This window comes from Caretta caretta, chromosome 15, assembly GCF_965140235.1.
Source record: "Caretta caretta isolate rCarCar2 chromosome 15, rCarCar1.hap1, whole genome shotgun sequence".
Classification (NCBI taxonomy): domain Eukaryota; kingdom Metazoa; phylum Chordata; order Testudines; family Cheloniidae; genus Caretta; species Caretta caretta.
The window spans coordinates 431,422-570,432 of NC_134220.1; the positions used below are offsets into that span (position 1 = coordinate 431,422).

The 139,011-nt window shown below is 52.1% G+C and overlaps 5 protein-coding genes across 7 annotated transcripts; 3 read left to right on the forward strand and 2 right to left on the reverse strand.

The window, feature by feature from the left end:
• Positions 1 to 9,377: 9,377 nt before the first annotated feature.
• Positions 9,378 to 16,312, forward strand: RNF215 (ring finger protein 215). 2 transcript variants are annotated; one of them, XM_048821295.2, is made up of 10 exons: positions 9,378 to 9,785; positions 10,296 to 10,424; positions 11,036 to 11,107; positions 11,216 to 11,301; positions 12,296 to 12,350; positions 13,189 to 13,293; positions 13,600 to 13,716; positions 13,796 to 13,933; positions 14,481 to 14,583; positions 15,089 to 16,312. In XM_048821295.2, exons 1-10 carry the CDS (start codon positions 9,393 to 9,395, stop codon positions 15,109 to 15,111), a joined length of 1,221 nt encoding a protein of 406 aa, XP_048677252.2. In that variant the 5' UTR covers positions 9,378 to 9,392; the 3' UTR covers positions 15,112 to 16,312. The 2 variants fall into 2 exon arrangements, with proteins under 2 accessions (XP_048677252.2, XP_074976247.1); XM_075120146.1 differs by having other exon boundaries at positions 9,378 to 9,653.
• Positions 16,313 to 17,634: 1,322 nt separating this feature from the next.
• Positions 17,635 to 45,405, reverse strand: LOC125622820 (coiled-coil domain-containing protein 157). Of its 2 annotated transcripts, XM_048821271.2 has the most exons (10): positions 45,286 to 45,405; positions 41,511 to 41,686; positions 34,590 to 35,298; positions 29,350 to 29,427; positions 28,245 to 28,435; positions 27,295 to 27,471; positions 26,426 to 26,594; positions 22,975 to 23,114; positions 19,620 to 19,708; positions 17,635 to 18,895 (listed from the first exon to the last, which is right to left on the reverse strand). In XM_048821271.2, exons 2-10 carry the CDS (start codon positions 41,646 to 41,648, stop codon positions 18,625 to 18,627), a joined length of 1,962 nt encoding a protein of 653 aa, XP_048677228.2. In that variant the 5' UTR covers positions 41,649 to 41,686; positions 45,286 to 45,405; the 3' UTR covers positions 17,635 to 18,624. The 2 variants fall into 2 exon arrangements, with proteins under 2 accessions (XP_048677228.2, XP_048677229.2); XM_048821272.2 differs by lacking the exon at positions 41,511 to 41,686 and having other exon boundaries at positions 45,286 to 45,353.
• Positions 45,282 to 49,699, reverse strand: LOC125622832 (coiled-coil domain-containing protein 157). Its single transcript, XM_075120147.1, has 2 exons — positions 49,530 to 49,699; positions 45,282 to 45,594 (listed from the first exon to the last, which is right to left on the reverse strand). Exons 1-2 carry the CDS (start codon positions 49,697 to 49,699, stop codon positions 45,282 to 45,284), a joined length of 483 nt encoding a protein of 160 aa, XP_074976248.1.
• An 11-nt stretch (positions 49,700 to 49,710) lies between these two features.
• On the forward strand, positions 49,711 to 69,759 carry SF3A1 (splicing factor 3a subunit 1). Its single transcript, XM_048821260.2, has 16 exons — positions 49,711 to 49,851; positions 55,312 to 55,424; positions 56,607 to 56,811; positions 57,729 to 57,986; positions 58,436 to 58,510; positions 60,263 to 60,413; positions 60,933 to 61,126; positions 63,039 to 63,156; positions 63,276 to 63,461; positions 64,035 to 64,156; positions 64,315 to 64,557; positions 65,392 to 65,602; positions 66,401 to 66,552; positions 67,477 to 67,578; positions 67,786 to 67,857; positions 68,973 to 69,759. The coding sequence occupies exons 1-16, from the start codon at positions 49,789 to 49,791 to the stop codon at positions 69,072 to 69,074; spliced, it is 2,367 nt and encodes a 788-aa protein (XP_048677217.1). The 5' UTR covers positions 49,711 to 49,788; the 3' UTR covers positions 69,075 to 69,759.
• A 17,353-nt stretch (positions 69,760 to 87,112) lies between these two features.
• Positions 87,113 to 136,980, forward strand: TBC1D10A (TBC1 domain family member 10A). Its single transcript, XM_048821290.2, has 9 exons — positions 87,113 to 87,332; positions 106,193 to 106,292; positions 117,808 to 117,915; positions 121,895 to 122,001; positions 123,558 to 123,672; positions 125,745 to 125,810; positions 127,806 to 127,995; positions 133,440 to 133,594; positions 134,927 to 136,980. Exons 1-9 carry the CDS (start codon positions 87,145 to 87,147, stop codon positions 135,302 to 135,304), a joined length of 1,407 nt encoding a protein of 468 aa, XP_048677247.2. The 5' UTR covers positions 87,113 to 87,144; the 3' UTR covers positions 135,305 to 136,980.
• Positions 136,981 to 139,011: the final 2,031 nt, after the last annotated feature.

Below are 139,011 nucleotides of genomic sequence, written 5' to 3' on the forward strand. Positions count from 1 at the left end.
CAGGGATCACAATGGGCATTTCGACTTCCCCTATGGTGATCTTCTAGTCTGGGAAGAAAGTCCCGGCTTGCAGCTTCCTGAACAGGCCAGCGTTCCAAAAGATACGTGCCTCATGCACCTTTCCGGGCCAGCCTGCGTTAATGTCAATGAAACGCCCACGGTGACCCACAAGCGCCTGGAGAACCATAGAAAAATACCTCTTCCGATTAACGTACTTGGAAGCTAGGTGGGCTGGTGCCAGAATTGGAATATGCATCCCATCTATCGCCCCTCCACAGTTAGGTAAACCTATTTGTGCAAAGCCACCCACAATGTCATGTACGTTACCCAGAGTCACAGTTCTTCTGAGCAGGATGCGATTAATGGCCCCGCAAACTTGCATCAACATGATTCCAACGGTTGACTTTCCCACTCCAAACTGGTTGGTGACCGATCGGTAGCTGTCTGGAGTTGCCAGCTTCCAGATTGCAATAGCCACCGTCTTCTTCACTGTCGGGGCAGCTCTGAATATCGTGTCCTTGCGCCGCAGGGTGTGGGCGAGCTCCTCACACAGTCCCATGAAAGTGGCTTTCTGCATCCGAAAATTCTGCAGCCACTGCTCGTCATCCCAGACTTGCATGACGATGTGATCCCATCACTCAGTGCTTGTTTCCCAAGCCCAAAACCAAAGTTCCACGGTGGTGAGCATGTCCGTGAATGCCACAAGCAAACTCGTGTCATATGCGTTACTTGAGTCAATATCATCGGAGCCCTCACTGTCACTTTGGAGTATAAGGAATAACTCAACTGCCAAACGTGACGTGCTGGCGAGACTCGTCAGCGTACTCCTCAGCAGTTCGGGCTCCATTCCCGCAGAGCGAAAGGGAAGACAGAGCGCACAGTATAGAAAACGTTGAAAGATGGCGCCAAGTGTGGATGGAAGCACAGGGATTGCTGGGATGCGAACCGATGCATCACGGGGCGTTGGGACAGGACCCAGAATGCTCCCCCCATCCCCTTCCCACAAGCCAGAACGGGAAGAGGTGCTCTGTGGGATAGCTGCCCATAACGCACTGCTCCCAATGCCGCTGCAAGTGTGCAAATGTGGCCACGCCCGTGCGCTTGTTGCTGTCAGTGTGGACAGACTGCAGCGCTTTCCCTACTGCGCTCTCCGAAGGCAGGTTTAACTCAAAGCACTCTACATCTGCAAGTGTAGCCATGCCATTAGAGTGACCTCAAAGGTGCCTTAATCAATGTTCTGTCTGCAATGGTTCCTTATGAGTCATTCACCAAGCAAGGGAGCTGCATTCCCATGTGCTATGCCCATGCCCCCTCCATCCCTGGGCCACATCCTGTCTAAGAATCTGGATTGGGGGGCCAAAACAGAACCATTTTAATAGCTCTCTCCCAGCCAGAGAAACCGTTTACACCAGGGCAGTTCTACAGGGCAGTTCCACCCCCGTTAGTGGAAAAGAGAATTGGACCCAATGGCTGTAAAGTTATCTGGGTGTGAAATTGCTGTTGAGTCCAAGGGGAACAAATCCGAGTTAGATTCCAGTTTACCTTCAGCCACGGGTGGGGTTGTCATCAGTCCAAGAGTGGTGGGTAATGGACATGCTGGACTGGAGCCTTACAGTAGGGGAGGGTATCACAGCAAAGAGGGAAGAGAAGGTCACATAGTCCATACCTGCAATGCAGCATAGGGCATAATGGGCACCCCTGCTTATAGAGTCCAATAAAACGGAATTTTGCTGGTTCTTTTTTACAACACCCTGTAGGAGCAGCACCCAGAAGTGTAAACAACTGGATAAACCGATTCCTACATTGTAGCCACTCCAGAATTCAGAACAAATGGAACCTTCTGCTCAATTAAATGTTGTGCCTGATTCCATTGAGGGAACGTTCACTGTCCCAAGGGGTGGGGGAGCATTTGGAAGAGGAATGCAAGGATGAGCCTGGAGTGGAACCAAGACAGATGCGTCCTCTTGAATGGTTGCTATAGTTACAGCGCTATCGATTGGCCAGAGTCTCTGCTGGAGTTTTACATAAGGCCAGAATGGACCATGATGATCAACGACCCTGTGTTGCATATGAGAAACGGAGGATTTTCTGGACAAAAGTCAGGATATGCTTCTACGGGCACAAAGCTCTAAAGATTTAGAGCAGATTGCACAGCGGAGCCAAGAGGCCAGTGAAGAAGCTTGGCAACATGTGACCTCCAGAAGAAGAAGGGGGAATGTCCGGGTTCCAGCAACGCGGACACAGGTAACTAACCGCTTTCATGTTCTCTCCACAGGTACCGTTGAGGAGAGTGGACCAGCTGATATGTCTGGGGGGAGAAAGCAGAGGAGACTCCGCTGGTTGGAAGGCATGAGATGCACTGTCCTGAGATGGGGGGTTCCACGACCACCACTCCCAAGAGAAGGAGGCGGGTGGTGGTGGTCGGGGACTCTCTCCTCAGGGGGACTGAGTCATCTATCTGCCGCCCTGACCAGGAAAACCGAGAAGTCTGCTGCTTGCCGGGGGCTAAGATTCGCGATGTGACAGAGAGACTGCTGAGACTCATCAAACCCTCGGATCGCTACCCCTTCCTGCTTCTCCACGTGCTTCTCCACGTGGGCACCAATGATACTGCCAAGAATGACCTTGAGCGGATCACTGCGGACTACGTGGCTCTGGGAAGAAGGATAAAGGAGTTTGAGGCGCAAATGGTGTTCTCGTCCATCCTCCCCGTGGAAGGAAAAGGCCTGGGTAGGGACCGTCGAATCGTGGAAGTCAACGAATGGCTACGCAGGTGGTGTCGGAGAGAAGGCTTTGGATTCTTTGACCATGGGATGGTGTTCCATGAAGAAGGAGTGCTAGGCAGAGACGGGCTCCACCTTATGAAGAGAGGGAAGAGCATCTTTGCGAGCAGGCTGGCTAACCTGGTGAGGAAGGCTTTAAACTAGGTTCACCGGGGGAAGGAGACCAAAGCCCTGAGGTAAGTGGGAAAGCGGGATACCGGGAGGAAGCACAGGCAGGAATGTCTGTGAGGGGAGGGCTCCTGCCTCATACTGAGAATGAGGGGCGATCAGCAGGTTATCTCAAGTGCTTATATACGAATGCACAAAGCCTTGGAAACAAGCAGGGAGAACTGGAGGTCCTGGTGATGTCAAGGAATTATGATGTGATTGGAATAACAGAGACTTGGTGGGATAACTCACATGACTGGAGTACTGTCATGGATGGTTATAAACTGTTCAGGAAGGACAGGCAGGGCAGAAAAGGGGGGGGAGTAGCACTGTATGTAAGGGAGCAGTATGACTGCTCAGAGCTCCGGTACAAAACTGCAGAAAAACCTGAGTGTCTCTGGATTAAGTTTAGAAGTGTGTGCAACAAGAGTGATGTAGTGGTGGGAGTCTGCTATAGACCACTGGACCAGGGGGATGAGGTGGATGAGGCTTTCTTCCGGCAGCTCGCAGAAGCTACTAGATCGCACGCCCTGGTTCTCATGGGTGACTTTAATTTTTCTGATATCTGCTAGGAGAGCAATACAGCGGTGCACAGACAATCCAGGAAGTTTTTGGAAAGCGTAGGGGACAATTTCCTGGCGCAAGTGCTAGAGGAGCCAACTAGGGGGGGAGCTTTTCTTGACCTGCTGCTCACAAACCGGGAAGAATTAGTAGGGGAAGCAAAAGTGGATGGGAATCTGGGAGGCGGTGACCATGAGTTGGTTGAGCTCAGGATCCTGGCACAGGGAAGAAAGGTAAGCAGAGGGATACGGACCCTGGACTTCAGGAAAGCAGACTTCGACTCCCTCAGGGAACGGATGGGTAGGATCCCCTGGGGGACTAACATGAAGGGGAAAGGAGTCCAGGAGAGCTGGCTGTATTTCAAGGAATCCCTGTTGAGGTTACAGGGACAAACCATCCCGATGTGTCGAAAGAATAGTAAATATGGCAGGTGACCAGCTTGGCTTAACGGTGAAATCCTAGCGGATCTTAAACATAAAAAAGAAGCTTACAAGAAGTGGAAGGTTGGACATATGACCAGGGAAGAGTATAAAAATATTGCTCGGGCATGTAGGAATAAAATCAGGAGGGCCAAATCGCACCTGGAGCTGCAGCTAGCGAAAGATGTTAAGAGTAACAAGAAGGGTTTCTTCAGGTATGTTGGTAACAAGAAGAAAGCCAAGGAAAGTGTGGGCCCTTAATGAATGAGGGAGGCAACCTAGTGACAGAGGATGTGGAAAAAGCTAATGTACTCAATGCTTTTTTTGCCTCTGTCTTCACTAACAAGGTCAGCTCCCAGACTGCTGCGCTGGGCATCACAATACGGGGAATAGATGGCCAGCCCTCTGTGAAGAAAGAGGTGGTTAGGGACTATTTAGAAAAGCTGGACGTGCACAAGTCCATGGGGCCGGACGAGTTGAATCCGAGAGTGCTAAAGGAACTGGCGGCTGTGATTGCAGAGCCATTGGCCATTATCTTTGAAAACTCGTGGCGAACGGGGGAAGTCCCGGATGACTGGAAAAAGGCTAATGTAGTGCCAATCTTTAAAAAAGGGAAGAAGGAGGATCCTGGGAACTACAGGCCAGTGAGCCTCACTTCATTCCCTGGAAAAATCATGGAGCAGGTCCTCAAAGAATCAATCCTGAAGCACTTACATGAGAGGAAAGTGATCAGGAACAGTCAGCATGGATTCACCAAGGGAAGGTCATGCCTGACTAATCTAATCGCCTTCTATGACGAGATAACTGGTTCTGTGGATGAAGGGAAAGCAGTGGATGTATTGTTTCTTGACTTTAGCAAAGCTTTTGACACGGTCTCCCACAGTATTCTTGTCAGCAAGTTAAAGAAGTACAGGCTGGATGAATGCACTATAAGGTGGGTAGAAAGTTGGCTAGATTGTCGGGCTCAACAGGTAGTGATCAATGGCTCCATGTCTAGTTGGCAGCCGGTGTCAAGTGGAGTGCCCCAAGGGTCGGTCCTGGGGCCGGTTTTGTTCAATATCTTCATAAATGATCTGGAGGATGGTGTGGATTGCACTCTCAGCAAATTTGCGGATGATACTAAACTGGGAGGAGTGGTAGATACGCTGGAGAGCAGGGATAGGATACAGAGGGACCTAGACAAATTGGAGGATTGGGCCAAAAGAAATCTGATGAGGTTCAATAAGGATAAGTGCAGAGTCCTGCACTTAGGATGGAAGAATTCAATGCACCGCTACAGACTAGGGACCGAATGGCTCGGCAGCAGTTCTGCAGAAAAGGACCTAGGGGTTACAGTGGACGAGAAGCTCGATATGAGTCAGCAGTGTGCCCTTGTTGCCAAGAAGGCCAATGGCATTTTGGGCTGTATAAGTAGGGGCATTGCCAGCAGATCGAGGGATGCGATCGTTCCCCTCTATTCGACACTGGTGAGGACTCCTCTGGAGTACTGTGTCCAGTTTTAGGCCCCACACTACAAGAAGGATGTGGAAAAATTGGAAAGAGTCCAGCAGAGGGCAACAAAAATTATTGGGGACTGGAACACACGACTTATGAGGAGAGGCTGAGGGAACTGGGGATGTTTAGTCTGAGGAAGAGAAGAATGAGGGGGGATTTGATAGCTGCTTTCAACTACCTGAAAGGGGGTTCCAAAGAGGATGGATCTGGACTGTTCTCAGTGGTAGTTGATGACAGAACAAGGAATAATGGTCTCAAGTTGCAGTGGGGGAGGTTTAGGTTGGATATTAGGAAAAACTTTTTCACTAGGAGGGTGATGAAGCACTGGAATGCGTTAACTAGGGAGGTGGTGGAATTTCCTTCCTTTGAGGTTTTTAAGGCCTGACTTGACAAAGCCCTGGCTGGGATGATTTAATTGGGGATTGGTCCTGCTTTGAGCAGGGGGTTGGACTAGATGACCTCCTGAGGTCCCTTCCAACCCTGATATTCTGTGATTCTATGATTCATTCCAGTCTTAGGGAGACCATATCCTCTCACTGTACTCCCACCTCTGTCTGCATCTCTTGTTTTGTCAGATCCTTAGCCTGGAAACTCCCTGAGGCAGGGCCATCTTTTTGTCCTGTTTGTTCAGGCCCTAGCATAAGGGGATCCTGGCTCAGAACTGGCACTCCCAGGTGCTGTGGTAACTGGCCAGCACTCTGTGACAATTCACTGCTTCTTTACAGACAGCTGGTCACTTTCAAAACTAAAAGGGATTGTTTTCATTTTATTTATTTCACCTTTGGCCCCACTTCCAATTCCATCCAAGTCAGGGGACCTGGGTCCAGCACAGGCCCCGTTTGTAGTGAAATGGCATTCGGATGCATTCTGTAACCAGGCTAAGACCTTGGCTGTGAGCCTGGAATTCAGATTACAAAATGCAGTTTAGGGCCATGTACACTTAAAGTTTGGTATGGGGTTGTAACTGGGTCATGGCACAATTGTGTTGTAATTGGCTAGATTGTAATTGTAGGGTAGGCTGGTCTTTCCTCATACCATTAGACCCTGTTCTGCTTTGTTCCACTGATGCACAGACATGCTTGGTTGATGGATGCCTTAATGAAGCTTTGGGAAAGGAGTTGTTTACAATCAGCCATATACACTTAGTGCACAGTAGGTAAGATATTTGCCCAGTCTAGACCAGGGTCAGTAGGAATACACAGGAAATACAATGGCAAATGTAGGACCTGTAATTCACCCCTGTTGCAATGCCATTACAGCTAGTGTAGATGGAGCTTTTAACAACCGTGTCATCGATACCAGGTGTTCTCAACCTGGGGGGTTGCAAACAGGTGTCCGTGGGTCATGTCCACTCTGCCATTCCCATATTGCTAAATGGGAGAAGAATTCAGGTAGATCTTGGAAAGCCTGGAAGGGGAGATCTACAGTGGGGTGTGTCGCTATGGAAAAGCGAGGTGGAGCATGGAAAAGATTGAGAATTGCAGATCTAGATCTACCCTGAGCAGGGTTAGACAACAAGGTATTCCTGTATTCCGTCTAGTCTAGCGCCCTTGGTGAAGCCGCAGTGGTGGTAATGCAGCAGCAGGACGTTTCGTGAGTGCAGACAAACTTGTGGGGCTGATATAGATTAGGAGGGGAATTGTAGCTAATTTAGTGTCCTCAGATATCTGAGGATAAAGCAAATGTGTGCTTTTGTTTTGCTGAACGGAGAAGTGTCATAATCAAAAGCTAATGGATGCTGGGTTTTGCGCAACGGAGAGCTGGGTCATTTATGAAACCTGTTGGGATCAAAATTTATTTTCTTTCTACTTGTTTTTAATGTTAAAAAATGAGATCGCCTCGCCCCTGGCAGACTGTGGGCAGCTGGAAATCCAGTAGGACTATGACATCAGATATACTATGCAAAAGCCCTGTGATGAATAGGAAAAGGAAGTAATTTTTATTCAGACTTTTAAAATATTCAGTGAAGTGGGTATTGATTTTGGGTACCTAGCAAGAGACACCAAATACCAAATTATTTGGTCTGGCTGAGCTGGACTCAACACAGGGCCAGAGGGGTGAGGGGCAAAGGTGACTTTAAGCACTTTTACCCTCCCTGATCCTGAAGCTGGATGGGGCCTGGGACAGTCCACGGCAAAACAGTGTCAGGACCCTCTAATTTACACCCAGCTGCCCATAGCTCAAGGGGGCTCTGGCAGCTAGGAATCTCGGGCATAAGGAGATCCTGGCCACGCTCCCATCTCTCCAGACACTTCCTTGGTCTCGAGGCTGAAGGGAGCCATTCTGTGCCGCCCAGGGATTCTTACACAAAGGGTCCGGATCCACCAGCTGTATACTGTCGCAGGGATGAGAGCCTGGCATCTCTCACTGGGTGCCCAGAATCAGTGGCCACTTTTCAAAATGTGGGCCCTTCATTAACGCCTCAAATTCTGGAATAAGCCCCTTCCATCAGGAACGGAGGGACTCCCAGTCCATAGGAGAGACCTCCAACAATTCCTCCAGCCAAACCAACAAAGCCAGAAGAACAAGCAGAAAGGAAATCTTTTTAAAAAGCCTCGTTTGGCCCTTTGTGTGTCATAAACCGGCAAACAAAGGGCACAAACTCATTAGCCCTTTGCTGGTCACCTTTGTTACTGGTGCTGTGCTTTGATAGCTGAGGGGTGGGCTAGGTGGGGGGTTCTTTGGCACATCAGGAAAACTCTCCTGCCAGATCCTATCCCCCAAGTTGTGGGAGATGAATGGGGGGAGTTAACAGTGGAGTGGGGGGATCCCAGATGGGAGAATGGGAAGATCGCTCTTCTCAGCCCTAAATAGCCGTGATTGTGTCCTCTCCACCCTTTCCACCTCATCCGCATGCGCTCGAGCTCACTTTTCCCACTCCTCACCCCACAGCTTGGCCCTGCCTAGGCTCAGCCATTGTCAATAAGACCTGTAGCAAGCTGTACCCTCCCTTTCCTGCCAAGGCCAAAAGCAGGTCATGCCTGCCTCACCCCCCTGCCTCACCGGCATTTATCTCAGTCCTCCCTCCTGCTTCCCCCTGATTCTGGCTCCTATCCTGCCTGTTAAGGCCAACCTTGGGGCTAATCCCTCTCAATCCGCTGCAGATCCCTGCAGCCAGCGTGACACCTTAGAGCTGCCCTATGTGTGAATGGGCTGGCAGGGCTGAATGGGTCACATGTAGAGGGTACACGTGCAATGGCCAGGGCTCAGTGGGATGGAGAGGAGGGAACGGCCTCCTGGGAGAGTGAGCCTGGCTCACAGGGACTGGGGACATCATCCCCTCCTGCCCTTGCTCCACCAAAGAATGCTCCCTCTCATCATCCCCTCTGACTTCGGCCCACAGCCTCCCCATCTGGCTCCGAGTGGGGTGCTCTGCCTGGTGGCATCAAAGGTTTCCCTGTCTCAAGCCCCCAAGGTCTGGGGGGTCCCAAGTGCATCCCCTTGAGCCAGAGACTCCTCTGTCAGACGTAGTGTCTGACCAGGCCAAAACGGGGACATCCCCTCCTCAGCCCATCCCGCACCTTGCTGGGCGTCCGTCTTCGCTGCCTCACTGCTGGGGTGTCTCTTCACCCTCTCCCTGCGATGCTGGGGTGTCCCTCTCCACACGCGCCCCCAGAGATCCCGCCCTTCCCTCTCTCCCTGTAACATGGGGTCCCTCTCTCCCCTGCGGCTGTGGGGCACCCGCCATGGTCGCGGGGCGGACACCCACCCCCCATGAGAACTGCAGGGAGCCGGGGGCTCCCCCTGGGGAGGTGGCAGGGCTCCCCACCAGCTGACTGGGGCTGCCTGCCCTGACTGAGGGGCGGCTTTGCGGGGCGGGAAGGCCTCACTTTCCTGCCCTGGCTGCCCTGCTCTAGCAGGCTCGGGGTCTCTCCCGGGCGGCGGGTGGCTGGGGTGACCGTCCCCCGCGGGCTCTGGTTTTAGGGCTGCAGATCCCCGCGTTGCGGGGCACGTCGCTCCCCCGCTCGGCCCGGGGCTCCCCGAGGCGATGCCCCGCCCCGCGCGGGGTGTCTGTCCGCCCGAGGCCCGGGGAGGCAGCCGGCGGCCCGGCGAGTCCTCCAGGCCCAGCAGAGGGAGCGGGCGGGCGCGGCGGCGGCTCGCGGGGCGGTGGCTCGGCTCGGCTCGGCTCCGCTCCGGCTCGGCCCCGGCCCCGGCCCCGGCCATGGCCCGCCTGCTCTTGCCCGTGCTGCTGGGGCAGGTGGCGGCGCTGGGCCCGGCGCTGGCGGGGCCGGCGGCCGCCCGGGTCGAGGTGCTGGCGCTGCGGGAGCCGGGGCAGGCCGCGCCGCGCTCCCCGCCCGCCGGGGGCTACACGCTGCAGGGGGCGCTGCTGGGGGGGCGCCCGGGGCCGCGCGAGGAGGCGACGGAGGGGAGCCTGGTCCTGGTACGGGGGCCCCGGCAGCGCGGGGGGCGGCCCGGCGGGGGCGGCCCACGGGCCTCTCCCCTGTAGGGCAGCGGGCCCAGCCGAGCCCGGGCAGGCTCAGGCGGGGTTTGGCGTTTCGCCTCTGTTCTCTTGGGTGGCCGGGGCGCCTCGGCGTGGCCCGGACCCCGCGGTGTCAGGCGCTGTACAGCCCAGCGCAGAGACGGGCCCCGCCCCGGGAGCAAGCACCGGACCCAGGGGCACAATGGGGCAAAGGGCTGGGCACGGCGGGCCGCGGGCCCAGCCCCCACAGCCAGCCCTTGCCAGGTGTCCGGCAGGCAGTGGGGCAGAGGATGCCCCTGGCTTTGTGGGTGGTAGGTGGAGCCGCGGCCGGGAGTGCGGCGAAGGGAGCACGGCCGCTTTCTCATCAGGCTGCCCTGGGGAGCTGGCTGCTCGGGACCTGCGGGCGAGTGGCTGGGCCCGGGCCCGGCGTCGGGCTAGGCGGGCCCCTGACGGCGTTTTCTCCTCCTGCAGGTGGGAGGTGCAGAGCCTGAGCTGGAGGGCGAGGGCAGCTGGATTGGGGTGGTGCCGGTGGGGGAGGAGCAGGCGGAGATCCCGAGGGGCAGCAAGGAGGAGTCCTTCACCGCGGCCGTGGTCAACAAGGTGAACCAGCGCTGCCTCCGTGGGCCGTCCTTGGCCACAGCCGTGCCCACTGGGAGAGCGGCAGCAGGAGCTTCTCCATGGCATGGCCCCCTGGGTCCCCAGCGCGGAGTCTGGCAGGGGGATTTCCTCCCCATGGGGCCCCTTTGTGCATGCCAGGGTCTCCAGCACCGCGTGCTCCTTATGACAGTGCCCCTTGGGACCTGCACTGTGCCCCAGGGACTCTGGCAGAGGCAACCCTTTTATCCAGTCAGTCCCGTGCTCCCTAGGACTCTGCCTGGAAGCAGAGGATCTTTGCAGCCGCTCAGCGAGGGCAAACTGGAGCCAGGCTACTCCTGTCTTGGAGTGACTTCCTGGAACCCCAGCAGCGGGCTGGAGACCAGGACCCCTCTTATCACCACAGGTTGGCTCACTGAGCCTGAGTCAGAGGGTGACCACCTTCGGGGGTGGGTGGGGGAGGGGAAGGGGGAGGAATGGCTCAGTTGCCCACCCACCCTGTCCTGAGGCTGCTGGGCCAAGCCTCCTGTCTCCTTCCCTTGGCCTCCATGTTTGTGTGTGGTTGATAGCGTGTGCAACTCTGTCTCTCCCTGGCCCTGTGCCCTCTCCCCCCACAGATGAAGCGAGCCCTAGTTCTGGGAGCATCGGCCCTGCTCATTCTCGCGCTGAATCAGAACACGATCCGAGAGGTAGGAGCGTCACGCTGGCTCCCCGTGACCTGTCTTGGGGCTCAGTGCTGCAGCCTAGCTGGCTCCATGGCCTTGCTGACATGTCTGTCGCTTTCCTCCCTGCTGCAGTTGGATGTGTCCGAGGTGCTCTCCAAGCCCGTGATTGTGATCCAGACCTCAGACAATGTCACCCGGCTTCTCGGGGCTCTGCTACGGTAAGAGACCGCCGGCAGGGATCGGTGGGGGCAGCTGGAGAGTGTCGAGGCCTTGCAGCGGTGTGTGTGTGTGCGTGCACAAGCCCTGTCAAGGGCTTCAGCAAGTGCTGTGTGTGTGATCTTTAGCCCTTGTAGTGCGTGTGTGTGCGTGTGCACACGCGTTACCCTGAGCTCCAGAAAAGTGTCGGGGGGTGAGCCTTAGCCCCGCACTACCTGTGCAGATATGCACATGCTACCCTGGGACCCAGCCAGGGCTCTGTGTGTTCTCCTCTGCCCCCCTGAGGGCCCTGCCGGCCTGTGTGTGGTGCTATCTGGGCTGCATTGTCCTCCCATTCATGTGTGTCATTCTCAGAGCTGTCCCTTGGGTATGGCGAATCAGGGTGACCTCTCCGGGCACCGCGCTCTGGGGGGCCCTGCGCTTCAGTGTGCGTGAGTCACGCGGGGGGCACTAGGCTAGCCCAGGGGGGTGGGGGTAGGGGTGCCTGGGGGGTTAGTGGGAGGCCTGGCACCAACAGCGGGGATCAGGCTCGCACTCACTGGTGGGAAGCACGGGTTGTATTTCTTTTTCTTGCCCGCCTGCTGCTGTACTGGCCACCAGCATCCTTGCGCTGCCGAACACTTGCCCAAGGTCACTCAAGGAGTCAGTCCCAGCACTCCATTCTCTTACTGCCTCCCTTTTGCCCTCTGTGGGCATTGGGATGACCACCCTCCATGTGTGTGTCTTGGGCTCCCCATTATTTCCTATGTGGGTTCCATGGCTTCCTGCGGGCTTTTGTGCCATCCTGTGACCCAGGCTCACAAGCCATCCTCTACAGGAGAGGCAGGCTAGGGGGCATTCCTGGGGTACTCAGCTGCAGCCGAGGTAGCAGGATGAGATTGTGGGCTGAGATCCCCTACCCCACAGAAAGTTGAGCTCCCCTCATGGCGGCATGACGGAGATGCCTGTGCCTAGGGAACCTGCAGGGCTAACACTGTTTTCAACTTTTGCTAACAGGGGGCTCCGGGTGACAGCCAAGATCACGTATCAAGCGGTGTTGCTGGAGAACCTGGTACGTAGTCCCAGCAGGGAGGGGACGGCGTGCGTGCATGCTCAGGGCTGGGCTGGGTGCATGCTGGTGCTCTCTGAAGCTCAGACTGGGGAATGTGTGTGTGATCATAGCATCCTGGCCTTGTGCTTTCTCCAGCCCAGTGTGAAATGGCCTGGCCCGGCTGGCCTTCTGCCCTTTCCCTTGGGAGCTGATTCCACAGCCAGAGACACCTCGATACCCAGTTTATCGGGGTTCCACGTTCCTGAATGTATTTATCCTCAGAGATAGGGAAACACTATCTCCATTTTACAGATGGGGAAACTGAGGCACTATCACTTGAATGACTTACCCCAGGTCACAGAGCCTGGGGTTGAATGGGGAATTGAACGTATGTCTCCTGAATCCTTGGTCAGTGCCTTACCCACTAGACCGTCCTTCCTTCCATCTCAACACCAAGTTTCCCTTAACTTCACCCCGTTACCCTGCTTTCTGTTCCCTAGGGAGCCCCTAACTAACTGCAGACTCATGTCCTGTTGTCACTTAGCCATGTTATAGACAGACATAGACTCCCTCCTAACTCGTCCGCTTTCACTGCTCTCCTCCAGGGTCCCTTTGCTTTGTCAGGATCTGTCTGGTAAAGCCGTGCCCATTGAGGTGATCAGATGCCAGGCAAGCCACTTAGAGCAGGATCCTGCCCTCCTTGCTCTGTGACATGGTGCTGTCTGTGTATGGCCTGTTCCCAGTGCCATCTTGCGCTGCTATCTCTTGTTGCCCCTGCATGGTCTCACTGTTGCCTCCATGTGTTGGTGTTGCCCTGCCCTATCACTGGCTGATGCATGGTGCTGTGTTTCCTCTGCAGGGAGTGACTCTCACCCTGTGGTCAACCTGCGGCCTGTCCCGGGGTGGGCTGTATGGAGAGTGGCAAGGAGTTATCTGCACGGGCGAGAACAGCTCGCGGGTCCAGGTTTGTGTTGCTACTGGCTGAAGGGTGTCCCTGGGGCTCCACAACGACAGGTTTCAGAGTAGCAACTGTGTTAGTCTGTATTCGCAAAAAGAAAAGGAGGACTTGTGGCACCTTAGAGACTAACCAATTTATTAGAGCATAAGCTTTCCTGAGCTACAGTTTCAGAGAGCACCAACAGTACCAAAGAGGATCCCATCCTGTCCTTGGCTGAGATGCAGGTGGGGTTCGCTGGGGGGTGCTGCAGCTGAGCTGGGGAGAATGGAGTCCCAGGCGTGTGCTAATGGCTCCTGTGTGCTGGCCCCGCAGAAGTACCTCCAGCAGCTGTGGAACGCCATCCTGTTCATCGCCCTGATCCTGTGCACGGGTGTGATCGTGCAGGCCCAGCGGCAGTCCCGGCAGGGCCAGCCGGACCAGGACACCGAGGTGGGCTCGCTGCTCCTCTCCTCTCCTCTCCTGTTGGGGACGTGCGGCTGGGAACTGACTGTGTGCTCTGCCTTCCCAGCTGGACCTCAAGCAGCACATCCTGCGGAGGCTGTCGGCACTGAAGACCCGGCGCTATCACCCTGGCAAACACCACTGGAGCCAGGCCCATGACATTGATAGCTGTGCTGTTTGCTTGGACCAGTTCCACAAGAACCAGGTAGAGCCTGGCTGGGGCAAGACGTGCTGGGGTCTTGGGACCAATGCCTTGTGCACCAGCCTTACCAGACTGGTGCTAGGGACAGACACAGGAGGTCTGCGAGAAGCCTGCTAGCCAGTGGCAGAACCTGGGCTGAAAAGTCACAGGCCAGTTAAAGCTATTGCCCCTAAACCATGGGAGAACCTGGGTATGGATTCTCTCTAGGCACAAGAGTTCCCACCTATGTTCAGCTCCATCCCAGTGCTTCCTGTCTGGAGCAGTCCCCAGCCTCTGCCCTCACTTAGCAGACTGCCAGCAGCTCTGCTGTGCCTGCCCTTTTCAGATACTTGTATGGTGGTCAGATGTCTTCCCATGGCCATTTGGACACGCAGGGGACTCCACTCTCCCCAGCTGGCCTATCAGTGCATCCCACTGCAGCAGGAAGGCAGATACTGGGCTACCTGGCTCCCTGCTTTGGCCTGACACGTCTCCGAGGCAGGGTGCTAAGATGGCTGCTGTGATGCATATATTTGTCCCGGACGTTCATTGCTTCGCCTTCTGCCCACAGTGTTTGCGGGTGCTGCCGTGTTCACACGAGTTTCACCGGGACTGCGTGGATCCATGGCTGCTCCTGCAGCAGACCTGCCCTTTGTGCAAGCACAACATACTGGGTGAGAGCGGAGGGTGGAATTGGAGGGTGGCCCCCTGTACAGCTGCCTGTGCTGGCCCTGAGGCTTCAGGCCTCTCACTGTGATGTGGGCAAAGCCCTGCAAGCTCCTGCCCTGGCTGTGGATTCCTTTGATGCCCGCTCTCCCCCATGACATGCAGAAATGGGACAGACCTAATAAATGAGCCTCATAGCTGGGTAACAGGCTGTCCACACATTGTGGCCTAAATATGAGACCAGGTCTCCCAGCCATTGCCTCCCCAGGCCCCACCTTGGTGATCTCAGCATGCTTGCAGTAGGGGGTCTGGGAGGTTTGGGGGATGTGGGCTCTGGGGGAGGGGTGCAATGTCTGGGGGGGGCTCTGGGAAGATGTGTTAAGTACACAATAACTGCATCCTTGGGTTTAGAATCCCGTGGCAGCTTCTCGCCCTGTTTTCCCTAGGGAGAGCTCATTGGCAGTGAAGGGGTTACTGACCCTCCAGTGACACCCCTCTTGATCTCCCTTCCAGGTAACTGCTGCGGTGAGAGCTAGCTGGCCTATGGACATGGTGCGGGGACAGAGCCACCTACACTCCAGGGGCTGGGGGGTGCCTGTTGGAGGGGGCTGGGGACACCAGGAGTGTGGCTCCATCAGCAGAGCAAGTGGCTGAGCAGGGGGAAGCAGCAGCACTGTGCATGTGTCCCCAGGGCTGGGCAGACCCCCAGGGCCGCGTGCTCAGCTCAGCAGTTATCCCCAGGCAACTGAGAGTGGGAACCTGAGCACTGGGGTGGGGAAAAGGTTCTGCTCCCTTTAGAGTGCACTCAGACAGCCTTGTTTGGCAGGGGTAGAAGGCAGGGTCAGTGTAGGGATGGATGTGGTCAAATTGTGCGCTGTCTTAAATCCATGCAAGCCCCCTGAGACTAGGGAGGGCAGAACTTTGCCTCTGAGTATGTGTGTAGGGGGTGGGGGTGCATCTGGGCAGCTGATCTGTCGATATTAGTGTAGCGTCTTTGGAGGGGTAGGGGTTGTGGGGGCTGGTAAAATAAGCTAAGGAGGCACCTGAGACCCGCTCAGGGGAATAAGGAGGGGATGCCAGACTTCTTAGGCAAAGTCTTAAAGGGTTAGTGGGGAAGCTTCAGCTACCATAGGAGAGGCTGGTGCAAGCACTTTGCTGTAAGCTGATTTCCCTGTGCTCCCTGGGGCAGGCTAGTCTGCCCCCGCCCAGTGCTCTTAAGGGACTTACTCTCTCCTTTTATAAATCTCTATTTTCTATACTCCCATGGCTGCTGCTAGGAGCCCCTGGGCTGGCTCAGCTCTCAGTTACTCCTTGGCTATCTCAGCAGGGTGGGCTGGGTGTCGCCAAAGGCAACACTGAGCCCCTCTCATCCCTCACAGGGTGTTGGCCCACACCTGGAGCAGGGGAGTGGGCCTGGTAGCTGCATTGATCTGCCATGTTTTGATGTGCTTCCCTTCTCACTGGCCCTTGGGAGATCACCTTGCTGGAGGGCAGGGGCAGGAAGTGGGGAGGGTTTGAATGCTTGCTTTATTTATACTAATTTATTAGAGAGAATGGCATGAGGTAGCTGCAGGGGCAGAACAATATCTGTGGATGTGTTGCAGTGTCCAGCCCTTTGCTGGGAGTCCTGGCTGGCTCCCAGCCCCACTCAGCAGCCAGAGGTTGCTGGATTCGATGCACTGTACCTGTCTGTAAAGCTGCCTGCGCTATTAAATCTAGAGCAAGGAGAAACCTGCACTGCTCTTGTTGCTGTTTCTTTTACGGAACAATCCAGCACTGATTCCCCCTCCTGCTCCCTGCATGGGTTCAGTTTTCCTCTGCCTGGCTAGCAAGCCCCTTTCTCTCCTAGTCTCCAGCTGCCATTTAGAAAGGGTCCCTCCCAAGATAGCAGAGAAGCTGAAAGGGGCGTGTATCATGGAAAAGAGCCTGGCTTAATCCTTGCTGTGAGTTCAAGGCGGTGCCCTGGTTACTGCCTGGCTGCAGGTTCAGGGGCCAGAAAAATACTAGGGCATGGTATATACCAGACAGTAGTCTTTGCTCACAGCACAGGGATAAGCTGATCTCCAGGTTGGACACAGCAGTCCAGTAACTTGCCAGAGGATGGATGTGGCTAAGGTGTTAGCAGAGCTCAAGAGGCTCTGATCTCCAGGTTGGACACAGCAGTCCAGTAACTTGCCAGAGGACGGATGTGGCCAAGGTGTTAGCAGAGCTCAAGAGGCTCTGATCTCCAGGTTGGACACAGCAGTCCAGTAACTTGCCAGAGGATGGATGTGGCCAAGGTGTTAACAGAGCTCAAGAGGCCCTGACTCCCAGTCCTATGCTTAGGCTGCTAGCCCATGCCTCTCTCCTAGAGCAAACCTTTGGGCACATAGCCAGCTCCCTTTGCCTCCCCCAGCTTCATCTGGATGTGCAAATATACCTACCCAAGGGCCACATTGGTGAGGACTACAGGAACCTGCATGCAATGCAGCCTGGCTAGTCTGATGAAGGATCATGGATTTCAAGGTCAGAAGGGACCGTTAGGATCATCTAGGCTGTCTTCTGCCTAGTATAGTGCAGAGAATTCCACCAGAAGCCCACTGCATGCTGGGTCCTCTAGTTTTCCACAGGGTGCATGCCATGACTTAAGCTGGGGAGTGTGGGATGTAGTATAGAATGCAGTGGCATGGGCTTAGTCCTCTAGACTGAAGTTAATGAACATCTGCTGAGCCTCGATTTGGTTCAGTTTTTACGCGTCTCTACTGCTGATGAATCTTATTGTGGGTTCCAATGACACTTAGTCTCCCTCAGTCCAGTAAATTGGTGCTATGGTGTGAGATATGAAACAGGCACATGCTCCCTGCAGACGCACAGAGTTCTCCCTGCTGCTAATCTGTGCTGTTATCCAGATCAAGGAGGCATGTCAGCCTTTGCTTTAAAAGCCCTCGGACAAACAGTATTGCGGGATAAAGGTGGGAGGAGAAATTGCACATGCAATTTCTTAAGAGGGTGTTGACCAGCATAAATTAGGTGGTGGGAAGTATAATGAAGTAATTGTCAGAGGCTCTTTAAGGAATGGCTAAGCTTAAATGTAAAATACTAGTTTATTAACAGCACTGTCCTCTCTCTGGGAACCATGCCCTTTCCCTGCAGGGGCAAGGACAGTCTGATCTAAGCTAGTCTTTCATGTCTAACTTCTTGGAGCCTAACTTGTAACAGAGCCATTGAAAAGGAACAGAACAGTGTATGCTGTCAATGCCCACTGGAATTGTTATATAGCAGTCACTCAATACAGTCCTTCCTGTTCTCCCCACCCCTTTTCTTGCAGTCATTTGCCAACTGCAATCTTACTGGTTAAAAGTCTTAACTCTTGAATCTTTTACTGAAACTCAACTCCCTGCTGTTTCCTCCTGCCCTTGCAGCACAACATGCTGTCAAAACCCAACCAGGATGTGGCAGGGGTTTGCAGCAAGTGCTAGATGTTAAACCACAGGAGGGGGGGTATGATCCAGGCTGTGATGGAGCTCTTGATTCCTAGCTCCCTAAGGAGGAAGAAAAGTCCCTCTTGTGTCTGTACAAAATGGGGCAGTTCCTATGTGGGAATGGAAGATGTCTCCTGCTGGAAGGTGGGAAAGCATACAGCCTTTTGTATGGGTTCTGTCTTCATGAGATCCTCTGGATCCCTGAGAGGATCCCTCAGTCCTTGCATCCTTCCCACCTCTTCCTGGGCAGCCTCCCTCACAGCAGCCATCCTGCTGCTCCGGGAGGTCCGGCTGGTTTTCCTTGTGGAGCTGCCAATGCTCCTTCCTCCACCAAAGGAGATGCTGTTTGCAAGGCGTGGTGTCCCCCACAAGCTGACTGCCCTAACTCCAGCAGGTGGCCCATCCCAGTTAGGGAACAGGCGAGTGGCAGAGAAGCCCTGGGCTCCCATGTGGCACAGCCCTTTTGCAGCTCTGTCACTGTCACAGACAGTAGCCCTGCACTCGGAGGGAGCCTTGGGGAAGAACAGTAAATGGCTTTATTTGTGTCCTTGGCTGAACACCTCCAGCAGGGGTTGCTCTCCTGGGGTTCTATTTCCGGTGATTCCTCGGGCTGTGAGCTGAGAGGCCCTGGACTCTGGCTGTGCTGCCTTTCCCTTTCAGTCTGGCATAAATGCTGATGGCTGAGTTCTTGGCTGGAAGGGAGACGCAGGACATTGCCTTCCACGTGGCCTCTGCAGAGGATGGCTTTGGCTGGTTGCTTGGCGGTCTCTGGAGGGCCATGCTCTGGCTGCTGGCTTGGCCACTCGCAAGCCGGTGGGGTACTGTACTGCTTGGAGGTCTGTGTGCGAGGTTAGGGTTGCTGTAGGAGATGTAGGACAAGGCATTAGAGATGCAGCCCCTGAGGCAGGGAAAGTCTCATAAAAACATAAGAACAGCCCTACTGGGTCAGACCAAAGTTCCATCTAGCCCAGTATCCTGTCTTCCGACAGTGGTCCATGCCAGATGCCCCAGAGGGAATGAACAGAACAGGCAATCATCAAATGATCCCTCCCCTGTTGCTCGTTCCCAGCTTCTGCCAAACAGAGGCTAGGGACAGCAGTGTAGCTGGTGGGGAGCGGGGCAGTGGCCGCTTTCCCACCGAGCAGAGGTGGTGCCTTTTTAATTTTTTGGTGCCTTTTTAATTTTTACTCATGCAGCGGCAATCCAGGTCTTCAGGGGCGGGTCAGACGGCGCTCCGGGTCTTCAGCAGCACCCACTTGTACTCACCCGGCGGCGCTCCGGGTCTTCGGCGTCGGGTCCTTCACTCGCTCCGGGTCTTCGGCGGCACTGAAGGACAACCCCCCCCCCCCCCCCCCGAAGACCCGGAGTGAGTGAAGGACCTGACGCTGAAGACCCGGAGCACCGCCGGGTGAGTACAAGCGGGTGGCTCCTTTTTTTTTTAATCTCTGCTCTCCGTTTTCTCTACCTGGCTACGCCACTGGCTAGGGACACCATTCCTGCCACGTAAAGTCTCCATGCAAACCAAGCCCTGCAGCTCCTTGCTGGGGGTCGAGGGGGGGGAGGTTTAGAGCAGGCCTGCTCACCCTGTGGAAGCCTTGTGGAGGTCCATCATGCCGTCCTTGGAGCCAGTCCTGGAGGAGGAGTGAGCCCAGAGCTGGGTCTGTGGGATGAACTGGGGAGAGGAGAACTCGGGGTTAGAACCTCCCTGGTCACTGCTTGATGCTGGGAGCTCCCCCTGCATCCACAGGAAGCCATGGCTGGGATGCATCAGAAAGAATATTCCTCCCCATCGTGCACCTCGTTCATGGCGCTATCATGGCTGGTGTCTGTCGGGGACTGACTCAGAACTGGATGGGTGGCATCTAGGCCCCAAAGGTCTCCAGTGCTTGTGGGTGCCTTTGTTATCTAGTGTCAAGTGCTTTCCTTGCTCTGGGCCCAAGGAGCTCCAGGGTGTGGGGAAAGTCTCTCCTACCATCTCTCTGGTGAGAAACCACTCCATTCTGGGCTTAGTCTGCTCCCAGCTGGAGGCCGTGGCTTTGAATGCTCCTGTTCGATGATCAGAATGGGCTGGGCCATCGTGGAAAGGGCCTTGAGCTGACGAGATGACTGAAACTCGGCCTTGTGTAGAGGGCCAGCCCAAGGCCTGTGCTTCACTGGTCCAGAGACGTGGGGCTAATTCTGCTGGGTCACCCCAGCAGGGTGGGACCAGTGCAAGAGACGCTGTCTGGACACTAGATGGAAACTGGTCTCAAGACTAGACCTTTACTGTTATTCTTGTCTACACAAACCAAGTTCGCAGCAAGCCTGGTGTCAATCTCCCTTGCATTAGCCCACCATGCACTGAGCGCCCATGTGCACCCTGCTGCTCTGGACTAACTGTTCCACAGAGAGCTCTGATTCACTCCTGTTTCCGTGCAAGAGAGATCAAAATGGACTATGGAGTTTGTGCGCAGCAGGCTAGGGCGAGGTAGATTCACACCCTGACCTGCTGCCAACTTGGGCCTGGGCTACACCTAAAATTAGATCGACCTAGCTACAGCACTCAGGGCTGTGAAAAATTTTGCACTCTGTGCACAAAATTAGGCCAATGCAGCTAGGTCAATGGAAAAATTCTTCCATCGACCTAGCTACTGCCTCTTGGAGAGATGTCTTAATTACCTCAACGGAAAAGCTCCTTCTGGCGACATAGGAAGCTTCTATGCGACAGTGGCAGAACTGCCATGCTGTAGCTGTACCGCTGTAGCTGCTGAAGTGTAGGCATGACCTTCATGTTCCTTTCAGCAAGCCCCGAGCCTGACTGCTGTGGCCCATGACTGAACCCCAGAGCCTCCCCACAGCTGTTGTGCTGGGCTCATCTCCAGGAAGAAGCTCCAAAAGGCCCAAGCTTTTCTTTCAGCTAGGACTTAATTCTTAGCAGCTGTGAGCATCTCCCAGCAGTGGTGCGCTAGGAGCAGGGTGCTACCATTGCAGAGCTTGTCACCTCTTCAAACATGCTGTACCTACCTCCCCACTGCCTTGCTCCTTATCCACTGCAAATGGGTGTGAAATGCTCCCACTCTGGTAGCATTTGGCACTGGTGAAAGTGACAGCGTAAGGTGCAAGCCAAGGGTGAGTCAGGCCCGCTGAGTCTCATGCCTTCAGCTTAGTGGTTGTTCTTTTAACGAGAATGTTAAACCAACCCCTCCTCAAGGAGGCACTCTACACAACACATAATGCAACTGTGGCCTGAGGGATGGCACAGGCTCGGAGAGCAGCAGAGAAGCAGAAAATATCTTGCTAGAAAATATCTTACATTAATATTCTTCTGCCCTGGTAATCGAGCTAAGGAACCCTTAATCACTAGGCTTGACTAACATGCAACTCCATCATCTGGTTGCAGTAGCCTTTCCCAGGAGTAGGGCTCAGGTTTGAGTTGAAAAGTGGGAGGGCTTAAATGAGAGGGGTGACCGTCCTATGTGCAATTACTGGGAGGGGCCCAGTCTGGCCAAACCTGGTAGTGTTATTTATTTGTATTGGTGTAGCACTGTCCTGGGCCTGCACTGCTCCAACAAGGGGATCTCTAACCCAAGATTTACAAGCAAGTAACAATGAGGGCCAAGTGTACAGCAATAAGGGCTGTTGTAGGGTGTGACTGGGGGGTACTAATAAAGTTGGGCAGAGAGGTCAGGATGGGAAGAGCAGGAGAAGAGCATTAGCTTTCTCTACAGTTCTAGTAACAGCTCCTGTCTTACTGCTCCCTGCCCCAAGGGGTGATATTAATTCCTCACTTTTGTGAGTTCCAAAGGAGATCACAATTAAAGCTCAGTCAAATGGACAAGCCCCCCAGCAGTGCTTCTCTAAAGGCCTGGACAGATCCCCCTGCCCCCATGGGCTTTGGGTCAGGCGCTGTATGCGTCTTCGCTGCACTCCAGACATGGGTTTTCCTTGCTGTTTGTCTCTGTGATCGCAGAGCCCAGGATCGGCCACAGGGAAGGACCCCAGAGCCCCCCTGTGATCGCAGAACCCAGGATTGGCCGCAGGCCCACGTGAAGAACATTAATACAGAAGTCGCTCTCTGGAACAGGTGCCATGCTCAGCGGAGAGCCTTGCTCCCGCCGAGGGCCATGCTGGGGAAGTAACAATAGAGATTTCCAGACTTGGGTTATTCTTCAGGAGACCTCAGTCCAAACACAGTGGCTCTTTAGATCCCGTTTTCCAGCTGAGCCAGCTGTCAAGCAAGGAAGTTCTGTGACGTCTACCCAAGGCCTCACAGCAGTTCTGGCACAGTCCAGCAGTCTGCACTCATTTCTGTTTTAAATTAGAGCCCGGACTCCTACTGGTTCTACAACTGTGCTCTTGTTACTAGACTGCATTGCCGCAAGGGGGAACAGAATGGGGCATATAAGCCTCACTGAGAAGTACAGGGAGGCAGCATTAAACCTACAGCTGTAGAGAACAGAGGTACTGGGATTAGTCCTGGAGCACAGGTTGTATGAAAACAGTCCTGAGGTTCTAGCCCCCAAGAACAGTGGAGGTGTAGTCCCTCAGCCCCCACAGGGATCACGGGGCGGATCGTCTATTCCTCAGCCTCCAGGAGCCATGGGACATATCTCCTATTCCCCAGACCCAAACAGGACGGGTCTCTTATTCCCCAGCCCTAAACTCTACTGGGAGTGGGATGTGTCCTAAGTCTCCCATTTGTACAGTCTCGAGAGAGTACAGGATAAGCCACAATCCCCCATCCCCAAAGTCTAGAGAGACCATGAGACTGACATCCAATCCCTCTGCTTCAGGGTCCCAGGGGCCATGGGATGGGTCACAGACCCTCCATGCCCAGTAGGGACCACATTGTTGCACTGACCCCCTATTCTGCCTGCCTTGCCAACTGTCTATTGATGGCAGCTGGCCCCCCTTGCACTGAGAGGTGCCCTCTCCACCTGTGGCTGGGGTCAGACTCACCCTTAACGCTCCTTGCTGGGCCGCCTCTTTCATTTTGGCTAGTGTGGTCCTGAGTCGCGAGTTCTCTTCCTCCAGGATGCTAATTCGGATGTTGTTCGCCTGCAGCTGCTTTTCCATGTCATCAGTGATGTTCCCAGTGCCTGCAATGAAACAGGATTCCCCTTCACAACGGGGCAAGGGGAGTGGGTGTGCACAAATCATCTGGATACAGCAGGGCTGGTGCATACATGCATGCATGTCCGTCCCTAACTCCTCCTGAGAAGGACATCCCCCTTCACCTCCTGGCACAGACAGCCCTAGAGCATGTGCAGGTAACCGCTAGTAATGCTGTAAAGCAAGAGCAGACTGGCTGGTCGAGTCCTTTCATGTAGTCTAGGGATGATAATTATGCCACAAAAGCAGCAGGCCAGTTAAAAACGAAAGGCACAGACATTACAGGGCCAAAGCAGAAAGGATGCAGCAAGGGTAGCGAGAAAGCTGTATTCTCCTTAACCAGTATGTGATTCCTCTGGTAACTAAAGCGATCACTTGCGGGTGCAGGGTCTGTGCTGTGTGTAAGGCAGTGGGGAAATAGAGGAGGAGAACGGAGGAGTGGGAGACCAGCCTCCAGCCAGTGACTTTCCCATGGGTACAAAGCTAGTAAGAGAAATCATGCCCTCGGGGCAGCCGGTCGCAAGCTACATGACACAACCTTCCTGTGATGGCGTGTTGACCCCACACCACCATTGAAGGGGTTATGGTGGCAAGGGATGCCAATTAGCCATAGGCTGCACCTGCGAGGGAGCTAACTGCCAAGGATTCTAATTGAGAATGAAGCTCACCTGGGCAGGAGTGGGTGGGGGCTTCTACAAAGCTGAGGCCACCAGAGGCGGCAGGGAGATGAGTCTGCTGATGCACCCCCGATACAAGGGGGAGAGCAGGAGCCTGAAAAGGCAGCACAGGAAGCCGTCCAGGGAAGGAGCAGTAAAGTCCAAGAGAGCACAGACCTGGACTGCTGGTTTGAGGGTCCCTGGACTAGAACCTGGCACAGAGGGTGGGCCTGGTTCCCCTACCAGCTGCTGTGGGAGTGGAGATGGTGACTGCCTGAGACTTTGTGGGAAGAGACTGATGAGGCCCTGGAAGGGGAGGATGATGGTGACTTGGCTGGAGAGAGGCTACAGCTCCTGATAAGTGAGAGAGAGGCTGTAGATCAGTGGTCCTGAATGTGGTGCCCGTGGGCGCTGTGGCACCTGCTGGGGCATTTATGTGCACCCGCCGTCAGGACTGGCACCAAGGAACAAAGAGGAGAGGAACTCATCTGCTGGAGAACCTGCCACCGAAATGCTGCCGATGAGCGTTTCCCGCAGAGAAGCGGCCACTGAAATGCTGCCGAGGAGTAAAGCCACCGGAGAAGCGTCGCCACCGAAATGCCGCCAAGAAGCGTCACTGCCCACCACGCACTTCTGAAGGCATGCATGTGCTCTTTGCCACAGAAAGTTTGGGGACCACTCCTGTAGAGCAAGTGACTGAGGCAATGGAACAGACTATGGTGAGCTAATTCCCCAGCTGAGCCATGAGGCGGCATTGCTGAGCCGTGAGTGGCACATCCTATTACACCTCTGACCCTCCCATGCTACTCTGAAGGACAGCAAGAATTGCAAGGGTACTCATTCTTAGCTGAATTTTGTCTCCACCACTTTGCCAGGATTGTGTTATCCTCACTAATCTCCCATTGTGCCCACCAGCCACCCTCTAACCCAGGGGTTCTCAACTTTTTTCTTTCTGAGGCCCCCCCAAACATGCTATAAAAACGTCACTACCCACCTGTGCCACAACAACTGGTTTTCTGCTTATAAAAGCCAGTACCAGTGTTAGGAGGTAGCAAGCATGGCAATTACCTGGGGCCCCACGCAACAGGGGTCCCCGCAAAGCTAAGTTGCTCAGGCTTTGGCTTCAGCCCCCGGTGGTGGAGCTCAGGGCCCCCGGCTTCGGCCCCATGCAGCGGGGCTTCAGCTTTCCACCCTGGGCCCCAGTGAATCTAACATTGGCCCTGCTTGGCAGACCCCCTAAAACCTGTTCAAGGCCCCACAGGGGGCCCTGGACTCCTGGTTGAGAACCACTGCTCTAACCCACAGCCTACACCCATGCCCAACACTCATTCCACTGTCTGTCAGTAGCTTCTGTGCTTCCCCTGACCTTTAGGGCATTAGTGCCAGCACCGGAGACCAGGCTGAGTTCTTGAACCGTACCATAGACCAGTCTCAGTTCCAACGGGCCAGCCGTCTTACCTCTCCAGGGTCTGGGTGCCCAGCAAAAGCCTCCCCTGGAAGCATGCTGCTGGCTTCCCCTTTTAGTGACGTGACATCCCACCACAAAGTGGAACATGCTGAACAAGTGAACCAAGATGCATCTTCCCCCACCCCATTACATTCAAACAGCTTCCACATGTCCTCAGACCAATCTCTTCCCTTAGCTGGAGGCTTTAGGACAGACTCTTCGGCTGATATGGCCACTTAGTACCTGCACCAGCTGCATCCTCCCCCGACTCTCCAGCACTAGGAGCATGTGAGGCCAATAGGTCCTATTGGGGGATGGAGATGGGCTGGGAGGAAGAAGGGGGCATGGTAGAGTGGAACGCCACTGGCATAAAGTCATTAACTACCTTATTCCTCAGCACCTCTACCTTACACTGGGACTAGGCATGCAGGATGGTGGAGCTGCTGCTCACTTCCTGAGGATGCTCCCTCCTTCCTCCCTGCACCAGACCAAGCTTGGATACAGCGGATAACTGAGCTCTTTGTTATGAAAGGACATTGGGTAGCAACAGCAACCATGGAGGAATGTGCCCAGTAACACTCCACTAAGCACCGTGCAACCTGTCAACTGCAGAACACTGGGGCAGACAGGCTGCGAGCAGAACCTTTCCAGGTGGAATTATCTTGTCCTGCTGTACTAGCGACATACTATCCTGATCTGCAGGGATGTTGTGTGACCAGAGGAACCTCTATTCCAGATCCCACCAAGCATCTCTCCTATGGACACATGGCCAGGATCAGCTGTAGCTGATTGCTAGCCAAAGGTGGGTTGAGGGGGTCGTAGACAGAATACACAGCTGCAGTCTGTAAAGGGTTAAGATGACCCTTAACATAGCATAGAGTCACGTGGTCACATCTCATAGTCACTTGTCTCAAGGGCGATCCCTCTGGACTGCAACTCTGATTTTTTCAGTGGGATGGTTTTCCATGTTTAATTGAAAGTCTGATTTTTATATTCGTGTAACTCTAAAACAGTTGCTGGAATTGCACACTCCCATGCATGTGAGCTGGGGGAGATGAGCCCTCTAGGGCACTCAGTGCGTGAGTACTATTGGCGGCAGGGATGAAGTCTGTTATCGTCCATTCTGGTGTTTGCTACCCCCTGCACAGGCTCTTACTGTCTGCTGCCCTCTGCCCCTCCGCACACCCTCTCTTACTCTCAAACTGCGCCTCAGCAGGGATGTGGAGGTCTGGAAAGGACACGAGCAACCTCTCCCTCTCCTTCAGCTCCTGGAGCAGCTCATCCAGCTTGGAGATGTTCCTGAGTAGTTCGGACGTGGACTGCTCCAGGCTCAGCTTCTCCTGCTGCAGGTTCTCCATTAGCTGCTGCACTGGACAGGAGGAGTGTGGTTAGGTTTCACCAAGCTCCTTCCCTGCTGCGGTGCCAGCTCAGAGTGATTCTGCTCAGGGGCAGGGGCTGCAAAGTGGCTAGGAGAGGAGAAGAGTTCATCATGCAGCTGTAACATTGCCTTCAGGGCTGAATCCGACCGCCTTGTCTAGTGAGCGGCACGCCAATGTGACGAACCACCGGGTCTCAGTGTGATGTGGGAGCACCAGACAGATGTGGCACTTGTCCTGGAATGCCCACAACCTTCAGTGCCTAACAGGGTTCTGCTGAGAGGGCCAATCCCTGAGGCCCCTGCTCCCCGCTGCTACTTGCTTAGAACAAATTCCCATCAGTCAGAGGGAGAAGGACTGAGTAAAATGGAGTAGCGTTCTCAGCAGTGGCCCAGAGATACTAACCATGGACAGACTGCCTGGCTGGAGCCAGTGCAAGAGGAAGACATCTCAGTGCTCTTTATTGTTCTCTCACCCTCCATCATTGTACAGTGCAGCCTGTTCACCCACCCCCAGCACACTGGCACTCCATGGTGTACCCAAGTGGGGGGCATTCATTCTGAGCCCTTTAATGGCTCCCTCCCGTACTGGAGCTCCATAGTGCAGCTCTAGCTCCCATTTCACTGCCTCTCAGGGGAGCCCCTACTGCGAAGGAACTTCTTGCTGCTCCGGGGACATTAACGCTGACCTGCTGGGCCTCCAGCTGGCCCTGAATCTGCTGCTTCTCGGCCTGTGTCGCCTTCAGCTGTTGCTCCAGCTTAGCCTTGTCATCCTCAACTTCGCCTAGGCTGGCCCTCAGCTCCTCGCACTCCTGATCCAGGTAGTCCAGCTGTTGCAACAGGGTCCTCTGCTTGGCCTGGAGCGACTTCACAGAAAGAGGAAGGCAGAAGATATGTACAGATGTCGCCCTCAGCAGCCCAAGTAGCTTTAAAGCAGGAAGGGTTATAATAAAGAGTGGGGTCAAGGGACCAAACTGTGAGGGATGGGCTAGAGCGTGTGAGAGGGGGAGGCAAGAGGAGCCGAACTGGGTGTACAGCTTGGCCTATATCACAAAGGAAGCGTGTGACCCACTAGTAAGCCACAGCCTGTGACACAGGCGCCAAGTCCGTGCTCCAGGCCTGGAGCACCCACAGAGGAAAAATTAGCGGGTGCTCCACACCCACCGGAAGCCAAACTCCCCCCTCCTAGCCTCCTTCTCTCCACCCCCGCCTGTACCAGCACAGCGTCCCCCGCTCCTCCCCCTCCTTCCACATGTGATATAGGCCAAACAGCTGTTTGGCAGCGCTTAGGACTTTCTGGGAGGGAGTGGGAGGAGCAGGGACACGGCACACTCAGGGGAGGAGGCAGGGCAGGGATAGGGACTTTGGGGGAAGGGGATGGAATGGGGGTGGGAAAAGGTGGGATAGCCCTCAGCTTCCCACAGAGACCCTATTTACAATCCTGGCATAAGTCTTAAATGAAAACAAGGTTGGGTAGCAGCAGAGGGAGCAGAACAGAAGAAGGGACGGGCTGACAGGAGAGGTATGGATAGAGCAGCATGGACCAGGACCAGCCAGAGATGGCCTAGTGGAGAGTAGAAGGGAATTAGATTCGGGTAAGGCAGGGAACAACAGGTCCTGGTTCCTGCCATGGCCGCACCTCCTCATGCCTGAGCATGCTTTCCACTTTGGCCTTCTCCTTGTCTAGCTGGGTGGTGGCCCTGCTAAGCTTGTGGCTTGCGTTCTCCAACTGGCTGGTTAGCAGCTGCACTTGGTCTTCCAGCTTTGTCATCTGGCTCTTGTGGGCCATCTTAGTCCTCATCTCCTCCAGCAGGGTGCTTTTGGTCAGCTCTGTGAATACACAACATCCTGTAACCAGTGCTGTGGATGGGGGGAGCTCATAATGGTGGAGATGGGCAAGATGGGCTCTTCCTTCCCCAGGTTCCATGATCCCGTGGGAAGTGGATGAGAGAGGTAAGAGGAAGCTTTCTGGCATGACTTAAATTCTCTCATGGATGCCTCCCAGAAGGGGAGCCACCATTCCCACTTATGCCTGCAACCTTGTGAGTCCCAACACATGATGCTAGCACCCCACAGCTATCAGCCAGGTAGACAGGCTTCACTGTTAGTCTTTAAGAGCCACACTGTGGCTGGCTCTGCATGGGTACATGAGATGTGGGAAGGTGGCACATGGAGCCTTCCCCTTGTGTAAGCAGGAAGCAGAGAGATTGCATCATGCTAGCATTAGTCTTCCCAAAGCTATGGGCCCACCTCTGTACCAAGAGCTGCTTGGTGCAGGGGAGCACTGTTATACCCATCTGATGGGTGGCAGAGAACAGTCAACCAAGAGCCCTGGGAGGAATTTTGGGAGTCAGCCAGGAGTCCATTTGTGGCTCCCACTGCAGCACATCTTCTCCACACCCCTGTAAGGAATAGCCTAGCCCCAAGGCTTCTCTTCCTAGGGATTTCAAGTTTGCTGTTCCCTGTGCTGAAGTGGCTGAGATTCTGAGAGGCTCATGGGCTCTTGCCCCAGGATTCTGCCTAGTGTGTTACCTGGGCAGTGGAAGTTAGAAGGCACTCAGACACTACAATGATGGAGGCCATTTAAATACATTGGTGCCGATTCTCCTCTCACTTACACCAGTGCTAATCGGGAGCGACTCCACTAAAGTCAAGAGAACTACACTGGTGTAAAAACAGCGTGAGAGGAGAATAGAGTCTATGGATGAGATCGGATGGATGGATGAGCCCATGAGAATTCCTACCCAGCTCTCGCATGGCAGCTTGCTGTGACAGCAGCTCTTCTTTCAAGGTGGAAATTCTCTCCTCCAGCACAGCAGCTCCTAAACCAACCAGAACAAATGACTTAGCAAGGACCTCCCAGGTCCTTTACAGCACTTATCTACACATAACAATCACACCATGGCATTTCTCATCAACTGAGTGTATCATTCTATGCTTCACTAAAGGGAGGAGCCAGGAAAAATGAAATAGCTGATCATCTTTATTATCTATTGAACTTCTGGTCTTAAGAAGTTCCATATCCTTCCAGTTGGAGGGATATGGAAAATAGCACCTTTATGTGTTTAAAAAACTCTCGAAAAAAGTTGTGAAATAGTTTTTCTGGGAACAGATGTGCCACATACAGAACACAGGATGGGATGGGGTGAAGGTTTTATTGACACTCATTAGGGACAAGCTACATAATGCATCACTCATCAGCAATGCCAGCATCCCAATAAACTCTTCATATCATCACACCAAGTGGGCGGGGGGGGGGAGGGGGAAGTGGGCCTGGGGGGGAGAGAGAGAGAGAGAGAGAGAGATGTCACCCACTGGCACAGCTGAATCAACAGACTCAGGTCACCTGTGTTCTCGCTCTTTAGGTTGGTGAGGATTAGGTAAGATGATCAAGCATATTGTGAAGATGCCATATTAACCCTTAAAGGAGGATGTCTCCCTCCCTTTGAATGGCCACTTTATGGGCTAGTGAGTTAGATACATAAAGCCTTATGGGGGGCACCGTCACAATGTAAATATACTTATGAATGTATATATGACATAACTAGAATGTGTTCTATGCTACATACGCCATGTAACATATCTCTGTAAAGGTTATGCTCTACTAAATCTATTAATCCTATTTGTATGCATGTATCATTTTTGTATTCGAAGTTATGAATATTGGCTGCATACTTGTTTGATTCTAGTAAGTTTTAGTGAAGCACTTGGTCAGCTTCCTGAGAAAAGACTATTCTCAGTCAGTGCCCAGTCAAGAAGCCCTTAAGCCAACAATGAACTTGAAGATGCCAATCCACATCTGGGCTTTCCCAAGAATGTGGCTTGGCTGGTAAGGAACTCAGTCATACATAGACATGTGACTTGCCCAGGTGACTCCAAAACTCCATTTTGTAGCTGGACGTTGCATAGGAGAGAGTAGGGGGTCTCCACCCACAAGAGAAAGTCTATTTAAACCCTCAACAGACCCCTCCATTTGGTCTTCAGCTGGCTAAAGAGAGAGCCTCCCCACCCCAAGGATACCTGAAAGGACAAAGGACAGTAACTACAGGGGGTGTGAGTGATTGCTGGATCTAGACTAGAAGGAGACGAGTCTGTAAAAGGAAGCTTACTGGGTGAGGATTTTATCTGTATTCAGTTTTATTACTGTACTAGACTTAGACTTGTGTGTTTTATTTTATTTTGCTTGGTAATTCACTTTGTTCTGTCTGTCACTACTTGGAATCCTACTTTCTGTATTTAATAAAATCACTTTTTCCTTATGAATTAACCCAGAGTATGTATTAATACCGGGGGGGGGGGGGGGGAGGGAAACAGCTGTGCATATCTCTCTATCAGTGTTATAGAGGGCAAACAATTTACAAGTGTACCCTGTATAAGCTTTATACAGGGTAAAATGGATTTATTTGGGGTTTGGACCCCACTGGGAGTTGGGCACCTGAGTGTTAAAGGCAGGAACACTTCTGTGAGCTGCTTTCAGTCAAGTCTGCAGCTTTGGGGATGTGGTTCAGACTTGAGTCTGGGTTTGCAGCAGGCTAGCGGGTCTGGCTCAAACCAGGCAGGGCACTGAAGTCCTAAGCTGAAAGGGCATGAAAGCTAAGTCTGCAGCTTTGGGGCATGTGGTTCAGACCCTGGGTCTGTGTTGGAGCAGACTGGCATGTCTGGCTCAGCTCAAGCTGGCAGGGAAAGCAGGGGCTGAAGCATCTTGGCACATCAGTTGGCAGTCCCAAGGGGGTTTCTGTGATCCAACCTGTCACAGTGGCGTAGTCGAGCAGGATCTGTGCACAGCTGATTGCTTTGAGATACTGGTAGTGATTTTAAGTGAGTTTTAAGTGTGGTGGCTGGAGAACAGACAAAGTGGTCACTGTTTGTTATTTTCTGTTTGCTCATTTCGGGTAAGCAAAATAAGTAAGAGTGAGGATCAGAAGAAGCTAGAACTACACAAGTTGCAAATGGCCCAGAAAGGCTGAACGCTGGGCGCTGTGAAAGTCTCTGTTAACTAAGAATCCCCTGGGGTGAGTGCATCCCAGTTTCAGTGAACTACAGAGGGGGCGTGGCCCAGCACAAGAAAGTAGGAAAATGACTACCAGTGAAGCAGCTAATAAACTAGAGCTGGCTAGACTGGAAGCAAAAGAGAAAGAAAATGAACATCAGAGACGGATGGAATTAAGACAATTAGAAATTAATACAGAGGAGGCTGCCCACAAGAGAGCTGTGGAGGCAGAAACATCCAAGGTGGAGGCAGAAGAGGCTGCCCACAAGAGAGCTATGGAGGCCCAGAAGCATGAACTGGCTGTTATGGAGTTGAAGAGCTGGCTCCACTTCCCCAAAAATCCACAAATGGGAGCGACTATATCCCCAGTATGACGAAATCCAGCAACATGTTGCCGAATATTTCATCACCTTTGAGAGACTGTGCACCCTCCATGCAATCCCTGAAGACCAAAAGATGACCACATTGATTACAAAATTGACTAGCAGAACTCTGGACATATTCAATAAGATGCCTATTGATGATGCTTCAAACTATGGTAAATTTAGGGAACGGGTTCTGAAACAGTTTCAGGTTACACCTGAAACCTACAGGATTAAATTCAGGAGTCTTAAGAGGGGATCTGGATTGAGTAATGTGGCTTATATAAATGAAATGTGAGATTTGGTAGACAAGTGGGTGAGGGGGAAAGGCATTACAAGCTTTGACGGAATTTGTGATTTGGTTACTCAGGAACAATTCCTGAATACGTGCAGTGATGATGTAAAACAGTATTTGTGGGACAAAAAGATGGACGCAGTGGGTGAATTAGCTGGGTTTGCAGGCTCTTATGAGCAAACACAGGCTGCAATTAAACATGAACCACTGGCAGAGGGGCACAGGGTTGGGGGAAAGCAGAAGCACCGTTTTGCCCCTGGGAAAAAGGAGGTGGGGTGTTCACCTCCCCACTCCCCTGTGACCTGTCCCAAATCTCCTGTGCAAGCAGAGGCGCCCAAGAGGTGCTATCGTTGTAAGTCCACTGAGCACCTGAGGAATAAGTGTCCCTTGCTGAGTGGAAACAGGCAGCAAGTAACACTTGAAGCTGCTACTTCACAGAGCCAGGCTGCGGCCTCTTTGCACACAGGGTTTGTAAAGCTTGCTTCTACACAACCAAGCAATGAGCATATGCATGCAGTTAAAATCAATGGTGAAGTGCTTCTTGGATTGAAGGATACAGGTGCTGAGATTTTTGTGGTCAGGAGCGACCTGATCCAGGAGAAGGATTTGTTGCCAGGTAAAATGGAAGAATTAGAACTGGTGGGAGGTTACAAAGTCCTTGCACCTTTAGCTAAAGTATACATGCAAACTAAGGATTTGCAGGCTGAATTGACTGTTGTAATGGTGGCACACAATTTTGCACCGTTTTTACTGGGGAATGATTTCTTTAATGTGACAGAATCTGTCCCAGGGTTGGTTAGCAGTGAGAAGGAATCTTGTGCTAAAAGCCCCGGGCCAGTTCCAGAGGGAGGGGCTGGACAAAGCCAGCCCCTGTCCCATGATCATCTCCCCGGGGGAGGGGAATGTATCATCTTGTAACTGGGGGGCTACCCCAGCCGCTGACTGCTAGGAAGTTGCAGGTCAGCAGAGGGCAGGGCCTGCCCTGGGGTGCACAGAGACATGTGTCCCGAAGGTGGAATTTGGGGTCCTGTTGACCTCTGCAGTGGGAACAGACCCCCAGGACTCTGTAGCTGGAAGCAAGCCCAACCTGAGTGAAAAGGGGGGAATTTTGCTGGCCAGTGAAGGGTCTGTCATAGCTGGTAGTTGTGAGCCCACAGGTGGATCAGGGACACCTTCCCTTTTGGGGGACACAGGAGTGTCTGACCCAGCAGGGAGCCCAGAGAGGGAAGCCCAGACGGAAGGTGCCCACCTTTTGTAGGGAGGATGTTTCCCAGGATGAGGGTGAACAATCTGCATTTAAAATGCCAGACCCCTCTCCTGTGGAACAGGGTTTAAGGGAAGACTGGGGGTCAGATCTCCCGGAAGGGGGTGCCCCCCAGCTAACCTTTTAGGAACAGAAAGTGGGGTGTCCAAAGGGGTTTTACCCATCCAAGGCACTCCCCTGAAAGATGTTGTTCTTGCTATGCTTGTAAGAAATAAAACTCTCTCCAAGACAGGAAGGGAAAAATCTCCGCATGGGTGAAACTTCACCAGGGAGTGGGGCCCAGCCCAGAGAAATTCCAGAGGGAGGGGCCGAGGGCAGGCATGGTTGCAGTACACCCTTTCCTTCCCAAAGCCCCAAACACATGCCTGAATTGAAAGCCTTCTCCAAAGAGGCAGAAGAGTCTGCATCAGAGTGCCTACCAGGAGGCACAAAGAAATGGGAAAATACAGTAGACACTAAACAAGCTAAATTGTGTGAACAAAGCATGTCCACCATAGATATGCTGTTACTCTTGTGTCTTTTACTATTTCATCTATGGGTCAAGACAAAGGAGTTAATACTAGTGGTTAACCCTTTAAAGATGTGGGACATACCTGATTTGTGTCCCCCAAAAGCCCAAATGTGGATTGGCATCTCCAAGTTCATTGCTGGCTTAAGGGCTTCTCGATTGGGCACTTACTGAGAATAGTCTTTTCTCAGGAAGCTGACCAACTGCTTCACTAAAACCTACTCAGAATCAAACAAATATGCAGTTCATGAGAACACCAGGGAATAAAAGGAGCCCAGAAGGCGAGAGTGAGTAGGAAACAGCCACCCCTCCAGAAGCAGAAATGAAGTACGGAGTCTGCAATACCTGGCCTCTCTGCCACCAGAAATACAGAGAAAGAAGAGATTTGTGAACAAGAGTTAATTTAAAGGGAACAATCAACTGTCAAGGGGTAAAATCGTAATCCCATTGAAGTCAATGGAAAAACTCCCACTGACTTCTGTGGGACTAGGATTTCCCTAAGGACTCTGGTTGTGTTTAAGAAAAACACCTATTGACTAGGGACAAGCTGGGACTGGCACCGCACCTGTCTGTAGATCTTCCTTGTCCTTCTCCAGTTTGGCTGTGATCTGAAAATTCTCCTTTATCTTTTCCTCCAGGTACTGCTCAGCCTTCTTCCTCTGCCATTCCTGGGTCTCAGTTGCCTTCTGAAGAAGCTTGTCAAAGTCCTCAACCTGCTTCCTCAGCTCATCCTTCTGTTTCTCAGATTCTTCCAGATCTGCCTTCAAAGGGTTTATCAGCTGCATCAGCACCCCAAGATGTCTGTTGATACGAGAGAGGTCTTTGCTCTGTTCTGATGCCCAGAAACTTATGTCAGTAGTGGTGAGTGGCTTGTTGCCTAGGGTCTCCTCAACCTTCTCTTGGAATTTGCCCAGGGACGAGGGGATGTTCTGGCTGTGGCAGATGCTGATGATGGCTTTACCGACCTCCCAGAGGCTGGCCTGGCCACTTGCACATGCATCACAGGGCACCAGAGATGACTCAATTGTCTGAGAATGGACACTACAGACATTCTTGGTGACACCATATGCAGATCGTGGCTGTGAGGTGTCTGAGAAACCACAGTCTGGCCCATGGATGGTTTGTGGTAGACATGACATGGTTGACTGGGCACTGGCTAATAATGCACTTGATTCTGAAATCACAGGTGAGCAGCTTTTCAAAGGCTCATTCTCAGCTTTCACATCTTGCAGGGTAGATTTCAGTGCAGAGATGTCCCTCCTGTTAGATTTCTTCTATTAGAGAGAAAACATAAGAGAATGAAGACATTTGCTATCATGTTTAAACAAGTTATTCTCAACTATCTTCACAGAACAGATGCTCCAAAATTGGCCTGGAAAGCTGATAAAATAGTGCCCATTTTTTTAAATGGAACACAGGAAACGAATAATTCCTGTAACTCAATAGAGACCCCTTTGCTTCACGGCTGGTGACAGGACCAAAAGTACAACACCAAAAAGCCTGACTGAACACTGGCACATCCTCACTGGGAGGGAATGTCAGTGGGAGTCTGCGGTCAGCTAGGGTAGCTTCACCTTTGCTACATTTTTCTGAGATTGAATAGGTTCAAAGAGGGGCTACAAAGAGACCTGGCCAGATTCCCTCGGGAGGTGGTCTGGCAAATACTGGGACTATTTATCCTGGGAAAGAGAATTATTTCAGGGAACATGACTGAGGAACAGTGTTAAGGTTACAAAGGGGACAGTGATCAGCGCCCCTTTTTTGCCCCATAATAGGAGAACAAAGGGTCACTTGAAAAAAGTAACATAAATTTCAAACAAAAGCATTACTTTTTTGGTACGATTGCTCAGAGCTCCAGTTTGAAACTGGAGAAAAGCCCGTTGAGAGTCCTTGGGTTAAGCTTAGAGGCGAGAGCAACAAGGGTGATGTTGTGGTGGGCATGTGCTATGGACCACTGAATCAGAAGGATGAGGTAGACGAGGCTTTCTTCGGACAACTAACTGAAGTTTCCAGATCAAAGGCCCTGGTACTAATGGGAGACTTCAATCACGTCTGCTGGGAGAGCAATACAGCAGTGCACAGACAATCCAGGAAGTTTTTGGAGAGTGTTGGGGACAACTTCCTGGTACAAGTGCTGGAGCAACCGACTAGGGGCTGTGCTCCTCTTGACCCGCTGCTTACAAATAGGAAGAATTGGTAGGGGAAGTAGAAGTGGGTAGCAACCTAGGCAGCAGTGACCATGAGATGGTTGAGTTCAGGATCCTCACAAAAGGAAGAAAGGAGAGTAGCAAAATATAGACCCTGGACTTGAGAAAAGCAGACTTAGAATCCCTTAGGGAACTGATGGGCAGGATCCCCTGGGAAGCTAATATGAGGGGGAAAGGACTCCAGGAGAGCTGGCTGTATTTTAAAGAAGCCTTATTGAGGGCGCAGGAACAAACCATCCCAAAGTGCAGAAAGAATAGCAAATATGGCAGGTGACCAGCTTGGCTTAACAGTGAAATCTCTGGGGAGAAACTCAAAAAGGAAACTTACAAGAAGTGGAAATTTGGACAGGTGACTAGGGAGGAGTATAAAAATATTGCTAGAGCATGCAGGGGTGTAATCAGGAAGGCCAAGGCACAATTGGAGTTGCAGCTAGCAAGGGATGTGAAGGATAACAAGAAGGGTTCCTACAGGTATGTTAGCAACAAGAAGGTGGTCAGGGAAAGTGTGGGACCCTTACTGAATGGGGGAGGCAACCTAGTGACAGAGGATGTGGAAAAAGCTGAAGTACTCAATGCTTTTTTTGCCTCAGTCTTCACAGACAAGGTCAGCTCCCAGACTGCTGCACTGGGCAACACAGTATGGGGACGAGGTGAGCAGCCCTCAGTGGTGAAAGAACAGGTTAAGGACTATTTAGAAAAGCTGGACATGCACAAGTCCATGGGACTGGATCTAATGCATCCAAGGGTGCTGAGGGAGTTGGCTGATGGGATTGCAGAGCCATTGGCCATTATCTTTGAAAATTTGTGGTAATCTGGGGGAGGTCCCGGATGATCAGAAAAAGGAAAATATAGTGCCCATATTTTAAAAAGGGAAAAAAGAGAACCCAGGGAACTACAGACTGGTCAGCCTCACTTCAGTCCCCGGCAAAATCTTGGAGCAGGTCCTTAAAGAATCATTTTGAAGCACTTGGAGGAGAGGAAGGTAATCAGGAACAGTCAACATGGATTCACCAAGGGCAAGTCATGCCTGACCAACCTGATTGCCTTCTATGACGAGATAACTGGCTCTGTGGATATGGAGAAAGCGGTGGATGTGATATATCTTGACTTTAGCAAAGATTTTGATACGGTCCCCACAGTATTAATGCCAGCAAGTTAAAAAAGTATGGATTGGATGACTGGACTATAAGGTGGATAGAAAGTTGGCTAGATTGTCGGGCTCAACGGGTAGTGATCAACAGCTCGATGTCTAGTTGGCAGGCGGTATCAGGCAGAGTGCCCCAGGGGTTGGTCCTGGGGCCAGTTTTGTTCAACATCTTTATCAATGATCTGGATGATGGGATTAATTGCACCCTCAGCAAGTTCGGAGATGACACTAAACTGGGGGGAGGGTAGATATGCTGTAGGGTAGGGATAGGGTCCAGAGTGACCTAGACAAATTGGAGGATTGGGCCAAAAGATAGCTGATAAGGTTCAACAAGGACAAGTGCGGAGTCCTGCACTTAGGAAGGAAGAATCCCAGGCACCGGTACAGGCTGGTGAGCGACTGGCAAAGCATCAGTTCTGTAGGAAAGGACTTGGGGATTACAGTCTAGTCTGGGCCTAATCCTTTCCCCTGGTACAGAGCTTGTTCCAGCTTAGGTGGTAGCTAGAGGATTTCTCATGACTGCAGCCCCCTTTATTCTGTTCCACCCCCTTATATATAGCTGTGGCACAAGGAGGGAATCTTTTGTCTCTTTGGGTCCCCACCCCTCCGTCTAAATGGAAAAGCCCCAGGTTTAAGATGGATTCCAGTACCAGGTGACATGGTCACATGTTCTGTGAGACCCCAAGCTTTCATTAAAAGAAAAGGAGTACTTGTGGCACCTTAGAGACTATTTGAGCATAAGCTTAATTGGAGCTGTAGCTCATGAAAGCTTATGCTCAAATAAATTGGTTAGTCTCTAAGGTGCCACAAGTCCTCCTTTTCTTTTTGTGGCTCACGAAAGCTCATGCTCAAATAAATTGGTTAGTCTCTAAGGTGCCACAAGTACTCCTTTTCTTTTCAAGTAAACAGAGCCATCTACAGTCAATTGTCCTAGTTGATGGGAGCCATCAAGATTCCAAAACACCATTAATGGCGCACACTTTGCATAATTACAATAGGACCTCAGAGTTATATGTCATATTTCTAAAAAAGAAAAGGAGTACTTGTGGCACCTTAGAGACTAACCAATTTATTTGAGCATGAGCTTTCGTGAGCTACAGCTCACTTCATCAGATGTATACCGTGGAAACTGCAGCAGACTTTATATACACACAGAGAATATGAAACAATACCTCCTCCCACCCCACTGTCCTGCTGGTAATAGCTTATCTAAAGTGATCAACAGGTGGGCCATTTCCAGCACAAATCCAGGTTTTCTCACCCTCCACCCCCCCACACAAATTCACTCTCCTGCTGGTGCTAGTCCATCCAAAGTGACAACTCTTTACATAATCAAGTCGGGCTATTTCCTGCATAGATCCAGGTTTTCTCACATCCCCCCCACCCCCATACACACACAAACTCACTCTCCTGCTGGTAATAGCTCATCCAAACTGACCACTCTCCAAGTTTAAATCCAAGTTAAACCAGAACATCTGGGGGGGGGGGGGGGGGGGTAGGAAAAAACAAGAGGAAACAGGCTACCTTGCATAATGACTTAGCCACTCCCAGTCTCTATTTAAGCCTAAATTAATAGTATCCAATTTGCAAATGAATTCCAATTCAGCAGTTTCTCGCTGGAGTCTGGATTTGAAGTTTTTTTGTTTTAAGATAGCGACCTTCATGTCTGTGATTGCGTGACCAGAGAGATTGAAGTGTTCTCCGACTGGTTTATGAATGTTATAATTCTTGACATCTGATTTGTGTCCATTTACTCTTTTACGTAGAGACTGTCCAGTTTGACCAATGTACATGGCAGAGGGGCATTGCTGGCACATGATGGCATATATCACATTGGTGGATGTGCAGGTGAACGAGCCTCTGATAGTGTGGCTGATGTTATTAGGCCCTGTGATGGTGTCCCCTGAATAGATATGTGGGCACAATTGGCAACGGGCTTTGTTGCAAGGATAAGTTCCTGGGTTAGTGGTTCTGTTGTGTGGTATGTGGTTGTTGGTGAGTATTTGCTTCAGGTTGCGGGGCTGTCTGTAGGCAAGGACTGGCCTGTCTCCCAAGATTTGTGAGAGTGTTGGGTCATCCTTTAGGATAGGTTGTAGATCCTTAATAATGCGTTGGAGGGTTTCCAGGTTTATGGATCTTGGGTAGTAGATAGAATATCCCAGGTCGGGGTTCCAGGGGTGTGTCTGTGCGGATTTGATCTTGTGCTTTTTCAGGAAGTTTCTTGAGTAAATGCTGTAGTTGCTTTTGGTAACTCTCAGTGGGATCATAGGGTAATGGCTTGTAGAAACTCGTGTTGGAGAGCTGCCGAGCAGCCTCTTGTTCATATTCCGACCTATTCATGATGACAACAGCACCTCCTTTGTCAGCCTTTTTGATTATGATGTCAGAGTTGTTTCTGAGGCTGTGGATGGCATTGCGTTCCGCATGGCTGAGGTTATGGGGCAAGTGATGCTGCTTTTCCACAATTTCAGCCCGTGCACGTCTGCGGAAGCACTCTATGTAGAAGTCCAGTCTGCTGTTTCGACCTTCAGGAGGAGTCCATCTAGAATCCCTCTTTCTGTAGTGTTGGTAGGGAGACCTCTGTGGATTAGTATGTTGTTCAGAGGTATTTTGGAAATATTCCTTGAGTCGGAGACGTCGAAAATAGGATTCTAGGTCACCACAGAACTGTATCATGTTCATGGGGGTGGAGGGGCAGAAGGAGAGGCCCCGAGATAGAACAGCTGCTTCTGCTGGGCTGAGAGTATAGTTGGATAGGTTAACAATATTGGTAGGTGGGTTGAGGGAACCATTGCTGTGGCCCCTTGTAGCATGTAGTAGTTTAGAAAGTTTAGTGTCCTTTTTCTTTTGTAGAGAAGCAAAGTGTGCGTTGTAAATGGCTTGTCTAGTTTTAGTAAAATCCAGCCACGAGGAAGTTTGTGTGGAAGGTTGAATTGGAATTCATTTGCAAATTGGATACTATTAATTTAGGCTTAAATAGAGACTGGGAGTGGCTAAGTCATTATGCAAGGTAGCCTGTTTCCTCTTGTTTTTTCCTACCCTCCCCCCCGATGTTCTGGTTTAACTTGGATTTAAACTTGGAGAGTGGTCAGTTTAGATGAGCTATTACCAGCAGGAGAGTGCGTTTGTGTGTGTATGGGGGTGGGGGGGATGTGAGAAAACCTGGATTTATGCAGGAAATAGCCCGACTTGATTATGTAAAGAGTTGTCACTTTGGATGGGCTAGCACCAGCAGGAGAGTGAATTTGTGTGCGGGGGTGGAGGGTGAGAAAACCTGGATTTGTGCTGGAAATGGCCCACCTGATGATCACTTTAGATAAGCTATTACCAGCAGGACAGTGGGGTGGGAGGAGGTATTGTTTCATATTCTCTGTGTGTATATAAAGTCTGCTGCAGTTTCCACGGTATACATCTGATGAAGTGAGCTGTAGCTCACGAAAGCTCATGCTCAAATAAATTGGTTAGTCTCTAAGGTGCCACAAGTACTCCTTTTCTTTTTGCGAATACAGACTAACACGGCTGTTACTCTGAAACATGTCATATTTCTAGTTTCAGATATAAGAATGATACATTTATGCAAATAGGATGAACACACTCAGTAGATTATAGGCTTTGTAATGATACCTTACACGAGACCTTTTGCATGAAGCATATTCCAGTTACATTATATTCATACACATTAGCATATTTTCATAAAATCATATGGACTGCAACGTCACACCTAGGGAGGTGGTAGACTCTCCATCCTTAGAGGTTTTAAGGCCCGGCTTCACAAAGCCTTGGCTGGGATGATTTAGTTGGTGTTGGTCCTGCTTTGAGCAGGGGATTGGACCTCCTGAGGTCTCTTCCAACCCTAATATTCTATGATTCTATGATCACACTGCATGTAGGCAGCCAGCAGACCTCCCTGCTTCAGTAGGCCAGAGAGCTAAATACAGTAGCTGGATTTTAAAAGGGGCTGGCTAATATTACAGTCACTAATTTCATTTTATCTAGTTCTGAGGATTAGATGAGGTTAATCAAAGCTCATGCTCTGAAGTGTAATCTGATCACTGAAGGTTCAACCACGATCTGGTTTAGTATAGCAAATCCTATATGACATAGGTCCCAGCATCGCTAGGCCACATCCTACCTCAGTCACTAGCTGCTGATGGAGCGCTCCCAGTTTCAACATGCTGTTCCCGTACTTCCTCACAGCCAGCCCGATGGACATGCAGGGTCCCACTGCCCGGGAGGGGGGCACAGCTTGTTCGCTGATGAGATTCTCCATGTAGCCTGTGAAGCTCTGAAGCAGCAACAGCAGCCTTTCTGACAGAAACAAACCATGGCTTAGAGCTGCATGGGATTTCTTTCTGGGAGTGGGGTTTTTGCTGTCGGTCACTACCGCCCTGCAAGTTGGGGGATGACATAAGGAGGTGGCCCAGGGTTAGCATTTGGCACACAAAATACCCCAGAGGGAAACCCCAGCTTCCTAGGCTGTTTAGGGGTGGAAACAAGGCAGGGGGACCCTCTCTATCCCAGGGGGCTGGATAGTCGTGGGTCACCACTTGTACAACTCCCCAGTTCTGGGTCACTCTACAGAGCAACATTCCTCCGAGTTCAGGGCCTGACTGTCCTTTCCCAGGGGCACAGATTCAAAGCCATCCCCTGTGCTTTGGGTTATGTGGAGGTAGGTCCCCCTTTAGCCCAGTGATCAGGCCTTCTGGCTGGTGGGTGAATTCAAGGCAATCCTAAATGGGCCTTGTCATAAATATAAAGGGAAGGGTAAACCCCTTTGAAATCCCTCCTGGCCAGGGGAAAGCTCCTCTCACCTGTAAAGGGTTAAGAAGCTAAAGGTAACCTCGCTGGCACCTGACCAAAATGACCAATGAGGAGACAAGATACTTTCAAAAGCTGGGAGGAGGGAGAGAAACAAAGGGTCTGTGGGTCTGTCTATATGCTGGTTTCTGCCGGGGATAGACCAGGAATGGAGTCTTAGAACTTTTAGTAAGTAATCTAGCTAAGTATGTGTTAGATTATGATTTCTTTAAATGGCTGAGAAAAGAATTGTGCTGAATAGAGTAACTATTTCTGTCTGTGTATCTTTTTTGTAACTTAAGGTTTTTGCCTAGAGGGGTTTTCTATGTTTTTGAATCTAATTACCCTGTAAGATATCTACCATCCTGATTTTACAGGGGGGATTTCTTTATTTCTATTTACTTCTATTTTTATTAAAAGTCTTCTTGTAAGAAAACTGAATGCTTTTTCATTGTTCTCAGATCCAAGGGTTTGGGTCTGTGGTCACCTATGCAAATTGGTGAGGCTTTTTATCCAACATTTCCCAGGAAAGGGGGGGGTGCAAGTGTTGGGAGGATTGTTCATTGTTCTTAAGATCCAAGGGTCTGGGTCTGTAGTCACCTAGGCAAATTGGTGAGGCTTTTTACCAAACCTTGTCCAGGAAGTGGGGTGCAAGGTTTTGGGAAGTATTTTGGGGGGAAAGACGCGTCCAAACAGCTCTTCCCCAGTAACCAGTATTAGTTTGGTGGTGGTAGCGGCCAATCCAAGGACAACGGGTGGAATATTTTGTACCTTGGGGAAGTTTTGACCTAAGCTGGTAAAGATAAGCTTAGGAGGTTTTTCATGCAGGTCCCCACATCTGTACCCTAGAGTTCAGAGTGGGGGAGGAAACTTGACAGGCCTTAACAAAGGTAAAGCCTTGAGAAGCTGCACTGAGAGTTACTTTTTTAAAATTAAGCACCATTTTACTTCAAGCCGATGGAAAAAGCACCCCAAATGCCTAGTGATTGAGCCATGATTTAAAATATAAAACTGACATCTGTATTGATAACTATACATGCCAAAAGTCAATGCAGGCTAGTGGATGATATACTCAAGAGATGCGGTTCTAGTCCCCGCTCTGCCATTCACTAGCTGGGTGGCCTTGGGCAACTCAGTTCACTTGTGCCTCAGTTTCCCAATTGGCAAAGAGGGGATAACAACACTCATCTACTTATTGTAGATGAGAGGCTGTGAGGATTAATTAGTTCATGGCTGTAAAATATTTTGAACAAGTTAAGTGTTCTAGAAATACCAAGTATTAATGTAACTGTCAAATACGTACTCACAAACCTCTGTACATTGCACACAAAATCTAGGTTAAAAGAACACTGTCAAGGTTGCAAAGTCAAGCACCCAAAAGTTAGGAAATGCCAAAATTAAGGTTGTCTGCATATTCTTAATTTGGCCCCCTTGTGCCAATGCACAGTCCTTAATTACATGTTCTCGTGCCATTTTTTTCCATAGAACCTCTGCCTTATTCAGTGCACATGATGGACAATGCTCACTGGATGAACTGCTATTCAATATTTTGTTTTATCCTCATTGTTTAATGTGTGGCCCCAGGCCTTGTTCACTGCACATCATTCAAACCCTGCTCTGAAGACTGAATTATTAATTTCCTCATAGACTTTTCTATGACGCTCAGCATGACAGTAGCTGCTGTGCAAACATTTTTTCCTCACAAGACTCCTGTGAGATGGGGGGTGCACAGATCATCCCCATTTTACAGATGCAGAGCTGAGACACAGGGCAAAAGTATCCACTAGTTTTCAGTGCCCAACTTGAGACACCTAGGACCTGATTTTTCAACATACTTACCATTATACAGCACTTTAGATGTTCAAAGCACAGCTCCCATTGACGTCAGTTGTAACTGGGAGTGCTCAGCACTAATGCAAATCAAGACCCAGGCTCTCATGTTGAGCACCCCAAAAATGAGGAGCATACTTAGGGACCACCTGTGAAAACTTTGGTTTAAGTGACTTGCCCAACACTGCATAGGAACTCTGTGGGAGAGGCAGGGATAGAATCCAATTCTCCAGGGTAGCATTCAACTCCCTTAACCACAAGGCCCTCTCTTCTCTTCCCACAATCCTCTGCCTCATTCACTAGACACCTTCCAACTTCCACAAATGAGACAGCAGGCTGCTTCACCTGATTCACCCCCAAAGCAGGTCCATTCTGTGCACTGAATGAAGCATGCACAGTCCAGTCACACCTGGGAACTTTGAGGGGATGGAGCATGCTCAGTCACTCTGGAGGGATGGCACATGCACAGCCTGGTCAGCACCAAAACCAGTGATGAGCTGGAGCATACTCAGTGAGAATGGACTCTTCAGAGATTTTAGTTAAACTCTAAAAAGTCTCTACTGAGCATGTGCAAACTGAGATTTTTCAAGGACTTATAACAGCCAAATTTGGGCAGATTTTCATATGAACAGCAAAAGGCACCTCCCTGACACAGGCCAAATTTCTCCCTGCTCCAAAGTATGGGGATGTTAGAATTTCTCAAAGGTCAACAACTGTTTTTGCCAAAACAACATATTTTTCCCTATCCTTGGAAATGGCTGAACCATTTTGGCTGAAGCTTTCCCAAAAGATTGAGCCTGAGGCAGACATCCAGCACAGGGAAATTTTAGCTCAAACAATCAAAGTTTGGTAAATGTATAACTAACTGAAAACAAGGTCTTATAATGGGAAATGTCAGGCAACCTTATACTATATTGCTACCAACCCCCCTATAAGAAGAGAATTTCAGGGAAATGCTTCTAGATAGCTAAAAGCTGTTGCAAGTTCTTTGAATATACTGCACATACAGATCTATGCTCATGGTGTTAGGGGCAGGTATCTTATCGGTAGGATTCTGCAGCGACATTTCTCAAAGAAGAAATACAGTTGCTCAGCCATAGATAAGTGGCTGAATACAGAAATGTCTTCTGTGCTTTCCAGATGCATGTGACTCTAAAGACCTGAACACAGATATATGGTCTGTATGAATGCAGTGTTTTCCCAACAGGCATTTCTGAAAGGAGTTGCGGATGTCCACTGACCAACCTCTTAACAGATCTGAGATGTATTCATCCTCTCACCTGTCAATCACCAGTTCGAGGAGCATTACATGGGAATGCTGGGTAAATTCAGGGTCATTTTCCACATAGTCGTAATGCTCCAGCAAAGCCACCAGATCCAGATCACAGGACACTTTATTGGGGAACTTCCAGGAGGGATAACGCACTGCCCCAGCCCGGGAGAAGACATCAATAATGGCTCCTTGTAGATCGGTGATGTCCTTCCTCAAGCTCTCCATGCAGTTTGGATTGCCCAACAGGTATGCCATTCTGTCAGTTGACTTTAGGCCACCAATAGGAAAATGCCCCTCATTGGCAGGATGGATAGATCTGCAGCGGACAACAACACTGAACATCAAATTAACCAGCAGATTCCATAGGGAAAGAAAATCAAGGCAGGTCAGACTCATTACTGTACCTCTCAGCTCTTCATGACTGTGGTATAAAGTGCTGTCACTTCTGCTATGGCATAAAAGTTATGGCCCAGTGTATAGCACTGTAACAAGTCCTAAGACTTCACAGCCGTCATTATACCGCATGTTGTGCCACTGGAACTTCACAACAACACCACGAATAAAACTCATCTCCTCTTGTTCCAAATCGCAGAATACCCTTTAGCTGTTAGTTGCATAGAGCCTCTGATACTAGTCCCATAGAATTTAAGGCCAGAGGAGACCATTAGACCTAGTCTGACCTCTAGAATACCACACGCTATTAAAGTTCACCCAGTTACCCCTCTATTGAGACCAAAGACTCTAGTTGGAAAAAAGTATTTCAGTCCTCAGGAGCCTAACCTACCAGAGGCAGAGAACAGGAGAGAGCAAGGTGCCAGGCATCACACATAGGTGAACGTAGAATCATAGAATATTAGGGTTGGAAGAGACCTCAGGAGGTCATCTAGTCCAATCCCCTGCTCAAAACAGGACCAATCCCCAACTAAATCATCCCAGCCAGGGCTTTCTCAAGCTGGGCCTTAAAAACCTCTAAGGATGGAGATTCCACTACCTCCCTAGGTAACCGATTCCAGTTCTTCACCACCCTCCTAATGAAATAGTGTTTCCTAATATCCAACCTAGACCTCCCACACTGCAACTTGAGACCATTGCTCCTTGTTCTGTCATCTGCTACCACTGAGAATAGTCTAGCTCCATCCTCTTTGGAACCCCTCTTCAGGTAGTTGAAGGCTGCTAACAAATCCCCCCTCACTCTTCTCTTATGCAGACTAAATAACCCCAGTTCCCTCAGCCTGTCCTCATAAGTCATGTGCCCCAGCCCCCTAATCATTTCCGTTGCCCTCTGCTGGACTCTCTCTAATTTGTCCACATCCTTCTGTAGTGGGGGGACCAAAACTGGACGCAATACTCCAGATGTGGCCTCACCAGTGCCGAATAGAGGGGAATAATCACTTCCCTTGATCTGCTGGCAATGCTCCTACTAATACAGACCAATATGCCGTTGGCCTTCTTGGCAACAAGGGCACACTGTTGACTCATATCCAGCTTCTCGTCCATTGTAATCCTCAGGACCTTTTCTGCAGAACTGCTGCTTAGCCGGTTGGTCCCCAGCCAGTACTGGTGCATGGGATTCTTCCGTCCTAAGTGCAGGACTCTGCACTTGTCCTTGTTGAACCACATCAGATTTCTTTTGGCCCAATCCTCCAATTTGTCTAGGTCAGTGGTTCTGAAAGCCGGTCCACCGCTTGTTCAGCCCCTGGCGGGCCGGACCGGTTTGTTTACCTGCCGCGTCTGCAGGCTCGGCCAATCGCGGCTCCCACTGGCCGCAGTTCCCCGCTCCAGGCCAATGGGGGCTGCGGGAAGGGTGGCCAGCACGTCCCTTGGCCCAGTCCGGCCCACCAGGGGCTTTCCCTGAACAAGCAGCAGGCCGGCTTTGAGAACCACTGGTCTAGGCCACTCTGGACCCTATCCCTACCCTCCAGTGTATGTACCTCTCCCCCCAGTTTAGTGTCATCTGTGAACTTGCTGAGGGTGCAATTAATCCCATCCTCCAGATCATTTCATAGAATCATAGAATATAAGGGTTGGAAGGGACCCCAGAAGGTCATCTAGTCCAACCCCCTGCTCGAAGCAGGACCAATTCCCAGTTAAATCATCCCAGCCAGGGCTTTGTCAAGCCTGACCTTAAAAACCTCTAAGGAAGGAGATTCTACCACCTCCCTAGGTAACGCATTTCAGTGTTTCACCACCCTCTTAGTGAAAAAGTTTTTCCTAATATCCAATCTAAACCTCCCCCACTGCAGCTTGAGACCATTACTCCTCGTTCTGTCATCTGATACCATTGAGAACAGTCTAGAGCCATCCTCTTTGGAACCCCCTTTCAGGTAGTTGAAAGCAGCTATCAAATCCCCCCTCATTCTTCTCTTCTGCAGGCTAAACAATCCCAGCTCCCTCAGCCTCTCCTCATAACTCATGTGTTCCAGACCCCTAATCATTTTCGTTGCCCTTCGCTGGACTCTCTCCAATTTGTCCACATCCTTCTTGAAGTGTGGGGCCCAAAACTGGACACAGTACTCCAGATGAGGCCTCACCAATGTCGAATAGAGGGGAACGATCACGTCCCTCGATCTGCTCGCTATGCCCCTACTTATACATCCCAAAATGCCATTGGCCTTCTTGGCAACAAGGGCACACTGCTGACTCATATCCAGCTTCTCGCCAATGTCACCCCTAGGTCCTTTTCTGCAGAACTGCTGCCGAGCCATTTGGTCCCTAGTCTGTAGTACTGAATGGGATTCTTCCGTCCTAAGTGCAGGACCCTGCACTTATGCTTATTGAACCTCATCAGATTTCTTTTGGCCCAATCCTCTAATTTGTCTAGGTCCCTCTGTATCCTATCCCTCCCCTCCAGCGTATCTACCACTCCTCCCAGTTTAGTATCATCTGCAAACTTGCTGAGAGTGCAATCCACACCATCCTCCAGATCATTTATGAAGATATTGAACAAAACCGGCCCCAGGACTGACCCTTGGGGCACTCCACTTGACACCGGCTGCCAACTAGACATGGAGCCATTGATAACTACCCGTTGAGCCCGACAATCTAGCCAGCTTTCTACCCACCTCACAGTCCATTCATCCAGCCCATACTTTTGTAACTTCCTGGCAGGAATACTGTGGGAGACCCTATCAGAAGCTTTGCTGAAGTCAAGATATATCACATCCACCACTGTCCCCATATCCACAGAGCCAGTGATCTCGTCACGGAAGGCAATCAGGCTGGCAATCGGGCAAGCAGTTCTGAGTCCACCCGGGAGGCAGCAGTGGCATGCATACCTGGGTCAGAGACAAGGATCACTGGCTGCCCTTCCGTCCCCAGAGCCCCAGGCAGCCCGGACACGGACTGATGAACTGCAGACACGGCACCACCCACCTGCTCCGCCTCAGCTATTCCCTCGCCGGCCTGGACCCGCTCTGGACGCGGCAGCCCCGCGCAGCGCGCACGGCGGGCGGGCGGGCGGGCGGGCGGGAAACCCGGGTCACCCCCGCCTGCGCCCGGCCGCTTCCAGCCAAGCGCCCCGAGGCGCGCTGCGGACACGACTGCCCGCCGCCCCCCGCCCCGCCCCGCCGCCCCGCGGAGCCCCGAGGCCGGTATTCTTCCAGCGCCCGCCCGCGCCAGTCGCGCGGACCCCAGAGACCCGGCTCGCGAAGCGCCGCCCGACGCGCGGCCCGGGCAAACAGCCCATGCCCCAGCCTGGCGGAGAGCTTGGCTGGGAGCCGGGCCGGGACCCGCGGACACAGGGCCCGGGGAGGGGAGGCCCGGGGAGCGAACCCACCTGCCCCCGGGCGGCCTCCGTTACCGCCTTCGTCGCTGCCCGCTACCACGGCAACCGCACAGGCCCCACCCCTCCGCTGTGCGGAGCGAACCATCGGCCCCCTTCGGGGGGTAGCCGTGCCCGTCTGTGCCCACAGACTCGGCGAGGAGGCCGGCGGCACCTTGAACGAACCGATTGATTTGGGCATCGGCTCTGGTGGGTAAAGCCCCCCGCTCCAGATGCGCGGCTGGACCTTACAGGTGCAGACAGCCAGGTACACCTGGCCACTGGAAGGTCAGGAGCGCTCCCAGCGCCTTCCCCCACAAGACACCGTTACCAGAGTACCCCCCTGGTTCCCTCCGTGGAACATTCCGAGTCCACCCCCCTCGCTCCCTCTGAAGTACACTCCGCCGTCCTGCTGGGAACAAGCCCTATTCCCCCCCCCCGGTGACAGGAGCCCGATGAGTTGCGCGCGCATCATTTCCGACTGTACCAACCCCGACTGGTATCGCTGGGCTGCGGGCACCCCTCTCTCCGTCCCCAGAGTAGAACATTCCAACTGGGCTACCCGCGCAGCCTCCACAGCCTGCTTCCTGGCCCGGCCTATGTTTTCGACGTCAGCGAGCCCGACCGCGCTGCGCGCGCAGCCCGCGGGGGTCGCCGCCATTTTGTGCGCGGCGGTGTCGGTCACGGAGCGGCTCGGCCCTTGCCGCCCCAGGACAAGCACAGGCTGCCGCGGGCTGCTGAGGCGGCACCATGCCGGCCGGTCCGGTGCAGGCGCTGCCGCCCGCGCAGCCAGCGCCGCAAGAAGGCAAACAGGTACCGGGCTGTCCGGGGCGGGCCGAGGAGGCGGGCCCGGCGAGCCGGGGCCCGGCGAGGAGGGAAGGCCCGCGCGCTCCAGCCGGCCGGGTCCCCAGCGCGGCCCCGGGCTCCCCGCGGGTCCCGAGCAGGCAGCTCCCAGCATGCAAAGCGGCGCGGTGCATGCTGGGAGCGGTAGTTTCCTCGGGCACCAGGAGCCGGTGATCCGAGCAGGCTGTCAAGCTAAGCAGGGCCTGCCCCGGTCAGGGCTGGGATGGGGGACCCGGCCCTCTCCCTCCGACAGGGAACCCCCGCGCGGGGCCGTGGTCAGCGCCCGCTCAGCCTGTAAGGGCAGAAGGTCTGTCTCGTCCGATCTGCACAGCGCAGGCCACAGCACCTCGCCCACCCACTCCTGTAATCGGCCCCTCACCTCCGGCTGAGTGACTGAAGGCCTCAAATTGTGGTTTAAAGACCTCAAGTGACAGAGAATTCACCATTGACACTAGTTTAAAGCTGCGAGAGATCTGTGCGCCATGCTGCAGAGAGAGGCGAGAAAGCCCCAGGGTCGCTGCCAATCTGACCTGGGGGAAAATTCCTTCACAACCCCAAATATGTCAATCAGACTAGTGGTCCCTAAGCTTCTGGTGGTCCCTCCCCTCCCCCCCAGCAGGGGTGGGGTAAGGGGGCCACAGCTGGGGTGGATCTTGGGCTGGACCAAGGCAGGAGTGGAGCCACAGCTGGGCTGCGGTGGGGGCCGGGTGCAACTCTGCTGCCAGCCTCTACCCGGGCTGGGAGCGGAGCTGTGGGTGGGAAGGGGCTGTGTGGCAGTCCCTTCCTTCCCCCTGTGAGGGCTGGGCTGGCCCTGCTACAAACCCCTGCAACGTTCCCCGGTGCCCTCCTAGGGGAAGCACTCCACTCACTGGGGACCTCTGAGAGACCCTGAGCATGTGGGCAAGACCCACCAGCCAGACACCTGGGAAAGAATTCTCTGGAGTAGTCAGAGCCCTCCCCATCTAGTGTCCCATCTCCAGCTATTGGCAATATTTACTGCTAGCAGTTACAAATTGGCTATATGCCATTGTAGGCAGTCTCATCGTACCATCCCCTCAATAAGTTTATCAGGTCAGTCTTGATGCCAATTAAGTTTTTTGTCCCAATGCTCTGCTAGGGGGCGCTGTGCTGAGGTGTGCTCAGCAGGGGCTCTGACCCCTGTGTGCTGCAGGGAGTGTTGCAAGACTGTGGGTGTGTAGGGGTGCTGATCTCTGTCAACACAGAGCGTTAGGGTGCAAGGCATGAATAAAACTCAGTCTCTGCCTCGCTTGTGGGTATTAAAAGCTCCCGGGCTCTCTTTGCTTGAGCCCTGTGTCCTGGAGCACTGCCATTTCTGGTCTCGATGTCCCAGCTCCCTGAGTTCTTTGTGGAGTTTTAATGCATAACATCTTCCTTATTTCTTATCTTAAACTTTTATCTAGGTTTGCTGTGCTCTGTTAAACAGCTACTGTCTTCTTCTAGAGAGGCAGTGTGGTCTAGAATCTACAGCACTGGGATATAGGAGACTTGGATTCCATTCCTGGCTTGCTGGGTGACCTTGAGCAAGTCACTTCACTGCCCTGTACCTCAGTTTCTCTATTTGTAAAAGGGAGATAATGATACCAACCTCCTTTGTAACGTGCTTTGAGATCTACTCATGAAAATCACTATATGAGGTAGCTACTCTGCCTTCGAACTGGCTGCATTTCAGCACTGTGTGAAGTGAGTTATCTCAAGGTTTCTCACAGTGCTTGGCAAACTAAACAGGGAATTGCTTCACCCACCACTAAAATGCAACCCCTGAAGGCAGAAGCTGTTGAACAGCTCACTACAACCCAACTTGATGCTAGTTCAGGACAGAATGCTAAAAAGAAGAGTTTATCCACTGGAAACTGAAGGAGGAACAGGGGACAGAATTGTAGTATACAAATTGGAATTTGCCAGGAAATCTGGATTTATGAAAAGCTTATAATTGCTTGGGCTGTTGGCTCTGTACTGGAGGAAGAGGGAGAATATCACCTACAGAATCTCCTATCCAAGTACTGATCTGTACTATCTTTGCTTAGCTAGATATGGCTGCACAAAGTGTAGAGTGATTTGATATTCAGAAGAGGGGATCTGCAAACATCGTAGAGCCTTATGTTTGACTGAAGGGAGAGAGAAATTCATTCTGGTGCTTACAGTTCTGGAAAAAAAATCTCTGACTCAAATTACTTAAGCTTAATTCTCATTGTAAAGGTTTTATTTTTCTAGGTTGGTAAAATTCTGTTTGGTGCTTTCTGTTCCTGCACAGCTGACAGTGTGGACTAAGGAGTTTCACTTCGGTCAATTTTGGAAGACAGTGATTGGTTGCTCTTAAGAATTTTTCTTCCTACCTGCCCATTTGCATACCTCTACAGGCAGCTGGTTCCCACATTCTTATATTCATCTTGTGCCTAAGCTCCCCACAGACACCTGCAACTCCTTATGAGTCAGTCAACCAGCTAGGCAAGCAAAAAATGCTGCATTTGTGTCTGAGCCAGAATTTTTTCAGTGAAAGGCTCATGGTGGTGCAGCTGTGATGGCCTCTCTTGCTTTTCTTTGAATCCAAATGAAAAAGTCTGAGGCTTGGAATCCTTTCTCCTTGAAGGCAGAAGGGTCTGTTACATCCTGTTACAGCAAGGCTTGATACCCTAGCACTGAGATTACTCACAAAGACCCTAAAAGTATTAGCAAAAGCAAAATCCAAGTGATTCCCTACAGTGCATCCAGTTGAGATGCAGTGGCCCAGGTCATTTGGATCTTTTTCTAACCTGGAATTTGTGACAAACATGGAAGAAAGTTCTCTAGCTCCTTCTTGATGTAATTCCCACCTGGAAGCTGCCATTAGCATAGCAGAAAGCAAGGTTGCCCAGTCAAGACCACATAAAGGTGATTTTCAAGGCCACAGGTCTTCAAGATGTTCTCTCATCCCACTGTGTGGGATGGGCTAAAGTTACTGTTACTCAAACTGGTCCCATGAGCAAGATACCGTCCAGACCATTTTTTCCTCACTCATTCATCCCCCATTGGGCTCAGTGCAGTTCCATCCCCTGACACATTCTGTCCAGCCCAAGGAGTCCTTATGGTGGTGAGAGGATTCTCACAGCCTGGTATTCCCCTGGATGATCCATGTTCTTCTCCTGCCATGTGGGTAGAGCAGTATCTTTTTCTCTACCCCAAGCAGGGCTTCCCATAACCAGAAGACAGCTGAAGATTGCATGAAATCCACTAATGATCTTGTCATGCCAATCTAATTAACCTGTGAAATGCTCAGATACTTATGTGATGGGTGCTGCTATATAACCCTAAAATAGACACCAAAACTGTTCACCTGGCATTCAACATCCCAGGCTGACCAGAACTAACTCTGATGAATAGAAGCTGTCCCAGTGTTGCTAAGAAATAGAAAATACTGCGGGATGCCAGAAGTAGATTCTTTTGCCACTCGAGTAAATTAGAAAGTTACCAAATTGTTTAGCAGGTTCAGGAAGCCACGGGTGCATGCAGTGGATGCTGCCTATATGAGATGGGCAGGGAGCTTGAAATACGGATTTCTGCCCTTTCCAAAGATGGAATATTTGTTAAACTTACCACTCCAATGTGACTTTGGGAGACTTGATGTTCCAACTTCCTGCTCCTAACCAGAAGCTTAAAATCATCTGTCTAGTTGTCCCATTCCTTCTGCCTCCGAATTCTTTCCGTCCCCGACCATGCACCAAAAAAATATTTCCTTAGCATTTTGGAGACTAAGTGGCACGTCCTTTGTGATACAGAATTATCAGATTTTTCTCCCTGGGATGACTAGTGTCTAGTAGACATCCAGTTTTCTTCACAGCCTGTAAAGGGTGTAGGCAGCTCTCTGTGCTGTTTGGACAAATACATTTCTCTAAACATGGGCCCATTTGCTTGAAAGACCTGTAAGATTGAGTTAGAGTTGCATTTTGGGTTGTCAGCTTGAGTCTTCTAACGTCAAATTCTTGTTCTCAGGGCAACAGGAAGGAAAGTAGAAGGGTTTATAGCAGTCTTTTATTCCCATATCACATGATTTATTTAGGCTCTATCCATCTGAAACCATTTTCACCCTGCAGTCCCTCCATAGTCTACTCTAGAGTACTAATGTTTTAAGTCTCCTTGTTCCTCCCTTTTGAGTCTATGACCACTCTCCCCCTACACTTCGTTTTTCTAATACAGCTTTGCTTTGGCAATTTTTCCTTTGTTCAAGCATATTGGAGAGAGATCTGTCCACTCCAGTAAATAACTGCTTCATGTCTTCCACAAGGATAAAGCAGTTCTCAGGAAGAGTTCCAGGGATTGTGCTCAAGTTAAGGTCTTTCTTTCATATCAGTCAGGAAATTGACTTATAAGCTTTGGTTCGTTTCTTACAGAAGGACTTTTGGCACAGTTTGGAGAGGGTCAAAACCCTTAAGTCTCATTTACATGGAATTCATTCAGATTTTAGCTCCTTATTTGGGGTCTGAAAGTGTCTCCAAAAAGTTTCAAAGCTTCCAGATCTGCTCTAGCTAGATGGTCAAAGTCCTGTATTCTGTATATGATGTTGGGACTTCTCCCCCAGCAGCACTTAAAGCCCACTCTACTGGGCTGTGGGCTGAAAGGGAAAGGGCTTCAGTGAGAATTGTTTAAGGCTGCCACCTGGTGGCCGTTCTTATGTCTTGAGGCACTGTTCCTTTGATGTGTTATCCTCTGCAGCAGATGCCCTAGGCAGGTTGGTGCTCAGTATTGTTGCTTGGTAAAGAGCAGGGGAGCCAGTGGATGCTGTTACTTGGAGCCTAATGGTTCAAATTGTTGAATGAGTAGGAGCAAAAAGGAAAAATCACTTTATCAGTAACCTGAATTTGTTCAACAGAGCTTTTGACAATCCAGCATTTGACCCTTTCAGGCTTTTAATAATACCTTGCTGTTCTATAGAACTTTCCATTAGCAGATGTCAATGTGGCTTCAAAGGAGGTAAGTATCATTATTCTATTTTATAAATGGAGAAACTGCGGCACTGGGGGGTGAGGTAACTTGCCCATGGTCACCCAGCAGGCCAGTATCAGAGCTGGGAATAGAACCCAATCTCCTGAATCACAGTCCAGTGGCTACTACTTGACACTGCTAATTGGTCTCTGTCTCCCAAGCTCAAACAGCAAAAGGAAACCTGTTGATCCAGATTTGCTGTGCTTTGTCTCAGAACCTGATTAACAGATGATGAAAATCTCCCTTTCTGTTATCACCAGCTTTGATCTTGTTTGCTATAATTTAATATCCTGACAAGCTGATTGCAAATTCTACAGTGAAGAGAGATGCTTCCATACCTCATCTTATCTCCATGTAACCACTATGTACTGGGTGGCAGGACTGTTGTTTTGGTTAAATGAGGTGGTAATATGGTAAGATTGTAGAAAAAGCTCTCATTTGATCTTACTGCAGCCAGAAGATGAGCCAAAAGAGGAAGCGGCACCAGCCAAACCTGTTGTGGGAATTATTTACCCTCCTCCAGAAGTCAGGAATATTGTGGACAAGACTGCCAGCTTTGTAGCCAGGTAAGTAACACTAGATTGGGCTCTCCATTTCATGGGATTTTTCAGGCCTTCTTGGGAATGCCACTCACTGCACTGATCCAGAAACTGGAGCAGGTCTCTATGTTAATTGGCATCAGAATGTGCTGTTCAGTTGGTGGGGCTGGGGAATGTTTTTGTGCTGCCTTGCAAAATTATAATGAAAATTTACCAGTTGAGGTGCAAAATCTACTTGCTTGTCTTTGCCACAAGGAGGATGGTAGACAAAAACAAGATTTTGCTTCTCTGTCAAAAATTACACCCTCAAGGTAAGCTGGTGAGTAAAATTTGCTAAGGGTGCTTTAGCAGTTTGCATAATTGTCTTTATGGTAGATCACTCCCTGTTCTGAAAGAGAACTTGGTACATTCCAGGATTCTAACAAAAATGAGAGACTAGTGCCCTCTCGAGAGATCAAATTAACTAGAGGTTCAGTGACCATATTACTTTGAACATCTTTTTCAATCTGCAAACCAAATTATAAGGTTTATAGAACGTCAAGAACAGACGTACCTGCCTCTTCCTTGTTGGGGTGTGAGGGTAATTTCCTATACTTACCAGTATATGGTTCTGTAAACTGACTCAGTTGGTATGAAATGAGTCTACTAGAAGGGCATGCAGAGTTTTTGGGGTCTTAGTTTAACAAGTTTTTAAAAATTGAAATGAGATCTAGGTCTACTTGAATCATTGTTCTAAATGCTGACACTCCTTGGTGCAGTACTTCTGGTGTAAACAGAACTAGTGCTAAGCATGATCGTGTGTGCTTGGTGGGGTGAATAAATGTAACTAGTGAGAATTGTTTAGGTTGTGATGGTAACGGAAGTAACTTTCTTCTGCCCCCTCTTTCCATTCTACCTGCTGCCCAAGAAGTTTGCATATGGTGGGCCCATTATGCTAGCCTGTGCTCCTGTAGATAAGCATCCTACTACACTTCCCATTATTGTGGTGCGGTAGAAAGCAAATAGTGTAGGGCTCCAGCACAGAAGCACGTTACATGGAAGTGATATTTGGTAGCGTGGGGAGGAAGACCACGTTCGTCCTCAGAGGGGAAGAGGGAAGTTGGTGCATCAACATTACTTTTAGTAATTGTGAAGAAAATGGGTTTTTTACTTCAGTGTTGATGCTGACTCTTCTCAACTTGCTCCCTTCCCCCCCCCCCCCCCACACAGAAATGGTCCAGAGTTTGAAGCTCGAATCCGTCAGAATGAAATAAACAACCCCAAGTTCAATTTCTTGAATCCCAACGATCCCTACCATGCATACTACCGGCACAAAGTCAGTGAGTTCAAAGAGGGCAAGGCACAGGAGCCTTCAGCTGCCATCCCCAAGGTCATGCAACAGCAGCAAAGTGCTCAGCAACAGCTTCCCCAGAAGGTAAATGGTTCATGTCTGTTGTTAGCCAGGAGTTGGCTCATAAGGTGTCAGTTCTGATCTTGGTCTTTCAACCTCCTTGCTCAAACAAGCTGTGGGTTTGTTCTGTGTGTTCACATTTTCACAATGGAAATCAACACTGAGAGACTTTGAACTCTGTAAGTGCCTAGGCCTCTTCCTTTTGGGACACATAATGTATGCCCCTCGGTGCTCAGGGGTCATATGTCCTGAAACTTGACAAAGCTGAGAAGCCTGCTTGTATCTCAAAGAAAGGTAATTTGCTGCAGGTATTGATCACAATTGAATGCTGGTTTGACTAGGAATATTCCTGATTGGGTATTCATGTGATCGCTAGTCTTGTATATATCTAGAATATCCTGTCAGAAGTAAATTGCTTGACAGCACCCTGCAATCAGTGCAAGATTTTGCTGGGCTTGTGGTATGCATTGTTAATTCCAAGGAGGTTGTTCCAAGACTGTTTTCTCCAGTTATGTTGGCTTCTCAGCAACATTTTGTACTCCATACTTTGAGATAATCTGACGTAGTAGGGACCTAGGTCAGGTATGCATTAGCTGACAAGGCCACTTGCTGAACCTACCTGCTTCGTGTACTCTGTACAGTCAGTGATCAGATGTTTTGTGGTTATGTCTGTTAGGAGATTACAGCTACATCCCATTTCTGCTTCCAGCTATGTTTTGTGTCTGAGTAAGCTTTTGTCATCTTTTTGCAGTGGGCCTATTTAAATGACTCACTCATGAACTATATTATGTTACTACCTTTTCCCTTCTTTGCAGTTATGGCACCAGAGATGTTAGTGATTTTTTTCCCTTCAGTTAATAAAAGCCAAACAGTTACTTAGGAGGAGTAAGTAATGGCTTTCATGGGTGCAGTTAGTGAGCTGTCCGAATTTCCCCCTGTAGGTACAGGCTCAGGTGATCCAGGAGACAGTCGTTCCAAAAGAGCCACCTCCAGAGTTTGAGTTCATCGCAGATCCTCCCTCAATCTCAGCTTTCGACTTGGATGTGGTGAAGCTTACTGCACAGTTCGTAGCTCGGAATGGCCGGCAGTTCCTGACTCAGCTGATGCAGAAAGAGCAGAGGAATTACCAGTTTGACTTCCTGCGCCCACAGCATAGCCTTTTTAACTACTTCACCAAACTGGTTGAGCAGTATACCAAGGTACTCTCTGGGCTTCTGTCTCTTCTTCTGAAAGCATTATTTCAGCATTATGAAATAGCCAGTCTAGAAAGAAAGAAAAACTTTTTCTAGCTGTCCTCTTTTAAATACCTGTCTTTGAGTACAGGGAGAGGATGTTTTCTTCATTGTCAGAAAAAGGTGTACGGTGCCTAACACTGAGAGCCTAAACTTGATTTGGATGTTCTGAGTGCTACTGTAATGCAGATAAAAGTTGTCCCTTTATAGCAAGAGAAGCAGGTGAAATGGCCAAGTGTGGGAATACTATACCTGAGTATTGGTGATAGCTAAAAATAGGGTAACAGGAGAAATGGAGCTTAGCTTCAAGGGATCTAGTCATAAGATTCATTTTTGTCTAGTGCAGAAAAAAGATAATTATGACAGCTTCCTTAATTATGAACCAATTTATATGATCTCCTGAAAATGTGTTTCAGATCTTGATTCCGCCTAAAGGCCTACTTATCAAACTCAAGAAGGAGGCTGAAAACCCTAGAGAAGTCCTGGATCAGGTAACTTATGACTAATTTCCACAAAACTGCTGAAGCTGTCTTGTTCTGAATTATTTCTAGTTTTGAGCTCAGCATCTTTCTAATTATTGACATCACATGTAAGCACAACGAGAATAAAGTGTGGGAACTGGGTATTTCAAACAGTTTTTCAAGCATGGGGAAATAAGCTGGTCTGATCAACCACTTGTGTAGCACACTTTATGTCTTAGACCTGGGGGAATTCTGCACCAAAAAAATTAAAATTCTGTGCACAATATTTTAAAATTCTGCTAATTTTATTTGTCAAAATAACACTCTATAATCACGTTAGTTTCAGTTATTTTGGTAATTTATTTCAAAATACCTGTCAGCAAGTATGTCCGTAACAATACAGACGCACAAAAATTCCCCTCGGAGTAAAGAGTTAAACCTCTATGACAACCCACTTCCTCTTTCTCTGCCCCCTCCCCCCTAGAGCTCAGCCGGGGGCTGGACACTTTCCCCCTCTTCTCCTCCTCCCCCCCCCCCCCCGAGCCCGACCAGAGGGCACCGTGGCCCAGATACTCATGCTCTCTACACCCCCCACTCTCCCAAGCCTTGTTGCAGGCACCCTAGGCCCAGACATTCACCCTCTACCCCCCCAGAGGTCAGCTGTGGGCCCCCCGCTGGCCCAGATACTCATACTCACACCCCCTACCCTCCTAAGCCTAGGGATCCAGAGGGAGAAACAGCCCGATCTCCTGAGGTCCCTTCCAACTCTGATAGTCTATGAGTCTATGAGCCTCATGCTGGGTCCTGGACATGCAGAGTTTCCTGCGTGCTGCCATCTCCTTCCTTCAGAGCATTCTGGGAACTGCAACTGCTGGGAATCCTCCAGTTCCCTCCCCTCAGCCTCCATTTGTAAGCTGGGCTCTGCCAGGTTCAGTGGCCCTCACTGGCGGCCAACATCTCTGCAGTCCATTTCTGGCGGCTGGGGGGGAAAGGAAGGAAATTCTGCATGCACAACATTAATTTATGCAAAATTCTGCATTGCACAGTGGTGCAGAATTTGCCCAGGTATTGTTTCATATTCTCTGTGTGTATATAAAGTCTGCTGCAGTTTCCACGGTATGCATCTGATGAAGTGAGCTGTAGCTCACGAAAGCTCATGCTCAAATAAATTGGTTAGTCTCTAAGGTGCCACAAGTACTCCTTTTCTTTTTCCCAGGAGTAATGTCTTCATGAAGCTGTACTGCGTAAAGCATTTTCCCATCCCAAAGAGTTTACAATCTAAGATCTCAGTTGCTACTTGTAGGTTTCTTAATATACAGTACCTTAAATCTTTAAAAATTAAAGTTTTCCTCTATTTTCAGTTTGGAACATGACTGCGTGTTTGTGAGAAGTATGTCAAACATTTCCAGGTGTGAACCTGTCAGGGTTTGAGATCTGTCTTTTGGAGTTCTCACTATTCTTAATCTAAAAAGTTTGACATCTGCACAGTGCCGAACCTGCAGCCCATACTCAAGCAAACCACTCCTTGAAGGCAGTGGGAGTTTTGCCTGGTTGCTGCAGGATCAGATTCAATTTCTAAATTTTGAATTAACTGACTTCCAAGGGGTGCCCATGTGGCTGCCCTGGAGGCACTGACTATGTTGGGTCTTACATATTTCGGAGAATAGAGGTGAACACTTGTGGGTGTTGTGACTTTTTTTATGGTTCCTAATGGGTTCTCCTTTGTATACTGTGACATGCTTCCCACTTCTGTGACTCAGTGCTTTATGCCTCCTTGTGCAGGTGTGCTACAGAGTGGAGTGGGCCAAGTTCCAGGAACGAGAGAGAAAGAAGGAAGAGGAGGAGAAGGAGAAGGAACGTGTTGCTTATGCCCAGATTGATTGGCATGACTTTGTTGTTGTGGAAACAGTGGACTTCCAGCCCAATGAGCAAGGTAGGAAAACTAAGTGACACAACCGCTCTGTGACTTGGCTTCTGTTTTGTGGGGATAATACGTGCCTTTTGAGAGCTGCTGGAAAATGCTGTCAGTAAAAAAATATTAGATGGGTGCAAGGTAGAAGCATATGATGTCCCTTTTAAAATATGAACTGAAAAACTTTATATCTGCTGAGTTCAGCTCCTGTTTCTTCTGCAGATAGTGATGTCACTGATACTTAATCAGTACTGCTTTCTTTGTGACTAGCAGCTTCCAGTGTCATCAACTGTTCCACTGAAAACCAAGATCCCTGAACTCCATTGCTGCACTAGCACCCCACTGTGGTAGCTGCTTCCCTTTCTTTGCTGCCTTCAGTCTGTGTCATCACATATCTTCATGTTGGCATTTAGATCAGTCTTATCCCTAGCCTTTCCCTTCTATATGCCTTTGCTCCCACGAGCCCATCAATACAACAATCTGATCCCACCCCCGTTAGTTTCATTAAAGGGGATTGGTGCCTGTGTTTCTTTGTTGCAGGGAACTTTCCTCCTCCCACCACTCCTGAGGAGCTGGGGGCTCGCATACTGATCCAGGAGCGCTATGAGAAGTTTGGTGAAAGTGAGGAAGTGGAGATGGAGGTAGAGTCAGATGAAGAAGATGAAAAGCAAGAGAAGACCGAGGAGACCCCATCTCAACTAGACCAAGACACGCAAGTGCAGGATATGGATGAGGTAAGTAGCTGGTGTGATAAAGAGTACTTTCATTGATAGGACTTTAACGTGGCTTATGGGGCTCTGCAAGCTCTGACTTCATAGAGTCCCTGTGCTGCTTAGTGTTCAATGACCGTTATCCCTAAAAATGAGCTCAATCTTGGCCCATTAATCTGTTGGCTAGAAACCCTTCTCATCCATTGAACCAATGAGGAGGACTGTGTTTGCATGTTCTCTAACAAAGTACAATCTCCATGAGAGAATTCCAGGAATGTTGCTGTAGAGAGAACCTAAAAGATTTTGTCATATTAAATAGATCACTTTTCATTGTACAGTTGACACATTCAGAAGCCCCTGAGATGTTTACTTGTTGTCAAACTACTAACTTAGCTGCCTTAAGGGAGAAGAGATGAGAAAGGACTATGGTTAGGGCCCTACCAAATTCACAGGCATTAAAAATGAGTCAAGGACCATGAAATTGGGTCTCCCCCTGTGAAATCTGCTTATGTGCTTTTACTCTATACTAGACAGATTTCACGGGGGGAGACCAGTGTTTCTCAAATTGGGGGTCCTGACCCAAAAGGGAGCTGCAGAGGGGGTCACAGTCTTGTTTTAGGGGTGTCGCAGTATTGCCACTTTTACTTCTGCACCGCCATCAGAGCTGGGCAGCCGGAGAGCGGCAGCTGTCGGCCAGGCACCCGGCTCTGAAGGCGGCGCCCCACCAGCAGCAGCGCAGAAGTAAGGGTGGCAACGCCCTACCATGCCACCTTACTTCTGCGCCACTGCTGGCGGTGACTCTGCCCTCAGCGCGGGGCTCCCAGCCAGCAGCCGCCACTCTCCAGCTGCCCGGCTCTGAAGGCAGCGCCCCACCAGCAGCAGCAGCACAGAAGGAAGAGTGTCGATACTGTACCAGGCCACGCTTAGTTCTGCCCGGCTGCTGGCGGTGACTCTGCCCTCAGCGCGGGGCTCCCGGCCAGCAGCCGCCGCTCTGCAGCTGCCCGGCTCTGAAGGCAGCACCCCGCCAGCAGCAGCAGCACAGAAGGAAGAGTGTCGATACTGTACCAGGCCACGCTTAGTTCTGCCCGGCTGCTGGCGGTGGTTCCGCTTTCAGAGCGGGGCTCCCAGCCAGCAGCCGCCGCTCTCCAGCTGCCCGGCTCTGAAGGCAGCGCCCCGCCAGCAGCAGCAGTGCAGAAGGAAGGTTAGCAGTACTGCAGCCCCCGCTACAATAACCTTGCAACCTAACCACCCCACAACTCCTTTTTGGGTCAGGACCCCTACGATTACAACACTGTGAAATTTCAGATTTAAATAGGTGAAATTTATTATTTTTTTTTTTAAATCCTATGACCGGGAGATTGACCAAAATGGACCATGAATTTGATAGGGCCCTAGCTATGGTAAACCGTAGCCCCCTGGTGCCAGAACTAAAGATGAGAGATGCAATTATTTAGAGAAAAATGGGGTACCTGGTTCCCTCTTTGGGCAATGATTAGACTCTCCACTCTCCTTAAATTACAGCAACACTAGTGCTGGCTCGCTCGCTGCTATTTTAAAAATCTCCGTAGAAGCATAGTGCAGACTGCTTGATTGCAGTGTGCTGATCTCTGACCCTTGCATTTTTCTGAATGAGGTGTGGTCCCATGGCACAACCTGCTAATAAAGATATTTCACGTGGCTTGAGGTTTCCCATGGAGAAACTGTCAACAAATGAAAAATGAGAAGCTTAGGTATGCAAAGAAGAAAGCCTGTTTCACTTCTGTAACGTGTACTCTTGAGCCAAGATTGTTTCAGTCGTGGAGTGACTGCACAAGCTCTGTTCACTTGATGCATAGATTTTTGCCCTATACGACTTTCAGTGCTGTTGCTGCATATTCTGTGTTCTAAGATATTTGATCCCCTGTTAATAACTTGTAGGCCTTGTTTTAATTTTAAGGGCTCAGATGACGAAGATGAGAGTCAGAAAGTTCCACCTCCTCCTGAGACCCCGATGCCACCACCTCTTCCTCCAACTCCAGATCAGGTCATTGTGCGGAAAGACTACGATCCCAAAGGTAAACTAGAGTTTGGTGACAATGAGCAATTTAATTTCTTACTGAATAGTCACACAAGAACTTACTTCTATGATGTGCAGTCAAGTTAGGCATTTTTAACAATGGTTTTGTTCCTTCAGCCTCCAAGCCATTACCACCAGCACCAGCCCCAGACGAATATCTTGTGTCTCCCATCACTGGAGAGAAGATTCCTGCCAGTAAAATGCAAGAACACATGCGAATCGGCCTTCTGGATCCCCGCTGGCTGGAGCAGCGGGATCGGTCTATCCGTGAGAAACAGAGTGATGACGAGGTCTATGCCCCAGGTTAGTCTGGTGCCCCTCACAAGCCTCCAAGACTTACTCATTTAAAAACCCAGTACACAGTTTAAATCTAATTTAGTCATGTCAAACTGATCTGTATCAATGGGGACTTTGACATATCTTGAAATGGTGATTTGTGTACTGTGCTGGTTTAGTATACATATTCTGATAGCCATCAAGAACGCTGAAGCTTTCCTGTAGACATTGTTCTGCGCCCACCTTATTAACTGAAGTTCACTCTTTAGTAACAGTGGTATTGGACCCATTGGTACTGAAAATATTCTGTGAAACAAAAGGGATTAGAGCAGTGGTTCTCAATCTGTGGCCTGTGGGCTGCTTGCAGCCCAGTCAGCACACAAATGCGGCCCATGTGACATCCTCTGGGCCATACAGGTAGTATATATATATTGTGCGGATGCAGCCCACATAACATACACTGAGCTGCATATGAGGCCCACAGTGGTAAATAGGTTGAGAACCACTGGATTAGAGAATTAAGCAGGACTCTGAGTTCTGTTTTGTCATATGAGAGAAAATGTCTAACATCATTTTTCCCCGATCTCTGCCTGTCTGCAGGTTTGGATATTGAGAGCAGCTTGAAACAGCTGGCTGAGCGCCGTACTGATATCTTTGGTGTGGAAGAGACTGCTATCGGTAAAAAGATTGGAGAAGAGGAGATCCAGAAACCAGAGGAAAAGGTGCGGTGCAAATCCTGCTGTAACCTCGCCGCCTGCTGTCCTTAACCTGTAGAAATGGGAGTCTCGAGGGGCTTGTTCTTGCTGTGAAACAGCAGCCCTCACTTATCTGCTAATCTGATCAAAATTTTGACAGTCTGATACGTTCTTCTGATTTCCAGGTGACCTGGGATGGCCACTCTGGCAGTATGGCCCGCACACAGCAGGCTGCTCAAGCCAATATCACCCTCCAAGAGCAGATCGAGGCTATCCATAAGGCCAAGGGGCTGGTGCCAGAAGATGACAGCAAGGAGAAGATTGGTCCCAGCAAGCCCAATGAGATGCCCCAGCCTCCACCTCCCTCGGCAGCATCGAATCCCCCATCTAATGCTCCCCCAATTGCATCTGTGCCACGCCCTCCATCGGTAAGCATTCTTACTGTCCAGGACAAACAGCTGCTTTGATGCTAAATTGGAAGTAGGTTTTACTGCTGCTGAAATGGGTCATGGTAGGGTGCTGCTTGGAAACGGGAATAGCAAGTTAAGAGATCAGTTTGCCAGATTAGCTCTAAACCATAAAATGGATCCTAGAAGTAAGTTTAAAATATATTCAAAATGGAAAACACGTTAGGAAGGAGTTTTCCAGCAGCTGAGGTATTGTAAAGAGGAGATGTTGAACTGGAGAGGAGAGAAATTCAGACAGTGACAAATGGGAGAGGAAGGAAGTGTGGACTGGGGAGTCGCTCAGAGGGACAGGAAGGTGAACTAGATTAAAGGGTGAGAGCCAAGGTGGGAAGTGAAAGTAGTAATCTTAGGCAGAGGCGTAGGCACGAGAAATGGTGGTAAAGGTGTGCAGCTCACTCAGTCAGCCCCACTGAAGTTGTCCTGATGTTTGAGGTCGGCAGCATTCTGCTCATGTGGCTCTGTTCAAAGAGCTTCTGTTTCTGAGCCCTTTTTTTTTTTTTTTTAATGGCTGTGCAGTGTGGCTCCTGAGTGTGGAGGGGGGGAAAGTAACTACTGACTTTTGCTGCTACTGAGGCTTCTATACCCAATCCCAAACTTCTGGGAATTTGGAAGAACAGCAGTAGCAACTAAAAGTACACACACCCCCAACCACTAAGCTTATATTCCTAAAACTGACCAGCCAAAAGATTCAGAATGTGACGCTCTGCGGCTGTTGATCAGCTCTTGTGACCAGTATAAGAAACTGAATCCCTGAGTGCCTGGAGCTGCACCTGGTAATAAATGTCTTCTTTCTAGATGCCGCCTCCTGTTCGCACCACTGTTGTTTCTGCAGTTCCTGTCATGCCTCGTCCCCCTATGACTTCTGTGGTCCGTATACCCCCAGGCTCTGTCATCGCAGCCCCCATGCCACCAATAATACATGCCCCACGCATCAATGTTGTCCCGATGCCGCCATCTGGTCCCCCCATGATGGCCCCTCGCCCGCCTCCCATGATAGTACCAACAGGTCAGTGAGTCGAATAATTTTTCAGCGTAATTGCTCCTGGAAGATGCTTATATGAATATCCCTACTCTGTGGTGGGCCATCCCAGTGAAAATTAAAGCTCTGTGGCACTTTCTGAATGAGGATAGACCCAAGTGACCTGGCCTGCATTTCTTGTCATTAAAATCCGTTCTAACTTCCAACCCTGTGGATGAGCTATTGCTGAGTGAATAATGGCTATAGTAACTGCCTCTTACTGCAAGCACAGTGCGGGAGGTAATATCTTGTGTTGGACCAACCTCTGTTAGTGAGAGAGACGAACTGTCAAGCTTACACAAAGCTCTTTGGGTCAGGCCAAAAAAAGATCTCTGTATAAGCTCGTCTCTCTCACCAACTGAAGTTGGTCCAATAGAAGATATTCTCTTACCCACCTTCGCTCTCTAATATCCTGGGACTGATACAGCTACAACACTCTAATTACTGCAGTAACTTACCAGCCTTTAATTAGAGTACCTTTCAGACCAACTGTGTATGTTGAGGTCTGTGCTTCTGTTGACGTGTGTGACTGGGACCTTTTACTTTTCCACATGAGCCACAAAAATATGTGCTGTTTATTGGCTCCCCCGGTCTCTTCCCCACATGGGAAGGCCTTCATGTAGCATCATATGTTGCATGTTACCACTAAGTATATTAATTTCCCCCTTGTCTAGTGGTGTTTCCTTTAGGGTCTGTGCCAGTCTACTGCAGAAACGTGTTAAGGGAACTGTTCTTGAATGTCATGTGTAGATGTATATGTAGCTGTTTTTTCCCCTCCTATTTCAGCATTTGTCCCAGCCCCTCCTGTGGCTCCAGTCCCTGCCCCAGCACCAATGCCTCCTCACCCTCCACCACCCATGGAGGATGAACCTGTGTCTAAGAAACCGAAAAGTGAGGACAGCCTGATGCCAGAGGAGGAGTTCCTGCGCAGGAACAAGGTATATAATTTGAGTAGCACCATAGTCCAACCGCTCGCTGTGCATTGCCGGGAACTCTGACCACACTGGAGTATTCAGTCTCTCCCCAAAAGAGGCCATCTCCTCTAAAATGGAACCTGAATCAGGAGGGCAGCTGGCAGGCACAAGTGCCCCATGAGAAATTGACTGTGTCTCTATGAAGTAGCTCCTTCCTGTCACTCTGCCTAGAGCAATTGAGTGAATTTAAATTTACCTGAAAAGTTTTATGATTGTTTACAAAAACTTAAGACTTCCTCCCCTGGAGAGAAGGACAGCATGGGGAAGTCAATCTTAAGGAAAGGCTAAGTATGCAGAGTGGCTTTTAGTAGTTCTCCAGTTAACACACACATGGTAAAGACCTATTAAAGTGTGTCCACTTCCCTACAAGGAAGGAAATGTCCCCAGATCAAGGAGACTTGGCTATTAAACTGAGCTATAATTCCTTCCCCTTGTCGGTCACTCATTGAATCTTCTCTGAAAATGAGTTGTAAATTCTTCAGGGTAGTGAATACTATTGTCCTGTACTTGTACAGCACAATAGGGGCCCTTTGTGGTAAGTGTGTGCATGCATACAGTACAGTTAATGCTGTTTGTAGAAGGACCTTGGTAGTGTTCCCCATGTCACTTGAGTCAAACCACCCAATGAACAGCCAGAAGTTAATAAGGAATAACTGGGGGGAGAGGGGGCAGACCAAACTCTTAACTGACTTTTGACAAAATAACTTGCCAAGTGAGAGTAATGAAGCAAATAAAACAATTAATGTTGACTCCCTAGTAACAGGGAATTGAAAGGTGCAAGTTGGCGGCACCCAAAGGAACAGCAAAGTGGTTGCCTCTTGTCACCACATCTGTCTCTATGCATAAAGGACCATCTGTGTGTGTAACTACGTTTAATTTTTTTCCTAGGGTCCAGTCACAGTTAAAGTTCAGGTTCCCAACATGCAGGACAAGACTGAATGGAAACTGAATGGCCAGGTGCTGGTGTTCACCCTTCCGCTCTCGGATCAGGTAAATGGCTTGTTAACCTGGTCTTAACTCCTGCTATTCCATTGCTAGGAGAACAGCAGCTAAACTACCTGGCCTGAGGCTGTAAACTCTGGACTCTCCCCACATTGCAACTGTGTACAGTTTGTGAGGGAGGGAGGTGGGTGGAGCTGCCCACTTGTGCTGTGGCCTGGGCACTGGAGGGACTGAGCTCTCTCTGCTTGTTCTTAGGTCTCTGTTATAAAGGTTAAGATCCACGAGGCCACAGGGATGCCAGCAGGGAAACAGAAGCTGCAGTATGAGGTGAGTATGTGACAGTGTTAACCCTTCAAATGGTGCCTTGCTGCTTCCCTGCACTTTTTCTGTACAAAAAAAATTTGTAAGGCCCTGAAAGCTGCCTCACTCTGCCTCTTGTGTGCATGCAGTACAGGGCAATCTTTAATTACATCACTCAGAGTTTGGGCAGAGGCCCTTTCCCATTCAGTGCACAGGCTGGATGGCAGACGGTGAATGAGAGAGATTCTGTGGATTTGCTCTCATCTTGTCACCACTGCAGTATAAATCTGTTGAAGCCAATGGGCTTTTTGTGAATTTACACTGGTGTAACTAAGCTGATTTGAGCCCTCTGTGTGTATTGGTGTTGAACACTGTACCATATAGTATGTACTCATTGAAGTAGCTTCTTCAGAGCCCTGCTGCTTTGAGTGTGTTCTTGTGTGCACTGAATGAGACTGTCTCCCTCTCCTTTCTCATCTTTACTCCAAAGACTGTGTACATGTTGATTTACAGGGTTTGCCCATGAAAATTCCACAACTCATGCACATGTATGTGCAGAACATCAAAATATTGAGAAACTTTAAAAAAAAAAAAAAAACTTACTACAAAGTATAATCATGCATGAAGTAGGATTTTAAAGCCATTGTAACGCAGCCAACTCTAGAGAGACTTTTGCTAGAACACCAAAGGGAACATATCCCCACCAAATTTCGGCCTTTCCTGCCAAGGCTGTAGAGCTATTTAAAAAAGAGGGGAAAATAAAACAAACTCCTTTCTTTTATAATGGCAGATATGTATATTCTCTCTCACACGATACGTAGGTTCTGAAACCAGTGACATTTCTGCTCTAATCTTTAAAAAATTCACTTTTGGGCAAAACCTAAGTCTGTTAAACTTCACCCTGGAAAAAAAGTAAACATTTGTCTCTGCACTCTAGCTGCAATGTGGAAATACTGTGACAGCACTGAAGCCTAACTCTTACTATCCAGCTCCTCCACCTCATCCTTCTCTCTGGGAGACTGGGATCCCTCCTCTGTACACCGAACCACCCTAGGTCCCTCCTAGTTTAGTAGTGAATTTCCTGATTGCCCAGATAGTTGAATATTTCTGGAGGGAGCACTGAGATCTCCTGTTTCTTGCAGGGCATTTTCATCAAGGACTCCAACTCTCTGGCATACTACAACATGATAAGTGGCTCTGTGATTCACTTGGCACTCAAAGAAAGAGGAGGCAGAAAGAAGTAGGAGTCGGGGTGCCTACAGCTGTCAGAAGCTCTGCTCTTTGTGTGAACCCGAGGACTAGAGTCCTGCAGCTTCTGGGGACACTGACAAGCTGAAACATCAACCATGTGTTACTTACTAATCCCCCCACTTCAGAGCTATTGACTATATTTTGGTCCTTAGTCCTGTATCCAAAAATCAGACCGTTACAGAGCTGGAGAGAGTTCATATCGCCCAGACAAAGCCATGTAAACGTTGTGACGTTGCGTATAATTTCACAGCTCTTGTGACACTGCTAGAATGCTGGTCTTAATGATCACTATTTTCATTTAATTCCCTACAGCAGCAGTGGCAGCATTTCAGTTTGAGGTCTTGTCTGGATTGGACTTTTAAAATCCATCTTCATTGTGCAGCAGGGTTTGTGATGACACAGGGAATATCGCCTGCCTGATTAAAACGTTAGCCTTTTCACTTAATCTTTTTTGTATTTGAGAACTCCTTTATTTAGTATAATAAAGCCCTTGCTCCTTCTCTCTGAAATGTACATGTAAGAATCTCCTGCAGTAATTGTCTGTGGATTTTATCCTTCTTCGGAATAACTATACTTTGCTGCTGGTTTTGATAAAGAGGCTCTGAGATTGTGTTTCTGATCATCCTGTACAGTATGTGACTTGTTTTAATAAAATTCTGATCTCAGTGGGGAATCTCAGCAGTGACTCTTCATTTCCTAGTTGTGGATGTCCTCTATATTGAGACCTACCCAACTCTGTAGCACTCCTACACTTATCCCAAAAGGCTTTTGAGCAACTTATATGCAAGCACTTAAGGTCTTTTCAACATAGAGCTTATTTGAGCCCACTGTGTACTTCCGGGAGAGTATATCTGTCTGTGTCATTGGATCCTTCAGTCAGTTGTTGTCTGGTGCTTCAGGAGATCTTCATTGTTCGATAGCAATGATTTTAAAAGCTCAGAATTTACTATCTATTACTCAGACATCTTAAAAAACAAAACTAGCCATGTCCTGTAAGTCTTTTTTTTTTTTTTTTTTTAAATATGAAAGAGAATTCTTTTCTTAGAGGTGGCAGCATGAGGAAAGAGACTTGTCTTTTCATGCCCATTACACCATGTGTCAAGGACAACCTAGGACATGCTCCCAGTCCACAAAGGGGTGGACAAGAGCAGATGATATTGCTGTAGAAAGTGGGCATGGCCAGAGCCCAACAGTGGTAGCTGGTAGCACTCCAGGCCCATGGAAGCCAGCAGTTACTGGTGGCCAACTACTCTTCAGCTGGCCATGTGTGGCTGAGAAAGTAGAGCAGCATGGTAGTGAGCTGGATGCACTATACTAGACCAATGTGACCTATGCCATAGGGGAGGGATCTGTGTTCATGGCTGCTGAAAGCCAGGCGGAATGTAGTGTTGGGCATTATGGATGGAGGTGCTTCTTGCTTCTATCTGGGAGGAATATGGTGCTGACTTCCTTTTTAAAAAGGCAAAACAAGAAGACCATAGTTCGGTGCCTGGTCAGTAACCAATTACGGGTGTCTCAGTTCTTCAGTGTTTGGGGAAAGCAGAGCGCAGTACCCCAGGTCACAGAACTGCAGGGGTGGCATACTCAGGAAGAGAGCATTAGGTGGGGTCTGATGGGCCTAGATTTGGGTGTTAAAACAACTGGCATAGCCAGGGGGTGGGGTTTACCCCAGAATCAACCAACAGACACTGGTATAACTCACTCTCTGGGGTTTTTAATCTACAACCCTGTACAGTCTTACTCATTACAGATTTGGAGAGTCAACTCTATGAAACCCATTTTCAGCTTGGGGGGTCAGGGGATTAAGGTCTGGTGGGAATTATGTCCTTATGAAGCTGTGACTAACACAGCAGGCGGGGAGTGTCTGGGCAGAGGAATGAAGAAGCTCCTGTCTTTCCTTAATGGTGTTTGCCATCTGATGGTCTGACCACCCCTAAATCCCACTGAAGTTCTGGGGACTGATCATGCCTAGGGGACTTGCAGGGTCCTTGGCTAGTCTGGAAACAGAAGTGTGTCCAAGAATGCTTTACTCCATCTACACCTGGCAAGGAGATTACACCCACGCCTGTTGGCTGGGGACCTTGCCATGAGTGATCTACACCTTCCGGTTACCGCCATGCTGGATTATTTCAACATGTGCTTTCTGGGACTACCACTGGGAAACCTCCAAGCAGTGCAGAACATGGCTGCCTCCTCACTCTTATGCAGGGAGTATGAGACCTGGATGCTCTGGACTTCCCTGGCTTCTGATTCTTTTCCAGGTGAACTTCAAAGTGTTGGCTTTGATCTAGAAAGCCTTTTATGGCTTCCATCTTGGTGACCCCCTCTCCCTGCATGCTCCATCCCAGCTGTTGAGAAGTACTCTAGCACTGAGATTGACCTCCCTGGTGTTTTTGCCTGGAGCAGTGTTTGTAGTGGAAGGCCTATGATACTGGAACTTGATTGGACGTAGCCCGAGTTTGCTGACCTTCAGAGTGTGTTGTAGGGACTATTTTTCAGAGACTGTTCTTGAGGATATGGAGATGAGGTGGTCCAACAGGTTTTTCTGGGGCAATGAGTAGTTGTATTATTGTAATGTCTACAAGCCAAGTCGTGCACTAGGACCCTCTTGTGCTAGGCACTGTACAAACATCCATTCTCAATCGTCATTGGCTCAGTTATAGAAAGATCTAGTTCAACCATTGTTGGTACATTAATCTAGAGACCATGGTAAGTACATGCTTATAAAATGGAAAAAAATAATTTGAAACATTGCATATGATTTAAAAATGCAACTTTTATTGAAATCTTGTATCTTCTTCAATTGCAATACAAAGGGCAGCACATGAAAACTAAGGCTGTTGAGAAAAAGATAGTGTGATCCAGTGGCCAGAAGTTGAACCGAGACACATTCAGATTGGAAATAAGATGTAAATTTTTAACAGAGTAATTGACCCTTGGTAAACTTGTTCCAAGGGTCATGGTGGATTCTCCTTCATTGTGGCACCTTAGAGACTAACCAATTTATTTGATCATGAGCTTTCGTGAGCTACAGCTCACTTCACGAAAGCTCATGATCAAATAAATTGGTTAGTCTCTAAGGTGCCACAAGTACTCCTTTTCTTTTTGCGAATACAGACTAACACGGCTGTTCCTCTGAAACCTCTCCTTCATTGGTAATTTTTAAATTGACCTGGATTTTGTTCTAAAAGATTTGGTCTAGGAATTGTTCTGGGGAAGTTCTATGGCCTAGGTTATACAGGAGGTCTGACGAGGTGATCACAATGATCCCTTCTGGGCTTAGAATCTATGGGTCTGTATTTATCTTTTGGCACTGATGGCATCAGAAACCACTCAAACTGACTTCACTCTTATACTTGTTATGGCATCAGGATCCCTGGATGTCTCTCTAGCCCTAACTTGCAGCTGAGACTTAGGAAGCGGGTGGTGATACATCTCTTCTACAGGAAATTCAGTCTTTCCAGTGCTATCCTCCAGATCTTGGTGGCGATGAAGGATTTTATTTATTGAACTAGTTTTATATCATTCCCATGGGCATTTTAAAGAATCGTTATTCAGGTTACAGGGACAAACCATCCCGATGTGTAGAAAGAATAGTAAATATGGCAGGCGACCAGTTTGGCTTAACAGTGAAATCCTTGCTGATCTTAAACACAAAAAAGAAGCTTACAAGAAGTGGCAGATTGGACAAATGACCAGGGAGGAGTATAAAAATATTGCTCAGGCATGCAGGAGTGAAATCAGGAAGGCCAAATAACACCTGGAGTTGCAGCTGGCAAGAGATGTTCAGAGTAACCAGAAGGGTTTCTTCAAGTATGTTAGCAACAAGAAGAAAGTCAAGGGAAGTGTGGGCCCCTTACTGAATGAGGGAGGCAACCTAGTGACAGAGGATGTGGAAAAAGCTAATGTACTCAATGCTTTTTTTGCCTCTATCTTCAAGAACAAGGTCAGCTCCCAGACTACTGCACTGGGCAGCACAGCATGGGGAGGAGGTGACCAGCCCTCTGTGAAGAAAGAAGTGGTTCGGGACTACTTAAAAAAGCTGGACGAGCACAAGTCCATGGGGCCAGATGCGTTGCATCCGAGAGTGCTAAAGGAGTTGGCGGATGTGATTGCAGAGCCATTGGCCATTATCTTTGAAAACTCATGGCGAGCGGGGGAGGTCCCGGACGACTGGAAAAAGGCTAATGTAGTGCCAATCTTTTAAAAAAAGGAAAGGAGGAGGATCCTGGGAACTACAGGCCGGACAGCCTCACCTCAGTCCCTGGAAAAATCATGGAGCAGGTCCTCAAGGAATCAATTCTGGAGCACTTAGAGGAAAGTGATCAGGAACAGTCAGCATGGATTCACCAAGGGAAGGTCATGCCTGACTAATCTAATTGCCTTCTATGATAACTGGCTCTGTGGATGAGGGCAAAGTAGTGGACTTATTATTCCTTGACTTTAGCAAAGTTTTTGATAAGGTCTCCCACAGTATAATTGCCAGCAAGCGAAAGAATTATGGGCTGGATGAATGGACTATAATGTGGATTGTCGGGCTCAACAGGTAGTGATCAATGGCTCCATGTCTAGTTGGCAGCCGGTATGAAGTGGAGTGCCCCAAGGGTCGGTCCTGGGGCTGGTTTTGTTCAATAACTTCATTAATGATCTGGAGGATGATGTGGATTGCACCCTCAGCAAGTTTGCAGATGACACTAAACTGGGAGGAGAGTTAGATACGCTGGAGGGCAGGGATAGGATACAGAGGGATCTAGACAAACTGGAGGATTGGGCCAAAAGAAATCTGATGAGGTTCAACAGGGACAAGTGCAGAGTCCTACACTTAGGACGGAAGAATCCCATTCAGTACTACAGACTAGGGACCAAATGGCTCGGCAGCAGTTCTGCAGAAAAGGACCTAGGGGTGACAGTGGACGAGAAGCTGGATATGAGTCAGCAGTGTGCCCTTGTTGCCAAGAAGGCCAATGGCATTTTGGGATGTATAGGTAGGGGCATTGCCAGCAGATCGAGGGACGTGATCGTTCCCCTCTATTCGACATTGGTGGGGCCTCATCTGGAGTTCTATGTCCAGTTTTGGGCCCCGCACTACAAGAAGGATGTGGAAAAATTGGAAAGAGCGCAGCGCAGGGCAACAAAAATGATTAGGGGACTGGAACACATGAGTTATAAGGAGAGGCTGAAGGAACTAGGCTTCTTTAGTCTGTAGAAGAGAAGAATGAGTGGGGATTTGATAGCTGCTTTCAACTACGTGAAAGGGGGTTCCAAAGAGGATGGATCTGGACTGTTCTCAGTGGTAGCAGATAACAGAACAAGGAGTAATGGTCTCAAGTTGCAGTGGGGGAGGTTAGGTTGGATATTAGGAAAAACTTTTTCACTAGGAGGGTGATGAAGCACTGGAATGCGTTACCTAGGGAGTTGGTGGAATTTCCTTCCTTTGAGGTTTTTAAGGCCTGACTTGACAAAGCCCTGGCTGGGATGATTTAATTGGGGATTGGTCCTGCTTTGAGCAGGGGGTTGGACTAGGTGACCTCCTGAGGTCCCTTCCAACCCTGATATTCTATGATTGATTGTCTCTAATCTGTGGTCAGTAGGAATAGGTGGATGGCTCAGAGCTTTTGTAATGGGATTGCCTGTCTGTCACTGGTTCAAACCCAGCTCAAGTATAGAACAGTTACAGGCTGGTGTCTCTTTCGCTGTTGTGGAATTGGACGTTCAGTTCAGATCATGGTGGACAAGGGGTCTCCTGACTGACTGCAGTTGACCGTTTCAGCAAAGAGCCAAGGCCAGAGCAGGCCCCGAAAACTGAATTATTTGTTTTGGAAAAGTCTGTATCCCAGAGAAACATGCACTATTTACTTAAGCTAATGGTTGTTTGCCTGCTGATCTGTGGCGGCTTCACAGATTTAGTAACCAGTTATCTCCTACCTGTGTTTGTGGAGTAGTTCTGTGCTTCGTAGGCTTGAGTGCTTTGGCGGGGAGAGCTTGTTGATCCTTATCACCCTGGTGAGGGGGAGGGTTGGCCAAGTGGTGACAAGTTCCATCCAGTTATAAGTCTGTGAGCTCAGAGGAATGAGAGGTGCTCCTGCCTTCTGAAAGGCCTCTTATAAGAGGAGAGCTCAAAACTGTCCCCTGGGGTGTGTACTACACCCCAACTTTTAAACAGTCTTGGAGGAACCCCTTCAGTGTGCCAGACCCCCAAGGAGCCCCCACCCCCTCCAGGGCAAGCCATGTGGCCTCACTACCTCTAAGACAGCCTCTGGAATCCAGTCCTCCTCCTTCACAGAGTAAGCTCTGCCCAGCGAGTCTCCCTGAGCCAGGCTCCTGGGAAGAGACCTGTAGACTCTTCAGGAACTAATGCACCTCAGCTAGTGTTTGCAGAGACACCAAACAACCTTTTCAAAACAGAGCTGGCTTTATTAGTCCAGTGGCCACAGTATGGGAAGCCCTCAGGTTAGCACAGAGGAATGAAGGTGAAACATTGTCCATTCGGGCCAGGCCAACACAATTCACCATCTAAGCTGCAGTGAACTCAATTTCAGGTTCTGTCTCTGACTCCCTAGTCAAACCTAGCTGAGAAGAGCCAGACCAAACCACCGCCCTTTTCCCCCTTCTTGTCGTCTCTCTGTCCTTTGTCCTTGAGCTGGTGTCTCTGCAAGGTGGGGAAACCTTCCAATGATGGGTGGATTGCTAGAGGTGAATGTTCTGATGGTTGGGGCTTTCCATTGTCTCTTTTAGATTCTGCAGTGATAGGAGTTGCCTTCAGTAGGTCACAGCTACTTCCTTAACTGGCCCAGACACCAAGATGACACTTCCAACTCAGGTCCTGTGCTGCCCCTAAGTGTAGGCTTAACCCTTCTTCCTCCGCTGGGTAACAATGCAAAGTACAGAGGGAAACTGAGGCTCGGGTAGGATTCATTAAAAAATTCATGCTTGGTCACATCTCCACCTTTACATTTGCAGCGTAGTCCGATCTTAGGCTCCATCTTCCCTGGGGCTGGAGCTGGGTTTACTGAAATGTGATTTTGTTCTGGTTACTTGGTTTAAATGCTGTTTGGTGGAGCAGTATGGATGGGTCAAGCCACGTGTAAACCAAGTTTGGAAGCTGGGTGCAAGCCTATGGGCCTACCAAAGGAGTGGGGAAATTGAGGCTAAATATCAGTAAAAGCTTCCTGACAGCAATAGCTGCGAGGGCATGAGTTTCCCATTGGGGATGGGATGGAAGCCAGAGACATGTGAGATCAGACCAAGCACTAGAAAGTGCGCTAGAAGGACCAATCCTGCCGTGGCAGATGGAGCTGGACTAGGTAGATCAGCGGTTCTCAAACTTTAGCCTATGGAGCACTGGACGCAGTACCTGACTTGCCGGTGGTCTGCGGGGAGTGGGATGTTACAAGGGGCAGGCTCCCTGTTTGCTGTCCCTCCTTGGGTTGCCCAGGCACTTCATTGCAAAGACAAACCTGGATCCCGGTTTTAAAAAAACAAAGGCAAAACCAGACTAGCTACCTCCACGAGTTCCTGCAAAATAGGAGAAGGAAACAGGAGCTGCCCTCGGGGACTGGAGGCAAGTGCATAAAACAACACAATACCTTCCTTACATTCCTTTTCTAGGTAAGTAATGGTTGCAGTTCCCAAAGAGATGGTGTCAGCAGACAAAAAACTGTATTATATATGTACACACACAGGATAAGTTTTAAACAAACAGTTTAATACTGTACACAGCAGTGATGATTGTGAAGCTTGGCTGAGGTGGTGAAGTCAGAGGATGGAAGAGGGTAGGATATTTCCCAGGGAATGCCTTGCTGCTAAATGAAAAGCAGGACTTGTGGCACCTTAGAGACTAACCAATTTATTTGGGTGGGGTTTACCCCAGAATTTATTTGAGCATAAGTTTTCGTGAGCTACAGCTCACTTCAGAACTAGTGCTCAGCTGAGCCCTCAAGGGTTAGCACAGTGCTGTTAACGTAGCCTCACGCTCTGCAAGGCTGCAGGAACGGAGGGCGGGGAGACACCCCCTGTGTGTGGGGGAGAGAGAGAGATGCGCATTGCCCCTTTAAGTACGTGAACCCCACTCTAAGTACACTGCCTTTTAAAGTAGATCAGGAAGTTGAGACAGCGGCTGCAGCCAGCAAGACGCGGCCCCCCCCGTCCTGTTCGCACCCTGCGCTATGTGGAGAACGGGTAAGTGGGGGGCAGGGGGACACACTGACATTAGACCCCCCACGCAGCAGGCTCTGGGGAGCAGCACAGGGCAGTGCGGGGAGGGACAGCCGAACGGCCGGCAATTGGTAGCCCGCTGGGCGGCTGCCACACAGGGAACTTAGGGGAGCTGATGGGGGGCTGGCAGCCCCCCCTGGTTCCAGGCCCGCACCAGCTCGCTCCAACGGGCTGCTCTTCCTGCAAGCGGTGGACAAAGCAGGCGGCTGCTAAACAACCTTATACGGGAGCATTGCGCAACCTCCAAGGAGCATGTTCCCTAATTGGTCAGCCCTGGAACAACCCGGGAGGACGTTAAGTGAGGCCTTACTGCACAGGAAGCCATTCAAATTACAAAACCAGCTCACAGGTAGTTTGCTACATAGAATTACAAGATTGGAGAAAAGATTAGGACCATAATATCATTACAGCACAAGCCCCATCTAAATGATAATATCCCCTTTTGATCTCTGAAGCAATAGAATACAGTAATGAAGCATTGTGAGGAAAGAAGAGAATTTTAGCATCTGCAAACTAATTACCTCACACTTAACTTCTATCAAGATATAGGCAAAAACAGACAAATACAATAGCACGGTCAGGCTTGACAAAGCCCTGGCTGGGATGATTTAGTTGGGGATTGGTCCTGCTTTGAGCAGGGGGTTGGACTGGATGACCTCCTGAGGTCCCTTCCAGCCCGGATATTCTATGATTCTATGAGCGACCCTTTGGTTTGCTAACAATACAGGCAAACATATTGAAGATTCTAGTCTACTTAACAGGGCTTTGATAGCTATCTGCAAGGAATGGCCTTGTTTATCATTTCAGGACCTCCTGTTAAATTGTTATGGGTCACACACAGGTAGACCAGTCTATCAGTGTCACACCAGGAATGAGAGGGGAGGCGGGTCATGAATGGGGGCAGAGGTTGGGGGGGGGGGTCTGTGCAATCACAAATGGGTGGGAAAGTTGGCCCAGGCAACTGCAAATGGGATGGGAGACGGGTCTAGGTGGCAACGAATGGGCAGGGACGCAGCAGTCACAAATGCGGGAGAGGATGTCTGGGGAGGAGAAGGCTGATCTGCATGGTGGTGATAATGATGGTGAATGGGAACTGGAAAGGGAGATGGGGGTCAAAAAGACACTGTTTACCACTGTCTCTGGTAAGGCTATGTCTCTGTTACACATCCTACACAGGCAAAGCCCTCCAGTGTAGATGCAACCTACACCAACAGAAGGAGATTTTCTGTCAGCGTAGGAATGCCGCATCCTGAATGATGGTAGCTGTGCCAACAAAAGCCTTCTTCTGCCATAGAATCATAGAATATCAGGATTGGAAGGGACCTCAGGAGGTCATCTAGTCCAACCCCCTGCTCAAAGCAGGACTGATTCCCAATTAAATCCTCCCAGCCAGTGCTTTGTCAAGCCTGACCTTAAAAACCTCTAAGGAAGGAGATTCCACCAACTCCCTAGGTAACCCATTCCAGTGTTTCACCACCCTCCTAGTGAAAAAGTTTTTCTTAATATCCAACCTAAACCTCCCCCACTGCAACTTGAGACCATTACTCCTTGTTCTGTCATCTGCTACCACTGAGAACAGTCTAGAGCCATCCTCTTTGGAACCCCCTTTCAGGTAGTTGAAAGCAGCTATCAAATCCCCCCTCATTCTTCTCTTCCGTAGAGTAAACATCCCCAGTTGCCTCAGCCTCTCCTCATAAATCATGTGTTCCAGTCCCCTAATCATTTTTGTTGCCCTGCGCTGGACTCTTTCCAATTTTTCCACAGCTTTCTTGTAGTGTGGGGCCCAAAACTGGACACAGTACTCCAGATGAGGCCTCACCAGTATCGAATACAGGGGAACGATCACGTCCCTCGATCTGCTGTCAATGTCCCTACTTATACATCCCAAAATGCCATTGGCCTTCTTGGCAACAAGGGCACACAGTTGACTCCTATCCAGCTTCTCGTCCACTGTAACCCCTAGGTCCTTTTCTGCAGAACTGCTGCCGAGCCATTCGGTCCCTAGTCTGTAGCTGTGCATTGGATTCTTCTTTCCTAAATGCAGGACTCTGCACTTGTCCTTGTTGAACCTCATCAGATTTCTTTTGGCCCAATCCTCCAGTTTGTCTAGGTCCCTCTGTATCCTATCCCTACCCTCCAGCGTATCTACCTCTCCTCCCAGTTTAGTGTCATCTGCAAACTTGCTGAGGGTGCAATCCACACCATCCTCCAGATCATTTATGAAGATATTGAACAAAACCGGCACCAGGACCGATCCTTGGGGCACTCCACTTGATACCGGCTGCCATCTAGACATGGAGCGATTGATCACTACCCGTTGAGCCTGACAATCTAGCAAGCTTTCTATCCACCTTATAGTCCATTCATCCAGCCCATACTTCTTTAACTTGCTGGCAAGAATACTGTGGGAGACAGTGTCAAAAGCTTTGCTAAAGTCAAGGAACAACACGTCCACTGCTTTCCCTTCATCCACAGAGCCAGTTATCTCGTCATAGAAGGCAATTAGATTAGTCAGGCATGACTTGCCCTTGGTGAATCCATGCTGACTGTTCCTGATCACTTTCCTCTCCTCTAAGTGCTTCAGAATTGATTCCTTGAGGACATGCTCCACGATTTTTCCAGGGACTGAGGTGAGGCTGACTGGCCTGTAGTTCCCTGGATCCTCCTTCTTCCTTTTTTTAAAGATGGGCACTACATTAGCCTTTTTCCAGTCTTCCGGGACTTCCCCCACTCGCCATGAGTTTTCAAAGATAATGGCCAATGGCTCTGCAGTCACATCCGCCAACTCCTTTAGCACTCTCGGATGCAGCGCATCCGGCCCCATGGACTTGTGCACGTCCAGCTTTTCTAAATAGTCCCGAACCACTTCTTTCTCCACAGAGGGCTGGTCACCTCCTCCCCATGCTGTGTTGCCCAGTGCAGTAGTCTGGGAGCTGACCTTGTTCGTGAAGACAGAGGCAAAAAAAGCATTGAGTACATTAGCTTTTTCCACATCCTGTCACTAGGTTGCCTCCCTCATTCAGTAAGGGGCTCACTCTTTCCTTGACTTTCCTCTTGTTCCTAACATACCTGAAGAAACCCTTCTTGTTACTCTTAACATCTCTTGCTAGCTGCAACTCCAGGTGTGATTTGGCCTTCCTGATTTCACTCCTGCATGCCCGAGCAATATTTTTATACTTCTCCCTGGTCATTTGTCCAATCTGCCACTTCTTGTAAGCTTCTTTTTTGTGTTTAAGATCAGCAAGGATTTCACTGTTAAGCCAAGCTGGTAGCCTGCCATATTTACTATTCTTTCAACACATCGGGATGGTTTGTCCCTGTAACCTCAATAAGGATTCTTTAAAATACAGCCAGCTCTCCTGGACTCCTTTCCCCCTCATGTTATTCTCCCAGGGGATCTGGCCCATCAGTTCCCTAAGGGAGTCAAAGTCTGCTTTTCTGAAGTCCAGGGTCCGTATTCTGCTGCTTTCCTTTCTTCCTTGTGTCAGGTTCCTGAACTCGACCATCTCATGGTCACTGCCTCCCAGGTTCCCATCCACTTTTGCTTCCCCTACTAATTCTTCCCGGTTTGTGAACAGCAGGTCAAGAAGAGCTCCGCCCCTCGTTGGTTCCTCCAGCACTTGCACCAGGAAATTGTCCCCTACATTTTCCAAAAACTTCCTGGATTGTCTGTGCACCGCTGTATTGCTCTCCCAGCAGATATCAGGGTGATTGAAGTCTCCCATGAGAACCAGGGCGTGCAATCTAGTAACTTCTGCGAGTTGCCGGAAGAAAGCCTCGTCCACCTCATCCCCCTGATCCGGTGGTCTATAGCAGACTCCCACCACGACATCACCCTTGTTGCTCACACTTCTAAACTTAATCCAGAGACTCTCAGGTTTTTCTGCAGTTTCATACTTGAGCTCTGAGCAGTCATACTGCTCCCTTACATACAGTGCAACTCCCGCACCTTTACTGCCCTGCCTGTCCTTCCTGAACAGCTTATATCCATCCATGACAGTACTCCAGTCATGTGAGTTATCCCACCAAGTCTCGGTTATTCCAATCACATCATAATTCCTTGACTTTGCCAGGACCTCCAGTTCTCCCTGCTTGTTTCCCAGGCTTCGTGCATTTGTGTATAGGCACATGAGATAACCCGCTGATCGGGTATAGGCACTTGAGATAACCCGCTGTCAACACAATAGCGTCTACACTGGGGTTGTTTTGGGACAGCTGTGTCGGTCAGGAGTGTGGTTCTTTCACACCATTGACCGTAGCTGGGTTGATATAACTTTCCAGGGTAGATAAACCTTAGATGTGGTCTGTGGTTTGAGAGCCCTTTGGATCAGCCCAGGCAAACCCAGTAAGTCTCTTCTAGCTGTGAGTTCAGTGCTATATTGTTAGGTTGGAGGGAGGCCACAAAAACCATTTCACTCCACTGGTTCCTAGCCCAGTACTGACACGTCAGCCTTTTGTGTCTGCTGTTCTAGTCTCCTCCACTCTAATTCAATAGTAACCTGTGGGGATGGGCCCCAATGTGTTACTGCCTCTCCCCATCCAAATGTACTGGCTCCCAACCCACAATGCACTTAAGAATGTTCCAGATCTTAAACTATGTCTACACTACTGCGGTAAGTCGACCTTCGCTATGCAACTCCAGCTACGTGTATAACATAGCTGGGGTCGACGTACCTTAGGTCGAGTTACCGCGGGGCCTACACCACGGGGGGTCGATGGGAGAAACGCCGCAATTTAAAAAATAACAACTTTGGGGTGTTTTCATTTGTCTTCTGGTGTGGTAACCTTTAGATCCACGTCTCCATATTTTTCTCTGCAACCATGGGAGCTAGAAATTTACCCTTTTATTAAATGACAGCTGAAATTCTCATGTAATCACTTGAATCCTGGAGTTGAGGCTTTAAGAAAACTTTCAGATATCACAAGACTTGCAGTAAAATCACATGAGTTGGCAACTCTGATTTCCTTATGGTTTACAGTCATTTTGCTGTCAGGTTCTGGTGCATTAACACAAAGCCGCAGTGTTTGGCTTGCCTATACTCTGGGGGGGAATTTTTGCTTGTTAATAGACGAAAAAGCCAATTTCCATTAGAATGTGAAGGGGGGGCGGGAAACAGATGGAAACATTTCCAACTGGCTTCAGTTTTGTAAAAGCTTATTTTTAAGCAAAATTTGGGGCCAGATTTGACCTGCCCTTGTGCTTTTAAAGCATCACAACTTTCAGAAACACACTTGTTAATATCAACCCTGCAAGGTTTAGGATGGTGAGAAAGACTGAAGCTTGCTTCACACAGGTGCTTTGAACTTGACCTACCACAGTGGGTTAGGGGAAAGAACCACATAAAGACTAACCTAACTTTGGGCTATAGAAATCCACATGCTCCCAATCACTGGAGTTGCAGTTTTGATTAAAGGACTGTTGTATGTATTAATTCAGCCAATGATTACAGACTCTCTTTGCCCAAGGTCGGGGGGAGGGATGGGAAGGGATCCATGGTGGTGGTTTACTTATAGAGATTCCAAGACCAGAAGGGACCGTTCTGATCATTTCTGACCGCCTGTATCGCACTGGCCAGAGACTTTCACTCTCTGATTCCTGCACTTAGTCCCGGAAATGGAAAGTTCCTTGAATTTGTAAGTTCCCTGTCCAGATCTGGTCCCAGGCACTGATTCTCCACTGCCTTGCACCTTGTGAATCATTCACAGCAGTGTTTCGCAGCCAGCCCCAGCCGTGCCCCCTGAGCAGGCCACGTAACTCCTACACCGGGGCATTGAATCATAGAATCATAGAATATCAGGGTTGGAAGGGACCTCAGGAGGTCATCTAGTCCAACCCCCTGCTCAAAAGCAGGATCCATACCCAATTAAATCATCCCAGCCAGGGCTTTGTCAAGCCTGACCTTAAAAACTTCTAAGGAAGGAGATTCCACCACCTCCCTAGGCAACGCATTCCAGTGTTTCACCACCCTCCTAGTAAAAAAGTTTTCCCTAATATCCAACCTAAACCTCCCCCACTGCAACTTGAGACCATTACTCCTTGTCCTGTCCTCTTCCACCACTGAGAATAGTCTAGAACCATCCTCCCTGGAACTACCTCTCAGGTAGTTGAAAGCAGCTATCAAATCCCCCCATTCTTCTCTTCTGCAGACTAAACAATCCCAGTTCCCTCAGCCTCTCCTCATAACTCATGTGTTCCAGACCCCTAATCATTTTTGTTGCCCTTCGCTGGACTCTCTCCAATTTATCCACATCCTTCTTGTAGTGTGGGGCCCAAAACTGGACACAGTACTCCAGATGAGGCCTCACCAATGTCAAATGGAGGGGAACGATCACGTCCCTCGATCTGCTGGCAATGCCCCTACTTATACAGCCCAAAATGCCATTGGCCTTCTTGGCAACAAGGGCACATTGCTGACTAATAACCAGCTTCTCGTCCACTGTCACCCCTAGGTCCTTTTCCGCAGAACTGCTGCCTAGCCATTCGGTCCCTAGTCTGTAGCTGTGCATTGGGTTCTTCCGTCCTAAGTGCAGGACTCTGCACTTATCCTTATTGAACCTCATCAGATTTCTTTTGGCCCAATCCTCCAATTTGTCTAGGTCCTTCTGTATCCTTTCCCTGCCCTCCAGCGTATCTACCTCTCCTCCCAGTTTAGTATCATCCGCAAATTTGCTGAGAGTGCAATCCACACCATCCTCCAGATCATTTATGAAGATATTGAACAAAACATTGGGGAGCCTCTGCAGCCCCACACAGCTACGTCCCTGGCTGGCTCCCAGCCAGCCACTGTCACTGGCCCCACTGAGAGGAGGGGAATGGCCTGACTCAAAGTCTGGGAGTAGTAAGAGGACACTTCTGCCCCAGCCATCGCATCCCCTGCCAGGTACTTGATTTATGGGGGGAGGAGAGGGCACTAGCAGCTGGCTGCAGCTCTGATCTGTGCTTACAGGGCTCCACCTGCACCAGCCCCAGAGCAAGGAGGGTGTACATGGGAGCTCCAATATCAGGCAATCTGCCTCCCCTGGCCTGGGTGTGGGGGAAAGAGAGCACTCAACGCTGTCCTCCCCCTTGCCTGACTTGGGAGCTGTGAGAAAGAGGGGAGCTGTGTAATAGGCCTGGGCCTGTGTGAATGGAAAACCCCCAGTGGATACTAATTAGCAGTTGAGTGGTAGTCTGAGAGGATCAAAATGTCATAGAAATTGAACCGACTTCTCATATGCAGGGGTAGTCCCTGGAGACCAGGGTGTGGCAGGGTAGAGGAGGGACTTGCTCTGCTGCATGACTCTGGGGGCTCCAGGGCTGGTACCAAAAAACTCAACTTCATAGACTGACTTGAATTCATCTAAGCCATTAGTTTGTAGCCTTTTCCCTGGAGGCACTCAGGCTGGCATCCAATGAGAGCACATGGTACATAGCCACTCCCTGCTCATTTGTGTGTATCTTTTTAATCAGCCCTAGAACTGCTCTAGAGGAGGATACTCTGAACACAAACAAGGACTTTATTCTCTATCAACGACTGTAAATCTTTAAAGGACCTGCTGAACTTTGATCCTAGCCAGGAGTGAATCTTTGTCCGGCAGTTCTCACAAGAGGCCTGGCCTCCAGGCAGCAAGGTATCAGTCGGGGAGGACCAGGATTCCAGAGGCTTCTTGGGGTAGGCAAGTTGAGCTTTCCTTACTTGAGACGAGGAGGAATATTGAGGACTCAGGAACAAGACATGAGTCCACTGGGGATAAGGTGAAAGGAAGAGTCTCTCAAGAATGCCATAAGATTTTGGATCTAGGCATTGTTTCTCCTTAACACATCCCTGCTTCCATCCCTTTCCTTCCCTGCCCTACTTTGACTATGTAGTTGTTGGAACTTCTGCTTTTTTGGGGGAGAAGTAGGAATTCCTCTGGCTCCACCCCCTGATTGCTCTTGTACTACCTTCACTCCCCAGTGTTCAGACAGCAGTAAATCCTGCCAGTTTAGGGGGCCTGGGCTGTGAATGGCATTTCTGAACTGATTAAAGGGGTTGCCACAGGATGAGGTATTGTCTGTCAACCCCTCAAAGGCTAAAACTGCAGACAGTGAAATCTCAAGTTCCCCTTCCCCGACTGATGTTTTATGTTCCAACTGGAGTGCTGAACTAGCCTCAGGTCTTCACCTGCCAAGGCCGCAGCTCAGGCTGCCTAGAGACAACATCATGTCAGGTTTCAGAGGAGCAGCCGTGTTACTCTGTAGCCGCAAAAACAAAAGGAAGACTTGTGGCACCTTAGAGATGAACAGGGCCTTTCCTCCGAGTATTTCACAGCATGTTCCAAACCCCAATACTCATTTAGCCTCTCAACAGTCTGGCCAGGCGAACGGGTATTAGAACGAACACATGGCACAGTTAGTGGTGAAGGGCAGCATCCGGGTATCCTGACTCCTAGTCATTTCCCCATCACCATTCATGGCAGAGTGCAGGTCAGATCCTGGAATTCAGGGCTCAGCTACTAAGCGTAGGGTGGGGCTGGTTTCCAGGGGTTTCCTTTTCAGAATGTATTTGCTTGTAAAATGCTACTTCTGAAAGGAAAGGAGTGAGGCCACTGGGTCTGACCCAAAACCACCTGACCCAAGGAATCACCTCCTCCCCCTTGCCGCCTCCAGTTTCAGCTGGCAGCTCCCTTCCCCTGGCAGTCCCATCCCCTGCTGATAAACACCTGCCGTGTCCCACCCCAGAGGTGGCTGCATTTCAGTGGGGGACGAGAGAAGCTTTTCTGCAGGGGCCCCTGCCCCCCAGCTATCCCCGGCCCCTCCAGCCCACACGCCCCCCAGCTGTCCCCGGCCCCTCCAGCCCACGCGCCCCCCCAGCTGTCCCCGGCCCCTCCAGCCCACGCGCCCCCCCAGCTGTCCCCAGCCCCTCCAGCCCACGCGCCCCTCCCAGCTGTCCCCGCCCCCCCCAGCCCACGCGCCCCCCCAACTGTCCCCGGCCCCTCCCGCCCACGCGCCCCCCCCAGCTGTCCCCGGCCCCTCCAGCCCACACGCGCCCCCCAGCTGTCCCCGGCCCCTCCCGCCCACGCGCCCCCCCCAGCTGTCCCCGGCCCCTCCAGCCCACACGCGCCCCCCAGCTGTCCCCGGCCCCTCCAGCCCACGCGCGCCCCAGCTGTCCCCGGCCCCTCCAGCCCACGCGCCCCCCCCAGCTGTCCCCGCCCCCTCCAGCCCACGCGCCCCCCCCAGCTGTCCCCGGCCCCTCCAGCCCACACGCGCCCCCCAGCTGTCCCCGGCCCCTCCAGCCCACGCGCGCCCCAGCTGTCCCCGCCCCCTCCAGCCCACGCGCCCCCCCCCAGCTGTCCCCGCCCCCTCCAGCCCACGCGCCCCCCCAGCTGTCCCCGGCCCCTCCAGCCCACGCGCCCCCCCGAGCTGTCCCCGGCCCCTCCAGCCCACACGCGCCCCCCAGCTGTCCCCGCCCCCTCCAGCCCACACGCGCCCCCCAGCTGTCCCCGGCCCCTCCAGCCCACACGCGCCCCCCAGCTGTCCCCGCCCCCTCCAGCCCACACACGCCCCCCAGCTGTCCCCGGCCCCTCCAGCCCACGCGCCTCCTCTCGCCCCCCCCCGCTCGCGGGCAGCCGCAGGAGCCTGGTCGGCCGCGGGCTGAGGGAGCGGGGATGGAGGTTCGTTGATTGACACCCCCCCAGTGAGCGATTGGTGCGGGTCGCTCTGAGAGGGACCAATCAGAGTCCGGCAGAGGCGAGCCTTGGTCGCCTACTGGCCGGTAGCGGCTGAGGAGGCGGGTGCCGGGCGGCCAGGCGAGCCCGCCCCCTTGGCGCCGATGGGCGGGGCGGGGCCGGCGGCCTCTCCCGGGCCGCGCAGGCCGGGGCCGCGGCGGGATGGCGAAGAGCCGCGGGGCGAGCGGGCCGGGCGCGCCCGGGAGCCGCGAGAGCCTGGCCGGGGCCCCCGGGGCGGCGGGCGCCGGGGACGAGCTGAGCTCGCTGGGCTCCGACTCCGAGGCCAACGGCGGGGAGCGGCGCGTGGACAAGTTCGGCTTCATCGTGGGCAGCCAGAGCGCCGAGGGGCCGTGAGTGCCGGGCCCCCCCCCGCCCCGCCCCGGGCCGGGACCCCCCCCGGCCTGTCGGGACCCCCCCGCCCCGGGCCCCCCCCGGCCTGTCGGGACCCCCCCCGCCCCGGGCCCCCCCGCCCCCCCGGCCTGTCGGGACCCCCCCCGCCCCGGGCCCCCCCGGCCCCCCCGGCCTGTCGGGCCCCCCCCGGGCCCCCCCGGCCTGTCGGGCCCCCCCCGGGCCCCCCCGGCCTGTCGGGCCCCCCCCGGGCCCCCCCGGCCTGTCGGGCCCCCCCCGGGCCCCCCCGGCCTGTCGGGCCCCCCCCGGGCCCCCCCACCCCCCCGGCCTGCCTGCCGGGCCCCCCCCGGCCTGTCGGGACCCCGCCCCGGGCCCCCCCACCCCCCCCCGCCCCGCCCCTCTTGGCAGAGGCAGATGCTGTTGTGGGGGTGTAACTGTGAGGGTTTCTTAGGAAGGGGGTGACCTGTTTGGGGTGGGGAGGTCATGTCTGACTGGAGGCCATGTCCCCCTGGGAAGTGTGAGGGGGGTAAGTGGCCAGGAGGAAGTTGGGGGGGACGGATGGATGGACATGTAACTGAAGAGTGGGAGGGTGGCTTATGTCTGGCAGGGTCTGACCTCGGAAAGGCCTGGGTGCGAGGTTGGCACAGGCTCCAGGGGAAGGGGCTTGGCACCAAGGTTTGTGGGAAGCTTTCTCTGGGTGATGAAAGCACATACAAATGTCTGCAAAGAAAAGAGTCTGGAGCACATAACAGGAGATAAGTGAGAGCCAGGGGAATAAACAACCACTTCTGGTATTTGGGGAGGAGTGGAAGAGAGTGAACCCCACCCGTCAGCTTCCTTGCCAGCAGAGTGGAGTCGGGAGCTCCTGCGCTCTGGGTAGCAGAGAGGGTCTGGGCTGTCTTGTTTCTCAAAGATTGTCCTGGCTTTATTGGAGAGGGGGAGGGCTCTCAGGAGTTTGTCTCAAATCAGAGCACAATCCCAGGACCAACTGGGTGCAAACCTGCTAACTTTCCTGCCTTGCTTCATCATATCCTGGACAAGAGGGAGAGTGGGACACAAAAGGTGTGTGGGGCAGACAGCCCTTGGTTGCCATGATCACAGCTTCATAGCCAGCAAGCTGTTCTTGGCAGCCCTGGCTTATAAAATGGGGAAGTAAAACATCCATGAAGAGTGCACTGGAGGAAGCATTGATCCTATTAACTCTGCAGTGTGCATCTGCAGAGTTTTTCTAGATACCGTACTACAGTGTCTGTACTTTGAGCACGTGTCTCCAATCTATGGCATCACGTCCCCGAGCAGGAAGGGGACAGCCCTTCTGCACAGTTCAGCTGCTCTTGGATGATTATTTGCTTCTAAGCACATTGTTTCTAGAAAAGAGACTGATGAACTGAAGGGAGTTTGGGAAGCACCAAATAAAAGATCAGGGGGCTGAATGAGCTTGGCTGATTGCCCAGAGGAAGGGGTGGAATCCCCAGCTGTTGGGATGTTTTAAAACTAGACTGGACAAAGCACTAACTTGTGGGGAAACATGCTGTAGGGATGAATCCGACACTGGTCTTGTGGTGGTGTAATAGGTGCTTTCAATCCCAGCACCCAGATGGGAGATGGAAAGAGGCTGATTGTGGGTACCTGATTTGAGCTCTGTACTGGAGAGTTTGAGTGATCAGAGCGAGGCCCCTGCAGTTCTACTATGCAGCCCCCCCCTTAGTCCTCTAATGTAGAGCTTGAATCAAGCCTGACAGTCATGCACTAAGGCAAGCAGTCTACGTGAGCTGTACCTTGTATCAATGCAGCCCCTCATTCAGGGGAAATTCAGTGCAACTCCCAGTCTATGGGAGCCTCCCAGGACCTGCCTTGGGAGAGAGCATGCCTAACACACAGATGCCGTGAAACCAGCCTGTTGTGACCCCCATGCTGTGTACTTAGAAGTTGTATGTTAGGGCCACTACCTTTAGGGGGTCTGGAGTTGGCTTGTACTTGGCCTTTCAGGGCAGCTCTTTCAGTCAAAGGATCCTGCTCAGAAAGGATGCAAGTCACTTCCTCTGACTTGGAGCTGGCACTCCTGCATGGATAGTTGCACTGTGAGGGTCAGTTCCTACCCACAACATCTTGGCAGTGGTTTCCTGAGAATCCCTCTACTAGCGTTTCCTTGGCTGTGTTCCTTACTACTTGGGTCTGGGTAACTAGCTGCTTTACTTGCCTTAAAAGGACTGAGTAGATCGCTCCATCTGGCTGAAGGAGCCCACATGTTACCCTGCTGTTTTCCAGGAGGGGACAGTCTCTCATTTCTGACATAGCAGAAATAACTAATAATACTTTGCCCTTTTGTAGCACCTTTCACCTACTCTGCAAACACGACTGGCGCCTTGACACTCCTATAGGGCTGGTAGAATCACATGCATCACATGAGCAGTGTTTTGCCAGCTCTTGTGACACTTGGTGTTTTTCTTAAATCCCCTGCTTCTGGGGTCAGGTGATCACCTGAGAATCTCCGCTTTTGTTTTTTTTAAAAGTCTCTAGGCCAGGGGTCTCAAACTCAATTTATCTTAGGGCCAGTGCCAGTCCTCAAATCCTCCCAGCAAGCCAATAATGTCACTCAAGCTGCCCAGAACCCACCCCACCCCCCCTCCGTCTCCCACCTGTCTAAGGTTCTGGGAGGGAGTTCGGGTGGGGGAGGTGGTCTGGGGTAGGGGATTGGGGTGCAGGCTCTGGGAGGGAGTTTGGGTGCAGAAGGGGTGAGAGGTTGGGCTCTGGGAGGGAGTCTGGGAGGGAGTTTGGGTGCTGGGTGCAGGCTCTGGGGTGGGGGTGCAGGCTCTAGAAGGGGAGGAGGGGGGACGGGTGCAGGGTCTGGGAGGGAGTTTAGGAGCGGGAGGGTGTGTGTGGGAAGGGGGTGCAGGCTCTGGGAGGGGTTGGGGGGTGCAGCGCTTACCTGGGGCTCCAAGGCCAGGGGGGAGTCTCCGTATGCTACTGCTCCCAGGCACCGCCCCCGCAGCTTCCCATTGGCAACAGGGGTGCTCGGGGTGGGGGCAGCGCACAGAAACACAGCCCTGCCCCAGGGCTGCAAGGAGGGGCTAGCAGCCAGTGGAGCGAGCAGTGGGGGCATCAGGTGGGGCCAAGGGAGAGACCTGGCCCCAAAACTGCTGGAGCCCCGTGGGCCACACTGGGGAGTTTTGTGAGCTGCAGATGGCCCGCGGCTGCGAGTTGACACCCCTGCTCTAGGCTTTGTGGTTGCGGGGAAGCTTCAAAAGCAGAAGACACACAAACCCCACAAATGTGCTATTTTTTAAATCTCCTGACTTTTGAGTGCTTAAGGCTGGCAGTGCTGCACGAGGGGTGTGGAGAGCTAGGGCATAGACATTGTGACTTCAGGCAAGACACACAAGTGAGTCAGTAGGAGTCGGGAGTTAGAATCCAGGTCCCTGAATGCTTTCTCTGATGCAGTGGGGTCGTGTAACTAATGTCCTTTAACAAAGACTGAAAGATATTGCGTCCGGCGTTTTGTAGGGGTGTGTGGATGCAGTTGGGCTAGCTGGGAGAGTACACAGCTGGGCACTGACTTCTAGGAATCGATAGCTCAGTCACCTGTCGGCTCACTCACTGCCAGTGCCATCCAGTGGATTGATGTTTAACGTTTATGGTCAACATGTAAAGCATCCAGGAGGCTCTGCCTTTCCTGAAGGCTGGCTGCTGTTGCTGGCTGGCATAAGGATGTAACACGGTGGCCCCTGTGGTGTGATGGAGTGAGCTTTAGGGTGGTGGTAACCACACCTCAACTGAATTTTTAGATCTAGCAATGTTGTGCTTGTCTTTGCACCTGATAATGCTTTGCCCAGGTCCGTCAGTCTGAGGAATTCCAAGCCTCTTTATAAACACTATCCAACTTTACTCTTAGGACAGATTCTTCTGCTGGGCTATCTCGGGGCCTCTCCTTCTGCCCCTCCACCCCCACGAACGTGATACAGTTCTGTGGTGACCTAGAATCCTATTTTCGACATCTCCGGCTCAAGGAATATTTCCAACACACCTCTGAACAACATACTAACCTACAGAGACCTTGCTACCAAGACTACAAAAAGAAGGATTCTGGGTGGACTCCTCCTGAAGGTTGAAACAGCAGACTGGACTTCTACATAGAGTGCTTCCGCCGACGTGCACGGGCTGAAATTGTGGAAAAGCAGCATCACTTGCCCCATAACCTCTGAGGCTGTGGATGGCAGGACACAATGCCATCCACAGCCTCAGAAACAACTCTGACATCATAATCAAAAAGGCTGACAAAGGATGTGCCATCATCATCATGAATAGGTCAGAATATGAACAGGAGGCTGCTAGGCAGCTCTCCAACACCACTTTCTACAAGCCAATACCCTCTGATCCCACTGAGGGTTACCAAAAGAAACTACACCATTTGCTCAAGAAACTCCCTGAAAAAGCACAAGATCAAATCCGCACAGACACACCCCTGAAACCCCGACCTGAGGTATTCTATCTGCTACCCAAGATCCATAAATATGGAAATCCTGGACGCCCCATCATCTCAGGCATTGGCACCCTGACAGCAGGATTGTCTGGCTATGTAGACTCCCTCCTCAGGCCCTGCGCTACCAGCACTCCCAGCTATCTTCGAGACACCACTGACTTCCTGAGGAAACTACAATCCATCGGTGACAGGTTTCAGAGTAACAACCGTGTTAGTCTGTATTCGCAAAAAGAAAAGGAGTACTTGTGGCACCTTAGAGACTAACCAATTTATTTGAGCATGAGCTTTCGTGAGCTACAGCTCACTTCATCCGATGAAGCTGTAGCTCACGAAAGCTCGTGCTCAAATAAATTGGTTAGTCTCTAAGGTGCCACAAGTACTCCTTTTCTTTTTGCGAATCCATCGGTGATCTTCCTGAAAACACCATCCTGGCCACTATGGATGTAGAAGCCCTCTACACCAACATTCCACACAAAGATGGACTACAAGCCATCAGGAACAGTATCCCCGATAATGTCACGGCTAACCTGGTGGCTGAACTTTGTGACTTTGTCCTTACCCATAACTACTTCACATTTGGGGACAATGTATACCTTCAAATCAGCGGCACTGCTATGGGTACCCACATGGCCCCACAGCATGCCAACATTTTTATGGCTGACTTAGAACAACGCTTCCTCAGCACTCGTCCCCTAAAGCCCCTACTCTACTTGCGCTACACTGATGACATCTTCATCTGGACCCATGGAAAAGAAGCCCTTGAGAAATTCCACCATGATTTCAACAATTTCCATCCCACCATCAACCTCAGCCTGGCCCAGTCCACACAAGAGATCCACTTCCTGGACACTACGGTGCTAATAAGCGAAGGTCACATAAACACCACCCTCTACCGGAAACCTACTGACCGCTATTCCTTCCTACATGCCTCCAGCTTTCACCCAGACCACACCACCCGATCCATTGTCTACTGCCAAGCTCTACGATACAACCGCATTTGCTCCAACCCCTCAGACAGAGACAAACACCTACAAGATCTCTATCAAGCATTCTTACAACTACAATATCCAGCTGCTGAAGTGAAGAAACAGACTGACAGAGCCAGAAGAGTACCCAGAAGTCACCTACTGCAGGACAGGCCCAACAAAGAAAATAACAGAACACCACTAGCCATCACCTTCAGCCCCCAACTAAAACCCCTCCAACGCATCATCAAGGATCTACAACCTATCCTGAAGGATGACCCATCACTCTCACAGATCTTGGGAGACAGACTAGTCCTTGCTTACAGACCGCCCCCCAACCTGAAGCAAATACTCACCAGCAACCACACAACAGAACCACTAACCCAGGAACCTATCCTTGCAACAAAGCCTGTTGCCAACTGTGCCCACATATCTATTCAGGGGCACCATCTTAGGGCCTAATCACATCAGCCACACTATCAGAGGCTCGTTCACCTGCACATCTACCAATGTGACATATGCCATCATGTGCCAGCAATGCCCCTCTGCCATGTACATTGGTCAAACTGGACAGTCTCTATGTAAAAGCATAAGTGGACACAAATCAGATGTCAAGAATTATAATGCTCAAAAACCAGTTGGAGAACACTTCAATCTTTTTGGTCACTCGATTACAGACTAAAAGTAGCAATTCTTCAACAAAAAAAAACTTGAAAAACAGATTCCGCCGAGAGACTGCTGAATTGGAATTAATTTGCAAACTGGATACAATTAACTTAGGCTTGAATAGAGACTGGGAGTGGATGGGTCATTACACAAAGTAAAACTATTTCCCCATGGAATCATGGAGCAGGTCCTCAAGGAATCAATCCTGAAGCACTTACATGAGAGGAAAGTGATCAGGAACAGTCAGCATTGATTCACCAAGGGAAGGTCATGCCTGACTGATCTAATCGCCTTCTATGATGAGATTACTGGTTCTGTGGATGAGGGGAAAGCAGTGGATGTATTGTTTCTTGACTTTAGCAAAGCTTTTGACACGGTCTCCCACAGTATTCTTGTCATCAAGTTAAAGTATGGGCTGGATGAATGCACTATAAGGTGGGTAGAAAGTTGGCTAGATTGTCGGGCTCAACGGATAGTGATCAATGGCTCCATGTCTAGCTGGCAGCCAGTATCAAGTGGAGTGTCCCAGGGGTCGGTCCTGGGGCCGGTTTTGTTCAATATCTTCATAAATGATCTGGAGGATGGTGTGGATTGCACTCTCAGCAAAATTGCTGATGATACTAAACTGGGAGGAGTGGTAGATACGCTGGAGGGCAGGGATAGGATACAGAGGGCCCTAGACAAATTGGAGGATTGGGCCAAAAGAAATCTGATGAGGTTCAATAAGGATAAGTGCAGAGTCCTGCACTTAGGACGGAAGAACCCAATGCACAGCTACAGACTAGGGACCGAATGGCTAGGCAGCAGTTCTGCGGAAAAGGACCTAGGGGTGACAGTGGACGAGAAGCTGGATATGAGTCAGCAGTGTCCCTTGTTGCCAAGAAGGCCAATGGCATTTTGGGCTGTATAAGTAGGGGCATTGCCAGCAGATCGAGGGATGCGATCGTTCCCTCTATTCGACATTGGTGAGGCCTCATCTGGAGTACTGTGTCCAGTTTTGGGCCCCGCACTACAAGAAGGATGTGGATAAATTGGGGAGAGTCCAGCGAAGGGCAACAAAAATGATTAGGGGTCTGGACCACATGAGTTATGAGGAGAGCCTGAGGGAAATGGGATTGTTTAGTCTGCAGAAGAGAAGAATGAGGGGGGATTTGATAGCTGCTTTCAACTACCTGAGAGGTGGTTCCAGAGAGGATGGTTCTAGACTATTCTCAGTGGTGGAAGAGGACAGGACAAGAAGTAATGGTCTCAAGTTGCAGTGGGGGAGGTTTAGGTTGGATATTAGGAAAAACTGTTTCACTAGAAGGGTGGTGAAACACTGGAATGCGTTACCTAGGGAGGTGGTAGAATCTCCTTCCTTAGAAGTTTTTAAGGTCAGGCTTGACAAAGCCCTGGCTGGAATGCTTTAATTGGGGATTGGTCCTGCTTTGAGCAGGAGGTTGGACTAGATGACCTCCTGAGGTCCCTTCCAACCCTGATATTCTATGATTCTATGTTTATTTCCCCCCCCCCCCCCCAACTGTTCCTCACACTTTCTTGTCAGCTGCTGGAAATGGCCCACCTTGATCACTACAAAAGGTTTTCTCCCTCCCCCCCAGCTCTCCTGCTGGTAATAGCTCATCTTAAGTGATCACTGTCCTTACAGTGTGTATGATAACACCCATTGTTTCATGTTCTCTGTGTATATAAATCTCCTCACTGTATTTTCCACTGAATGCATCCGATGAAGTGAGCTGTAGCTCACGAAAGCTTATGCTCAAATAAATTTGTCTCTAAGATGCCACAAGTCCTCCTTTTCTTTTTGCAAATACAGACTAACATGGCTGCCACTCTGAAACCTTTATAAACACTGATGGACTAAGCCACACGTTGCCCCTGTGAGGTTGTATTCCTTCTGACAACTGTGCAAATGGATGGTTTAACGTGCCCAAGATTACAGAACCAGGCATACATCCTAGGCACCTGACCCCAGACCTGTGCTTTAACCATTAGATCCCGTCCTTCCTTGCAAATGATTTAAGGGATATGTGAGACTTAGTGAAGCTTCAGTGGTAGCTCTGTTGTGGCTGGTGTTATTGTGCGGACAGTGCTCCCAAGTTGCAATGCAAAGAAGGGCTGAGCCTTGAAAAGATGGAGAGGGAGAAGCTGGGAGATCTTCACAGGCTGTGAAGGAGAAGGCATTCTCGCCCTAGGGGGTGGGACTCTACAGGAACAGAGGAGGTGGCTCCTACATGTGAAGATGGAGCGAGCTCAGGGAGGGTCTTAACAGTAAAGTATAGGCCCTGTGGGAGGAAGCTGAGAATAGAGGAGGCTTCTGTTAAATTTTAAATAATTTCAAGGCCTGAGTGTTCCCCTTCCATCCAGTGATGGCAGCTTCTGGTTACCTTGAGACCTGTTTTGAATTCCGAGCACTAGATGGTTGTGCATTTTTGGCCATAGTGTAATTGGGGAAACTGTCCTGTCTTCTGGTTCCCATAGGTGCTCGCTTTCTGTGAGGGGAACGGAACATCTGTAGCTGTTGTAAGAGCCAGAGGTTATTTGAAGTGATCCAGAAGGGCTGCAGTAACGGGGAAGCGGACTGTCAGGGCTCCCAACTGCAGAAGAAAGATTCCATGAGCCGGCTCCCTGGCTGAACCCCTGGCTGAACCCCCCTCCCCCCAACTCCTGCAGCTGATCTACCACTAGGAAGTCTGGCTGCTTAACTCTGACTCGGCTTTCTTTAGGAGCTGCTCAAACTTTGCCCGGCTGAGGGGCAGCAGTGACAGCTTGCTGGGAGCCCAAAGGCTGCGCTGAGTTTGTATAGAACAGGCTGGATTCTCTCCTGTTTAGCAGAGATGCACGCCGTATCCCAGCATGCACTGTGACCTCGCTCATGGCGGAGTGTTGCAGGCTGCGGGCCCCACCTCTTGTGGCCCTGACTGGGCTGTAGAACTGTAAGGAATGTGCTCTGTCTCCCCCACTCTAATTGGAATCCGGTTTTGCAGCATGGTTGCTTCCAGAGTTATTTCTATGGCGACACCCAGAGAAAGTGAGCCGGGCCGGATGTGTTAGCTGTGACCTCATTTGGGGCAGGAGTGGAAACTACAACATGTTCCTCTAGCTGGCTGCGTAGCTACCTGTGATTGGCACCCTTGTAATTTGTGGGCATGAGATGAGCCGCTGGTAGCCCATTTGTTTTGTGCCGCTGCACCGTTGCTGCTGATGGGGTTGATAGTGGGTCAGCGAGAGGGCCCATCTAGCTTGGCACAGTCAGCAGCTCGGGTGTCTCGTAAGGTTGTTTCACCCCTTTGTGTGAGTTATTCTTTAGAACTCTGAACATGAGTGTAAAGTTCTCTAAAATGCCAGGCAGTGCAGTCTAGTGGGTAGAGCTGGGACCCTCAGGTTCTCGTCCATGTTCTGCCACAGATTCACTGGCTTGTGAAAATCACTGCTGTATGCCTGTTTCCCCATCTGTAAAATGGAGGTATAGGTGTCCTCTTGAGCAGTAAAGGCATGCCTAATACCCACACATCAGCCTTGATTTAGTAATGGGGGGGGAAAGGTGTCTCATGGCCTTTTTTTTTTTTTTTAGCAGAAGCCCATTCGATCCTTTTCCTCTTGTAAAGGGAATCCTGGTGCAATGCTGCTGTGATTGTGTGCCTGTAGGAGGGTGTTAACTCATTGTTTAAAACTGTCCTTGAGCCTGGCCTCTGGCCATCAGTGGGCTCAGCGCTGTACCAGCTGCACCAAAGATCTTTCGGTCTGAGACTGTGATCGAGGCTGCTGAGTTGTATGAATCATAGAATATCAGGGTTGGAAGGGACCTCAGGAGGTCATCTAGTCCAACCCCCTGCTCAAAGCAGGACCAATCCCCAATTTTTCCCCCATCCCTAAATGGCCCCCCTTAAGGATTGAAACCCCAATCAGAATCAGCCAGCCGTCAAGGAGTGTCTTTGCAGGTGGCTGTGACGTACCTGGAAGGTGCATGGGCAGTTCCAAAAGTTCTGCTAGCTGGAGCCAAGGGAATTAGAAGTGCCTTGTGCTGGATCAGGCAGTGTGAGGCATCACCTCCTCTGGGAGATGCTACAGCCAGGATTTTGAGTTCCCTTACCCTCACCAGGACCCATGGGAACTGGCATGCCTAACGCAGGGGGGCAGGAGATTTGTCACTGGCTCTGGGCTATACAATTCCCCCTCCAGGTGATCTGATCAGCGACACTCCTGCTGAGAACAGTCTTAGGGCTCTTAAAAAGAAAAGGAGTACTTGTGGCACCTTAGAGACTAACCAATTTATTTGAGCATGAGCTTTCGTGAGCTACAGCTCACTTCTGAGAAACTGCTGAATTGGAATTCATTTGCAAATTGGATACTATTAATTTAGGCTTAAATAGAGACTGGGAGTGGCTAAGTCATTATGCAAGGTAGCCTGTTTCCTCTTGTTTTTTCCTACCCCCCACCCAGACGTTCTGGTTAAACTTGGATTTAAACTTGGAGAGTGGTCAGTTTGGATGAGCTATTGCCAGCAGGAGAGAGAGTTAGTGTGTGTGTGTGTGTCCCCGGGAAAAGGGGGCGGGGGGGTGAGAGAGCCTGGATTTGTGCTGGAAATGGCCCACCTTGATTACCATGCACATTGTAGGGAGAGTGGTCACTTTGGATGAGCTATTACCAGCAGGAGAGTGAGTTTGTGTGTGTATGGGGATGGGGGGGGTGAGAGAACCTGGATTTGTGCTGGAAATGGCCCAACTTGATGATCACTTTAGATAAGCTATTACCAGCAGGAGAGTGGGGTGGGAGGAGGTATTGTTTCATGATCTGTGTGTATATAATGTCTTCTGCAGTTTCCACGGTATGCATCCGATGAAGTGAGCTGTAGCTCACGAAAGCTCATGCTCAAATAAATTGGTTAGTCTCTAAGGTGCCACAAGTACTCCTTTTCTTTTTGCGAATACAGACTAACATGGCTGTTACTCTGAAACCTGTCTTAGGGCTCTTGTGCCTCTCCTGCATCCCCTGCTCATGACTGATGGCATTCTCGCATGCAGTTCCTGTTTCCATACAGGGAGCTTTCTCTGCTTGTGGCATGTCGTTGAATTCCAATAACTGGTTTCTTTTTCTGTTAATCCGCTTCAGCTAATGCTTTGTTTTCCTGGTCCTTGGCCCTCCCTTTGGCGCAGCCTTGGCCCTGTGTTTCTGACTTGCTGGGATTGTGGGTGCGAAAGGACTGAAGTCAATCCAAAGCTATTTGTGTTAGTTTCCGGGGCTAGGATGCAGTAATCCAAATAGTTGGGAACAACTCACGGGGTCTTTGCTTTTTGAGATGGGGGATATTTGGGCTTCATCGTGTTCTCCCCTTCAGATCCCTGCCTGTAGCCTTTAGGATCTCTGGAGATGCTTCCCACCTATCCTCATTCTGCTCCTTCAGTCAGTGTCTTTTGTGGGGGTGTGAGGGGCTTACTCCTCGGGGAAGGAGCTGCTGCCTCTGCCACATGCTGTGGGAGCAGCAATACAGGACCCTGGGCTGGTGCATGGCAGCATTTTATGGACAGGCTCCTCTGCCATTCCAGCACATCTCGGTGAGAGGGGATTGCCCTAGCTTGTAAAGGGAAGCTTGGCTCTGGGTAGTGTAATCCCTCTTGGAGGCGGGGGGAATCCTTGTGCGGGTGCTGGCACGGAGTCAGGCTGATTCTTAAACCATCCAACCAACAGCTGCCAGGTCACACTGACCTGTCCCTTCTCATGTGCCCATCCCCATGGAGTCAGGGCTGTGCAAGGACCCTTAGTTCTTTCCAGGAACAGAGCTCCCCTGCCCCACAAATGAATGCTTTTTAAGAGAATTCTAATAGAGGTGGCTCACTTCTCCTGTGTGGCTGCCATGTTGCGAAGGGCTGGCAGTGGGGAGCTGGCATTATGCATGGTAAGGAGCACTCGCAGGCAAGTTAGCCCGGGTCAGAGGCTAATGGTTTAGCTGGAGGGGCTCTTCTGTAGGGGGGTTCCAGAGCTGCTGCCCTGTAATCTAGGCTTCCCTCCGCTGCATCCATGTGTAGGGTAGCTTCTAGAGCAGAGGGGAGGCGACTTCGCTGGAGGGTGACGGCTCTCGACAGTCCCTGAACGTCAGCTGGTATCAGAATGGGATGTGTGGGGAACTTTGGGATCCCCAAGGCTGGTGGCTTGGGCAGCATGTGCTGTATCCTCCTGATCCAGCAAAATATTGATGCGCACATGGAACTTTAAACCTGTGGCCCTGTCCCATCGGGGCGGTTCTGCATGGTTCAAGTGCCATGTGCTGGTGTTGCGGAGTCAGGGCATGGCCGTGCGGTTGGCCATGGAGAAGCAGACGCAGAGGCAGGAATCCCTGCGTGCGCACAGCTGTGCCAGCCACCTTCGGGGGACACCTGAGCCTCCCGAGGGGCCCAGCTCACAGAGCGTTCAGCAGCAGCTGCCGAGTCCTCCCTCCCCGCCCACCGTCCTGACCCCGTATGGTGGGTTCCTTCTCATGTTAGATAGATCTGGACCCTGCAACCCCCTTATTTGAGCTTGTTCCAGCTCAACAGACAGGGCCTAACCCCCTGAGCACACTCCTCACCCCTGGACTTCATTGGGTGTTGGGGGGCCAGCTGACCTGGATAGCTGGGCCGAATCCCCAAGCTGGGCCAGGTGGGCTCGAATGGCAGCTGGGAGCAAGGGTCACCTGCCATCTCTGGGGTTGACCCTTCATCTCCCATAGATGCCCCACTTGGATCAGTGATGCCATCTGCTGCTGTTTCAGGGGCCCATCAGCAGGGCCCTGGGCTGGGTCATGGTCACAGCGCCCCCCTCTGGATGGATGGCTGAAGTCGCAGAGCTCATGGGATGAAGCTCTATGCTCACTAGCTGAGCAGAGCTCCCAGCTGTGTGTGGAGTGAGCTGAAACAGCCAAGCTCCCCCGTTGCTGTGCCCCAATGTGGACTGAACAGCCCTTTGTGTACCTCTGAGACAGGTTAGCCAGTCACCTGGCGCCAAGGGGGAGCGACCCAGGAGATGCTGCACAATGCTTCTTTGTTCTGATAGGCTTGAGGTTGGTTCAGGGTTGCAAAGCAATACAGGGTCCATGCTGTGCCCGCCCCAGAAGCAGTGCTGATCTGCTGGGATAGGGAGCTCTACCTGCCTGCTTTGGGCCATATGTCTTCTGGCGGTGTCTTATTGGGTGTGCAGTCAGCATCAGCAAAGAGCAGTGAGGCGCAGGGGTGTTCTGAAGTGCCAGCCTGATTGCAGAGTTTCAAGGGTCTAGCCTTTGCTCTGCCCTGGTCCTCATGCCTGTCTTGCAGAGCTTTTCCAGAGTAGATTTAGTGTTGGTGAAAGGTGCTACACTGAATGGCTGTTTATCCCTCTGTGCTGTCCCCCATAACGGGGAATTTAGTCTTGTTGCTTGTATTCCAGTAGCACCTAGGGCGCCCCCCAAGATCAGGACCACATTGTGCTTGGCGCTGTACATACCCAATGCAAGACACAGCCCCTGCCCCAGAGAGCTTGTGGAGCCAAAGGGAAGGGTGGAGAAGGGGGCCAGTATGTTTCCTAGCTTGCAGTTGGGGAAGCAACGTGGAGCGATGACTTGTCCCAGCTCATGCAAAGCAAAGAATTGAACCCAGTCTCCGGAGTCCCCGTCTGGGCCCTAGGCTGTCCTTCCACCCGCTCCTTCCTAGTCTCTGCTGAGCCTGCCAACTCATGGTTGTGGGAGGGATGCCTTGTGACTCCTCTCACTAGGAACTGGACTGAGATGCCACAAAACTCACTTCATGATGCCACAAAACTCACTTCATGATGCCACAAAACTCACTTCATGCAGGCTGCCAAACAACCATCAGATGGCAACGATTTCCAGCCTGTGCTGTCTTGGGCCCAGCGGGCTAGAGCACAGGCTCTGTATCCAGTGACCAATCCCCAGCACCTCCCGCTCCTTGACTCCTCTCTCCTGCAGAAAGCCTGGCCTGCGCTCAGCGTGGCACTGGCATGCTCTTCACAGGCCTGTTGCGTAGTGGTACTAGGCACTTGGAGGAGCGTGCCATAATGCAGCCTTCCAAACATCTGACCGAAGGTGAGACAGCTAATCCCATTAACTACCTGGCAGAAGGGAGCAGCTACTGGGCTTGGGGGAGGGTGGGGGGGAGAGACAGAGAATAAGGGAGCATCCTGTGCAGCTCTGTGTGTGTGTGTGTGTGGGGGGGGGCTTGTTTTGTTCAAGGGAAGCAGAGTTTTGGAATAAGTTTGCATAATTATTTTAAAACCATGACTTTGGCCTGGAATGACCTTCCCTGTTGTCTGACGTTGTGGCATGGGAGGCTGCAGAGGGGAGCTGCTTGGGCTGTGGGTTTCAGGAGAGGGGTCGGGTGCTCTTTCTCCCTGCTGACCTAGTAGAACATATCCTGCTCCTCTGAAGGGAGCCCTGGGCCCATGCTCCTTGCCAGCTGGAGTCACAGCAGCTGACCCCTCTCTAAGAGCTGTAGACTATGGGTATGTGTCACTGCAATTAGATGCCAGCGTATTGCCTGTGATAACTGACTCAGGCTTGCGGGGTGGGCTGGGGGGCCTGTTTAATTGCAGTTCTGGGACCCCTCCACTTCACAGGGTCCTGGAGTCTGGCCTCAGCCTGAACATCTGCACCATGATTAAACAGTCCCTTAGCCGGAGTCAGCTGGCATGAGCCAGTCGCTGGTTTTGAACTGCCCTGGTGGCCTGGAGAGCTGAATCCTGCAGGTGTGGGGCAGACCGCCCACGAGGAGCCAGCCTTGTTGGCCTCTGGGGCTGTAGACTAACAAGCGCTGCTTGCCAGGGTAACTGCCTCTGAGCTGTGCCAGTGAATGAAGTCTATTGCCCAAGGCAGCTGTAGCGTGAGTTGGTATCGGCTCACTGGAGCGCTAGGGGCTGAAGTGTCCTCCTGTCCCTGCGGCTTCTCTGCTGTGGCTGCGTCACTTTCCTGCCATGGGGACCCATGTGGTGTGGGGAGGAGGTGATGTGCCCCTGCGTGCACAGTGTAAGGGCTGGTGACAGCGGCTGGCTCGCTGGGTCACCCTGCACGGACAGCTCTGACCGCAGGGTGGTGGGCAGTTAACCATGCGCCATGTACTAAGAAACCACCCTCTGTCTCCCTGGGACAGAGGTGCTGACGTGGTCCCCACATGCCCTACTTCCCCAGTTACCTCTTCTGCATAGGACCCTTCTAGCCCCCAGCTCACTTGAGCATTGGAGTCGCCTCTTCGGGGACAGCCTTGCCCAGCCTCCCTTCCAGGAGCTGGCCGGCCAGCCAGCATCTCTCCTTTGGGAGCAGTCCTGCTTCCTGACCCTGGTACCCAGTAACGCCTCCACTGGCTCCCATGGCGCTGCCTGCTGGACGCGTGTGCCCTTGTCCTGTGCCCCGGGGCCCGGTGGGGAGGCTTGGAGGCCCCCAGCAGGCCTGTGGGTAGGGAGGGCTAGCTCAGCTAGTGCAGGCTTTGTCTCTCCCCATGTGGTGGGAGCTGAACACAGGTGATGAAGAGCCCAAAGGGTCCAGCCAAGCCCTCCTGCTCCCCAATCACTCCCCAAGCTGCTGGCTGTGCGCTCCGGGCATGTGAAATCAGTGGAGGGGAGTGGGCCAGTTGGTGGCTGCCTCTTCAGCTTGTTGACATGCGACTGGACCAAACTGAAACCCCCACTCCTGGAGTTGCTGCAGCGCTGAGTCCCTCTGCTGGGAGGACAGGCCCTTGGAAAGCTGGTGGGTCTGGTGTCAGTCGGATCGGGCTGGGGTCATTTGGGAGCAAGGCCTGGCCATCATCCCATGGGCTGCACCAAACTTCCTGCTGTGCTCTGTGCTATGCCTGGTGCACCTGCTCTGTGGGAGCTGTGTTGGTGTAGGGCTGCCCCCGCCCTCTCACCCAGCTCGGGACATGCCTGAAACCCTGCTGCCCTGCAGTCAGACAGATGCCTATGGAGGCCTGGGTTCAAATGCTGCTCTGTCATGGACATCTTGTGTAACCTCAAGCTAGTCCCTTAGCATCCCAGTGTGTAACTGGAGGTAATTCTACCTCCTCCTGTGGGAGGAATAGGTGGCTGGTTGAGAGGCCCTCACTCAGACTGTGGTGAGGAGGGCTGTGTAACAGAGGTGGGTGGGCGCCCAGGCTAATGGGGGAGAGCTGGAGTCAAATCGCTCCAGTATTGGCAAAGCCAGTAAATGCGGAGCCAGGACCTGTGCGGCCCAAGGCAGAGGCACAGCCTGGTCGTGATGGCTCTGCACTGAAAGCAGAAGTGAGGGTGTGACTGCGACTGTGGTATATCTGGTTCTTGCAGAAGGTTAATGGGGGACATGCTTATTCCACACGTCCTGTGACTATAGCTGTTCGCTCTGCGCAGTGACCAAACTGCCCCCCTTCTGCCTGAGCTTGTGTAGTACAAGGGCTAAATCAGATCTGGGCTAAATTCAGACTGTGCTGGTTTGAGGTTTCGAGTATCTGCTTTGTAGCTCAGCGCTATTGGGGTGACATGGGCACTAGCATTCCAAGGTTCAGCACCACACCGTATCACTTGCAGGAAGCCATGTACAGTAATACCCGGGGGTGGGGGAAGGCTGTGTTACAGGCTGTCACTTTCCTGATGTGTATTAAAAATCTCCCCCAGGGTATCTGAATCGAGTTTCTCATGACATGCTGCTTGTTCCCAGCCCAGCGCCTGCTGGGCTCCATCTTTCCTGGGTTGGCGGAGGTGTGCACAGCTGTTTAAAGGCTGGTGCACGAGTGGCAAGGAGCCTGTGTGAAAGGCCTGTCTCCCTTCTATTGCAGGTGCCATCCAAGTTGCATGTGGATTACTCCTGTGGGCACAGCACAGGCTATTCCTGGATGCAGGATCTAACTCAATTTCTTGCCCCTCTGTGCAGTGGGTTGGTGCCAATTCTTTAGCTTCCCTAGTTCAGGGCTTGTGCTGTGCTGAGGGATAGTATCTGTGTTGTGCTGGCAGGCTGGTCTCCTTTGGACGGGGGCTGGCCTCGGAGGAAGAGGGCTCTGGCTTTGTTTTACACCCAGTAAAAGTCTTAATACCAGTGGAGATAGTAAAACTGCTGCCAAGTTCAGGAGCTCTCAAGTCCATCCTGTCCCGAGCGCGTCCTTCTGAGCCAGGGCTGATCTGCCGTTGGATCCCCAGGCCTGAGCCCAGGTGTTCCTGTTGCTCTGTAGGACAGTCTGGGGCTGGTGGGAGGTAGATCTCTGCCAGACCTGGACCCTGGCTTTGAATCATCCCCTTGGCAGTACTTGAAGCTGTTAAAAGGGGGTTGGAGTGATGTCTGGTAGCTGGCTTTGACTCCAGCCCAGGCTCTCAAAATCCATCCCCCAAATGCAGGGAGCAGAGGCAGTGCAGAAAATGACTGGTAGGAATTGCAGAGGAGCTGGAAGGCCTCCTGGGCTGCCGAGGTCAGGATCAGGCTAGTGGATACCCGTGAGTAATGCCCAGCTCTGGTAGACGTGCATTTGCTTACTTGGATCCAACTAGTGTGCTAAAACCAGCCATGTGACTACAGCGGTATGGATGATGGCTCAGGCTAACCACCCAATTCTAGTCCCTATTGGATGGCTAGCCTGGGCCACCATGGCCACACTGCTGGTTTTAGAACATGGGCACAATCAAAACTAGTGCATATTCCTCTAGCTGCCCTGGTAATTGCATCTCCCTGTTGCAGTGTAGGTGCACCCTAAGAAACTGGTGCTGCCAGTCGTCACTGACAGCCAGAGTCTGTCTGTCTGTCTGCTAGCGCAGCACCCTGCCCTGTCTTGTTCTTCAGAGCTCTGAAGAACGCTCCTGCCCAGCAGAGCAGGGCAAGGGCTGCTGCCTGTTTCTGTGTGCAGAGTGGCCCACTTGCTCCAGGGTTCTGGAGTAGCTTGATGGTGCCTGTATCCTGTTCTTTCTCCTGCTTCTGTCTCAGGAACCAGATACTAACTTGCATTGCTGCTGTTAAAGGTTTAGTATTTGGGGCCTAATCAGGCCTGGGCCCCCATTGTGTTAGCTTCTGTCCAGACCTATCCAGACACAGTGCCTGCCTTGCTTAGCTTACAATCTGACAAGTGGCAGCTGTTCAGTGTCTGACAGGCAGAGACGTGGGGAGCTGGCTGCGGGTGGGTCAGGAAGGGTGAAAGGAGAGGAATGGGCAGGCCAGGCTGGTGTCATTGCTGGTGCAGTGGAGGTGGGGGTTGGCAAGATGCAAGGCTAGGGAGAGAAGGGGCACTTGGGAGGGTTCTCGAAGATGGGACCAAGGCGCTGGCATCTCCGGTGGTGAAATGGTGGGAGCCAGTGGAGGTGGCAGAGCAGCGGGCCGGGAAGAGGAATCTGTACGCAGTCTGGAAGAACAAGGTGGAGCGCCGGGGGCTAGGACAGAGCAGCCTGGATTGTAGGAATGCAGCAAGGTATGATGCTGCCTGGATGTGCAAGGAGAATGGTGGGGGGAGTCGAAGCTGAGCCCCGGGTTAGAGGTCTGGGTCACGAGCATGGGGAGTGCGGAGGGTTGTATGCGAGGGGGATTCTCAGCAGGCGCTTCTCCAGATCCCATTGTCCTAGGGAGTCTGGGTGGGTTAGAGCAGTGGATACCTCTGTTACTGTCCCTAAAAAAACCAAATGCCTGGAGCCGGGTGCTCCAGGCAGCAGCACAGGGGGCTAGGGCACATGGAGCAGGTGCTCTTGGAGGTGAAATCCTTGAAAGGGCTGCAGGCTCCCAGTTCCACTTGCTGTGACTGGAGTGGCTTTGCCCCATGTGACACTGTCTCTTCTCTCCCCTGTCCCCAAGGCTGGAGGAGGTGCCACTAGAGGTGCTGAGGCAGAGGGAGTCCAAGTGGCTGGACATGCTCAATAACTGGGACAAATGGATGGCCAAGAAGCATAAGAAGGTACGTGCACCCGAGAGCTCCAGTGCTCTTCTCCCAGCTGTCCCGTAACCCTGGCTCTGGTAGTTCTCGCTCTGGGGTGTTGGGATCCAGAGGGTCTGCGTAAATGCCCCCTGGGCTGGCGGTTTCCTTCCTTGGTGTGAGTTCCCTCTCCGGATGTCTCAGCTGTGCTCATCCAAGCAGGATGCTCAGAGGTGTGAGCAGAGGACTGATCATGGGCTGACTCCTCCTGGGAGTTGGGTTGGGAGCTTTTCTGATAGGCCTCTCTCATCCAGGGAGAGAACCGCGGGGTTGGGTGCTGCCCTCTCCTGCCTTTCTGGGAGCTCTTTGGCTGTAGCTGCTGCAGCGTCACTGTACTGGAGCAGCTAGTAGCGCGGCAGCTTTGCCTTAGCAGCCTCCTGTCCCCCACTGGGAGGTGCCCTAAAGTGAAGGGGAGAGGGGCCTGGCCCGCTTTGTTCCCATCTCCCCAGGGTCTTCAAAGGCAGTGTCCCATGTTCAGACATCAGCTCTGGGGAGCTGAGCCACAGCCCAGTCTTAGCATGGGGAGAGGGGTGCTTAAAGGTTAGAAGCAAAATTTCTTCTGAGTCTAACACCTGACTTAACCCTGAATGTTTGAAATCCATATTTCCTCGTTGATGCTGCTTGCTCTGCTGCGTGGTCTGCTCAGACAATGTCAATGTGCTGGTCAGTTTCACCTCTGGCTCTTTGTTCCCTACGCCTGTGCTGAAGTGTTTGCATTGCAAGTACGGAGCAACGGGAACTCAAACGGCGTTTTCATTGGCACCTTTCATTTCATTGGCATCATGGGAATCTCAAACTCCGAGTTTTTGTCTGTAACTTTTCCTTTTTGGACCTGAATGGACATGGCTAAGGGCTTGGCGGCAGTATAGCCACTTGCTGGCTGAACCCCTCCGAGGAGCCATTTCCTCTTGTGCCAGCGTCTGTTTTGTCATTACTGGGAGGGGATTGAACTTTTTAAAAATGAAGAACAGAACTGCAGAGCTCAGTGCAGTGTCTTAGTTAGGTCTGTGTTCGTATTGCTGCAGTGCCCAAAGGCTCAGGGACCATTGGAGCCCATTGAGCAGCACCCGGCTCCAATGCGGACTGGTACTCTGCCCTGAAGTTAGATTCCTACGTCCTCTCTATTTAGGTCAGTGAGATTTCCCATAGATTTCCAGTCTGCATCCATCCCTGTCGCTGGGATCTGAGAGATGGGCCCTGCTGTTACTCGTGGGCCCTTGGTACGGGGCAAACAAGGTTCTTGCTCTTCTTTTGCCCCTTGGCAGATTTGTCTGGAGTGCAGAGTCCACCTGGCTCCCACTTGTTTCTCTGTTACCGTCCCTAAAAAAACCAAATGCAGCTGAGGATGCTTCTAGTAGCATCTTTCCTAACTCTTGTGCTGTTTCTTTGAGAAGAGCAATCACTCATTTTACTGCTTGAGTCAAGTCCACAGAGCTCCCAGGAGAAGGCGGATGAGCAGGCCAGGCAAGCTCCTGGGCAATCAAACTGCTTTTGCCAAGGCCTCTTGCTAGTAACGCCGGCTCCAGCCTTGCAGTGGTGCCCCACCTGCATGCTCGCAAGCCTGAGAGACTTTCTCCTTGCAGCTAGGGCTGATCCCTGCACAGATCTCTGCAGTACTGCACCCAGGGTCTGACTGAAAGTGCCGAGCAGCCTCCTAGTGCTGCACTTGGGGGCTGAGTGTCCAGGGCTAGCTGTCAGGAGCAGAAGAGTCCCAGCTTGCTTCCAGGCTGGGAGTGATTTTTTTGGCAGGACCACAGCTGTCCAGTCTGTGCAAGGCTCTTTTGGGTTAACTCCCTTCATGCAGACCTCCCTACCTTGAAGCATCAAGACTGAATGTCTCTTTAGCTGCTGATGTCAATGGTCCCTTATCCTGGCCTGTTGAAATCCAGCTGTGAGCACGCTATGCTGTGCGTGCTTTGGGCTTCAGCATTCCTTTTTAGTGTCACCTCATTCTCACCTTGTGGGACTGGTTAAAGGGAAATGTGATCACGCACTGCACATGTGCATCTGTGGTACGGGTCCCCTCAAACCTCCCCAGCCTCACTGATCAGCTTGGGCATTGTACGTGAGCCATTCATGCATCTTTTCACTGCCTTCCTGTGCACGTTTTCAGGGTGGGACAGCCTGAAATGGACAAGTCCTAATGGAAAGCGAGTCCCATTGCTTTAGTCCAAAGCCTGCCCTCCCTTCTCGTTCCAGATCTTTCTGCTGCATTTGGAGAAAACAGGCTGCTTAGTCTCTACACTATTCCCAAGCACCGAACTCTCCAAATCCTCTTCCCTTTTGGGGCTGGGCAAAGGCAGTTGCACAGGCAGGTCTGAACTGAGCTCCCATTCCTTGCTTCTGCCTGACCTGTCCGTTCCACTGTTCCTCTGTACAGAGCAATGCAGGAAAGGGGAACTTCTAATGCTAGTGCCAGGAGACGATTGAATGGAGCCAGAGCATGAAGCCAACAGCCAGGCTCAGCATTTATGGCTCTGCCACAGCCCAGCAGAGTCACATGTCTCCGTGGAGCAAACACTTGTCCAGATCCCATTGCAAAGGACTGGTAGATGATTGATAAACCCAGGGTCTCTGCTGGGGAGGGCTTGCTGGGCTTAGGCAGAAGCCAGTTCCCATCTGCACTGCCCCAGAATGTGACTATTCTCCTCAAGCCGACCAGAGGCTCTGGCCTGTGTTCCATGAATAACAGAGGGCTGCCAGCACCTCTTGCTGAACGTCGGTGGCAGGGCTAAGGCTGTGGGGAGGGAAGTCTGTTCCCGGGGTTGGGGACTCCCTGTAAAATCCCAGCACTGAGGCTCCTCACTGCTCTGCTTCTGGGCTTGCATCCTTCTGTCAGGTGTGTGTAGAGTTGGGGGGTGGGGAGTGCGAGTCTCTGTCACCAAGACTTAACCAGGATTCTCAATCTCCTGGCATGCCGAGACTCCCTCCTGAGCCTGTTCTCGCTCAGCCCTTCTCAAGTGCTATGGAGAATTTGCTCAGCAATACATCCCAGGTGCCTGCACCCCTCACTTCTGCTTCTCCCTGCTCTTCCTTCCCGTGCGCCCTCCAGACACGCAGCTTTGGCATGTTGCTCCAGCTTCACCGTCTCCCTGCTGTGCATCGCTTCCTATCTTGTCAGACTTTGCCCACCAGGCATTTGGTCCAGATCCCCTTCCTGTCTCTCACTGCCCCCAGAAAGGATCCGGACAGGTAACCTGGGGAGAAGTACTCATTCAAGCGGTATCCCCAAAACACTAGAGTTAAAGTAACAAGTGAAACTGGCAAGACTTAGTCAGCAGCGACCCTGAAAAGGGAGGTTGGGCAGGTGCTGCAGAGAAGGTGCTCTCCGCCAGCAGGGACAGGGGTTGCCGGTGCCTGACTGGCTGAGTGGGCAGGAAGGAGAGGGGCGCTGAGGCCCGCTGAGCAATCCTGGCAGGGGGTGATTCTGAACTGGCTCCTGATCCGAATGGGGAAGCTGCGGGGCTGCAAGTGGGGAAGAGGATGGCTGGCAGAGCTGTGCACAGGCTGGAGTCGAGAGCTGGGACCCAGAGAATCCTCGCTGTTGGGGGTGGGAGGTGGGCTGAGGTGAGAGGAGGTGAAGGCCGAGCTTTGAGCTGGCCACACTATTGCGGGATGATGCGAGCAGACAGTGCTCGTGCTGGGAGACATGGGAGGACAGTGCAGAGTTCGTGGCTGCCCACCAGGTAGGGCCCAGTGTGGTATGGAAACAGCAGGACTCTGGATGTTGCTTGTGCTTAAAATTGTGCCTACCAAAATCGGTTCAGCCCTCGAGCCTGAGACACAGTATCTGTGAAGCCTGGGATGCTGCAGCTCTGGCCTCGGCTCTTCCCATCCCTGGCCCAAAGGGCTGCGGTGAATGAGCTTCCAGGTGAGCTTTCGCGACCTAAAAATCTCGGGCATCGTGGCTGGGCTGCCATCTCCTCAGGGCTGTGTTCAGCACCCAGATTTGCATCCTCGTTCCCTGCGCTGCAGGGCTTGCACCCGGTCCTTACTCCCACTGTCCCTGTGTGCAGCCTCCTGCATAGGTGGGGGAAGCGGAGCTTGGCGGTGACTATACAGCTGCGCAGGCGCTGCCGAGCTGAGTAGAGACCAGTGCATGGGTAATCCCTCAGCCTCCAGCTGTCGGTGCAGGGCCGGGCTCAGGTGCCACTTCACCTTTGGGTCAGCTATCCTGCTGGCTGTCTTGCTCCCAGCTCTGCTTCCTCCTTGCCTGTGAAACCAGTGGGAAGGAGACTGTGGCTTTAAAAGAAGCCATCAGCGGTTCAGAGGTGGCCCGCCACTCTGGGCACTGTGCACAGTGCTTCCTGTTAGTGTGAAGGCTCTGCGCTGCCCAGGGCCTTGCTCTGCTCGGGAGCTGTTTGTTCAGGCTGATTGTGTTGGAAGCTGCCCTGGCGCGTAGACCAGGAAGTGCTGTGTTTCCAGGAACGCGGCCCTCACCTGGGGTGGGGGCTAGCCTGTGCTGTTACTGCCCATTGCTGGGGAGCCTCAGCCATGCTGCCTTAAGCCAAAGCAGCTTCTGCTAAGCCAGATATGACTGGCCAGTATCTCAGCAGCGAAACAGAACGGTGGCTGCTGTGCGGTGGTAGAGGGGCTGAAAGGAGTCCAGGAGAGCTGGCTGTATTTTAAAGAATCCTTATTGAAGTTGCAGGAACAAACGACACCGATGTGTAGAAAGAACGGTAAATATGGCAGGCAACCAGCTTGGCTTAACAGTGAAATCCTTGCTGATCTTGAACACAAAAAAGCTTACAAGAAGTGGAAGATTGGACAAATGACCAGGGAGGAGTATAAAAATATTGCTCAGGCATGCTGGAGTGAAATCAGGAAGGCCAAATCACGCCTGGAGTTGCAGCTAGTGTGGGATGTTAAAAGAACAGGAGTACTTGTGGCACCGTAGAGACTAGCAAATGTATTTGAGCATAAGCTTTCGTGAGCTACAGCTCACTTCATCAGATGCATTCAGTGGAAAATACAGTAGGGAGATCTATATACATAGAGAACATGAAACTATGGGTGTTACCATACACATTGTAACCAAAGTGATCACTTAAGGTGAGCTATTACCAGCAGGAGAGCGGGGGTCCTGCACTTAAGACGGAAGAATCCCATGCTCCGCTGCAGTGTAGGGACCGAATGGCTAGGCAGCAGTTCTGCAGAAAAGGACCTAGGGGTTACAGTGCACGAGAAGCTGGATATGAGTCAACAGTGTGCCCTTGTTGCCAAGAAGGCCAATGGCATTTGGGGCTGTATAAGTAGGGGCATTGCCAGCAGATTGAGGGATGTGATCCTTCCCCTCTATTTGGCATTGGTGAGGCGTCATTTGGAGTACTGTCCAGTTTTGGGCCCCACACTACAAGAAGGATGTGGAAAAATTGGAGAGTATCCAGCAGAGGGCAACAACAATGATTAGGGGACTGGAGCACATGACTTATGAGGAGAGGCTGAGGGAACTGGCATTATTTAGTCTGCAGAAGAGAAGAACGAGGGGGGATTTGATAGTTGCTTTCAGCTACCTGAAAGGAGGTTCCAAAGAGGATGGATCTAGGCTGTTCTCAGTGGTACCAGATGGCAGAGCCAAGGAGTAATGGTCACAAGTTGCAGTGGGAGAGGTTTAGGTTGGATATTAGGAAAAACTTTTTCACTAGGAGGGTGGTGAAGCACTGGAATGGGTTACCTAGGGAGGTGGTGGAATCTCCTTCCTTAGAGGTTTTTAAGGTCGGGCTTGACAAAGCCCTGGCTGGGATGATTTAGTTGGGGATTGGCCCTGCTTTGAGCAGGGGATTGGACTAGATGACCTCCTGGGATCCCTTCCAACCCTGATACTCTATGAAAGGTGCAGGACCTCACATTCTGACTGGTGGCACTGGGTACATGCAAGAGAAATCTTCTCTGTCCCATAACTGAGGAGCGCTATGTTCCATAGCGGTGAAGTGGGTCATTGAGAGGGCTTCTGGAGTTGCACCTGCCCTCCTCTCAGATCTGTGGCGTGATTTCCTGGCTTCCCTTGGAGACCAGGTGTCGTCCTTACTGGACTCTGAAAAGAAAGAGAAGTCGGAGATCTGGGGCTCTCTGTTGGGTTGCACTCCCTTCTGCATTCCGTCTGTCTCTGGTGCTTCCCTGCATGCCTGGTGGACAGATCTCGCTCTAAGAACTGCAGTGAGCAAACAAGCCCAGTTCCAGCTCGTTCTGGTGACAATCTGCCTCCAGAGCCTTCCTGACAACTGCTCAGAGTTTGGCCCATTAGGGAGTAGAAGCAGATCTAATGGGAATGCAGCTGGAGCACAGCCAGCTGAGGATTGCAGGGCTGTGCTTTCCTCCTGTTTGGGATCTGGGCAGCCTGCTGGATAATGCCCAATAGAGCATCTCTCCGAACTCTCCAAGGGGTCAGTGGTCAACTTGTGTGCCTCAGTTTCCCTACTTGTACTGACTTGCCCAAGGTCATGCGAAGTCAATGGCGAAGCAGGGTCTAGAACCCTGTATGGAATGGGGTTTCTGGTTATACATAGGGGTCACTGGGTTCGGATTTGTCCTCTCACATAGCTGACTGCACCCCTCCAGTCCCCCCAGTACCAGTGGGGTTGTGGGGGGTGCTGCGATTCCAGCTTTATCCGCCTTCCCCCTACTGGAGATGTCCCCCTGCCTGGCCAGTGGGGCATCGGGGTCTTTGGTAGAGAAGGTGTCTGCTGGGCTGATCGGCGCAGTCTGACAGCTGGACTTCTGATGGAAGCAGCTGCTATAAAATGACTGGGCCATGCTGAGAGGTCCCCCTAAATCTACCCTCTGCCCCCTGGCTGGACCATAGCCCAGGGCTGCGGTCCCCTGCTGCCACCCCCGTCTCCTCCTAATGTCGCTGTTTTATACAGAGAAGCTGTTTCTAGCATCGTTAAGTTACAAGATCTGAGTGGCAGCTCTGGGCTTTGGTGGGTAATTCCTGGCTGGGGGCCTCGGGTGCTTCTAGGGCACTGGGGAGGCTGACAGGTTGGCTTTGGTAGCCCTAGTGGCAGATGTGTGGCAGGTTCCCGGCCAGACCATGTACTGTGAGAGGACTGCATAAGGAAACCTCAGGGCGCCTTCCTGCGTTCCCAGAGCCGCCTCCATGTGGTGTGGCTTGGGTGGGGCAACTGGATCAGCTCCGCTGCAATCCACTGACGGCCACTTCCTTGATCTGAAGGAACCCCTGGGACCCTCCAGTCTGACCTAACACATGCCGAGAACTGCCCTGAATGAATTCCTGTCTGAACTGGTGTGGCTGTCGGAGATGCTTCCGATGCTGGTTAAAATCTGCCCATGATGGAGAATTCACCACACCTGTTGGTGGATCGTTCCAGCAGTTAGTTACTCTCGCTGTTTAAAAACTTGTGCCTTATTTTCCCATCTGAATTTGTCTAGCTTCAGCTTCCAGCCATTGGATTGTGTTATACGTTGCTCTGCTAGCCTGCAGAGCACACTGTCCAATATCTGTTCCCCATGTGGGTACTTAGACTGATCACGTCACCCTTATCCTTCTCTAAGCTAAACATGGAGCTCCTGGGATCCATTGCTCTAAGGTGTCTTCTAACCCTGCAATCATTCTCAGGCTCTAAATTCATCTGGCTGAATAGCCCATTGGGCAGCTATCTCTGTGCCTCAGCCTGTTTCCTGGTAGCTAGAGAGTTCTACTGATTCTCCCCTTCATGGGGAAGCAGCCAGCTGCCTCATGATTTGGGCTTTGGTCCCAACTGAACACGTGCATCCAAAAACTACTGCAGGTTGTGGATGTTTGACTCAGGTGGCAGCTGTGGTGGCTGCTGCTGCCCCTCAGGCCTGGCCTGGCATGTGGGTAGCAGGAGGTTTTGGATGGGAATGCACTGGCGGTGCTGGTATGGGAAGGTCTCTGTCACTGCTCTTGCCTGGCTCCAGCCACTGCCATTATGCTGCAGCCTTGATTAATGGATCCCCCTTAGCCAAAGGATGTTCTGATGGACACGCTCCCTTGTTCCTCTTGCACAGAGTTACTGAATGTTGGCTGGCTCCTACAAGACAGTCTGGCTCAGCGGAGTCCTTTTTGATACACCATGCCCAGTTAACCTGTGGAACTCACTGCCACAAAATGTGGCCAATAGCTTAGATTCCGACAAGGACTGGACACTTGCCGCAATGAGTATCTACTATTGCAGTACACAGGGTAAGAGAGAAACCCTCATGCTAACTACTAACTGATGGAGGTTGGGAACAAACTTCCTGGGAGACAAATTATTCCTGAACTGCCAGCTGGTGGGTTTTTTGCACCTGCATCTGAAATAGCCGGAGCTAGCTGCTGTCTGACAGGGTATTGGCCTAGATGGGTCTAAGGTCTGATGTGCTGTGGCAATTCCTAGGCTCCTAAAAAAGGGTCACTGGGGCCCTCCACCTCCCGGCTCTGTCTCTGCGAAGGTGGGCATTGTGGTGGAAGCCAGCTGGCACTGCCGTCATGGGGGGAGCGGGGCTGATCATTTGAGCTCCCCCAAACAGTATGTCGGTGTCAGAATTTAAAGGGAAGGGGTTAAAAAGCTCTGATACAGTACTATAAAATCCTCTTACCTGTAAAGAGTTAAGAAGCTCAAGTAACCTGGCTGGCACCTGACCAAAATGACCAATAAGGAGACAAGATACTTTCAAATCTGGGTGTGGGGGCGGGGTGGGGGAGGTTTTGTCTGTGTGATGCCTCTGCCCGGGGACAGATCAAGAAAGCAAGCAATTCAACTCCTATCGAATTAGTAAGTAATCTAGCTAGAAAGAGAGTTAGATTTTGCTTTTGTTTTTGACTTGTGAAATTTGCTGTGCTGGAGGGAATGTGTATTCCTGTTTTTGTGTCTTTTTGTAACTGAAGGTTTTCCCAAGAGGGATTCTCTATGTTGTGAATCTGACGGCCTGTGAGATTATCTTCCATTCTGATGTCACAGAGCTGCTGCTTTTACTTTTTTTTTTTCTTTCTGATAAAGTTCTGTTTCTTTTAAGAGCCTGACTGATTTCTCTATAATCCTAAAACCCAGGGGTTTGGCCTGTGATTACTTTGTGACCATTTGGTTAGGATTATTCTCCAGCCTCCCCAGGAAAGGGGGTGTGAGGGCTTGGGGGAATATTTTGGGGGAATAGGAAATCCAAGTGGTCCTTTCCCTGATTCTTTGTTAAATCACTTAGTGGTGGCAGCGTACCCGTGCCGCCCCCCCCCCCCCCGGGGAGGTGGGGGGGGGGGAAAAGTTTGTGCCTTGGTGAAGTTTTACCCCAAGCTGGTAGAAATAAGCTTAGGGGGTCTTTCATGCAGATCCCCACATCTGTACCCTAGAGTTCAGAGTGGGGAGGAAGCCCTGACAATTGGTTTGGTGCACAAAGCTACAGTAGAGTCAGGCTTCTCCTTCCCTAGTGGGGAGACCCCTCCTGCAGCACTGCTGCCTCTCCTCCCTGGAGTGTGCCACCTCGTGCCCAGCAGCCCTAGCCCTGGCTCAGCACCAGGGCTGCAAGAAGGAAGCAGTGGGAAGCAGCAGCTTCCATATGCCTGACTGCCTTCCACTCTTCCTCTCTGTCCAGGCACTCAGCTGCTCTCTGGCACTGCAGAGTTTGTGTGCAGGCTGGGAGGGTCAGTGTGCCCCAGGAGCCGAGGAAGGGCTCTGTTTTGTTTCATAATACAAAGCCCCAGCCTAGTCTGTGTTGTGGCTGAGTCTTGCTGGCTGGCTGAGTCCTGGGGAGGGCTGATCCTGATCTAGACGCTGCTTTGTCTTGCTGCTGATGTGGACTGTGAAACTTCAGCCATCCCCAGCCCCGGCTGCTGTCTCTGAATCTTTAAACTTTCCCCTGTGCTGCCCTGGGCAGCCACCCTTCCTCGGAGCTGCAGGGAGCCATTGAGGCTGAGGGGTTTGCATAGTAGCATGATTCCCTTGAAATCGTTAATGAAGCCGTGGTGGCCTGAATTGAATTCCTGGGGTTTCCTGTTAGCTTTGCTCGGGGAGCAGGGAAGTGGCTCGTTATCTGCCGACACCCCCAAAATGCAGATTCCAGAGTCCCACATCCTGGGTGAAGAGGGCTCGAGCGGCTCTTTGGCCACTGCTCAGCTGGCTGCAAAACCAAAACCCTGTCCCTCTGATTCCTGGCATGAAATGGCAGCTCCCTCGGATAGGCTGGGCTTTGCAGTAGCCAGGTCCCTCTCCCAAAGCTGAGACCGCATTCAGGAGCAGGGCTGAGGAGATGGAAGAGCCACCGAAGCAGTTGCAAGCCCTCAGCCCCTGCAGGCAGCCTGGCATCTCTGCTGGCATGCTGTGGCTGCTGCCTCAAAGATCCCAGAGTGTGTTGGAGCTGGGCTGATCATTCCCACAACGTCAGGGCTCCTAATGTGAACTGGTTCCTGGTGCTGCGGAAATTTTCCCCTGAGCTTCCCGAGCAACTCGAAGCCTTGACTGCGGCTGCCCCAAATTCAGAGTTTGATCCCCAGTCTGAGTGCTGGTGCAGGAGGGCAGGAGTGGTCTGGTTCTCTGTGTGCCTGAGGGTAGCTCCATAGCGTGCTCTGAACTGTACAATGCCAATGTTGGCAAGATGCCGTAGCATCGGCCAGCATTGTGTCTGCATGCCCGTCCCATTGCCTGTGTCAGCTGCTAGCTCAGCCTGGCCAGAACTTGGAGCGGGATGTCAGCCCAAGCCCCTCATCCCAGTGCTCAGTCGGGGCCTGTGGTGCTTCCCACGCAGCTGGGGAGCCAGCCTCCGCCTCTGTGCCAGATTTCCTTCTGCTACTCTCCAGTCCCCTGCAGTGTGCCTCACTCGCTGCCCTGCCATGCTGTGTCACTGTGCTCTGTTCAAGCCGCTGCTGCCTATTGCCCAGAGGTGGCTGCTTTTGGAGTGAAGCAAGCCAGTGTGCGTCTGGCTAGTGCAGGGGTCAGCAACCTTTGAGAAGTGGCATGCCAAGTCTTCATTAATTTAAAGTTTCGTGTGCCAGTGATAAATTTTACATTTACAGCCCCCCCCCCCCTTCCGATGGAACCCCAGGCTGGCAGCGGGCTGAGTGGTGCCGGCGGCCAGGACCCTGGCTGGCAAGGACCAGCAGCCGGAACCCCAGACTGACTCAGCCTGCTGCCAGTCTGGGGTCCCGTCTGTCACCCGCGTTGCTGGTCTGGGGTCCCGGCTGCCAGCCCCATTCATCCCACTGCCGGCCTGGATGGACGGGACCCCAGAGCGGCTGAGTGGGGCTGGTGGCCGGGACCCCAGACCGGCTGAGCGCACTGAGGGGTTCTGGCCGCTGGCCCCGCACAGCCCTCTGCCGTCCCGGGGTTCCGTCCATCCAGGCCGGGACCCTGGCTGGTAGCTGAGTGCAACTAACAATTAGTTTGTGTGCTGCCTTTGGCCGCAGATTGCCGACGGGGCTAGTGAATCATTCTGGTGTGCCAGTTGCTGGGTGCCTGTTAGATTGCTGCACTTCTCTCTGTGGTTAGCCCCTGCATTCATATCAGGCCCCACCTGGTCTCAGTGCCTGTCCTCCTTTGCCTTTCAGATCCGGCTGCGCTGCCAGAAGGGGATCCCGCCCTCCCTGCGGGGCCGGGCCTGGCAGTACCTTTCGGGGGGCAAGGTCAAGCTGGAACAGAATGCTGGCAGGTTTGACGTAAGCTGTTCTCATTTTCTCCTTTTCCGATCTGATCTGCAGCTCCCCAGGGGTTAGTGGTGCTGCTGCAAAATGAGCCCAAACGATGTGCCCATGTGGGACGCTGCTGGCGTCTTAGGTGGCCTCCCTAACTAGGATGACCTGCCCGTCGCCTGCAGCAGCAGGTCATGGCAGCTCTTGCTTCCACATTGCCCTTTGCACCACTGGGACTGGATCTCCGTCCAGCAGCCGAAGGGCCCACACCTACACGTGCTGCCCAGAGTGTTAGCAATTCAAGGTACAAACTACCCCCTCTGGACCTTTGCACGGGTTTCCCCGACCTGTCTGAGCTTTCGTTACAAGACTAAAACAGTCCCAGCCTGTCTGGTGTTGGCACCCTCCCTGAGGCTGAGGTGAGAGGCTTGGGGGCCAGTCTGAGTGGTGATATTTTGACTGGCTTGTTCTCCCTGGCTCCAATCCTGCCCTTTTGGTATCCTCTTCCATCTCCGCTCGCCCAGTTGCCACTGTGCAGGGCTGAGAAGCTGTGTCAATCTCCTGTTTAAACGCCTGGTGGCCGTGATCCAGTATCTAGCAGACACTAGCCCCACCAGCCCCAGTGCGAGCGTCCCATCTTGTATCGGTGCATGGTCGGTCCCCCCTCTCTGCTGACGCGCTCAGGTAAGGAGGCAGAATGCCCATGCCTGACCTCACCGAGGCTGAGGGCTCTGTCAGCTCTACAGCTCAGTACTAAACGCTGGGCCCAGACACGTACGGCTGCACTTGAGGCAGGTGCTGCAGCAATGGGGCAGACGCTGTGGGATAGTGTCTGTTTCCGATCAGGTGGCCAGCTGCCTCCCTCTCCCAGAGCTTTCTGCACTTCTCCCCCTGTGGCCTGAAACACAGAGGGACAACCCCAGAATCAAGGCTTCGTAGTGCTAGCGTCTTGTGGCCATCACCCCGGTCCCCCCCCGCTGTCCCAGCCTTCCCCAGATATAACGTCCTACTGGCACCTCCAGCAGCTGCTGCTCCAGCACCGTTAAAGTTAGGGGTTGCTTAGCATGCACAGTTGGAAATGAGGAGAGCCAGCACTAACTAGATCTATTTTTAGTACCGTCACCCATAGCAGCCCCAGTTGTGGCCCAGGACTGTGCCAGGTGCTGTATAGACACAGCCCCCAGGGTCCCTGCCCCAAAGAACTCAGTGTAACTAGCCACCCACAAGTGCTTCCCAGGCACTCCCTCTATGCAGTGAATTTTGCTTAGGAGAAGGACCTAACTAGCAAACAAGCCCCCTGCCCTCCCCCCCCCCCCTTCGGAGAAGTGTGGGAAGGGGATTTTTGGTCTCCCCTCCACTTTTTGCTGGGAGCTACTGCAGCAAAACTGAAAGCCAGGGCTCTTTACCCCCCTCCCACCCCATAATGCCAGCTGCCCTCCTGCTGGGCTGTGCTAATCCCTGGGTATGGATCACTTAACCCTGACCAGCTGGTGATAAACACATTCCAGGGGATTAGCACAGAAACCTGAATTGAATGGAGTGAAACAAAGGTCAGAGTTGCTGTAAATGAAACATGAGCCTCTGTACTCCACTCTGCAGCCCTGTCGGCTCTGGAGACTACCTATTGCTGGCAGGGGGTACCTGAGCTCGTTCAGCTGCCAGCCTGTGCTGGGTGACTCTTGTAGCATGGACAGGTGGGTGCTGCCGTAGAAGATGAGACCGATCCCTCTAGGCCAAGGCTGAGGTCCATATTTAAGGCTGGGGGGCAGGAGGGGGCACTTGCTGTGTGCTGTACTTGGGCTGAGGTTAGCTGGGACTTCATCCGCCCCCCATTCATCAGCTCAGGAGAGCAAGTGCTGGGTCTAGGTCAGGGGTCTCAAACTCAAATGACCATGAGGGCCACATGAGGCCGCATCACTGACCATCCCTGCTGCCCTGTCCCCGTCCCCACTCCACCCCTTCCATGAGGCCCTGCCCCTGCCCCCATTCCAACCCCTTCCCTGAAATTCCCACCCCAACTCCGCCCCCTCCCTGCCCCCAAGGGGTGCGGGGTGCGGCAGGGGGCTCAGGGCAGGGGGTCAGGGTGCAGGAGAGGTGCGGGGTGCAGCAGGGGGCACAGGGCAGGGGGTTCGGCTGCAAGAGGGATTCGGGGGCGGGTCCGGCCCGGCATCACTGGGGGCAGGGCAGGCTCCCTGCGCTGCTCTGGGAAGCAGCTGGCACCTGAAGGATTGGGAGGGGGCACAAGGGTCCAGGTACCTCCCCTGAAGCTCCTATTGGCCAGGAATGGGGAGCCCCGGCCAATGGGAGCTTCGGGGGAGGTACCTGGCGGAGCTGCCAGGGCAACATACAGACCCCTGTGCTCCCCCTCCCCCCAGGTCCCCGCCGCTTCCCAGTGAGGGGGCAGGGCAGGCAGGGAGGGAGCCTGCCCTGCTCCTGGTGTGCGGGGCCGAAGCAGCTCTCTGTAAATGCTGGAGGGGCAGGGGTGCTGCGGGGAGCTGGCAGGCCGCAGAAAATAACCCCGTGGGCCATGTGTTTGAGACCCCTGGTCTAGGTGCAGCCGTGGCTCCTGTGGCCACCTGCTTTGACTGGACAGATGAGCTCCAGCCAGCCTTGCGCAGAGGCCTTCTCTCAAGTTTCCCACTGCTGGTCTCCTCCAGTTCACCGGATTGGTGGCTCTGTTGGGGAATCCCTCGCCCATCACTAGGGAGTGGCAGCTGATCTGATGACAAGAGGAGAAGTGTGGCAGCAGTGGGGATGCTGGTAGTGGGGGCCCAGGGGCTGACGAGTGCGGAGGAGCTCCCAAGTGGAGTGGATGCAGCCTGAGCTGGCTGTCCCAGGCTGGCCACACAGGGTAGCTCTTGTTTATGGCTCACCTGCTTGGAGCCATTCCCACAGCCCTTGGAGTCACAGCCCCGTGACCTGCCTGGGCCTGCATGTGGGACATGGCCCAAAGGAAGAGCTGATACCACAGTTGGGAGTGAGAAATGCCAAACCTCACCTCCTTGTGGATTCAGGTTTCCGTAGCCTCCGTCTGACTCAGCCGCTGTCACCCACCCGTACAGGCTGCAGGGGAGGGACCCAGGTGTCTGGGATGTGAGGTGCGGGGGAGTGAATGTGGATCTGAAACATTGTCCCACCCCAGCTCATGAGGGCTAGGGGAGCCTTTGGATTGTGCAGCTGGAATCTCTTCTCTCGTGGCTCCGCACAGGTGCAGGGCAAGGCACTTGGTCCTTGGGGTTCTTATCCTCCGACCCCATTTTGGGATGATCTAGGGAGACGGAAGCTGCTTCACCATAAGATGGAGCTCATTCAGGCCATGCTGTGAGCATTGACTGCAGGGCGCCAGTAGCCTCTCCCTGCTGGGGCTGCACTCAGGAAGTTTCAGAACAGGCAGTCACCAAGGAATGTGGTATTGGTGGCTGGCGCTGAGATGAGCCATTGACCATGGGTCCTGGTGCACGCTGGCGGGTTGTAGCTGCACTAGGATTAGGGCTGGCAGGATTGAGTTTTTAGCACTGTATGATTTTGATGGATATTGGTGTTTGGTTTTGAGCATCTTTTTCAATGTTTATTGATTTTTAAATTTCACAGTTGCAGGGAATTATGGGAGCCTTAGACATTATTTAGTGACTGGCACTGAGATTCAGGAAGTTAAATTGTATAAACCAGTTAAAACACATTTGTCAACATCACATGTCAAAATATACAAAGTAAATACCCTTGATCAACAGATCACACCTGTTTGTACTATACAGTTGCGAGTCCATTTGTAACAAGCCTCATTCAAAAGTTGAAATCACTGGGTTTTTACTCTGTTCTCAAACAGCGTTTTTCTTACTTGCCTAGCTGTAAATTTCATCGTCATCCATGGAAACGTTTTTCATCAGTTTCATCCTTCCAAGCCAATCTGTGACCTCGTTGAGAGGTGAACGTGACGTTTGAGGAAAGTGCGTGGTGAGCTCCCCCAACATACTGTGGTTACTCATGTGCTCGCTCTCCTTCCTAGGAGCTGGATCTCTCGCTGGGGGACCCCAAGTGGCTGGATGTGATTGAGCGGGATCTCCACAGGCAGTTCCCATTCCACGAAATGTTTGTGTCTCGGGGAGGACACGGGTAAGTGCTCCCACTCTCTGGCATGTGACTTGGTTGTTTGCAGCATCCATAGGGCCTGGTAGCCGAGGCTCTGGGGTGACCGCAGCTGAGCCAGGTTACCTGCAGATCAGCTCATAGTCTTGTTTACTCCCTTCTCCAGTGTTGCATCTGCCTCTCCCGCAGCCAGCCCACCCTTGTGCTCAGACCCAGCAGTAATGGACGTGGTCAGAGTTTATGTGGGCCGGGCTCCCTCTGTTGTTCATCACCTGGTCCTGGTTGTCTGACTCCATGTTGGCATTCAGTCTTTATGCAAGTCACGCTAAAGCCCCTGATGGGCCTGGTGAAGGGCCTTGCAAGAGGGACGCTACGGGGTGGAGGGATGTGGACACGTGATCAAACAGAGGCAGGGCGAGCTTGCTATTCACATGAAGTGTGGAGTGAAAGGGAGATGTGTACATAGCAATGGGAGAGGCCTCTCCCGGTGACCTGGTAACCAGGCATGTCCTGAGCTGTGTCCCTCTGTGCAGAGAACTACAGGCCTGGGCACGTCGGCCAATAGAGCATGACTGAGTAGCTCCATCCCAGGTCTCCATCACACTAGTGCCAGGCTCCCAGGGCAAGGCAGGTTCTCCTTCTCCCATCTGGAGAGCCGCGTGAGTCAGATGCTGAGTCAGCATCTCCAGCCAGATCAGCGACGGCGGGAGTCGGAGGCTGGTTGTCAGCCCCTTGATGAAATGTGATTAACCTTGTTGAAGGGCTCCAGGTCTGAGAGGATGACGGAGCTAACTGCCTTGTACGCACCCAGTGAGAACAAGACACCAGAGCTCCCCGTGGAGTTGTTGCTGATGAGATCAAAGCCTCAGTCTGGTTATGTGCATTGCAGTAGTGTCTGCATGGCCCTGTTTATGTGCATAAGAGCGAGCCCCGGCCAAAGAGTTTAATCTTGGTGGGGAAGTGCCAGGTCCCGGTGAGGTGACTGCCATAAGCAGCAGTCCTTGCACTCCAGCTGCCTGTCTGGTGCAGGGCGTTGCAGGTGTCAGGGCTTAGGCGGGTTCTGAGAAGAGTGGTGGAGCAGAACCCAGTGCAAAGCCTTGTTGGGCTGCGATCTGCTGTGCCTGGAAGGCCCTCCGTGCCACAGCCGACTTGAACTGCATTCAGCCCGTGTCTTGCCCTCCTGGTACAGGAACAGAGCAGAGATGGACTGGAGTCATCTGGCTGGGCGAACTCCAGTCCTCAGCAGCATGGAATTGCTAGACTAGTGCCTGGCGTCCGACTGAAAGAAAAATGATTTTGTGCTGAGGTCGGCATCTACTTGATTTGCTGCTGTGGACTGGGAGGTGTCCTCATGCAGGACTTCAACCAACCAGTGTTTGCCGCTGGCTCCTGGGGCTGTAGTGGTGAGGTGCTAAGTAGATCTTTTTGTTCCCGGCACTGAGAGATTGCCCACCTACAGATGCTGGGGCAAGGTGCCCTTCCTGGGCTCCAGAGCCTAAAGGTGGGAGATCAGACACCACCCCCACGCGCCTCCTGTCTGTGTCCCTGCTGCCTGTTGCTCAGTGGGTGCTGTTTCTCTGCAGGCAGCAAGACTTGTTCCGGGTGCTGAAGGCCTACACGCTGTACCGGCCAGAGGAGGGCTACTGCCAGGCCCAGGCTCCCGTCGCAGCAGTGCTGCTCATGCACATGCCTGCAGAGGTAGTGACTGCACACGGTCTCAGCCAGGGCCAGGGGAGGGCTCTGACACACACAGCCCCTCCGGGGACTCTGCCCCAGAGCACGGCCCGTCAGCCTGCCCTGTCACCCTGCCCGGTATTTCCACCTGGGTTGGCCCTTGCACTGGAAAGAGCCCACTTAACTCCCTGGAGGTGGTTGAGGAGGCTGGGGGTGGAGCAGCTGTGAGGGAGTGAGGAGGGGGTCCCTGTTTCCTTTCTGCCCTAGGCATGATCTCCTGCCTGCAGTGATCTCAGATCCTGGAGAGGACATCTTCTAGCACGACGGAACCAACCCCCTTTGCATGCTCCCTGCACAGATTGGCCTGAGGGCTGGTTTGGGCTGGTGTAATGGCAGGTGGCGATGCTCTGGCGGGATCTGACCCATGCTAAGGAGAGGGAATCTCTAGTCCTCTCAGGAAGCTCCCTGTCCTCCAGCGAGGGGGCTGGGAAGGGACCGGGAAGGGACCGAGGACTCACAACTGTTTGGAGACTGCAGGGCTGACACTCCCCTCCCCCCACCCGCAAGGAGGAGAGGCAGGGCAAGGGGCTGTGGCAGCAAAACCCCAGTGAGTAGGGCCTTCCCTGGGATGCTGGTTGTGCCTAGGAGTAGGAGTTGCAGGGGAAAGGAGCTCTCCCGATGGGGGGTTAACCTCGTGTTCAGCCCAAGGGGTGGAGTAGCCACCTAGGGAGTGGCCTAGGAGCTGTTCGCCAGGGACTGCAGGACCCTGTGCCCACGGGGGATGGGCTGTTGGGTCTCCCCAACTTTTTATAATGGTGGAGGAGCTGCTGCAGCTGCCTTGTTTGAGTTTCCGCCCGCTGAGAACTGAGACGTGTCTGGCCCCTGCAGACAACCTTGCTCACGTCTGGATTGGCCTGCAGCCACCCAGCCAGGGGCACCAGCGAGCGGCAGCTCTCACTGGGCGCTCGCTGCAGGACCTCTCCTCTCTCCAATGTGTGACAGAGCTGGCTGGTGCCTGCTCAGGCTGAGCTAAGGAGGCGGCGTGGAGCGCTTGTTCCTTTCTCCCCAGAAAGGATCTCCCACCCCACTTCCTCCCCACAGCCGACTGCCCCTTGCACTGGGCTGCCGCACCCCCCAGCGGTATCAGAAGTGTTCTGGGCCCTGGAGGATATGGAGTCAGCCTAAGGAAACACTAAGGCAGGCATCCCACTGACATTGGTTCTGGCTTCTGCTCTATCATCTCTTCCCCCATCCTGAGAACGCCAGGAGCTTTGTCTGCCTTCTGGGCGATGGGGCTTCCCAGCGCCCGAGACATTGTAACTGGCAGGACTCCCTGCCTCGGATTCCTCTCCCAGCTCTGGGTTATGGCAGTGTGGCATAATGGCTAATGTGCTGGCCTGGGATTCGGAGACCTGGGTTCCATGCCTAGCTCTGCTGCTGGGTGACCTTGGGCAAGTCCTTTCCCCTCCCTGTTGCCTGTTTCCCCATCTGCAGAATGGGGATAGTGAGCCTGGCCTCCGTGAGGCACTGGGAATGGCTGATGACTAGCTCTAGCAGAGAGCTGGGATTAATAAACTTCTCCTGGAGCGCAGCCGCGTTACAGCATGGCCTTGAATTCTCCGGGGCTCCGTCCCCTGAGCCCTTCCCATCTCAGATACGTGTCCCCACCACCAGCACTAACCAGCCTGGCTTTCTGGTGTGCTCAACCTGGGCTCCCACTGATGGGTAGGAGCTGGGTGCTCAGCCCTCTGAAAATCGGGAATGAGGTGCCTCTGGGCAGGCTGGGGAGAGGGATGGCGAGGGCCCAGGGTGACTTGTGCCACGGGGTGGAGCTTGCTGCATGGCCACAGGGAAGGGGGCAGGCCCTTTGGGCGCAGGCTGGCCCTGCTTTTAGGCACGGTAGTATCGCTACACAGAAGCAGGGTGCCCATAGGGCTGCATTTCCCCTTACTGGGCCCCGTGGGTTGGGAGGAGCAGCGCTGGCAAGCGGGGGGCCGGGAGCTGCACTGACAGCAGTGAGCGCGTGGAGGGCATCTCCAGGAGGGCTGCAGCGCGCTCTGCCCTGTCCTGCACTGATGGCCCGTTTCCTCCTGCAGCAAGCCTTCTGGTGCCTGGTGCAGATCTGCGAGAAGTACCTCCCCGGCTACTACAGTGAGAAGCTGGTGAGTGAGGGTGGGCAGGAGGGAGGGGTCCCTCTGACACCCTTGAGCCTGCCCCCCAGAAAGCAGCTGGTAGTCACCTGGGTCAGCAGCAGGAGGCCAGTTGGCTTCCTCTGCCTGTGATAGTCACCAGGGGCTCGGGTAGACCTGGTTTACCAGAGAAGAGCCCAGAGAGGGTCGATTGCAGAGGGTCTGTAGCAAAGGCCCTGTTGGGCCACCTGCTCCAGAGGGAGGGTGGCCACAGGGTTAGGCCCTGCGCTAGGAGACAGGAGTTCAGCTCCACTCTGCAGGACTGTGTGACCCTGGGCTTCAGTTCCTCCCCCGTACCCTGGGGATGCTGTTTCCTTGGCCCTGCCTCGCTAGGCTGGGCACAGAGGCTGTTCTGCGCCTGGCCCAGTGGGTTCCTGACCTCATGGGCACATCGGGTGCTACTGAGCTACATGTCGGGTTAGTCCAGCAATGGCCTGTCCTGGATGGATCAGAGAGGCAGGTGGATGCTCCAGCCTTCCCAAAGCAGCTCTGTGGCTAGGCTGGGATGTCTAGAGCGCCCATAGGGAGTTGCTTTGGGTTTCCTTCCATGGCCCATCAGCAGCCTGTGGCTTACAATGGCCAGCCCGGGGCAGTGACTGCACACTGGGGAGTGGCTCATGCAGGGGTGAGGGGGGAGCTGGGTCCCGTGCGCTGACCTTGCGCTTGCAGTAGCTGATCTGTGTGCAGCCGCAGTGGAGCGTGAATCCCACTCTCACATACTGAGATCTTTATCTGACACAGCAAGAGGCTCTGTTCACAGGCTATGTTTCTCCCCCTCCCCAAACAGGAGTCCTGCCAGTCCCCTCCAGGCCCACGCGGCCCTGAGCACCTCACTTAGACTGCATTGCCACCGTGGGCAGGGCGATGGGCTTGCACCAGACCCTCCTAGCGAGGACTGGCTTCTCTGCTGGAGTCCAAACCACTTCTCCCCTCCCCCTTCCCATTCTGCAGTATCTGCTTCCACCAGGAGGGCAGTGGGTTCCCATAATGCATCGGGAGTGGGTCACTCCGAGGCCGGGGAGGAGAGTCTCAGGGGGACTGAGGTTTACCAGTGTGTTTCTGCACTGGTAGGACATGCCTCTGGCTGGGCAGCCCTGGAGACCGAGCTCCAGCAGCTGCGGAGAGGAAGGACGGCCGTGGACTGGGATTCTGTGGTTCTGGGTCCAATTCCTGGCTCTGCCAGATGCCTGCTGACCTTAGCAAGTCACTGCCCCCCCCCCCCGCCTCCGTTTCCTCCTGTACAATGGGGGTGATGCTGACCCAGCTGTGGAGACTGCACTGGTGGGGCACATGAAAACCTAGACCAGTGGTTCTCTAACACTGTCTTGGCAGCCCCTTTCACACAGCAAGCCTCTGAGTGTGACCACCTTCCCTTCTAAATTAAAAACACATTTTTATATTTAACACTATTTTACATGCTAAACTTATAACCTTGTTAAAACTGAATTTCTTTTCTCACCGCTTTTAAATTAAGACAAAAATAATTTTTGCTTATAACAATTCAATAAAAATGTATTTTAAACTAGTTACTGTTTAATACTGAGGGGACAGGAAGAAACTTTGTCAGTATCACTTTTCCCAGCAGACTTAGCACCTTACTTCTCTGCTGCTGCTGGTGGCACCTGGTGGCTAGCTTCACAACTGTTGACACCTTCCTCTTGGCACCTGGGTCAGCCCCAAATACCCAGTCTCTGCCTCAGCAGCCTGTCAGGGTCCCAGCTGGAGAGAGTGAGAAATGTAAAGCCTAGTAACTTGGAGCATGGTAGCACCACTGTGGCCAGCTGGGAGCTGGTGCAGTCGGCCCTGCCTCTCCTGTTGGGCGGCCGCTGGCAGACGGCAGCTTTTTGGCTGTGTTTTGGTGGCCATAAGTGTGTGGATTGCGGGTGGGCACCGTTTGGAGGGATGGCCCATCCCTGGTCCTCCCCAGCAGCGCCTCTCCCTTCCCGTAACCTGTCGCTCTCCTTACAGGAGGCCATTCAGCTGGATGGGGAGATCCTCTTCTCACTGCTGCACAGGTTCGCACCCGTGGCTTACAAGCACTTGAGCAAGCAGAAGATCGATCCCATCCTGTACATGACGGAGTGGTTCATGTGTGCCTTCTCCAGGACCCTACCGTGGAGCTCCGTGCTGCGTGTCTGGGACATGTTCTTCTGTGAAGGTAGCGCATGGGTCTCCTGGGCTGCTCTGTGCTCCTGGGGCAGAGCATTCCAGTCTGGGACCCAGCTTACGGGCATCTGGGGGTCTTGCAAGCCTGGCCGCCAGTTCAGCTGTCTGCACTGAGGGAAGCCATGTTCTCATGGCACTAGCGTAGCATTCTAACCCATGGGGCCTGGTTTTATACCTGCCTTTGCCACTGGCTGCCTCTCTGTGCCTCAGTTTCCCCATCTGTCACAAAGTTCTCAATCTTTGGCTGCAGAAGTGGAAATGATCAAACCAACACTCCTGCTCAACTGGCCTCTGCTGGCAAGTGACAGTGCAGTGGGAGCTGCTTTCTGGCAGGTTCAGCTGGGCCCCAGCTGCTCTTTGGGCTCACTCCTGGAAGGGCAGGAGCTGCTGTGCGCCTTGGGAACAAACAGGATTGGCCGTTTAACATAGGGATACAGATCACTAGTGCTGGGTGTCTCCCTGTGCTGAACAGGGCCGGGGCAGGAGCAAGATCCCACATACTCCATCTGTCAGCAGCCCAGGCCCTTTCCTGTCCCCATGACACTGAGGACCTTTGTTCCAAAGGGCTGGGCTCTCTCCTTCCCAATACTTCGTCCGCTATCACCCTGAGCACTGGGGAGCGGAGGGGTTCTCAGGCCCCTGGAGCTGGTACTGTGGCCTGGCTGAGCCCCCTCATGAACTCATCCCTGCCGGGGCTGGATCATCAGCGTCTCTGCTCCCTGTCGGCGCTGCTTGGAAATTCCGTCTTGTTCTGGCTGCATCCCCCGGCTATGGTGCCTGTGGGCAGCTCTGGAGAGCCGACTCTCCGGAAGCAAGGACCTGGAGTCTAGCCGCTGGGTAGGAGACGCAGGGCCCCTCGCCCTCAAAGGCTCCAGCTGAGCCAGCCCGTGAGCCAGGGAGGCTGAGCTGAGCGTCCAACATGGCCAGGGTCTGACTGGGACCAATCCCAGGATTGCTACCATGTCCCTCAAGTGTTTGCACTGGGCAATGATGCATGTCCAAACTCGCTCCACTTTTTCCTGCCCCCTGCTGGCAGCCTGGCTCCCTGCACCAGGTTCACTGTGCTCTCCACACTGCCCCATCTTCACTTGGAGCTGAAGCTTGAGAATTTTGTAGGCAGCCTCAAGTGCGCAGGAACAAACCATCCCGAAGTCCAGAAAGAATAGCAAATATGGCAGGCGACCAGCTTAGCTTAACAGTGAAATCTTCGGTGAGCTTAAACTCAAAAAGGAAGCTTAGATGAAGTGGAAATTTGGACAGATGATGAGGGAGGAGTATAAAAATATTGCTCGAGCATGCAGGGATGTAACCAGGAAGGCCAAGGCACAACTGGAGTTGCAGCTAGCAAGGGGTGTGAAGGGTAACAAGAAGGGTTCCTACAGGTATGTTAGCAGCAAGGTGGTGGTCAGGGAAAGTGTGGGCCCCTTACAGAATGCAGGAGGCAACCTAGTGACAGATGTGGAAAAAGCTGAAGTACTTAGTGCCTTTTTTGCCTCGGTCTTCACAGACAAGGTCAGCTCCCAGACTACTGCACTGGGGCAGCACAGCATGGGGAGTAGGTGAGCAGCCCTCGGTGCTGAAAGAACAGGTTAAGGACTATTTAGAAAAGTTGGACGTGCACAAGTCCATGGGGCCGAATCTAATGCATCCAAAGGTGCTGAGGGAGTTGGCTGATGTGATTGCAGAGCCACTGGCCATTATCTTTGAAAATTCGTGGTGATTTGGGGAGGTCCCAGACAATTGGAAAAAGGCAAATATATTGCCCATATTTTAAAAAGGGAAGAAAGAGAACCTGGGGAACTACAGACCGGTCAGCCTCACTTCAATCCCTGGCAAAATCATGGAGCAGGTCCTCAAGGAATCCATTTTGAAGTAATTGGAGGAGAGGAAGGTGGTCAGGAACAGTCAACATGAATTCACCAAGGGCAAGTCATGCCTGACCAACCTGATTGCCTTCTGTGACGAGATAACTGGCTCTGTGGATATGGGGAAAGCGGTGGATGTGATATATCTTGACTTTAGCAAAGCTTTTGATCAGGTCTCCCACAGTATTTTTGCCAGCAAGTTAAAAAAGTCTGGATTGGATGAATGGACTATAAGGCTGGTTTTGTTCAACATCTTTATCAATGATCTGGATGATGGGATTAATTGTACCCTCAGCAAGTTTGCGGACGACACTGAGCTGGGTGGAGAGGTAGATACGCTGGAGGCGTAGGGATAGGGTCCAGAATGACCTAGACAAATTGGAGGATTGGGTCATAAGAGATCTGAGGTTCAACAAGGACAAGTGTAAAGTACTGTCCTTAGGACGGAAGAATCCCATGCACTGGTACAGGCTGGGGACCGACTGGCTAAGCAGCAGTTCTTCAGAAAAGGACCTGGGGATTACAGTGGACACACAGATGGATATGAGTCAGCAGTGTGCCCTTGTTGCCATGAAGGCCAATGGCATATTGGGCTGTATTAGTAGAAGCATTGCCAGCAGATCAAGGGAAGTGATTATTCCCCTCTATTTGGCATTGGTGAGGCCACACCTGGAGTACTGCGGCCAGTTTTAGTCCCCCCACTACAGAAAGGATGTAGACAAATGGGAGAGAGTCCAGTGGAAGGCAATGAAAATGATTAGGGGGCTGGGGCACATGATTTACAAGGAGAGGCTGAGGGAACTGGGGTTATTTAGTCTGCAGAAGAGAAGAGTGAGGGGGGATTTGATAGCAGCCTTCAACTACCTGAAGGGGGGTTCCAAAGAGAATGGATCTAGACTGTTCTCAGTGGTGGCAGATGAAGAACAAGGAGCAATGATCTCAAGTTGCGGTGTGGGAGGTCTAGGTTGGATATTAGGAAACACTATTTCACTAGGAGGGTGGTGAAGCACTGGAATGGATTACGAAGGAAGGTGGTGGAATCTCCATCCTTAAAGGTTTTTAAAGCCTGGCTTGATAAAGCCTTGCCTGGGATGATTTAGTTCAGGGGTCTTAAACACGTGGCCTGTGGGCTGCATGCAGTTATTTCCTGTGGCCGCCAAGCTCTCTCTCCCTCCCTGGTCCCCGCTCCTCTGCCTACCTCCAGCTGTTTCGTGGTGCTTAGCGCTTTCCAGGAGGGAGGGGGAGGAGAGGTGAGGCATGTGTTCAGGGGAGGAGGAGGAGAAGGGGCAGGGGTGGGGACTTTGGGGACGGGGTTGGAATAGGGGTGGGAAGAGGGGGGGCAGAAGTGGAGCCTCATGAAAGGAGTGGAGTGGGGATGGGGGCAGAGGGGGGAGGCTTTCATATTTTCATATGAAAAGGTGTCAGTGATGCGGCCCTCGGCCAATGTGTACTAGTCCTCATGTGGGCCTCGTGGTGATTTGAATTTGAGGTCCCTGATTTAGTTGGGGATTGGCCCTGCTTTGAGCAGGGGGTTGGACTAGATGACCTCCTGAGGTCCCTTCCAACCCTGATATTCTATGATTCTAAGTCTGTCTCCCTCCCTCTGCCGGGGTCTCCAGCTAGTCACCCATCTCCAGAGGGCTCTGAATATGCCCCCTTTGTCTCCACGCTGCTGCTAAGCTGTGCCCCTGGGCTAGGCTTGGGGGGCCCCCAACCCTCCTTCACCTGCGTCGGGGAGACATCAGTGGAGAGACTCCTGTTAGGACAGGAGGGTGGGGCATTCACACCTGAGCTGAGTCGTAATGACATGTCCAGTCTGGCTGGCAAACATCGCCTGTGATGGCAGATCTGTTCCAGCCCTGGATGAGTCGTGCTGGTTCAGTATCCTCACTGGGTACCTAAAAACCTGCCTTATTGCCAGGGAAAGGGCCACGGCTGCCCCTGTTCAAGGGCATTGGCGCTGCAGGAGCGTTCTGAGTCTGAGCCCAGGAAAAAACCCAGCTCTTAGCACCTGCTGGTGCTTTCTGTCTCTGAGTGGTGAAAGCTGGGCAGAGGTGCTGCAGCTTGCCTGCTCATTTCTGGAAGGGGTGTTCAGCAAGACCAGATTGTGGCCTAGGGTTGGTAGGGAGGTGGGGGGCCATGCTAGCTGGGGGGTGGCTGGGTACAGCTTGGGATGGATGGATCTGAAAGGCCATCCCCAGCACAGAGGCTGTGTCTGAGCTGTGGTAGAAGCAAAGGATGGGGTCAGTCTGAGCTGTGGTTACCCAGCCCTGAATTTGCCATGAGAGTTACCAGGGCACGATTTGGCCTTGCTCCCCAGGCAGGCTGTGTTCTGGCCGTGTGTTTCAGTAGGGGGTGGGGGTGTCTTGGGGAGGCAGTATGGTGCAGTGGATAGAACACTGGTGGTTCTGCTCCTGCCCTGCTGTGACCTTGGGCAAGTCAGTTCCCCTCACTGTCTCTGGTTCCCCTGGGTCCTCTGCCTGCCTGCCTGCCTCCCCTGTTCAGATCATTAGTTCTCCAGGGCAGAGATTGCCTCTGGCCATGTCTCATGCCCAGCGCTGTGGGGCTTTGATCTCCGCTGGGGTCTCTGTGCAGGCTAGCTTCAGACTGTGCCCAAAGGAGTTACCGGGAGGAGGGCGCTGGCAGGTGGGGAGGAGGCTGCCGAGGAGCCAGCTTTGCGAGGAACAGCCTTTCAAAGCACACCACTGGGTGGCTGCTTCAAGCTGGAGCCAAGTTTGGGGGCAGCTCCAGTGTAACCTCAGCTGGGCCCCAGGGGTGCTCGTCTCTCGCACCTCTGCAGATCAAGGTGCTGAGAAGAGACTATTCCTAGCAGCACTGGCAGGGAAGATGTCAGGCACTGGGCTCCAGGCTGCCAAGTAATCTGGTTGATACTTGGCTAATGTAGCACAGGGCAGGGGAGCCACTGGAAGGACAGTGCTGATCCCGGTGCTGCCTTGCAGCCTGCTCTCAGGGGATTGTGCCATGAAGCAGGTGCTGGTAATTCCTTGTCTCCAGCTGGGACCAGACTGGTGTCTGATCACAAGCAAGACATTGGTTTGGGACTAAGGGGCCCACACGTTGCCCTTGTGGCAAATGGGGCAGCAGGCCAGGTAAACTTCAGGTTTGGGAATTAGTGGGTGTATGTGAGTTGGGGAGGGGAGCAGTCATTGGATCATCCCCCTCCTGTCTGAGCCTGTGTCTCTCTGGCTCTGAGAAACCTCCTGCCAGCTGTTAACCCCAAACTGCCCATTGGAGAGCATGGGGGCAGCTCTGAGGGTCACTGCCCTAAACTGTCACCACTGCACCCACTGTCATCTTCAGAGCATCACGTTCCAGCATGCCATGCTGCGGCCCATTGAGTCTATTACATCTCCCAGCTGGCCCATGTGGGGGTGGGGATCTCTGTTTTAGGTCACATACCTTAAACCGATGGGGAAAAGCAGGGCAAAGAACGTTTCCAGTCCCTATGGCTGGCGTGGGGCAGGCTGGTATGCAGCCTTCCTCTGGCTGCTGGGTGGCCGAGCCCTGGGGCTGAGTGGGTACTAACCAGCTGGTGGCTCTGCTCTTCCAGGGGTGAAGATCCTGTTCCGGGTTGGCCTGGTGCTGCTGAAACACACACTCGGCTCCTCCGAGAAGCTCAAGTCCTGCCAGGGGCAATACGAGACCATGGAGAGGCTGAGGGCGCTGAACCCCAAGATGATGCAAGAGGCCTTCCTGGTGCAGGAGGTGAGGAGACATCTGTCGGGGTGGGATCCCAGGCTGCCCTGGCACGTGCATGTCCACAGTTGGCAGCTCACCAGCCCTCTCCCCCACAGCATGGCCTGAACCTTTCATCCAGTGATCAAAGCCTAGCACCGCCTGGCTGGCGCTCGGCACTCACGTTCCCTCTAATGGACATGGACATGGGCTGGGGCGTGGAGAAGGCCTAGGGATTGATGCGGGGCCCTGGTTGCTCCCTCCCAGTGCACCTTGCTGCTGCTCTCCCCTCCGTCTACTGCTCCAGCAGGCGAGGGAGCTCCCTAATGGGGGCAAACAGCCCACATCCCGCCATGGCAGATGGGCAGCTCCTGGCTTGAGGGGTCTACCAGTTCCTGGGGGACCATGACTAAGCTGCTGCCCCACGCTGCTCTGCGGCATTTCCCGGGAGGAGCTGTAAATAGCTAAACACTCCCTGCGGTGCACTTGGCTCAGATCCCCCAGCCCTGGGAAAGTAGCTTTGGGGGCGAGATCATAAGCTTCCCACAGAGCCCCTTCTGGAGGGTCCCTGGGCTGGAAGCAGGTGCTTGCTCAGTGTGGGAGAGCCCTGGCTGGGGGAGGGTCCCTTGGCTCTGCTGTGAAGGGCTTTCAGGAGCCCCAGACTTAGAAGCTTCTAAGTTCAAATCCAAGGGCTTCCCCCCCAGGCACTGAGTGAGGCAGATGTGTGCGGTGCAGTGCTGCCCTCTGCTGGTGAAGGCTTGGGTAACAAGCAGGTCCTCTCCATCAGGGTACTGCAGGCCTTCCAGGGAAACCATGAACTATGTGGATGCTGGTCCAGGAGCAGCAGAAGGTCCCTAAAAGTGGGGGGGCCACCAGTGCCCGAACCGTGCCCCTGCCCTCATGCCGCCCTTCTCCCAGAGGACCCATCGTCCGTCCGTCGTCGTCGTCCCCCCCCCCCCCCCCCCCGTCGCTTGCCCTTATGGCCAGTAAAAAGTGGGAGGGCCATGGCCCCCTGGTCACCCCTGTTCCAGTGCCCTTGTGCTGGTCCCTAGGAGGAAAACCCCACAACGAATAGGGAGGAGACTGGGGGGCCCAGGAGGGGTCACATTTTCTTAGGCTCATGTACTGATCGCCTGTTAGCTCACAGGGACCAAGTCTCTTAAACTGTACAGCACAGGTGGCTGACAATCCAGTCGGAAGGTCTGAGTTTCTGTTGGGTTTCCCATGTGGCTGGGACTGCTCCCTGGGAAGACAGCTGTGCTGGCAGCCCCCAGTTCTGGCCTGGCCTGGCCTGGCCTGGGTTGGGTTGGGCTGTGCTGTTTGGGTGGGCAGGGGCCTGACAAGCATGTGCTGTCCCCACAGATCATAGAGCTGCCAGTGACAGAGCGGCACATCGAGCGGGAGCACTTGATCCAGCTGAAGAGGTGGAAGGAGACCCATGGGGAGCTGCAGTGCAGGTCTCCCCCACGCCTACATGGCGCCAAAGCCATCAGCAACTCGGAGCCACATTCCCTCAAGGCGCTGGACCCTTCGCCCTCCATTATCCTGCCCCCCAGGCAGGCACTCCCACCGAAGGTCCGCAAGAAGGAGAAGAAACAAGACCAAGGGAAAGGCAAGCCGGCCAATGGCCCCATCCCTGAGGAGAACGGAGCCCAGGCCTTCCTCGAGCCTGGGGCCTCCCCGCATCACCAGTCCAAGGAGAGCCTGAGTTCCCGCGAGAGCGAGGACACCTACTTGTAATGAGGTTGCAGCACATTCCAGCTCCGCGGTGGCTGAGCGCTCAGGGTTGCCTCCTCTGCGCCTGAGGGGCCAGCCAGCTGGGCCTAGACTCAGGACTGATTCCCTGTTGCAGCCAAAGTGGGGAGCAGGGTGTGTCTGGGGGGCCTCTCTCCTACCACTCTGGGTGCCGGGGGAAGAGCCTTATCTGTGGGAGTAACGTTTTTATTTATTGTTTGGCCACAGCTGATTTGCAGAGCGGAGACCAAGGGAGCCAGGCTGTGCCTGGGGCGGCCATTCAGACCCATAGGCAAAGGGCTGTGAACCTGCGTCTGCCTGAGGGCTGAATGCGTCTCTTCCTTCCATTGGGAGGCTCAAAGCCCCGTTCCCAGGAAAGGTCCGGGGTCTGGCTGGCTGCTCCAGTGGGGGCTGGCTGATGTTTGAAATAAGCTGATGAACTGACCTCAGGCAGAGCAGGGGGCAGAACTGATCTCCCAGCCTGGGGCTGAGCAGTCCATGTGGCTTCTCTCCCTGCTGAAGTTCCCTCTAAGGATCCCAGCTGCTGTCTTGGCTGGGCCAGTCCTCCATCGCTGAGTGGGCTGGAGCAGTGTGTACCCAGTGTCCAGGAGGAGCATCCCAGGCTCAGCTGTTGCACATACTCTGCCTGAGCTGCAGAGGAAGAGTTGAGCTGGTCTCTCCTGCCCCAGCCTGTGCTGCAGGAGGGTCTCTATTGCCCAAGGGTGGTGGCTCTCCTGGCCTGAGCGCAGCGGATTCCAAACTTCTGCTGTGTCTGGTGGGGGGGTTGTTAGGGAGGAAATGACCTGAGCATTTATTACTGACTTTCTCTACTGCAGCGAGCCTATTTATTGGTCTGTGTAGCATAATGGTTCAAAAGGAGCCTTGCCACTATATAGGGAAAGGTCAGATCCGCCCCGTGGGCACCTGCAAATCCTGGGCAGGATGCAAGGGGCTGGGGACAAGGTCTGCATGAGGCAGGGCTAGCTCAGGACCTGGGTGAAAGCCCTGCTTGCAGGGTACTGACTTGAGCCTGCTGCTTTGGGTTTGCAGGGGCAGCCCTTCCTGAGGTCACCTGCAGGTGGCTGTATGGCAAGATAAATGAGGCCACTTGGAGCACGTGCTGTGCTGATTAAAGCTGGTGCTAGGCCTGGCAGCTCAGCCCCAAATGCTGATAGAGAACAAGTGTATTCAAGGGTTAATCCAGATGTGGAAGGGCAACAACTACCTCCTCAATGGGGGTGCAGCCTGCAGATCCCAGACTGCAGAGCTCTCCTATCCAGGAAGTCTCTGGCATATTGTATTAGTTACTGCAGGCTGCACTTCCACCCTGAGGGGTGCAGCGTTAGCTGGTTCTGGTGCAACCTAGGGTGGTCTGAAGTCGGGGAGCCCTAGATATTGATAGCAAAGGTGAAAGGGAAGGAGGGTCTATTTTTCCAGCTCGCAGCATTAATGAGTCCGGGGCGAGTCTCTTAGGAATCCTCTGGGCACTTCTTCACTCAGTCTTAGCCTTTCTGCAGACTGCCTCCTGGGGGTGGAAGGGATCTGACTGGAGAGGCTTCTCCTTGCCCACCTCAACTATGCTGGACACCGTGCCTGCGTGGGTGAGACTGTAAAAAATAAATCCGTGAATGAAGCTGCAATGTTTTTGTACAGAGAATCAATAAAGCAAATTGTGTAAAGAAGGCGTGTGCTGCTGGGAGTGGGGTTCTCCCTCTCCTTTGAGTGAGGAGCCCAGGGTGCAGTCTAGCCCCTGCCTTGGCAGCCTGGGGTATTAATTCACCTGACCCAGCGACTGCTTTCACTTCAGCTTTGTAAGAGCCTAAACAATTGGCCACGACTTCTCTGCATGAAGCCTTTCCTTGTTGCAAGTCTTGGGTACTTATACACTAGTTAATTGTTCAACCAGGGAGTGTCAGAGCCCTGCAGGGACATGGGCCTAGCCAGGACTCCCCAGCTGTTCCATGGCTGCTCCATGGTTGGACCTTGTGTTTCAAATGCTCCAGACCAACTGACTGCCCTGGAGGTCCCTTGTCCCCATCATCTTCCATTTGTTAAAGCTTCACATCCCACTTGAATGTGGCTGCCTCTGGGGCTGTGCAAGGCAGGCACAATGTTACAGGAGAGCAGCCAGGGCCAGAAGGGTAGTGGGTCGGAGCCATGCTGGGGCACCATCACTTCAAGGGCAATTCCCGCATCTTTCAGACACGGCGGGAGGGGGCTGATCTAGGAACAGGGTCGGTCGGAGCTTTGTGTCCCTTCCTTGCTGCTCTTTGACTGAAGGCTTGAAAAATTGGGGGGAGGTCTGATTATTTTCCTCGTTACTCTAGACATCACTCTCCCTCTGTCCTTTCCCCAGTGAGGCTGGTCACTGCTGGCTTGCTGATACAGCTGGGCCACGGTGCAGAGACTGATTCAGCCAGGGCCCCCAGCAAAGCATGGAGGCTCGGGTACCAGTTCCTGTTCTACCGAAGGTCCAGGCTAGTGCCCTAACCACTCGGCCATCCTTCCTCCTCAGCAGGGCAGTTCTAACCAGCCTGTCCCAGGCAGAGTAGGCAGCTTGCCTCTGGAGTGCGTGCTGCAAATCCAGCTGCACTGGGCTCTTCAACCAGCTGGTTCACCAAGTGCTTTCTGAAGGCTTCTTAAATCCTGGTGGCTGCAGTACAGGCTTTGGCCACTACAGGCCTCCCCATCACTGCCTCTGCAAGCAGGATCTAGTACTGCCTGTAGCTCCTGGCCCTTAGGCCCCCAGCTGCTCAGGGGGAGGCAGGGGGGAGTCCCAGGAGCAGCCACCAGCCAGGTGTCAGCAAAAGCAGCGTGGTCCTGCCGCCTGGCTGCTGGGAAGGCTGGGGGTGCAGGGGCCAGGAGCATGTGCTTTTCTGCTGCAGAGCTCAGTCAGCAGCCAAGCTCCTGGGAGGGTGGTTTCTGGGCCTCGCTTGTGCTTCTGAGCTAGAGGCTGGCAGGACTGGGCTAGGGGTTGGCAGGGATCCGGTACCGAAGAGGCTAAACTGTAACGTGGGCCAGGGCCCAGATACTCTGTAAACCAGCTCCTGCCCTGGATGGGAACAGCTTTGCCCTGCGTGACGCTAGGCTAAAGCCCTACCTGGGTGCTGGCCAGCGTGCCACAGTGAGGCCGGGGCTATGACCGTATGCACCGATCGGTATAGGAGCCAGGCTCAGAGACCCAGACAGAGCCACCATGGGTGTTTTCCAGCATATCCCTAGGGAACAACTCGCAAGCTGCACCCCACTGAGAACTGAACCACAGGGTGGGAGTGAACCTACAGCAGAAGTGAAAAAGCCAACAGGACAGTTGGGGAGACCCCTCTCCTGGGTCAGGAGGGCAGAAGCTGGTGCTTCTACATATCCAGCTCTGTTATGGGAGGTGGCGTTCCTACACAGCAATACTCCAGGCAGGGCTGGCTGCCTCAAGGGAGCAGCTTATGAGCAATTCAACAATATTAGTTCTGTACTGTGTGAATACAGTCCCTCTTTTCCTCCAACTCCTGCTCCTTACATTTAACAAAGTACTTCAACCACACTTTCCACCTTCATCTGATAGAGGGTAAGGGATAACTTGGCTTCGGTGGGCAGCCTGTAGCTCTGTGCTCCTTTATTTCCAGACACAGGCTTGCAGCTATTTGAGGGGGGAATTCCTGACCTGCTGTGAGCAAGATGTACTTGCTTCTGGTAGAGTATCTTTGATCCCCTCAACA

Excerpts from the sequence above, each read along its gene's own strand:
- SF3A1 (XM_048821260.2), top strand. The coding sequence starts at position 49,789 with ATGCCGGCCGGTCCGGTGCAGGCGCTGCCGCCCGCGCAGCCAGCGCCG. Across the intron at positions 64,558-65,391 it reads CTGTGCCACGCCCTCCATCG|ATGCCGCCTCCTGTTCGCAC; the intron begins GTAAGCATTCTT and ends TCTTCTTTCTAG. Across the intron at positions 67,579-67,785 it reads CCCTTCCGCTCTCGGATCAG|GTCTCTGTTATAAAGGTTAA; the intron begins GTAAATGGCTTG and ends GCTTGTTCTTAG.
- TBC1D10A (XM_048821290.2), top strand. The coding sequence starts at position 87,145 with ATGGCGAAGAGCCGCGGGGCGAGCGGGCCGGGCGCGCCCGGGAGCCGC. Across the intron at positions 87,333-106,192 it reads AGCCAGAGCGCCGAGGGGCC|GCTGGAGGAGGTGCCACTAG; the intron begins GTGAGTGCCGGG and ends CCTGTCCCCAAG. Across the intron at positions 122,002-123,557 it reads GTGTCTCGGGGAGGACACGG|GCAGCAAGACTTGTTCCGGG; the intron begins GTAAGTGCTCCC and ends GTTTCTCTGCAG.
- RNF215 (XM_048821295.2), top strand. The coding sequence starts at position 9,393 with ATGCCCCGCCCCGCGCGGGGTGTCTGTCCGCCCGAGGCCCGGGGAGGC. Across the intron at positions 11,302-12,295 it reads CTTCTCGGGGCTCTGCTACG|GGGGCTCCGGGTGACAGCCA; the intron begins GTAAGAGACCGC and ends TTTTGCTAACAG. Across the intron at positions 12,351-13,188 it reads CGGTGTTGCTGGAGAACCTG|GGAGTGACTCTCACCCTGTG; the intron begins GTACGTAGTCCC and ends TTTCCTCTGCAG.
- LOC125622832 (XM_075120147.1), bottom strand. The coding sequence starts at position 49,699 with ATGGCGGCGACCCCCGCGGGCTGCGCGCGCAGCGCGGTCGGGCTCGCT. Across the intron at positions 45,595-49,529 it reads GCCCAGCGATACCAGTCGGG|ATCTATCCATCCTGCCAATG; the intron begins GTTGGTACAGTC and ends TGTCCGCTGCAG.
- LOC125622820 (XM_048821271.2), bottom strand. The coding sequence starts at position 41,648 with ATGGAGAATCTCATCAGCGAACAAGCTGTGCCCCCCTCCCGGGCAGTG. Across the intron at positions 35,299-41,510 it reads ATCAGCAGCTAGTGACTGAG|AAGAAATCTAACAGGAGGGA; the intron begins GTAGGATGTGGC and ends TCTCTCTAATAG. Across the intron at positions 26,595-27,294 it reads GCCAGCTGGAGGCCCAGCAG|CAGCTAATGGAGAACCTGCA; the intron begins GTCAGCGTTAAT and ends TGTCCAGTGCAG.